General features: G+C 38.2%; 1 protein-coding gene across 3 annotated transcripts; it reads right to left on the bottom strand.

Annotated features, from left to right (window-relative positions):
* Positions 1 to 9,061: 9,061 nt before the first annotated feature.
* LOC127579925 (putative sodium-coupled neutral amino acid transporter 10) lies at positions 9,062 to 107,788 on the bottom strand. Of its 3 annotated transcripts, none has more exons than XM_052032986.1 (16): positions 106,762 to 107,788; positions 102,085 to 102,202; positions 97,831 to 97,876; positions 92,598 to 92,691; positions 91,178 to 91,321; positions 85,978 to 86,102; positions 84,054 to 84,156; positions 81,480 to 81,665; positions 80,164 to 80,275; positions 70,952 to 71,058; positions 61,763 to 61,916; positions 26,637 to 26,792; positions 24,850 to 25,323; positions 20,657 to 20,785; positions 13,681 to 13,848; positions 9,062 to 13,165 (listed from the first exon to the last, which is right to left on the bottom strand). In XM_052032986.1, exons 1-16 carry the CDS (start codon positions 106,849 to 106,851, stop codon positions 11,982 to 11,984), a joined length of 3,390 nt encoding a protein of 1,129 aa, XP_051888946.1. In that variant the 5' UTR covers positions 106,852 to 107,788; the 3' UTR covers positions 9,062 to 11,981. The 3 variants fall into 3 exon arrangements, with proteins under 3 accessions (XP_051888946.1, XP_051888947.1, XP_051888948.1); XM_052032987.1 differs by having other exon boundaries at positions 80,164 to 80,272; XM_052032988.1 differs by lacking the exons at positions 102,085 to 102,202; positions 106,762 to 107,788 and having other exon boundaries at positions 91,178 to 91,269; positions 97,831 to 97,868.
* Positions 107,789 to 127,804: the final 20,016 nt, after the last annotated feature.

The raw sequence follows: 127,804 nt of genomic DNA, 5'->3' as shown, positions 1-127,804 counted from the left end.
TGATGTAATGTGAGCTTCCCCCTCCCCTAGATACATTTATGCCAACTGACTTTTGCCTGCTTTGTCCACAACTCGACCACAATTTTTGAAGTTCATCCCACAATTTAGATAAGCCTCTGATTACTTTATCTGCTGTTGCCTCCTGTTTTCTTTCTTTCACACTAATATGTTGCTATTTTTCCATTCTGCGGTTCTGCATCTAAAACATTAACCTGCTCATTATAGTTGTGACTGGCCTATCCCATGCGTGTTCACATTCGATTTTTAACATTTGTGCAGTCGCGTCAATAACGGCTCTCCTTCCACAGTGATTTCTCATTTTCTACAGTATATCTGTTCATTCCATCTCCCTTTTTTTGATTTAAAGGCATCAGCATATGGGAGATGTGTGGCTGCAAATGCTCAAGGGAGTCAGGATCTCAGAAAGAACATGTGTGCCAAAGAGTTTCAGGCCTTAAAGAAATGCTTTACATTAAATGTAAGTTTTTATTAGCACCTGCATGTCTGTTGGAAAATGAATGCAAAATTATATTTTTAAGAACAATAGAAATAAGTGCAGGAATAGACCCTATGACGCCTCAAGCCTGCTCCACCATTCATCAAGATCATGGCTGATCTTCGGCAATGGTGCCATTTTCTAGATGTTCTTGTGCACAACTGGTTAAAACCTCAGCCAGTGGGTGCAGTGAGTGGTTAGGAAGGCAAGTGGCATATCTTTTATTGCAAGAGGGTTAGAGTTTAGAAAGAGGCAAGTATTATCGCAGTTGTTCTGGGTAATGGTGAGGCTACATCTGAAATACTGTGCACAGTTTTGGACCCCGTATTTAAAAAAAGGATTTACTGTCATTGGAGGCAGTCCAAAATAAATTAACAAAGCTAATTCCTATCATGACTGGTTAAAGAAATTTATATTCTTATTGAAACACATGAGAGAAATATATATAGGATAGAGGTTGAGATGCCTTCCACTAGTGGGAGAATCTCAAACAAGGAGGCATAGTTACAAGATTATGGGCAGCCAATTAAAAATGAAATGCAGAGGAACTCCTCACAGCTGGTGGTGAATCTCAAGAATTCTCTACTTCAGAGGGTTATGGAAGCTAATCATCGGAGGAAGCAGATACATTGTTGAGAGGTCATGGAATTGCGGGCTATGGGAACTGACACAAGAGGAGATGGGACCCGGGGCAGATCAGCCATGATCATATCCTGAATGGCAGGACAGGCTTGAGGGGCCGAGTGGCCTACGCCTGCTCTGCTCTTCTTGGGTGCACTATGGTGGTCATCACTGGGCTGTCTGAGCTGCAGTAATTTCACTCAAACCTCAACTTGTGGACCTAGTGACCATAAAGTGTTCAGTCCACAAAGATCCATTTTCACCCCTCATTTTTTTCAAATCTATGGTATAAGTGAGTAGCCGATACAGAAATATTCTGCTGGTTAAATCACCCTGCTGTAAGACATCAATTCTTCTGATCTGTCTTTGTGCTGGGGAGAAAAAAAGGTATCACTGCAGAAGGATAAATGACTGTGATGTTCATTTGTAACTTAATCATTTTGCCACTATTTGTTTTGTTCAAAACTCCAGCCAGGCTAATGCTGAGACTCTGGAACAACTGTTGCAACAAAACAATTTTCAAGAAGTCCAATTTTTTTCATGACCCACTTAAAATAGAATAGCCAGTGTTGAGGTTCTTTAACACTTACAGACTTCAGCCTCCCACTAACTGCAGCCTGAATATCCTGTCCTCTGATGTCTCCATCCTTTTCCACCATGCAGGATTCATTGTGATTGTAAACTTGCGCTTTCCATGATTAGGGATCACTGACAGACGTTAATTTGGCCCCTGTCACTGCTTCTCACACTATGTTGGACCACACTCTTTCAATGTTTCATTTCTATTTTGTGTAACACTGATGCACAATTTCACCTTATTTCCCTTAGGCCAAGAAAGCTTGATAAGAAGCAATCCTGAGATCAGAAAAGAGGTCTTAAGAACATTGCTGAATAAAAGGAGTCTCCAGCCTGTCATCTGATAGATCTGAACATCACCATCCATTCTAATTAAGCTTGGTGTCAAAGTAAAGAATGGACTCAAACACACACAATTTTTTCAATTTTCTTGGCTTTGTATGTTTTGGATTTTTATGTGAAAGCTGGTGGAAAATTAAACATTTGACCACTTTGCATCTGGTGTTTCTGCACTTGGGAGGGATATGATGAGACTGATGCTGGACCCAAGGTACTGAACTGGTATGACTTCTGAGTTCCCACCACTCCTCCTCATTTTGGTCTTTAACAATAGCAGTCTGAATTGTTTGGAATAATGGGTTTTTGTTTGAGAATTAAATAGATTAAGACTCAATATATCTCGTAGGCAAATTGCTGCTGGACCTGGCTTTCTGCCTTTGTACGTTTTTTGATTGTTTGCCTGTTAAATGATATTCTTTCAGATATATATATTAAAAGAAAAGTTGATGTTTATTTTAAGAATGTTTCATGAAAGTAGTATTCATTCGACTATTAAATGCATCTGCAGAACTGGTTAGAGTGCCAAGACTAAATACTGCAGAACATCCTTCTGCAAATAGGCTTACCTGTAAACACCATTTCTCCTTATTCAGCTGTACATATATCCCACAACCTGGCTGCCCTGATAACACCAAAAAGGTAATTGAGATGAATGTTAATTTCTGTTGCAGGACACCACCCCAAAGTAACTGCTGCTGAATGTGACCCATCCAGATGCTAGGATGTTACCACACACCCATCGTGTGAAATCAGTTTGACCTCCCTGGAATACATTATCTACAGGACATGCATGCCTCATGAAGCCACACTCTTCAAGTGGGAATTTCACGAGGATTTGAAAGCAGCATTCTTTGACACAATTTTAATGTTCTGTTGTTCGATTAAAAATAAACACAGGATATGATTTCTGAGAATCAAAGACCACAGGACAGCATCAGGAACAGCAAAGTAACTGTTCACTTGATTATTTATTGAGTAAGTGGGAGTAGAGGAAGTATATTAAGTCTGGGTGATATAGGTGGATGAAGAATTGACATGGGACCTTTTACAGTCCATAAAAAGGATGGAGAAGATGCACTGAAAAATGCTTTCAAAGAATCACAACCACGTTAAGGTGCTGCAGAGTCTCTGAAAATGTGAGGTAGGTGGCAGTGTCAGTAGGAGTCCAATGCCATCTTTTGAGATCTTATCAGGGGAGGTTTTCTCTCCAATTCTGAGTCTGCTGAAGGGAGTGGTTGTTCACAAAACGTGCAAACTTTTTGACATAATTGCATGGATGTTCTCCATCTGAACCTGCTTTTGGTTGATTATGTATAGGAGGATTGAGGTCCTTTCCAGTGGTACTTCACAAGCCTGGGTTTTCATGGTCTGCTGCTCCCCCAACAAATAAATGAACATGAAGTAGCTCCTTGTGAAAAGTTATGAGAGCAGCTTCCATTTCTGGAAAATTTCCTAAATAGATGATCTTGAGACAGACTTTTAATTTTCCAAAATAAAGAAAAAGAAGTAAATCTGAAGACAAATTCTAAGCCACTATTTAACAGGATAATAAAAATCACTTAAATGTCTCATCTGATACAAGCCTTAGTCAGATAAAGTTACAGTTACCTGTTTTATAATGCATAAATTGGAATTTAGGGATTAAGATGCCATAATCATCTGCATAAATCATTTGCTCAGCTGTGGGGCTTCATTCCTCATTTCCATTTGCATTCAAGGCCAAGCTACCAAGCCCCATTTTCTAAACCTCATCAATTAGATTGTGCATTTAAGAGGCGGTAGGTTTATGTTGCAACTTCTCCACAGAATTGTAGAGCGCTTAAAGCATGGAAGGCCATTCAGTGCATCGCAACTCTGTAAGAGAATCTAACTAGTCCCAGGCCCCAGCCCTGGCCTCATAACCCTGCAAATCCTTTCCATTCCAGTACTACCCAGCTCCCTATTGAATGCTACTATTGAATTTGTCTGCACCACTACCCCTGGCAGTGCCGTCCAGACCCTACCACTCTCTCCATATAAAACATATCTCACTTTTTTGACATGCCATTCTTTTACTCATTCCTGGACTCAATACTCCAATTGTGGCTAAGCTAGTGTTTTATAAAAGCTCTTTGTGACTTCCTTACTCCTGTCCTCCATGCCTTTATTTATGATGCCCAGAATCCCTCATGCTTTCTATAATCCCATACTTAACCTGCTCTGCTGTTTAAAGGAACAATGCACAGATCCCCTCAGACGTTAAATGAAAAAAGGAAGTGCTGAAAAACTCAGCAGCTCAGGTATCATCCTGTGGAATGTTTCAGAACAATCCTTTACGTTTTTGTCTACTGTCAGATATCTCGCTTTAAGAATAGTTCCCCCCTTCAGTCCCTGTCCATATCGGCTCTTCTCATTCTTTCTACCAAAATGTAACATCGTTTTTCTCAGTATTAAATTTCATCTGCCACCTCTCAGTCTGTTCCACCAGCCCGTTTATATCTCCTATGACTATCCTCCCAGTTCTCTGCACCTCCAAGTTTGATGTGATCTGGTGTGAAATTCATGTCCTGAACTCCAAGGTCCAAAGCTTTATTACAAGTATATATTAAAAAAGACCAGTACCCTGGGGAATTCCATTGCACACCTCCCTCCAATAAGGAAAGCAATATTTCATAGTCTTTCTGTTTCCTGTCACCTAGCCAACTTTAATCCAAGCCACCACAGCTCCATTTATTCCATACCATTCAGTCTTGAGACAAGCCTAATTTGTGATGGTTTATCAAATGCTTTTTGAGGGCTGGAGTGATGCGGTTGTTAATTTACTGGACAAGTAAACCAGAGATCTGCACTAAAAATCTACCATATCAACTGTGAAATGTAAATGCAGTGAATAATTTGGAACTATAAACAAACTGGCCGGGCCTAGCAATGATGTCCAGAAAGGTACTGGATTATTGTAAAAACCCAACAGATTCACTAATGTCCTTCAGGGGAAGAAATCTACTGCCCTTACATGGCCTGACCTATATGTGACTCCAGACTCACAGCAACGTGATTGACTTTGAAAGGGCCTAGCGATCACTCTTCAGAATGACTAAGGATGGACAACAAACGTTGGCCTTGCCAGCAATGCTCACATTGTGAAAAGGTCCATGTTTACCACACTAATAACCATATTTTTCTCAATGTTACTTTATCAAGTTTAGATTTGAATATATTTAAAATATATTCTGGCTTTCTCTATAATCAATTACTTATCCAAGTGACTGCTAATTCAGTCTTTGATTCCCATAGTAGGGCTGCCTAAAACTGGAGGGCATAGGTTTAAAGTAAGAGAACTGGGGTATAAAGGAGATCTGAGGGATACATTTTTCATACAAAAATGTCAGAGGCAGGAACAGGTACACGTTTAAGAGGCATCTGGACAGGTACTTGAACGAGCAAGGTATAGAGGGATGTGAAATTAATGCTGGCAAATGGGATTAGTACAGCATTGGTATGATGGTCGGCATAGACGTGAAGGGTCAAAGGGCCTATTTCTACGCTGTACATCAATGTGTAATTATTATTGTTTCTGGAACTTTCCCCGCCACTGAGGTTAAGCTGACAGGTTTGTAGTTACTGGGTTTATCCACATATCCTTCTTTTGAAACTGGTGTAACATTTGCAATTTTCCAGTCCTTAGGCTCCAACAGAATCTATAGATGTTTGGAGGAATATGGCTATGGTATCTACAATATTCTCCCCAACTTCCCTCAGCAACCTATCATGGATTCCATCTGGACCAAGTGGTTTATCCATTTCTAAGTGTAGTGACTCTTTTGCAAACCTCATCATCAATTATTAACACAGTGGACGTCTCAAAGTGCTTCGCAATGGCAAACAGATGGTCAATTAGAAGTAGAAGAATTGAGGTTGATGAAAGGCAAGGATGAATAGGAAGCTTGATGCTGAGAAGAGAGGAAGCAAAGCAGAAAATCGGTTGGGTCTTAGAAAGGCAAGGTTAAAAATAGAATAATATTTGGATAGGCAAAAGGGTCAAGAAGAACAGTGCAAAAGGACTAGTGGATGGAGAGGATTGGTCGAACAAGGCTCTATGAACTTCAAGGGTGGGTTTGAAAGGCAGGAGAGGAACATTAGTGGGTCAAGGTAAAGTGGGAGTGACGTAAGACTTGAGTGGACAGAGAAAATGGAAATCTTGTCCTTATGTTTTTTTTAAACACTTGTTAATAAGAGAAACTGAAACACGAGCTTTCAAGCTCAGCAGTATGTGGTACCCCTGGTGAAAGCAGCAATATTTAAAACAAAACAGGCACAATAAAACCCTGTTTTTTTCTCAATTATCCCTCTGCATTTCATTGAATATTTAAGCATTGGTGCCATTGTGTCTGTTACTAGGCTAAACCTCACAGTGAGAGAATGCTCAAATACACCAATGGAATGCAAAGGACTGGTGAGCCAAATGGAAGTACAGTAGCAGGGTGGGTGGCCACTGTAAAGTCAAAGTGTATTCATCTGTAAATGAGCCTCACAAAGTAATGCTTTAGAATTTGGCAAAATGCAATTCTCTTAAAACAAAATAAATGGCGTTGTAGTGAGCTTACGATGAGATTATACAACATCTGCCATACCCTAACTTTTGTGTGCTGAATGTAATAGTGAAGTCATTTTATATATAAGAATTTTGATACTTTCATTTCATATGTTAATACAATTCTATGTTTAGTGTTATTGGAGAAACTGATATTTTATTACCAAATTGAGGTATTAGGATATCTATATCTTAAAAAAATTAGTTATCATTATGCATCCCCAAATCAAGTTCAGCAGCAATTACATACAACCTTCTTCAAAGCTGCTTCATCTTGGCTTTAAAGCTTCAGAAAAGTCTTTTATTCTCCCAGTGTGGCTTGGAGTAAAACCTTGTTCTCAGATGAAAAGAACTCAATAGCTTGTTTTACTCAGATCTTTAATTCTCTCCCTAGCACTGGTTTTTAGTCTCTAAATATCATCTTTCTGGAATAATAAATATTACTTGTGTTTTTAATCTGTACATTTACCCAAGAGGTTAAAAATAATTTGCACTGGTTTTGGATATACATTGGACAATTCTGTCAGACAGCACAGCTGAAAAGCAATCATGTGACACGGCATTCATGTGTTTCTGTACCAGACAGAGTCGAGCTGATCGACCTTGTCACTAATATCTCAGAAGTGAAGCTGTGATTAGTGCTTCCATTTTCTTGGTAGTATTTGCATCTCATATAAAACTTAAAGATAGCTTGATAAATGAGTCATTAGATACGACAAGGATATGACATGATCAGTACTGTATCTCCATAGGGGACCAGTGTGTGGCCAGACCTGGGATCTGATGTAGTCAGGTATGTGGCCAGAGCCAGGGATCAATGTGGTTCAGTGTATGGCTGGAGCCAGAGTCCAAAGGGTGTGGGCAGAGCATGGGATTGGGGACCGAGGTGGTTAACTATACTACTGGAGCCAGGGACTAGGAACACATTTCAGAATGTGGGTCAGCCTGCAGCTGGGCTCAAGAGCTGTCCACTGGAGCATAGCTGGAAATGTGGGCAAGAAGGTGGTGAGAAACCCAGAGGGAGATAGTGGGTATGGACTCCATCCAGTACGTGTGTGAATGTGCATGTTGGGCAGGACCTATACATGTGCCCACTAATGCATTCCCATGCAGTCATCTCAATTTATCTTATACCCCTTACCACTGGAACAAGACCTACCCCTGTGAAGCCCTTGTAGCAGCTGGTGTACAATGGCCACCTTACGTTAAAAGAAGCTGCTCAAAGGTGACTTCCACTCCACCATACAATGTTTGGGATCAACTGGACAATCCAGTATTTTAATCACCACCTGCCCATCTGTGGAAGAGTCTGCAGTTCCAGATTGGTCTGAAGAGCCACCTCCAAACCCAAAAAACAGGAGTGGAATCAAATCATCTTCAATCATGAGGAACTGCCTGTGGTTTGGCAGATGCTGCCAGTATAGTCTGGGCAAGTAACTGTAGTGCACACAACAAAATTAACTGAGCTTGCCTTTCTCTTCTAAATCCCATATAGAAATGAATGGAGATTCATACCCCATGCTCGGTCTGATTGGGCTGGTGATGAGACAGAAGGGTGAGGCATTGGCATTTGTCACTCACTCATCCTGGGTACAGTTAGGGCTACTGTCTGAAATGATTTTCAGGTGGCTGAATGCTGATTGTTCCCTTCATAACAACCAGTCACTGCTAATTAAACTGGCCCATTATTCAGCCCCATTAATGCTATATACACTGTCCTTATTTTTAAATTTTACAATTATGTTTGGCAATTTGCTAGAGAATTGTTAGAAACAAGGATATCTTGGAGTACGATGTCAGCACAGATAGAATGTAATTATATTGGTTGTTTCCATTGTAAATAAGGGCATAAATTCTTAATGAAGGTTATTCAAAAATTGTGACAAATTTTGTGGACCTGTATTTATAGAATTGTAACATTCCATCAGCAATTTTACACATTTATTTGAACTGCTCTCAAATGTGTCCAGCAAACATTGCTGAAACATCACTGATGCAGAATTGCTAAAGGGATTTATACAAATAATCAATTGTTATGTTAGAACCTACCAAAAATATCATTTGTTTTCGAAACTTCTTTGTAATAAAATTTCCCCCCACAGCAGTATAAAATCTTAATGTCCAATATAAAGTTTAATTTTAATTAATCCTTGCATCTGGACATCAATTCAGATTATTAGTGAAACACAGCTAACAATTTTTTAAAAATCAGATAAGTAAATATGGAACTGAGAGAGGTAGGCATTAAGTAGACTTGGGATAGGATTTAGATCTCAAAATTAACTTCAGGAAACAACCACAAAGTGAATTATGATCATTAGATAGTTTTGCAGTTTGTTATCTTTAAGCAGCAGATTAATTAAAATGGAAACTGCTGACAGGGAAATGAACAGATTCTACCATTTAACTGCAGCATTTCCAGGAAATACAATAAATACGATTCTATACCAATGTTTGTTAATCGCACTTTATTGATAAGCCAACCATTTACATTATAACAATGTATCTGCGTGTTCCATTTCCTTCTCCATCCGGAGTTAGTATTCATTTGGAATGTTTTCTTGGAATCTCATCAGTGACACTTTCTTACTTTACACTATCAATGGTTTAGTTCACATTCACTTTCAGTCATTTTCATTTTGTTGCTTTTTGCACTTAAACTTAATCCATCCCTTATTTCAAATGCAAAGGTGAACTGTTGAAGGATAATCCTGAATTAACTGAACAATAGCACTTCAAACGTTTAGCAAAAATGACAGGATTACACATAAAATCTGACCACAAGTATCAGGGAAGTATTAAAATATGGTACAGTAAGTTATAAGCAATATTTTAAAAACTGCAATGGATGAAAATGTCAGAATAAAAGATAAAATGCAAAGAACTTCCAGGAGGAATGTGAAAAATTCACTTTCATCTCAACTTTATGAAACTCAGATGCAGTTAACGGACAGAAAAACTGACCCAAAGTTTTAACTTTTCTACCAGATCAGTATTGCCATCATTTTTAACTCTGGACAGCATTTAGATGAGAACAATTAAGGTAGAAAATGTAATAAACATTGAGATTTTTAAATCATTAAATTTGGAAATCAGATTCAAATGTTTCCAGCAAGAACAATGAGCTTATTAAAAGCTGCAGGAAGTGGTATGGTTTTCACTTCCCCTATGTTGGTTCATAAGACTAACAGCACCTCGAGAGAAGGCACCAAGTGGAACTCAGGCACTTATCTACAAGAAACAATGAACTCAGATGGTGAAACAATAATCTCCTCTGCTTGTTTCCCAACAGGGAGCTTAATAAGGAACACTAGCCAAGGTCTGAGTACAGACCATCCTCTTTGCTGAGATGTTGCAGAATCTTTATTTTAATGTATATAAGTAAACTAACTGGTACACTACTTGTACGAAGATAGTAACATTTACAGTTTTGTAATGTTGCAAAAGGATAGAGACACATGCATCAACGTAAGTCACGTAAAATGAAACATAACAATAGTTGTTGGGACATGGATGATTTTAACCTTTGATTCCTTGTAGCATTGGTAATAAACAGATGGCAATTAATAAATGAGTAATAAATAGTTTAAGAAAAATTTACCCAGCAATCATATTTGCAACTTGGTGATGGACTGGAAAGTTAAGTCATTGGAAGATTTTTGTGGCTTAAAAATATTTGCAAAAATAGTCACTATATTTAGGCCACATTAATTTAGACAATTATAAATAACCTGCTTCTCTGCCCTGATCAGTTTCCATAAATAAAACTGATATTCTAACAAGGATTTGGAAATTGAAAAACTACTGCCTGTTCTGAATCCCGCATAGAATCTATCATACCATTTGTTTTAATACTATTATTTACAAGTGTGCCGAGTTTATACATCTTTGAACATAGATACTTAAAGTAAATTAGAAACACCCTAACAAAAAAAATTACATCTGTGAAAAGCTTGTAAATGGGAACAACTTGGTGGTAGTGCCAGCATGGCATTATTTGAATAGTCAACCTAATTAAATGCAACTAATTCCAGGGACTTGCATTCATATGGATTACATCTAAAAACTTGAATATTTGAAGCTTTAAAATATTTATCTCTGAGCCCCATGAGAAAAAAGAAACTTGGTATCTACTTTGTCTTTAAGGCATTTCCATGGAGTGAAAATAGACACCCCATGTTCCAACACTGATTGGCCCTTGAAATGATACCTGTTGCAAATGGGTATGGAAGATACAAATGAAATATTGTGTACAGTCAGAATTGAGAACCCAATTTTTTTTAAACACTTAAAATTGGTTACGTTTTCAAAAATTAATTCTTTATAAAAGTATACAAAGAAAAGTGTTTGTTTATATAAATAAAGCATTATTCAGGAATTTATTCTGGATTATTCATTTAAAATATACATTTCCATTTTCTGGGCCTAACAGTTGACCTACATATTTTGCCTACAGGTATGCTGTGCAGGAGTTAGATAAATGGCCACAATTAAATATTGCACCTTTCACCCATCATAAAATACACAATTAATTCAAAACACTACTGTTGAAAAGAACTCTTGCAAAATAATTCATCAGCTTTTCAGATGCCAAAATTACGATAGGGTAGTCATTATAAAATTCAATGCACAATGGATTAATGGAGAATCGAGCACATTTTAAGGCATAAAATGTGATCCAAAGTAGTTTATTTTAGCAGGAAAAGGAAGGTCTTGAATCAAATATTGATAAGAGTTTAGATGATAACTTGCTCGTGCACACACGTAAAAAAAAATAGGCATTAATCACACAAATCTTTATATTATTAAAATATACAATCAACTGCCCTAATGAATATCCATTTAGAAATATCCAATAAGAAAAGCTTGCTGTTCGCATTGAAGCAGCTTGTTGTCCCTGAGAGGAAATTGAAGACACTAGTAGTTGGGTAGTTTAGTTGCATTTCAAAGGTTTGAACATGGCCTTCATACAATCAATGGTACATTTAGCTGTCACAATCCCATAGGTTGCAGTACATTTTTATTCATTCTTGGTGGCTTCTATTAATAGATGCACAGAACAACAGGACTTGAGATTTTCTGTAATTCACACTTCTTTTAGAATTTCTGGATTACCCACTCCCTTCCGATAATCATCAGCTTCAATACATAACGTCCTTGTACAATTGCTATTTAGCAGGTAACCAAATTCCAATAACCTTTTCTGAATTACTTCAAAATGCTTCTTAAAATCCTATTTATTTGTTGTAAGTGGACTTCATTCACACAATGCAAACGGGACACTGTATAAGCTGCACGTGGCACACAAAGGAATCTCCATACCATCCATGAAATATTTTGTTTGAACCTCAAATATGTCCTCTGGAACATGGACAAGAATCATGTATCACCTTCGGTACTGGTCACTTGTTTCATCTTCCGGCTCTGAACGATCTGGAACGATCCTCCTGCTACCTGTTTCAGCTGGTTCTCCAGGGCACTTCGGAGATTGTCAGTTTTAAAGTTTGGCACTGGATCAAGGTTGATGATCAGTTTACCTCCATCATATGGATGACTTTCATCCATTTGTGACCTTAGGTCCCTCTTTTTTCTGCGTAGATCACCACCTCCATCAACTTTCAGGTCTTTGTATGGTTCACCATTCTTCTGGCTTGGATTCTTTTCCTTGTGTTGTGGCACAATGTTTGGGTCTGGCTGCATCTCATCATCTGAAGCTTTTCTATGGTTTTTCAAAGAATCGTCTTCAACTTTCCTTTTGTCAGATTCTTGTGCTCTATCTTTGAGATTTTCCTCTGGGTTTTTTGGAATTTTAGCTGCATTCACTGGCTGCTCAATTTTTTCCTTCCCATCTTCCATGTGTCCAACTGGATGATCATCCTTTCCCTCAAATACATCCTTACCTCCAACTCTTACTTTTTCAGTCTTCTCATCATGCTTCGGTTTTTGTACTAAAGGATTGGGCTCAATTTTCAATTCAATGCCATGAACTTCATTTTTTGATTTTACTTCAACATTGAGACCTTCAAAAACCTTTGTATCTTTATCTGGGATCTTCAGATTTCGAACCCCAGCTTCAGCTTCTTTCCTTTGAACTCTGATCACATTCTCTAAGGGAATATTTGGATTTCTAAATCCACGCTCTTGGGCAGATTTAGCTGCTGCTTCAGGAACTTCAGCATCATTCTGAAGCATCATCTTTTCACTATCTTTGCTTCTCAAGAGAAGTTCTGGAGCCCCAATGTTTTGGTCAATTTCTTTGATCAGCTGAGGGGCAACTTTATGAGCGTCAACATCAGTTTCAACATCTTGCTTAGGATCATGAACTTGACCCTGATTTTCTAGGGCACTGCGCTGAGCTTTGTGCATAACATTTTTAGGTCCAACATTATCCTTCTTGTGATCAGCTGCTAGCAAATCTTGGTCAAGTTTAGGAGGAGAGTCACCCTGCAAACCAGCATTGATTATTTGAGGCTTCTCCTCCTTCTGTCCATTCACAGCCTCGACAATTTTTACCCGATCTTCACTTCCTTGATCAATTTTCTCTTTCACGGGATTTTCATTATCTACAGAAATTTCAAAAAAGTAAAGGAGATGCAAGAGTAATAAGCAAAAGCATGAAAAATGATCAGATTTATTAGTTATAGAACAATAAAAACTTTATAATACTGTTAGTGGCCATTCTGCTCATTCGGCTGAATGGGCAGAATTCACCCATTTGCCTCTTTGATGCTGTTCCATAGATGTTATATAATTTTTAAATAGTTGGGTAAAATTATATATTGTTTAAAACAAGGACCTACATCAAAAGATACTGTAAGGATGGAATTTTCATTTTGATTTGCAGTCTAGAGGAAACCACCATGTTCAGTTCCTCTCTGCAGCATTAAGTTGCTTTGCTAGTTACATCACACCACATCAATCTATTGAGTGCTTCTGATTAATCTTGTCTCTAATGTTAAATACATCAGTAAAAATATCCGAAACTGAACAATGCTGGATAAATCTACCTCTTAAAGAACTGTCACCCAATTAGTACAGCATTGCCTATCTTTACTCTGTTCTTTATAATGGCTCTCACCCAGCTGTCCTTTGTCCTCATCATCATTCTTTTGCTGGTGAATCTCCTTGTGTTGTTCCTGAATGACAGCCAACAGTTTCTCCTGTTGGTCCAACAGTCGCTTCTGCTGTTCCTGCTGCTCTTTAATCACATTCAGTAAAACTACATGGTCCATGTGTTTTCCTTCACCTGCATGAGGAAAAAAAGTAAAGATGAAAGTAATATTTTTCAGGAAAGCTACATTGCTCTAAACATTTAGATCCACATGATTACAGTCTTTGGATTAATTTTGAGAACAAAAGTATCCCTTTCAGTCATTCATGCCATTTAATCAGAACATGACTGATTGGCAGTTAAGCCTCACTTGGTCAGCTTTTGATACCTTTACCAAACAAAAGCTATTTACCAGCTCTAACCGTTCTGTCATTTATAGTCTTTCCTGGAGAAGTATTCTAAATTTCTACCATGTGCAGAAAAATGCTCCCTAATTTCACTCTAAATAGCTTAACACTACATGGCCTAGCTCTAAGTTCATAGCCTGATGTTCTCAACTTCTCCCCACCCAACCCCACCTCCAGAGGAAATTGTTTCCTTGCGTCTACCTCATCCATTCCTTTTCACATTTTATGCACCTTCATCAGTTCACTCAATGACTCAAACTCAAGGGACTACCAGAGGTTTATGCAATTTATCCTCAAAATTCAACCTTCTAAGCCCCAATACTATTCTTATCTTCTGGTGCCAAATGCCCAAGAATAAAGCTTTTCAGAGAGATGGTGCTTAAAAATGTATATGGTACTTCTAATGGGGTTTGACCAAAACTCCATATTCTTGAAATACAAAATCCTCCATCTTATTTTCTAGTACCCTTCTTTTGTAGATTACTACAAAGGCACTTTTATTGTGGTTCTTTTTTGAGAGCTGGGGGTCCAGTGGTGGAGAAACATCAACACATTGATTGATGTAGAGACCTGAATTTAATTCAAGGTCTATAAATACAGCAATACAGATTTCATAAAAATTTCAGTTTCCAAAGTGTGATAGGAAGTGGGGCCATGTTATAATTCCCCATTTTCACAATGAGCAAACTACAGATGTTGATCCACAAGGAGGAAAGAAATGTCATCTAACTGCTAGCTGATTTTCAATATTTTAAACTGGCTAACGAGGTGGGGAATAAAATTGGAGAGATAAATGACTAAATGTGCAAAATATTTTAATATGTAAATTCTGCTGAGTACAACTTTCAGACCACAAAGCTTTCCTGTTTTATTTCTTAATCTGATCTGTTCACAAGATCACAAGACAAGGGAGCAGAAGCAGGCCATTCGGCCCATCGAGTCTGCTCCAAGGAAAGGGAAATAGAAATGAGAAATGGGGAATGGGGGAAAAAAAACTATTCTAAACCCAATTACCGGCCTTATCCCCATATCCCTTGATATCCTGACTATTTAGATATCTATCCATCTCCTCCTTGAACGCCCCCACTGATCTGGCTTCCACTGCTGTACGTGGCAAGGAGTTCCACAAATTCACCACCCTCTGGCTAGAAATTTTTCCTCATCTCTGTTTTGAAACTGTACCCTCTAATTCTAAGATTGTGCCCTCTGGTCCTGGACTCACCCACCAAGGGAAACAGCCTAGCCACATTTACTCTGTCCTTTCCTATCAATATTTTAAATGTCGCTATGAGGTCCCCTCTCATTCTTCTGTACTCCAGCGAGTACAGTCCAAGAGCCGACAAACGCTCCTCATAGGTAAGCCCTTTCATTCCTGGAATCATCCTCGTAAATCTCCTCTGAACCCTCTCCAACGTCAACACATCCTTCCTAAGATGTGGGGCCCAAAACGGCGCACAATATTCCAAATGAGGCCTCACTAGTGCCCCGTAAAGCCTCATTAACACTTCCTTACTTTTATACACTATACCTCTCGAAATGAATGCCAACATAGCATTCGGTTTCTTTACCACCGATCCGACCTGGTGGTTAACCTTTAAGGTATCCTGCACGAGTACCCCCAAGTCCCTTTGTACTTCCGTGCTTTAGATTTTCTCTCCTCCTAGATAATAATCTGCCCGCTTATTTCTGCTTCCAAAGTGTACAACTGCACATTTCCCTACATTGAATCTCATCTGCCATTTCCTTGCCCATTCTCCTAAACTGTCCAGGTCCCTCTGCAACCTTCCTATCTCTTCAATACTCCCTACTCCTCCCCCTATCTTGGTGTCATCCGCAAACTTAGCCACGGATGTGTTGACGTTGGAGAGGGTTCAGAGGAGATTTACGAGGATGATTCCAGGAATGAAAGGGCTTACGTATGAGGAGCGTTTGTCGGCTCTTGGACTGTACTCGCTGGAGTACAGAGGAATGAGAGGGGACCTCATAGCGACATTTAAAATATTGATAGGAAAGGACAGAGTAAATGTGGCTAGGCTGTTTCCCTTGGTGGGTGAGTCCAGGACCAGAGGGCACAATCTTAGAATTAGAGGGTACAGTTTCAAAACAGAGATGAGGAAAAATTTCTTTAGCCAGAGGGTGGTGAATTTGTGGAACTCCTTGCCACGTACAGCAGTGGAAGCCAGATCAGTGGGGGCGTTCAAGGAGGAGATAGATAGATATCTAAATAGTCAGGATATCAAGGGATATGGGGATAAGGCCGGTAATTGGGATTAGAATAGTTTTTTTTTCCCCATTCCCCATTTCTCATTTCTATTTCCCTTTCCTTGGAGCAGACTCGATGGGCCGAATGGCCTGCTTCTGCTCCCTTGTCTTGTGATCTTGCGAAACCATTTATTCCATCATCCAAATCATTAATGTACAAGGTAAAAAGGAGCGGTCCCAACACCGACCCCTGCGGCACACCACTAGTAACCGGTAACCAACCAGAACTAGATCTTTTTATTTCCACTCTTTGCTTCCTGTCAACCAGCCAATGCTCCACCCATTCTGTTATCCTACCCGTAATTCCATGACCTCTCATCTTATTAATCAGTCTCTTGTGAGGCACCTTATCAAAGGCCTTTTGAAAGTCTAAATACACAACATCTACCGCCTCTCCCTTATCCACCTTACCTGTGATTTCTTCAAAAAACTCCAATAGATTGGTCAGGCAGGATCTTCCCTTCACAAAACCATGTTGGCTAGGACCTATCCTGCCCTGCGCCTCTAGGTATTCCGTAACCCCGTCTTTGAGGATAGATTCCAATAACTTTCCCACCACTGAGGTCAGATTAATAGGTCTGTAATTTCCTTTATGCTGCCTCCCACCTTTCTTATACAACAGAACTACATTTGCGACCCTCCAGTCCTCCGGAACCATGCCGGAATCTATCGATTTCTGGAAAATAATCACCAATGCCTCCGCTATCTCTAAAGCCACCTCCTTCAGAACCCGGGGATGCACCTCATCCGGTCCGGGAGACTTATCAGTCTTTAGTCCATTTAGTTTACCTAGCACCTTCTCCCTAGTAATCTTAACTGAACTCAATTCCATTTCGTGAGACTCCTGACTAACCGGCACATTGCTGATGTCCTCCACGGTGAAGACCGATGCAAAATATTCATTCAATTCCTCTGCCATCTCTCTATCGTCCATTATAATAGCTCCTGCACCATTATCAATTGGTCCTATATCAACCCGTGTCTGTCTTTTACACCTTATGTATTTAAAAAAACTCTTAGTATCCTTTCGAATGTTATCCGCCAACTTCCTTTTCTAATTCATCTTTTCTTTCCTAATGACCTTCTTAGTTTCTCTCTGCAGGTTTTTAAAAGCTTCCCAGTCTTCTGTTTTCCCACTAATTTTTGCTTCTTTGTATGCCGCCCCTTTTGCTTTTATTTTAGCCTTCACCTCTCTCGTTATCCACATTTGTGCCTTTTTTCCATTAAAAACCTTTTTTCTTGGAATATATCTATCCTGCAATTTCCTTATTTCCTGTAGAAATTCCCTCCATTTCTCCTCTGCCGTCCCTCCAGCCAGCTTACTCTTCCAATCAACTTGGGCCAACTCCTCTCTCATACCATTGTAATTTCCTTTGTTCCACTGAAATATCGATACACCAGTTATCAGTTTCTCCTTCTCAAACTTGAAACTGCTCAATCATATTGTGATCACTGGTTCCCAATGGTTCCTTTACCTTTAGTTCCCTAATCACCTCTGGTTCATTACACAGCACCCAATCCAAAACAGCCGATCCCCTGGTGGGCTCTTCAACAAGTTGCTCTAGAAAAACATCCCTTAGACATTCCACAAACTCCCTCTCCTGAGTACTACCGCCATTCTGGATTTCCCAGTCCACCTTCATGTTAAAATCCCCCATAATTATCTTCACATTGTCACTCTGGCATGCTTTTTCTATCTCAAACTGCAACTTATCGTCCACTTGCTGACTGCTATTAGGGGGCCTATATATGACTGCTACTATTGTCCTTTTACCCTTGCTATTCCTTAACTCCACCCATAAGGATTCCACCTCCTCTGACTCAATATCCTTCCTTTCTATCGATTTTATATCACTACGAACCATCATGGCCACACCTCCCCCTCTTCCTACCCGCCTATCCTTCCTATACACTGTGTACCCCTGGACATTCAGTTCCCAATCACATCCATCATAAAGCCATGACTCGGTGATTGCCACAATGTCGTATTTATTAACCTGTAGTTGTGCCACTAGGTCATCTACTTTATTCCTAATGCTACGTGCATTTAAATACAGTACGTTTAGTCCGGTATCTGCTATTAGTTTTGTTGTACTTCTATTGTTCAGCAGATTATCCTGGCTTTCCACCTGTCTATCCTTCTTACCATCTTCACTACATACTACCTTAGACATGTTCCTATATACCTCATCCCCTATCCTAACATTCTGTATCCTAACATCCTGACTTGTTGTACTTCTATTATTCAGCAAATTATCCTGACTTCTCACTTGCCTGTCCTTCTTGCCATCCTCATTGGACTTGTTTCTATAAACTCCCTCCTTTACCTTAGCATCTTGTAACCTAACATCCTGGTTTCCATCCCCCTGCCAGATCAGTTTAAACCCTCCCCTACAACTAAATCAAACATTCCCGCCAAGATATTGGAACCTCTGGAGTTTAGGTGCAACCCATCCTTAGCGAATAGGTCATGCCTCCCCCGAAAAAGGTCCCAATTATCCAAAAATCTGAAGCCCTGCCCCCTGCACCAGTCACTCAGCCATGCATTCATCTGCCAGAGCTTTCTGTTCTTCCTATCATTGACACGTGGCACAGGTAGTAATCCTGAGATTACTACCCTTGAGGTCCTACTTCTCAACCTTCTCCCCAATGCCTTGTATTCCTCCTTCAGGACCTCTTCTCTTTTTCTACCTATGTCATTGGTACCTACATGTACCAAGACTTCTGGCTGCTCACCCTCTCCCCTCAGAATATTCTGGACCCGGTCCGTGATATCCCGTATCCTGGCACCAGGGAGGCAACACACCATCCGAGACTCATTGTCGCTATCGCAGAATCTGCTATCCGTACCCCTTACTATAGAATCCCCAATAACCACTGCATTTCGCTTCCTCCGCTGGACCACAGTACCAGGCACGGTGCCAAGGTCCCGGTTTCTGAGGTCTTCCTCAATCAGGTCATCCTCTCCAACCGAATCTAAAATGAGATATCGGTTTTTGAGGGGGACCGCCACAGAGGTGCTGTCTACAAACTCTTTATAACTCCTATCTATTTCCTGCTCGCTCTCCCTAACCAACCGAAGGTCATCGAGCTGCAGCTCCAGACTCTCAATCTGTTCCTTGAGGAGCCGCATCTCGGTGCACTTTGCGCAGATGTAGTTATCGGGGAGTCTGGTAGTCTCCCAGGGTCCCCACATCTGACACTCCAAACATAAGACCAACCCTAGATGCATCTTGCTGAATACCACTGAGTTCAACAAATAAACTAATAACCTACCCCCTCTCTATTAGTCTCGCCTCTTTCCCGCTCTCGCCGAAGCCCGTTGAGCCAAAGCCTAACCCACTCTGCTCCCTCTCACTCCGCTGCCCGCTCCGACGCTGCCCGCTAGATATGTTGGTCTGCTATTTAAATCGCCCGCGCGCTGCCGAGTGACGTCACGCACCTGCGCAGTCACTCGCCGCTATCCCGAACGCTAGAAAGAGAAAAAAAAATTGCTCCTTGTTAATTTCCGGCACTCTCCGCTCTCTGGTCGCTGGAAAGAAAAACTGAAGGTAACCCTCCGACTTTTAAATCGCCCGCGCGCTGCCGAGTGACGTCACGCGCCTGCGCAGTCACTCGCCGCTATCCCGAACTCTAGAAAGAAAGAAAAAAAAATTGCTCCTCGTTAATTTCCGGCACTCTCCGCTCTCTGGTCGCTGGAAAGAAAAACTGAAGGTAACCCTCCAACTTTTAAATCGCCCGCACGCTGCCGAGTGACGTCACGCGCCTGCGCAGTCACTCGCCGCTATCCCGAACGCTAGAAAGAGAAAAAAAAAATCGCTCCTCGTTAATTTCCGGCACTCTCTGCTCTCTGATCGCTGTTGAGCTATGAATCATAAAAGGAGAAAGCTACGTACTGCATTGATCAGCACTGTGCATTCTGTTTACTGGGCAAGTAAAATCGCTACAGACCAGCATTTTTTTAGAAATCACAATTTTCTTTGCAGCAACGAACTTAAGCAATTTATGATGTTGTGGGAGAGGTTTTAAAAGAAGCGGAACAACAATGTTCTATAATTAACTCGAAAAAGTTAAAAAGAAGTTGGTGAATCGGAGGTGTGTGAGAGAGAGAGGAGACAGTGATAAGGCTAAAGAAGGCAGGAGAATATACAAAGGACTAATGAGGAAAAAAATGCATTTGTACCATTGAGTATTTCAAAACCCTAAAATGGCTGTGCAGTCATAGATTTTAATGTCAAAGACACTGGCCAATGAAATGCTTAAAGTGGTATTTGTTTTGAACCAAAAACTTTCCAATAGCTTTACAGCTCAGTATATTTCCTGTCACCACTCACCCTCTACTACGTCTCCATCTTGCTTTCCTTCTACAATTGCATTTTCATTGTCTCTCTCATCTCGGATGCGTAACTGTGACTCTCCAGCTGCATCAACCTTTTCCAAAGATGGCAAATCCTTCTTGTTGACTTTATGGGGAGGAGTAGGATGCGAGGTGGGGAGACAAAATGGGAAAACAAAAAATTCTTTATAACTAAGTTACATGCAAATGCCGAAGAATAAAACACTGGGTGTGTACTAAACTAGAACATAAATTTAGTTAAAAATGCACAGACCATACCACCATCCTTTTTTAGTTTTTGTAAATATTTCTTACTTAACCTTGGGTTTTTATTCTGCCAAATATATGAAAGAACTTTAGAATCAATAGTGTCAAAAAAAAGATTTCAGAACAAAAGTTGAAATCGCTTGAAATAAATACAAAAATTTTGGTATCTTAACGACATTAATTCAGCCTACCAATGATAGAGACAGTGGAGACCATTTAGTAAATAATTGTTTAACGTGGCCAATTACAGGTAGTAGATTAGCTTTAAGTAAGTCCTTATGTCTCTTGGTAATTTTAACACCTAAATACATAAAATAATCAGTTAACAATCTAAAAGGTAATTGGCTATAAATTGGGGTTTGCATATTTAATAGAAAAAGTTCACTCTTATTAAGATTTAATCTATAGCCAGCAAAAACACTAAACTGATCTAATAGTGATAGTACTGCAGGAATAGATTCCTCCGGATTAGAAATATAAAGTAACAGGTCATCTGCGTAAAGAGATATCTTATGAATCTGCTGTCCACAAGTAATACCACATATATTTGAAGAATCCCAAAGTGCAATAGCCAAAGGTTCTAAAGCAATATCAAATAATAAAGGGCTTAATGGGCAGCCTTGTCTAGTACCTCAAAAAAGCCTAAACAAAGGAGATCTTTGATTATTAGTAAGTATTGAAGCCATAGGTGCATAACATAATTAGATCATAGATTAACAATAATCTATGATCTAATTATGAAAATTCGTTCAGACCCACTGGACAAAATTAAGAATGAATAGGAAAGTGAACTCCAGACATCTATACCTACAGAGACTTGGAAGAAAATTCTTCATTTAGTTAATACATCCTCAATGTGTGCCCGACATTCTTTGACACAGTTTAAGGTAGTTCACAGGACCCATATGTCAAAAGATAAGCTAGCTCGTTTTTATCAACTTATAAATCCTATATGTGACAGATGTAAATCAAATGTGGCTTCTTTGACACATATGCTTTGGTCCTGTCCTCTTTTGGAAAAATATTAGAAAGATATTTTTAACATTATTTCAAATGTATTGAAGATTGATTTACAACCTCATCCTATCACTGCAATTTTTGGATTACCAAGGATAGAGTCTGGCCATCTATCTGCCTCCGCTAACCATATGATTGCCTTTGTTACCTTAATGGCCAAACGATCCATTTTGCTTAAATGGAAGGATCCAATACCCCCTACTACTTTTCAATGGTTCTCTCAAACTATATCATGTTTAAACTTGGAAAAAATTAGGAGTGGTACTGTCGATCCTTTGCTTAAATTTGAGGAAGTTTGGAATCCATTTATTCAATATTTTCACATGATATAGATCACCTTGTAATAACCTTTCAACTTAGAGGAATGGAGTTGACGACATAATATTGCTCTGTTTCTACTGAGAAATTTTAGTCCAGTTTTTCTTTCTGTTTTTTTTTAAATTTTTTTTCTTTAGTTTAGTTTGGTTTGATGTAATAAATCTTTTTCTTTCCTTTCTTTTATATTATATTCATTCACTAAGAGATCGTTGGATCTACAGATTTTTTTAATATACTTTATTGTTTTTTTATGATTATCCATGCCACGATTGTTCTTCCGATCTCTTTGTATTACATGTACAAACATTGATGTTATATATTAACCTGTATTAATTTGAAAACTAATAAAAAGATTGAAAAAAATGCACAAATTTCCTAGCAGCAGCCAGCTGTCCATGGTTGCTATGGGCCTACATATTACCAAGTTACCTTTTGCCAATCTAGTAGGTTAACCATCTCACCAAAAACACCCTTCACCAATGTAATAAACAGTGCAGTGTGTGTGCAAAATGCTAAATCAAAAAAAAATGCAGAAGCTGGCAATCAAAGACAGAAAATGCTGGATAAACACAGCAAATCAGGCAGTGTCCATGGAAAGAGAAACAGTCAACATTTCAGGTCTACGACCTTTTGTCAGACCAACAACCAGATTTTGCAGAATTTTCTGTTTTTGTATGCAAAATACTATTGTACAGAGAACAGGGGCCTAAAGCTCATGAAACTGTTTGAAAAACAACCTTGACAACTGGCTACACCAAGCTGTTGAATTACCTGGCTGCAAAACCCGTTGAAGACTTTGGACATTTAGAAATGTCTCTGATACCCTGAAACATTTAAACTTTTAACAATCAAAACTTAAAAACAAAGTGAAACTAAAACACTTGAATATTCAAGAACACAATCAAAACACTTAATTAACCTCAACACGTTCAAAAAATATTACCCAATAACCCTCACAGTTGTTCCTCTCCAATGAAATGAGAGGCACTGCTGTTCCTGCGCCAAGCGCAATTTGGCAAAGGTTGAGTCGGCAGTTTCCCTGAGTGCTGGGGAACTTCACAAATGTGTGCTCCTTGCTAGATTCCATGAGGACTCCAACATACAATGGCTGGGAAGGAACTACCCGCAAATTTAGGACTTCAAAATTCACCCACAAGTCCCATACTTTGTGACATTTAAGCAGGGAAATGGCATTTCCATAAAATCCAGACCAGTGTTTTTCTGTTATTTGCTTTGTTCAGTAATTGCAATCGTGTTTTTGTGACACTAGAGGGCTTCAATGCCCTTCATAAATTCAATGAAATTCTGTGCAAATAGAGCTAAACCCAATCTGCAAGTTTTAGTTGTGCATGTCATTTAGCCTGTAGTTCTAGTTTGTTGTCAGTAGACAGCTGGCCAATGAATATTGGTGACTCTCCCACAGTGTACTCACAAAGAGCAAGGGCTAGGTATTACACTACCTATATAGCAGTGGCACTGTGCCTGTTTACAGGAATTCTTTTCGCTGAAATGCACAGTAAAGTTTCAGCGGAAAAGATGGAAATACAGAAAATGGTTCTGTGCTGTTTGACCAGTAAATTATTGAAGTTATAGATTGATGACGACCTCAACAGGTGACAGGCTCAAAATATACAAGTAACGTACAGAATATTCTAAAGATGAACTAAGACTGCCTTATACCACTAAAATGGCAGAGATAATGCTGTGACACCTATTAACAGGTTACCTGTATAGGTGCTGGTTACATTTTATTATTATCCCCAACTTCACTTCAGTTTCTGCCCTGACCACAGGGAGATTAATCAGGTCTTAAAGAGTGCAGCTTTGCTGATGTTAGCTGCACTGAAGAAATTTAAGTCAGCAAATTAAAATGCAAAACCATTTTTGTGAACAGGCCAACTGATATTAAAATATTTTTGGCCAAAATAAGCGTCAGCAGTCACTGAGGAAATGTCCAATTTCTGCAGGAAACAATTAGATGAATGGATTAATTCAATTGAACTATCCAAACAGGAAAACTGAAGCTCAACAGATAGACTGCTGCAATTCTTTTTTACATTACTTAGTCTCTCCCAGCTTTTCATAAATATGGCAAATCAACTGAGAATGGTAGTGAGGAGAAAGGAGGTGGAAACAGCACAACCGCTGCCAAATCCCTACAAGTAAATTTGGGATGTGTGGGTGGATACGATGAGAGGAGTGAAAGGTCACTGGTAATCAGAAGCCTGCTGAATTAGACAAGCCATATTAATATCATGGCTAAAGCAACAATGCAGATGTTACACTCTTTGGGATGAGTAGCTCACCACTTGATTCTTCCGAGTCTACTCAACAACTTTTCCTTCAAATGTACATGGCTTATAAGTGTGATGGCAAGTTCTGCACTTCCATGCTGGTTGCAAACATAAGAAAAATTGTTAAGCAGCATTCCAGACAAAGCAGATCACCTGATCAATGCCTCTGCCAATGAACTTGATATGCAGTCCGTCCCTATCCTTCAGTGCACTGTGGCTACAATTTACATTATCTACAGGAACTAATGCAGTAACCTGCTAAGGTTTAAGGTGGATCTGACCAGATGCAGCTTACCATTTTTAGCATCTTTGTTGTTCATGTTTTCTACCATTCCTTCTTGATTATGAATCACGGAATCATCTTTTCCAGGAATTTTGCCATGTTTATCCATCTTTTGTTGCTGTATTTCTACACCCGCTTGAGGCACTGCACCTTTTGCATTCATTTCCACTTCCATCTTGGCTGGCTGTTCCTTTTGTTCTGATTTAACTTCTGGAGCATTTCCAGGATTATTGATATCATTTCCAATTTTTCCACCCTGTTCTTTTACTACAGGATTAACCTTCGCTTCCTCTTTTGATTCTTTTACCTCCTTTTCTTTAACATTTATTTTGGCTTCCTGCTTTACATCATTTGCCTGCTCAGCTTTCATCATTGGTAGTTTCTTTTCGTTCGATTCGTCACCATCCATACCTTCATCTACAATAACCTCATCGTGTGGGTTGGGTGGTTCATGTCGATGAGCTTCTCCGACAGGATGAGCAACCCCTGAAAAGAAAAAAAGCTGTATGTAAATACAACAAATTCTTCAGAATCACACAATATCAACTGGTAATTTTTCATTTTTTTTTAAGTAGCTGTCACTTAAAAAAAGTTGCATCTTTTTTCACTATACTCCACCTCCTTTCATTATATGCTTCTCATCTAATAACAAATTATGAGTTACAACAATACAATCAAGACCCGTTGACGTATTCACTGTACGTTTCATCATTTTTGCTTCCTATCATAATCAACATGACTGCAGTTGATGAGAGCAAGCAGTCTAGTTACTTTTATACAACAAAATGTTTATCAGGTAGCTCAGAGTAAACCTCATCAGCACAGTTATCTATCTTGAGTTGATCAACCCACAAAGCCCCCAGTCCAGTGGTGTTGCTCAGTAAATTTAAAATCAGATAGCAGATGGGCAAAACTAATATCTCCAAAAGTTTTTGGTTGCTTTCTACATTCAAATAAAAAAAGTGCACTTCAGTTGAAAACAAAATACTGCAGATATTACTTCATAAGTTACGACTATGCTTGTTTGATCATTGTTTACAGGTGGATTTTATTTTGTTGTTTGCTTTGTGATACCAAACTCCAATTTCTGTTACTTTCAATAAGGTTAGTGAAAGCAAGTAAAAGGTTTTTCTCCTGATAAGGTTCATTTCTGATTTTGTATGAACAAACATTAATTACATTAATTAAAACTTAGTTATATTCAAGACATAAGATATCTTTATTAGTCACATGTACATCAAAACACACAGTGGAATACATATTTTTGTGTAGAGTGTTCTGGGGGCAGCCCGCAAGTGTCACCACGCTTCTGGTGCCAACAGAGCATGCCCACAACTTCCAAACCTGTATGTCTTTGGAAGACATTCTCCTTTAGTAGGTTATGGGCTTTTATCCTAAAGCAATACCTTAAAGTTAGTCTCATTTTTAAAATGACTGTGGGATGGATGCAATATTGCAGTCGCTCTGGAGCTTCCATAGTTTGGCATTTCTCTACATTGGGGAGGAAAGCTGGAGGGGAGATAAGCCACTTTTTGCAAATTTCCGAGGGTTAACCTGTGCAACACCAAACAAAAACAGAAACTGCCTTGCCAAATAAAAAGGAAAAAAGACAAAGCAATTAAGCCCCTCCAGTTTTCCTCGACACAAGAAAATTAAGTTTTAGCACAATGTTTGGAACGAAAACAGAATAAACAAAAAAAGCATATGATGCCAGAGGGCAGATCTAAGCAGTCAGTTCATAAATAAAATTTTCAAGTCCCGTTCAAAGTGAATTTCCACAGGGGAACACCTTGCCGTACCTTGGTCAGGGCGATCCAGCTGGACTTCCTCGCCCTTGTCATTTCTATCTTCATGTGGCTCTATTGGGACCTTTATCTGAGGTTGCTCTACAACATCCTTCTCTAATTTTGGACGGTCTCTATCATCATTTGGTTCCTTAATCACAATGTTTTGAGCTAAAAATACAGAAATCCAAAAATAAGTTATTATTTCACATTCAAAAACTCTTAGTGACTTGAACAATTATTGCCAAACTAATACTTAGCAAGCATATATTTAGCAGCCAAATTAAACAAATTTAGGCAATGCTTAGATAACTTCGATGATTTTACATTCTCTTAATTCAAGTTTCCTTATATCTGCAGTAGCATGATTACATTCAATTTGATTGAGGTTTTAATCCTCAGATTGTCCATAAGTGACCTTACAGAAATCACTCATTTAAAATTTCACCACTGACCTTAAATTAGTTCTAGACAGCTTAGCTGAATTATTTTTTTCAAACCCAATTCAATATACACATTAGAATGTGTGCATTCCTTTCATTTTCCTTTACAAAATGATTACTTCGGCTATAAAATACTATGTGTACCATGTTCCACTGGCTTTCATGAAACTTGTCCAAGTCAAGTTGGCAGTCATTATTGAGCTGAGCACATAGATCCAAACGTAGCGTTAAAATATTAAGAAACTGGGTCTGAGACAGCTCAAATTAATAACTTTGAAAAAAAGTTAGGATCACAGATGAATAGGATGAAAAGCACATATAAGTGCATGATGCAATGTTTCTTTTCCCACAATCAAAATATTTAATTAACACATGAATAACTAGAAAATTTCAGCCTCTCAACTAACAATCCCTGAAAATGAACTATAGGTGGCATTGTACACCACTACAAGAATGAGTATGCGACAAAAACATACCTGATATATGTCTGGAACTAACTGTGTCATATTTAACTTTATTAGAATATTGAATGTTCTTTGCTGCTGAAAATTACCTAAATATTTTCATGAATTTCTTATTACTGAGTATTTAAAACAGAATTAAACAATACTTAATAGTAACAAACTTATTCTAAATTTGTACTCCTCTGTGCGTCTTTCATGAGACAGATGTGTTCAAAAAGCAAACTTTTTTGTGCCTGCTGGTTTTCTGAAACACAAATTCCAATTTTACTTTGATTGGTCGGCAATCATAAATTGGAAGACAAATGGTTTTCTATTTTCTGATAGTTCATTCGCTCATAAGCATTACAGACCACACGTGTAGTAGAAACCAGGCTAATGGACCATAGCACAACCTACCACTAGGGAGTTCATTCCACTTCTGACAGTTTCAGAGACAGGTTTTGTTGTTTGTTAAAGGTTTGCCTTTGCACATACAGCCAAGAATTTGAGTCAAAGGATAGGGATTATCAAGACTTTATCTACCGTGACCATCCTATGACCTGTTGATGTTAGCACACTGAAGGAAATAAACAAGTTCCAGTTTATTCTCGAAATACTGCACTGCTGATTTCTAATGCTGAAAATTGTCCTGCTCGGCAAGAAAATCACTCGTTATCAGGAGAACATTATCCTTTAACCAGCTGCCAGGAAGGAGGACCTTCCTGCTGCTCTCCTCTTGCTGACAAGATGATTTAATCACAGGAACACCACTTTTGAAGAATCATGGCACAGACCAGCATCATAGCTTGTGCACTGACCAGTTATAACTCTACTATCCAAATCCACCTTCCAAGTATTAGAAAATTACTTCTGCAGACAGTTTTGTACAATGTATCATATTATACAATGCACTTTTTAAAAAAAATAATTTTAGCCCATTTCCGAACATAAAGGTCTTGTCTAGAAATGTACACAAAGACACTGCTTTATTGTAAGCAAAGTTGCCTTGACAATTAAACATTCCTTCTTTTCAGACAGCCAAACCCATAACATTCAAACAGGTTATATAGTAATAGGCAAACCAGAATTCAACCTATAGTTAGAAGTCTTGCCTTATACAACAACAAATTTCAAAACCTGTATCATACAGGTCTTTAAGAGCCATATATCACTACAAGCTTAAAACAATTTAAACAAATATTTCTTTACATTTTTGATGAACAGGAATTTCCATCCTGGAACAAACTACCTCATGATTAAAGCTGTCAACAATTATTCCTGTGCTTTCATCAGCTCCTTCAGTTAGTTCTAATGCAAAACATGCATTAAAGTATATATTCAATCTTGTTGGTTAGAAAACAGCATTCCAAACTCATTGAAAGGAGAAACATTTCCAGTGCTGCAGGCTTGGCAAAGTTAATACCATTAGTGAATGATTCCATGGAGTTTAATGCAGAAAGTGTGTTAAAGACATTGGATGTCAAAACCCCACACTGTTTATGCAGAAAATAAAAAAATGTTTAAAAAAATCTTTACAAAAGCTTCTCTTATTTTACTATTTCTATTAGACTAATGCTTTATAAATTTTACCACCAGCAGATGGAAAATGTAATTGGCTGAAAGACAGAGTATTTGCTAAATTTTAGAAAGGACTCAACACCAACTGCAAAACTGGCAATTCTAATATTTGCATCAAAGTAGTGTGAGGATAGTTGAATCTGTAATCAAGCTGCATAAATACCAGAGCAAAGTAGAACATGGTGCTTTGTACATAGTAGTTTTATTTCATTTCAGTCATTTTGGGCCTTGACACCCGATTACCATAATACAAATTAATGATGATAGTATTCCCAAATCTCTCTGCATAAACACTAAATTTAGAGTATGAATGTACTGTTTCTTGCTGCAGAGAAAGTAAGTTTGTGTAATGAATACAATATATTTGTAACTTTTCAAAAGTAAACCTGCCAAATAAGGCACCTATGATTGGGAAAGTGCTAGCAAATAGCTAACCAGTTGTCAAAACTTTCCATGCAAGTCTGCTTAACTTCTTGAACAGGCAACCAAATTCCAGTGAAGAACACCACTAATTTTCACATTTGGTTAATGGGACTCTCAACAACATTCCACATGAATGAGATGTACTTAATTTTTTTTTCAAGTCATTAAAGGCAGACAGAAACAAATAATTAAGCATGTTTAACTGTACAGGAATTTTTTTTCTTAAAAATATACCCAGTACATCACAACTTGGGATACAGAAGCACAAAAAAAACACGTCATTTGACCCATTACTAAAACGAAAAGTCACCAGCAATATGACTGGTGCTGGTCATCAAAAGTCACCAGTTCCCATGCCCCTTTTAAACTCATGGAGCCCCCAAATGCCCCACCCCTTTCAAATTTAGCAGGTTGTTGACTTATTTTAGCAAGTTGTTGACTTATGAATTATTTTAGGATTTTTAATATATCAATGACCAATAATGAGGCAAGATGTTCTGTTTTATTTGGTACTGATGTAGCAAGAGACACATAGTGCTAAATCAGAAGCAACGGACTGAGAACAAAACACATATCTGGATCCAAATCTGGGCTGTGGGGTAAGGGATGTATATTTCAGTGTCAGTACTATTGGTACTGATTTTATATAAACACTCGAACTAAACTTTGGCACTGGACACTTTCAACAAAAGAAGTGAGGCAAGAGAAAGACAAATTGTAGCCATTTATGAAACATGATCAGGAAGCTAACAAAAGCACTTTATACATACGGTGCCTTGGCTAAGGCACAATGCATACATGTGGGGATACCAAAAAGGAAAAACGGGAAAGTAGTGAACATTTAAAAAAAATAGCTCATGTTCCAAAGAAACATTTTACAGTAAAATTCTGATAATCCATTATCCCATTGTTTGGGAATCCCAATGATTCGGCATCTAGCTCATCAGGTGCGGATTCCCACGCTGCACAGATGGGATCCCAGTTCCCATGCCCCCTTGAAACTCATGGGGCCCCCAAATGCCCCATCCCTTTCAAATTTAGCAGGTTGACTGGAAAATTTATACTATTGCACATCATCTAAAAAAGTGAATTAAGAGCGTGTTGGGAGTAGTAATAGGAATGTTTGGCACCAAAGTCCTGAGTATGCCAGATTAACAGTTTTACTGTAATATATTATATTGTGAACAATTCTAAGAGAAATTACAAATTGATTTTTTTTCCTGATATTAAGAACAATGGGGTAACTCTTAATTCAACTATCCAACAAGAACTTCTATGAGAGTTCTTAGCGTCAGAGCACGGAAACAGGTCTTTTGGCCAACTTGTCCATGCGGACTGAGACGCTTATCATTTTCCTGCGTTTGGCCTGAACCTTTTAGTTTCCTATTCATGTACCTGGACAAATGCTTCTTAAATGTTGTGATTGTACCTGCCCATACCACCTCCTCTGACAGCTTGCCCCTCATACCTCCTTCAAATATTTCCTCTCTCACCTTAAACCTCTGTCCTCTAGTTTTAAACTCCCCTATCCTTGGAAAAAGACTATCTAAGCCTATCTATGACCCTCATAATTTTTATAAACCTCCCTGAGGTCACCCCTCAGCCTCCTGAACTCCACTGAAAATAATCTCAGCCTATCCAATCTTTCAGCCATTTCAGGCAACATCCTGCTGAATCTCTTCACTTTTTTTGTACTATCGCATCATTTCTACAGTATGGTCACTAAACTGCACAAAATTTTCCAAGCTGCAACATGATACAAACTCTTATACTCAACACCCATCTTTGAAGGCAAGCAAACCTAATGCCTTCTCCACTACCCAATGCGTCTGTGTCACCATTTTCAGGGAGCCATGAACTCTCCAAGTTCCCTCTATACATCAATGCTTCTAAGGTCCCTCCTGCCACTGTATATGTCCTACCAAAATTAGATGACCCAAAATGCATTACCCCATACTGGTGTGCATTAAATTCCATCTGCCAATGCTTCACCCAACTTTCCAGCTGGTCTATGTCCCGCTGTACCCTGAGGCAACCATCCTCGCTACCTACAACTCCACCGATGTCCATGTCATCAGGAAATGCATCAGACCACCGACAATCTCATCCAAGTCATTCATATATAACAAACAATGTGGGTTTCTTCTTGGGAAGTGAGCTGGATTAGTGGATGATTTACTTCCATTCTGGTGTTGTGATCCCTGATGTGACTAATATGGGATCCACAGATTGGTCAGGTGGTGCTGACAGGGCAAGCAGTGATTCATTTGTGAAGATGTGTGCTCCTTGTGCCATAACCACAGGGCATTTGTGCACTCCTGATGCATTAACTTCAGGTTCTCAAAACTATCCTAATATTCCTTCTCACTTTTGGTTACGAGCCAGGAATTCCCAAGTCAGTGAACGATTTTGATTTTCACCCCACCCATAGGGTCTTTGAGTACATCCTTGATCGTTTCCTCTGCCTACCTCATCCCAAAACAGAACTTGTAAAATAATGGCCCGCTCAACAGAACCAAATTAATACAATTAGGGGTTCAATGCTGGAGACGTTTGTCCCGCTTATGCTTCTGGTGAATTTCAAGGATTTTGTGGAGACAGAACTGATTAAGTCTATAGAGTGCCTTTAGATGCTGCTGCATAGTACAGGTCTCAGAGGCACAAAGGGCAGGGATCACTACAACCCAGGCAGCCACAAGTTTTGTGCGCAGTCTGATACTTTGAACTTCAAACCCCTTTTCCTCTGTCTACCAAATATTTTGCTGCCTCACTGAAGTTTGTTACCACCTTCATCATGAAAAGGAGGCTCTCCAGAGAATGGAAGTGATTCATGATTTCCATGGTCTTGCCCTGAACCTTAATTATCGGAGGAAAGTATTGTACAGTAGGGGCAGGAACTTTGGTAGAGCCTGTGTCTTATGGATATTGAGTGCTAGGCCTATCTTCTCTTACATTTCAGTGAATAAAGCAATGATAGTTCCTGAATCTCCATGTGGATTTCATTTATACAGACACAGTGGACATGATCTTCAGTGTGTGACAATTTTAAAAAAATACAGGGAACACCATTATTATACAAACTCACCAAAACCTTTGATTCCATCAAATGCAAATGACTGTGACATATCCTCAAATTTGCTGTCCACAGAAATTCATCATTTTGTTTGTTTTATAATGGCATGCATGATTTTAACCATTGGGTCTACAACAGACAACCCAGTGAAAACTCTGTCAAGAGACTACATTAGTGCCTTGACACTTCTACCAATTTTTCTTGAAGCAATGTTATATTTCACGTCCAATAAACACCCCTTTGGATTGCTGTTAATTTTAATAATGGGAAACTGTTCAACTTAGTGCCTACACCCCAGAACCATGATTATCCTAACCTCAGTAGACAAGCTGTAGTAAACAGATGGTGCTTGCATGCCTTCAGAGGCCAAGCTCCTAGCCTATAAGTTCACTCACTTCAGCTACCAATGATTCAACATATTTGTAGCCTTCACATTAAGATAGAATAAAATAGTAGTATACAAAGAGCCCAATTTCATCTGAAGAAGCCCTAAATGATATGTAATTTATTTAGCTTGCCAAGTTTTGTACAGCCTCTAGAGAGCTACAAGAGTTTACTTTGTGTAACTAGGAGGATTAATTTGGTAGCAAGTAAGATTTTTTTTAAAAATCAACTTCAGGCCAGCTGCTCAGTCTATTGTAGTGTAATAAAAGTGCCAACCACTTTCTTATAAATCAATTCTTTATTTTTGTGGTAGCAGTTAGCACACTAACAGGCATCCTGTTGTAACAATGAAGCTCTGATGTGGCAGACTACTGTACAGTAACAAGCATTTTTTTTAAAAGAAAGCATTTTTAAAACAGCATTTCTTCCAAGGGAATTTCAATTACATTACAAACAATTCTCTACGTTCCATTTTTATATGGCATTTTCCAATTTTCCATTTTTTTTTCTCCATTACTTCCTTTGGGAATTGTTGTTGCTGCCAAACTCTTCTGATAATTCAATAACTTAAAAACTTTGACGGTCAGGTTGCAGCATCTTCAATTTTTCTTTTTACGAACATAATGTAGTGTTTGCTTAAGGTACCAGGAATCATATATGCATTTCAGTTCCAGTGTAACCATGGAGTATATAAAATATTCCCAAAAGAGCAAAGTGCATCAGCTGGACCAGTGCATGTATTTTGTCCTCATATCCCTGCTGGAGATCTGGGAACAGGAAACTCAGAATGAGACAGCACAGAAGGCAGCCAATTGGCCCATGGTGTCAAGTTGGTTCCCAAAATCAGGCTCATTCCCCATTCCCCTGCAATTGTTTTCATTTATATTATTTATCCAATTCTGCACCCCCCCCCAACCACACCCCACCCCACCAAAAGTTTAAGACGGAAAAGTGGGCCTCAGTTTAGGATTTCAGACAAGATCTCTGAACAATGAGGCACTCCCTCAGTTCTGCAAATGAACAATCAACTGATATAAAACACTCAAGTCTAAGTGAAACATGAACCCACAATCTTGTGACTCTGTAGAAATTGCTACCACAGGACCAAGATAAAAGCAAGCTGGTTTAAATGCCACAACCTGAAGCAGTGGATTTCCACACATTTGTGTTAGTTGGTCCAATGTCATAAGTTACTTCCAGTTTGTCTGCCCCTTTAAATATATCATCTGTGGAAGGAGGGAAGCATACTTGGGAAGTGGTTACTTTCTGTATTGCTTTGCTCATCTAATGGGGTTATATATGCATAGAGGTTTTCAAATACTATCAAAATTACAGAAGTACATTTTGGGGTAGATGGAAAGGAAAAAGTAAAATAACTAGAATGCAGAAAGCATAGAAACTTCAGCCACTATGGCTTTTACTGTGGAAAGCCCCTACAAGACATTAAGTAGTTCCCTTGGAAGAAATGCTGTTTTAAAATTGTTATTGTGTAGTACCATAGCACATCACAGCTTCATTGTGAAAGGTAATAAGGATTATACTATTAATGATGCCATTGTTTCTTGCCATGTTTATTAGTGAAGTAAAAGGAAATTGTATGCTATTTTAATACGTTTTTTCAGAAAGATTTTAAGAATATAGTACAGAAAGGGTTAAATGATAACAGTACAGGAATTAAAATGCCAAGTCTTCAAATAAATTAACGTGGACAGATTTCAGGGAACTTCAATATGTGCAAAGCTTAAAACAGTATGAACCACACACTGTTCTAAATCTTAGCCACACACAAAGAGGAACTTCCTGACCAGTCAACCTTTGGCCTTTTCATCAGTGACGTACATTCAGAATGACATATAGGGCTTTCATGCGCATTCTAACGAGGCCCCCACACTGAAAAAGGGCAGGAATCCACACAAAACCAGAGTCCTTTGTGCATTACAAAACAGAAAGGCTTATTAGAACCAGGAAAATCCTTCACTGTGGTGCATGGCTCAAGAGGTGCAGCCTCATAGCACATCTATGGACAAAGGGTTTCCAAGAACAGATAAGCTGCTCTTATATACTACAAAATGAAAGTTCGATTTTAATAATCTTGAAGTAAATACATAGCATGGGGCTGCCTCCAACTCAAATATTCCAATACTCCCATTATGGTTCCACATTGCCAATGCATCCGTTTTCCAAAATGAAGCATTAACAAGCTGCTTTAATCACATTCCTTTAATTTCCCAGAAGGAAGATGCTCCTCTAACATCTTAAATCTACATATATGGCAAACTTCCCAAAGAAAGTTTCACTGAAACCATTTTACCCTTCCCTAGACCACAGATTAACTTCATTAGTATGACTGTAGAAACTCGCAGGACTTTTCTGAAGTGATACAGACATATATGGAATTTTTCTTGCACCACAGAAAACCCCTAGTTGGTTTTCGTCAGCCAGTTCAAATTTATCCTTCCCAGAATCTTGCATCTCCTAGCTGTGTCCTTTCAAGGCATTTTGGCGTCAACGTAAACCGCTAGTCAGACTCCGTTAGCATCAAAGTTAATAACAGGCCACACGTAGATAGATTCTGCCCCCGAATTAAACTTCAGATCAGTTTAAACCCATATCCTATACTCAGCCAAAGAGCTGACATACATCAGTTATTTAGTAGCAGCAAGGTTTGTAATACTGTTTACAATTTACTGAGTATGTGGAGTACGAATAGACCACAAAAATATTGAAGAGCTGTTTAATCTGCAGGTTTAACTCCTTAAACAACATGCTTTAAATTAAAGTATTAAGAGTTGCCTGATAGGTCAAGTGGTTCAACATCTGACTCCCGACTGGCAGTGACGAGCTCATATTCCAGGACGCCCATTACCCAAACTCAGATAATCTGATATAAGCAAGCACTACACTGCAGGGAAGCATTCCACCTGCATCTTAATGATACCGAAGAGCCAAAAGCCCACATCTTATCAACCTAATTGGAATGGTATGTCAGCTGACAAAGACCCTTCATGCTACAAGTTGTTAGTTTTGCTGCTACTCTAAAGAGCTGAGAACTCCGATACTATACAACTGCGATTCTTACCAAAACAGTGCAAATGCCTGACTAGGAAGCAAAATAGTTCAAAAAGGCACAAATGCACAAAGGAAACGCCACAGAAAGTCTGTGTATCCCCACTTACAAGTTGTCCGTAATAAAAACACTTTTGCATTCTGGAGTATAGTCTGTTCAAATCAGGATGTATTTTTGGTAGTGAAAGGGTAAGCAGGGTTCAATTATAATGATTTTGTTACAACAATGAAACTTAGTGGCAATTTGTTTTTCTAAATGGCTACTAAATCTAGCTGATTCCACAGTATTCTGTTAAACATTATTCAGATCCAAATGATCTCTGTACCTAATTCATGTGCATTCAAAACAAAATCCGAAAGACACCCTTACAGACATAATTCTACCAAATGTGTAAAGAGTTGCATTGATATAAATGGGCCTATATACTTTACAAGAGCATGGATTCAGCGGTGATTTGGTTGAGTCTAAAATAATTAAGGAACAAGATGGCCTACAAGTTAACAAACAGCTTCAATGAGACAGTTTGGAGGATCAGGGGCGTTGTACACAAGAGAGAAAACATGTCAGAAATTAGGCTGTACTCATCACAGATAGCCATAATCCTATGGCACAAGTTGAGGTTTATATCTCTAAGAGAACTTGCACTGTTGTACGCAATGTAATCTTCAACCCAGGCAAAACATTGTTACCATTTAACATGGTCAACATGGTTTCATGGATTAGATTCAACTATCTAAAGAAATTTTCCAGTTTTTTTCCTGTTAATTGGCCTTAGACTTTTTTTTTTGCTTCTTTAAATAAAAAGAATTTTAGAAATGCTGCATTAGGATTCACAACTTCACTGAGAAGGCTGCACAGACCAGCTGGTGTTTTCACATCTGTAGTTTTCATATTTGACATGCCAATTAAGTTTCCAGGAAGAATCACAAAATACATCGTTTCCTTAAATATGAACTACGAAGGTAACAACAATGACAAAAATCAAAAGGTAATATAAATTAAAGATGCCAACACCAAGGCATGCAAACATTTCTATTTAGCAACTATGAAATGATTGGTAAAAGCAGGTAGTTGGTTTTAGCTACAATTTAGGACAAATGAGATAGGTCCCAACAAGAACAGTATAGAGGAATTATTCATAATGAAAGAATTTTCAAAACTGATTTAGTTCCTTTGAGCCTCATGATGAAAACTTGTGGTTGCACCTCTAAAATTAATTTCAATGAGGGATTGTGCATATTTTGTTTACTCTGTACCACCTGTTATTTTTCTGAATAGTTGTCTACCTTTAAAACATGTCTTGTGATTTATCAGGATCATAAAACATTTGAAAACAGGGCACAGCTGGTCAGTAATTAAGATAAATAGTTAAAGAGGTGAAAATTCAATAGGCACATATTGAACATGCACAAATAGCATTTTATCCTGGCATACCTACAAATTCAAAAGTAAACCTCAAACAAAAAAAAAGAGGTTCTCCCATAAAATTGTCATGTATTGGGTCTATGCAATTTAAATCCTGACAAGGAACCCAGTGATAATGATGTGGGGCGTGATGTAATTGAATGTAAATATTCACAACAGAGTTTGAAAAAAATTACAAAAAATCAACTTGCAAAATCAGAAAAATAAATTGATGCTTTCAAGCAAATTTTCAGAAACTACCAAGGAAAAAGTGCTTTCTTTATAAAAGCTTACAGCAGTAGTACACATAAAAGGAATAAAATGGACGACAGAGGAAATCCACATAACATGTACAATCTTCTAAATGTTGGGGAAATAAAGTTTACTTTTACTGTGTGCAATTTTTCACTTTTTCCCGAACAGGCATTAGTTCATATTTAAATGATATTAAAGTATATTTCCTTGCTTTTCTTGTGCATTTTCATAGGCTTATGGCCTGCACACCACATCTGTCCTGTAGCCTCTGCTTTTATAGCTCTCACCTCAAGGTTCACTGTCTATAGATGTCAATTAGGAGAACAACCACAATAAATTACCTTGCGATGGCAATTATTGTGACGGCAACAGTTGCAAGGCTAGGTTTACTGGTCTAAATATCCTGGTATTGGGTTTCTTAAGCATGGCTGGAGAATACTCTTGTCTCCCGAGTGAGACAAGAGTTGTTTCACTCACTGCAGGATACCGAGACTCTAACCTACTCCTACAGCCATTGCATGCACGTGGCAGGTTTCTGATTAGTTATCCTCAAGCTGTTGAAAGTGGGGAAAATCAGTAATAGTAACCTCATTGAGATGGAACAGGTATTGGACCTGTTCATGGTAGAGATTTCTGGTACATGCCCGTGTCTGAATGATGTCCAAGTCTTGGCAGCATCATTTTCCTCACTATTGCAAATGAAACCCAATACTACATAATCATTAAGCATTTCCACATTATACGTCATGATAGAAGGAAAATCATAGATGTAAAAACTAAACATTGTTGGACTCAGCACACTGAGCAAAGAAACTCCTGAGATGAATATTCTCCGCTGATAACAACCATTTTCCCTTGTGTGCAGTACGATTCCAGCCATTTGATACCTAGTGAGTTCAGATTTACCAGGCCTCCTTGCTGCAACATTGTGTCAAATGTTATGGGCAGTCAAACTCAGCTCACCCCTGGAATGATGCTCTTTGGTCCATGCTTGGAGGTTTGAAGCCAAGTGATCCACAAAGCACCAGTGAGCAGGTTAACAGTGAAATCTGTAACCCATCACAAGAAACCAGACAAACCCTTACCTCTAAATACTGTACAACATTAATGTGGAAAATGCCAGTAATGTTTAATAACCTTAATTTAAGTTTTAGGTTGTAAGTAGACTTTTATTTCAAAGAAAATTGCTAAAGGCACTTCAAAAGCATTATTGTTATATAAGGATATTAAACATTGCTTTAAAGTTACAAATGTGTAAACTGCATTGTGGCCACACAAGCTTCTCTCAAGCTAGCCATTTCCGCAGCAGGATATAGAATTAAAGGGAGCAAGAGGATGCAGGTTAACATATTCTTAGAGTTAAATGATCATCAAGGAGCTATATTCATCTCATAAGAAACAATCCAAGTTGGAATACATAATTATTACGGTAATCTAGCAATCACCCTGGAGGTTGTTTTATATAATGTTGGCAAAATAGTATGGCACTTAAGACTTTATGAGTGGTGTCTGGTTTTACAAGCCAAGTGTGTTGGACTATAAAACCTGCTTTCTCCTGGCATTACAATCAACAAATTCTTACAGGCTAAGCAAATTTCTGAAACAGCATCTTATTCACACAACTAGAAGGTTGCTTTAGTATAGCTTACCGTTTTATCTGCAGATCTCATAAATTAATAACATTTACTCACAAAAAACAATCAAGATAACATTCTTTTGTACAAAACAAACTTATATTTATCAGCAGGCTAAATTTTGCTTCAAAATTTCCAGTTAACAATATTTAATAATAAATATTAGCATTACCCTTGTAAATGTGAAACGTGCATATTTAGAAAGCTATGAAGAGGTTTGTAATGGAAAGCAACTTCCTTTTGTATAAACCTTGAGGTAGTAGGGTTCTTATTGGGGTAAACAGCAGTAATAAAAGCTGGATTAGAAGTGGAACAGCTACCTCTGGTGGAGTTGCAGCATAGCTGTAGAAGAACAGCATCATAGGATTATATATCTATCCAAACCCAAACCTCAGTTATATCCTAAATCTGCAAGTTTACACATGAGAGCTCTGGCAAAAGGATTATTCTTGATGCCAACACAGATTCAAAGTTCAGTATTTGTCCAAATCTGCAGCCGATTTTGAAAACTCAATGTAGTAATGTCTAAGAAAGGTGCTCAGTCAACAAGGAAAATTGGACTTTTAGTCATTAACCTGTTAACCGTTAATTAATCTGTTTTTACAATTTAAAAAGATACCAGTAACTTAAAAGATCTTTTCAGTGATAATAATTACAGAACACTTCTCCCTCTCTTGTAAATTGATTTTAAAATGTAAGTAAATTGAAGGATTTTTGACCTTTAGATTTGCAATCAGACTCCATTGTCCAGGCACCCACTCCATAGCTATCAAGCTTGTCAACATCAATAAGACTTGTTGAATTAAGGGATATTTTGCCCTGGCTATTTTGTTAAATACTTCCAATGGTTATGAAACAGTTAGTGCTGCTACCTGAACTCCAGGCACCCAGGTGCAATCCCAACCTTGGGTGCTGTCTGTGCAGAGTTTGCATGTCTCTCTGTGACACTTAGGTTTCCTCTGTGTTCCAGTTTCCTCCCACATTCCAAAGATGTTCATATGGGTTAATTAGCTACCCATTAGCGTAGGTTCATGGCAAAAATAAATCAGAGCTAATGGGTATATTCAAGAAAGAGCAAGTTGCACAGAATCAGAAATACAGGGGGAATGGGAGTAATTTACTTGCTCATCTGGGAGCCAACATGAACCTGATGGATTGATTGGCAGTCTCATATCTCACTATAAGAACTACAGGAATAACCTACTTAAAGAGTCCACAAGTTGGTTAATAAATCAAGTAACTTGAGTAAAGATTTTTCAGTGATAAAAAATACAAAATAAAGTGGAATTTGAACCTTTTTAAAAACCCTATGCTAAATCTGGTGCTCCATTCCACCAATAGGATGAATTTCTACCCCCTTCGCTATTTGTTCTCCATTTTAAATTGTATTTTATTGTATTCTGCATTAGCAGTAAGCCAGCAGCCTGTACAGATACTGAGTGAAAGTAGTATTGTGAAAGCTTAAATCCTTTAAGTAAAATAACAGTTGCACATTCTTAATAAGTGATTCTCTCAAGTCATGGAACTGAGTGGGCCAACATTTCAGCAAACACATTAGAAAGTCAACTCTTTGGCTTATTACATTGTCTATTAGAGTTTTCTCCATGTACAGAACGTTAAAATACACGAGGCCACCCACAGTTATCAGGATCATTGTTTTATTTCTCCCTGTTTGAACTGCCCTCTTTCATTACACAAGCATCCTATTTTTAGGAAATCTGTCTCACAGACCCGTCAATGCCTTTTTTTGTGCCAGTGAAATTTTTCAGGGTAAAGGATACTCTGGATTTATTAACTTACTCCTACATTTCTTGAACTAATTGGAACTGGAATGTTGGTAGTTATCAAACAGGTAGAAAATTTCCAATTTTCCTCCTATAGAGAATAAGTTGTGGGGCTTCAGGTGACTAAGAGGGGGAATGAGATTGCTCTGCTGGGAGCTGGCATGGATACAAATCGCCTCCTTCTGTGTTGTAAATAAAGTAAACTTGAATTCAGACAGTATAAAGATGCAAATAACATAAATTATGATATAAACTTGCTACATGTTCCACGAAAAAGGTCACATTGCCCTGAAAGTATAACCAGACTGGGCTAGCTCATTGACTTGAACTTACAAAATTGCTTCCTGATCCACTGATTTCTACTGTTTATCCTTCATACTCTCAAAATTTCTACTGTTTATCCTTCATACTCTCAAAATTTCTCACTGTGATGTTCTGACCATACTGAACATAATAAGTATAATTCACAGGATTACCTTAACAGTCTAAAACATCAATAAAAGTTGCCTCTTAATGTCTTATAGCCAGAGCAACTAAAATTCATTTTCAAATTCAGTTAAACTAAACTGTAACTTTGACGACTTCTGGCAAATTACCCATCAGGGACTTCAAAGATCAGTCCAAGGGAGAAAACAATGTGAAGGTTTGTCCATTCATATACTTCATGTTTCAGTCAGCCATCAAATAATAAACTGACAATTAACAATAGATGGTCAAGTTCACTAAAAAGTACCTTTCAAAATTTTTACCAATGATGCTCATTATCTGACTGTGTGGATTAAATGAATATCCACAAATGAATTACTGCTTGTAAAGATCTGCTTGCAGGTTAAAAGTAACATATAGGGATTAGACAATTACATTACGTCAAACCACCACCAAAATATTCAGCAGGCTAAACCGGAATAATTATTTAATCTTCATTATGTACATCACAAGTGTTCTACATTACTATGAACAACTTGCATCTTCCCTAATGGTACCCACTTCCAGCAACAGTATTACTCCTATGAATAAAATTCAAATTTAATAGTCATTTTTTTCTGGTTTTGCCTCACACAGATATAGATTATCCTCAAAATTTATTTTGTATGAATTGCATCAATAACTCTTGGTACACCAGGCAAGTGCTAATATCGAGGTGGGATGAGTGTGTGGCTACATTCTAAATGATACCGCTTTTTCCAGGTATTTGTCGTAACTTCTATTTATTGCATCTTGGCCAAGTGCCTTCTACTCCAGTTCAGCCAAGTATCATTTTACAACTCGTGATGGAAGAGTGCCAAACTTTATCACTGATTCCCACTAACTAGTAAATACCTTTAGCCTAATCCTCTTATTTCATTCATGTAGCTTTAAACAAGCTCTTCTGAATAACCTTATGAAAGTATATGCAGCACAACACATTTCATTAGAACATGCAAAGCCCTTGATAAGTGTATTCTTGCCATGGTTCTGCTATGAATAAGCCAAGATCTATCCAAATGTTGCATTATTCCAACCATTGATTCTTAAACTGAGCTACAAACACCTTTTTAATGGGTTGTTGATTTAAGAATAGTTTATGCTACAAGCACTGCTCTCTTAACTTAGCACCTATACTAAAGGATCCTGTAGAAAGTAGCCTTCTACATTTTCATTAACCAGGGTTTCCCAATCCTATCTGTACTGGCCCATAATGTCTGCAGGTGTTCATTCACAAAGAATACTCACATACCAAGTGCAATCCTAAACAAAATTATTCTCAAAAGTGCTAAAAGCTGAATAATTGATCACATCAGTTCAATTAAGGTAATTAAGTCACAAATATTGAAAGACAACCTGCACAGAAAGCAAATTGCCAGGAACAGGAGTAGAAAACACTAGCATATTCAAACATACGATTGGTCTTGAGAAGACTGAGCCATTGTTGAGTCTGAGATCAGAAAGCTTAAAGATCCATGATGTAGACACCAGAAATATACAGTGCTCAGGTCAGAGTCCATTAAATAGTTTGCAGAAACATACCTTGGTGTTCTTGCAATATAGATTCTCTCCCTTGAATATAATACTTGATTTTCTTGCTATAATAGAACTCATACTTATGACGTGGAAAGCTATTTGGCCTATCAGGTCCATGCTGGCTCACAGCAGAGAAAATGCTATTAGTTCCATTCCCCATGTAGACCTGCACCATATCCTCTCATGCCCATCACTGGACGGAATACTGTGAAAACTTTAGCTGAAATCACAGCACATGTCTTACATTTAAACAGCTGCTTTACTCTATCACGCAGGACCAGTGAGTTTCAACTTTTGTAAAAACAAAACCAAATTGTGGAATGTGATCCCATTTCAATTCCTTAACTCCAATTAAATGAAGAGCCATGTAACTTGCTGAATCATTTAAAACCCCTCATTCAAGGGTACCTTACAGTCTCAATTTTTTTTTGTTTTGGTTTGAGAGTTGCATCAACATTTTTGAAGCGTTTTCCACTTAAAGGGATCACAGTGAAACTCAGTGGAAATTTGAACACCTACTCATTTTTGATCAGGTACATTAGAATCATGTGAACTTTATGTCAAGCACAAGTTCAGATCATAACCACTACTTCCAAATATATCTGATGGAAGATGCTGGTATTCTGCAGGTGCCATTTACAACTGCACTATGTTGGCAAAGGTGGTCTTTCGGTTGCTTCTCTGCTTAGGTTAGTTATTGGCATCATTTATTTGTTTTGTCTCAATGCAAGAACACAAAGCAAAAGCAATTTACAATTTTCTTCCTTTCGCTACAAAATTTTGCTTTGAGGATAAAAATGTTATTTCCTATAATGTCTTATGAGCTGTTCTGCAGCCTCAGATGTCTTCCTATATCTTTCCCAATGACTTGCTACCTATACACAAAATGAATTTGAATAGTTTCAGCAAGCCATTCAAACATTGGGATCTTCATCCAAGACAACAGATAGACTAATGCACAGTCAGACACAACCTTCTGCAGGGGGTATTTGAACAGCATCAAGCCAAGGACCCTGATGATTTTCCTGTCTAATCCACAAACATCAAGATTAATTGTAGATCCTCCAGTTCACTATGATTCAGAACACATTAGCATTGAATCTGGGCTTTTTTTTTAAATTTAAGACTTGCTGAGTAAATTTACTGCACCGTTTTACTTTTAGTTACTGAGCATGATATATTGGCAATAGCATTTCCACTTGTAATAAGTAATTCATGCAGACATTAAGATTCAATGGAAAATTCTCAAACCAAGTTAGCAAGCACAGAATTGCAAAATACAGTATTTCAAATAAACCATCACTGGAGAAAGCAAAAAGCTGCAAATGCTGTAAATCTGAAACAGAAAAATGCTGTAAGTACTCAGTAGGTCAAGCTGCAAACGTGAAAAGAAAGAGTTAATGTTTCATATTGATCTTTCACTAGAATGAAAATTTTAGAACGCAGGCATAGTTAAGTTGGAGGGAAGAGGAAAGGGCAAGAAAAAAGTAAATTGTCTGTTATGGGGTAGAGACCAGGAGAAAAGATTTGTTAATGCCAGTGAATCTGTTTAGAGGTGTAAATAGATGCAACTGAGAAAAATCTGGAAATTTGAAACGAGGAAGGAAGAGAGAGCGTGCATGAGCTACTGCATCAGATCACTGACACCCCATCATCATCCTGCCCTGCTTCCCTCATTTATCATTGAGCAGAAAGCTACACTTATCATCCAATTACATACAACAGGCCACTAAGTACAGGAGCAATGGTATATAATGCCTATAACTGGGCTGATAAAATGTTATTACAAGTTGCATTTAACATAAGCACTATAAAAACCTGCATGAATAGCTTCACCAAAAATGGAAAACTCCAAAGGGAACCCAAATACAGCAGAGAGAAAAGGATACAGAATATCAGCTGTGGGGTAGGCTTTGTGGTATGGCCTGGAGGCAGCAGTTAAGAAATTCCTGGGCAGTAGCAAGAACAATTGAAATTCCAAAACAGCACAAACACACAATAATAATAGCAGTAATATACTTATGTGAATTAAGAGATTTTCTTAAATTTATAAACCTACCTGGATAATTTCAATTATTTAATACTATATCTGGATTTAGTATTATTACTGCCTCCAAAGGTAACTGAAAATATACACAATGCTTGTAGTTGTTTCCACAAAATCTCAAAACATCCAGCATCAACATGGAGGTTTTAACTTTATTCCATTAATCCAGTTGCTGTTGATGGTTAGGAATAATTGTCTCAGTTGCCGAGAGGGAGAGGGAAAGAGTCATTATTATATCTTAGACAATTTCCACAAAATGATGATAGCCTTTCTTCTTCCCTGATCACACAATGGGCAGTACTTTGATTGACATCAACAAGTCAGCCTTGTTAAAAGGTAACCTCAACCTTTGCTTTGTAGATAAGGAGCTGGCAAGGAAGAGCAGACAATTTATCCATGGATAAACAGACATAGGTTTATAAAGTGAAGTACATTCATGTGCATACAAGTGTACACTGTATTATCTTTTATAGAACATGGAACAGTACAGCACATGAACAGGCCCTGGGCCACCAGATCTGTGCCGATCATGGTGCCAATCTAAACTAATCCCATCTGCCTGCATGTGGTCTGCATCCATCTATTACCTGCCTGATCATGTGTCTGAATAAATGCCTCAAACATTACTATCAAATCCACTTTTACCACTTCCCCGGCAGCACATTCCAGGCACCTACCATTGTGTTAAAAAAAACTTGCCTTGCCAATCTCATTTAACCTTTCCCCCCTCTCACCTTAAACTTGCCCTCCGAAGTTTGACATTTCCATTCTGGAAAAAGACCATCAACCCTATCCATGTCCCTCAATTTTTATACTTCCATCTGTTCACCCCTCAGCCTCCGACACTCCAGAGAAGACAATCCAAGTTTGTCCAACCTCTTCCTCTAGCTAATACACTTCATTCCAGACAACATCCTGGTGAACCTCTTCTGCACCCTCTCCAAAGCTTCCACATCCTTACTACAGTGTGGCACCCACAGCACACAATACTCCTAATGTGGCCTAACCAAAGTCTTATACAGCTGCAACATGACTTCAAACTTTTATACTCAATATCACAGGTTCTTTACTTTGAAAATATTTAATCAGTCTATTTATTGTTAGGAGAATGCATAGAGAAAGAAATAATGTCAAGTGGCTTGGCTTTTAAAAAGCGAATGAAAGTCAAGATAGCTTTTCTGAAATCACACTTGTGCACCATCAGTCCTAGGCTGGGTAAATGAACATTGTGACGCAGTAGCAAAGCACCATATTCAAAAATAGGAAGAAAAAAAGACAGGCAACCCTTCAACTCTGCACTCCCAATCCTTTAATTTACCAAGGGGGTTTTGTAAGGTGGATGACAGTGATGTCACATTATAACCGGCTCCTAGATTCATAGACAGATACAGCAGGGAAACAGGCCCTTTGGCCCATCAAATCCACACCGACCATCAACAACCCATTTAGCTAATCCCACATTAACCCCATTTTATTTTTGCCACATTCTCATCAACTCCCAAGATTCTATCACTCACTCACACACTGGGGCAAGTTACAGCAGTCACTTAACCTACTAACCTGCACATCTTTGGGATGCGAGAGGAAACCAGCACACCTGGAGGAAACCCACACGGTCATAGAGAGAACATGCAAACAGCCCAAAGACAGCACCCAAAGTCAGGATTGAATCCAGGTCTCTTATCATGAGGCGGTGGTTCTACTAGCTTCACCATAGTGCTGTCTAGGAATCTCTGGCCCCACTGTTCAAAGCACAGATGAAGCATTCAGGAACCTTAAGTTCATGCATTGGATAGAAATGAAATAGCATTTGATATTTTATTTCCTCGCCCACCAAATAATTTGCATATTCTTTTGCCCACAATGAAACATTTAAAATAGTAATTACTGATGAATTTAGTTTTGCTGATGCAGGGAACACTGTTCATTGTAGACTGAATTGTGCTACAGTAGTAGAAGGAAATTACAAACAGAAATTAGGTTGTTGGAAAATGATGAATGTGTGTCATGTCATAATGAAGTTGATGTGGTATTGCTACAAAGACATATTGCCAGATTGTATTTTTCATTAATATCCCTGATGTTAGATTAGTCTCCTATGTGGTCTCAGACCGACTTGTAGTTGTAGAGTACCAACTTTAATCCACACAATGCGTGTAATTGAAACTGGAAACAAAGTGTGGCTGTAATATGCCGTTGCATGCTTTCTAATATGAACAAAAAGTAGATGATTTAAAAAAGATGGGGGTACAGTTTGTGGGAATGGGAGACTTGTTTCCCATCCCCCCCCCCGCTTGTTCATTTACGTTTTCCATAAAGCACTGCCAAATAGTTCTGACCGAGATGACTGCTTTCATTTTTATTCTTCATTAACAGAAACATTAACCAATTCCACCAGCCAGCTTATTAATTAAAAATCAATCCACAAAACAAAAACAAGGTACTTGCTCAAATTAAAAACACATGTTAAAATAAAACAAGCTTGTGTAAATTGAATGGGAAACAGATGTTTATTGATTAAGGGGCACAGGTGATGTAAAAGCTGTGCTGGTACATAGTGCACATGCTGTTAACCAGAAAGGAGATGTTTCCCAGATTCTTCAGCACATCCATAATAGCTGCAATTTCAAGGATAGATCTGATTATGGCTTAATTCACCTGGGCTGTTAGTTATTTGAATATATCTCCCTCAATAGATCAGTAATATGGGGAGGAAGCACAATGCCTGAACAATGACATTCAGAGTTTAATCCACTTTTGAAAGATTTTCCTCACATAGGGAAAACACAATATTCTTCATTATTTTCTGTTGTATAAACACAATGCAATGAGAACACTATTTTTAAAATACTCTCATATAACTCAACAGTGCAAAGATAGTACAGAAGGTTCAATATTTTTCAATATCAATCCTAAAAAGCACCCTTCATTGCAGCACTGATTCTTTTTCCACTTCTTCCACCAAGCACATATCTTATTGGAATTAAGGTCATCTACACCATGTTTCATGTAATGTACGGTAAATACCCATTGAACTGCTCAAACTCATTTTAACATGGATCTTTACAGCTATCACAGAAGAACTTTTCATACCATTCCTTTTAACTTGCTTCCACTGTGTTAACTGTTCAATTGTATTTTATTAGTTACTTTGTTTATTTCAATTAATGGTTAATTAAAGCCAAAGGAATTTGAACTTCAAGTTTTAATATACTTCCTTCTATGAGTAGTTCAAATACAGTCATCTATCAAACTGAGTCTTTGATATAATTGTTTTGTCTGCAGGCTACAATAAAGATTCATGATTTCCCTATACATACAAAAGTTAGCTAAACCATCACGGAGTGAGCATGAAATTTGTCACTTTTTTCCTAAGCAAAGACCAACACATTGTTAAATTGCATGCATATTACATTCTGAAATTCCTTGAATCACTGCAATGATAATGTAAACTAGCAAACCTGATTTACCAGAACCAAGCTCGTTTTCTATATTTTGTCTAACTGCCAGCTAGAAAATATTAGCATTGTTCTGTGAAACAAAATTTCACAATTAAAAGGCCTCTACTGTATTTGTACACTTTGATCAGATATTTTTATGCTGAACACAACCACATAGGGGCTATGCATTTGTGGCCAAGGTTTACTATCTACAGCCCTGTGAAGCTGTCTTAGAGGGTACAATTAAATGAAAGTTACTAAATATGCTTGCAGATTCCTTTCAACAATAAAGCCTCAAGGATGTGGCTTGGAAATGGACTTCAATTTTTACTGCCAGTCAGCGCTTTCCCTTCCCATAGCTGCATGCTAATGAACAGAGAACATCACCGTATTGCATTAAGTGGATTTTATTACTTACTCCTGAGGCCAACTCAACTTAGACATAGTTGTTTACCAAGTTTTTCTTCTACAATTGTGCCTTTTATTTTACTGTAAAAGTGTCCACAATAATGTAGGGAAAATGCGGGTGCTAGAACTCTCGTAACATTACCTACAGCTGGATTATATTCACCTTTAGCTGAGAGTTATCTATGCTGTTCATATCATCTGACTTCAGCACATAAGCATTGAAATACTGGCACATCTAACCTCCCATTCAGTGAATTCAACCATGAAGCAACAGAATTTGAGCAGAAGCCAAACGTACTCCACATTCAGTTCCTCACAGATAAAAGCAGCATGACCTTCACTGTTTACTTAGGGTCAACAACCCTTTTCAAATGAACAAGTGCAGGTAGGTGGTTTACTTGTTTCACCTTGAAGTATTAAATGGAAATTTAAAAACTAAGTTGATTTTTTAAATATTTAATTTATCCACTAGGACAGTTTTTAAGATAACTTGAGTACATCTTTGTTAATTTAATGCAATTGTAATTATGTAGGGTTCAGCTACCTTAAAATAGATTGGGATAAAAAAATGTTTGTGATCAAATTGGGATGCACTCCAAAAATAAATCCAGAACTATTTTCTTAGTGTATATGGTTTATAAAAGTATTGTGCTAGATCTTGCCAAGGGTTGGGGCAAGTATTTGAAGAGCAAAATAGTGAATTTAATTCCTCTAGGTTCACAGTTAAAATAAAAGGGACAAAGATTTAAGGTAAAGATTCTGGAGTTGAGAATAGCAAAGAGAACTCTTCCTTCTTGAGCGATCCCTCGTGATCGAGGATTACTTGCTTCAACTCTGGGTTTATAGGCCTTTAGTTGACAGATGAGGCCAATGAGAACCACAGACTTTTTCACAGAAGGGGAAGGAGGTGCAAATAGATAGCTTGAGAGATGACGCGCTTTTTTTTTGCTGTTGACACAGGGTTTCCGTGCACTCTTGAAGCATGAACTCAATGTTCTCAAAATTGTCCCGAATGTTCTTTCTCCACTTTGAGTGTTCGTGGGACAGAGATTCCCAAGAATCAGTAGAGGTGTTTTCTCTTCCCCAAGGAGATTTTCAGCACAGCCTCAAATCTTTTCCCCCATTCTCCCATGACATAGCTTGGAATAAATTGTCTAATTAAAGATGCTTAGAGTAGACCAGCAGTGGGAGCTGTTTCAATAGAAAATGGATCAAGGTTAAATACAGATCCAACAAACAGTAAAGATGTATGCCACAGGACAGCGTTCCATACAAAAGAGTACAACAGTAAATATTTTTCTTGAAGGCATGATAAATAGGAATAATACAGAAGAATACTAAGAAAATTATAATGAACGTAAATCAAAACAAAAGGGGAGGATAACAGAAAAAGACAACTATAGAAAGTTAAAGTATAAAAGGAAAGGTGATGTGGGATCACAAAGATGCTTTAAAAGCAGCACCCAAAGTAGATTGGGGAGCTACAGGAAGTACCCAAGTACATGCACGAGCAACTATTGTAGATAAATTTTCAAAGATAATGGCATTAAACATAATCCTTTTGACTATGGCTTTAGATCAAGATGATCTATAATCAGCTGGAAGGGAATCACTAACCACTGAAATGCACCAATAGGAAATGAACTAAGACAAATGCATCCCTGTTCAAAAAGCTTGGAGCACGCAATTGTGTGCAGTCCTCTAGTAAAGGTAATATGAAATTATATTAGTGAACATTTGGAAAAGGCAGGAGCTAATTAGGAACAGTTAGCATTGATCCAAAAACAGATCATAATAATCCAATTCAACTACATTTCAGGGAAGCACAGATCAAAAGGCAGTTGATATTTACAAATGGGTGTTAAGGCATTTAATCAGATATAAAAATTAAGACATCCACGATTAAAAATATCGTTTTGTGGAGGGTCATGATAATGGACTAAAAAGCCGTTTAATTAAATGTCTACTTTTCAGGTAGTTGCATATACAGGCATTTGATTTTCAGTTCTATTAAAGATTCAAATATAGGCATGTTGAATTGTACTGAAACTAGGAACATGACAATCTATCAAGAATAAAGAAGATTGCAAGAGGACATTGACAGGTTAATGGAGTAGTTGGATAAATGACAAATACAAATCAATGTAAGAGAATGTGAAATAATGCACTTCAGGAAAAAACAGCAAAGGTAGGTTTACCATAAATGGTAAAACTAGTTAGCAAAAAGGTGGAGAGATGAAGGACTATCTATGCAGAGATCTTTAAAGGGTTCCAATGTAAAAGGCTGCAGAAATATAATGGAATTATGGTTGTTTAATAATAGTGGCATTTTAGGGGTTTAATAATAGGGACATTATAGGATTTTAATAATGAGACACTTAATAGTAGGTCAAAGAAGTGACACTGAATTTGTAAAAAGATAATACTTAGATAACATTCAGAGTATTGTGTCTAGCTTCAGGCAGGATATTAGAGCCAAAGCAGTGGGTATGGTGAATAATTTACTAAAAAAAAACAGCAAAAGAAAATATGCAAAGAGCCTTTAGAAAGGAAGCAATTTTTCACTGAAGTATAGAGAGAACATAGGGCCAAATAAAAGGTTTTAAAGGGACAGATAAATCAAAACAGAAGGGTGGGAGTGACGCAACTCAGGATTGTCAAAAGGGTAGCTAGATTTTTCTCCCCCATGTTGATAGTTAAGTTGCAGACCACTGTCACATTAATCTATTTTAAACAAACCATCAATTTAAAGGTGATCCAAGTTTGTAACAAAGAAAGAATGGGAAAAGGTAGAGATGGGGGCATAAAAATGTGGCTAGCACCTGCACAGGCAAAAATTGCTACCTTCAGTTGTTACTTTATTAACCATTTCCCCCAATTACAATGCAACGGCAATCTAACAGTGTAAGTAGAGAGTCATCACAGTGATTTTCCAGGTAGAGCTCAAACAGTTGAGTTTTATGTAATTTGTAAAGCAAGCCACGGGAAGAGCTTTTTGTTTTGCACAATGTCATTCATGCACAGTTTCTTTAGCAATTCCATGTCTACACATCTCCTGAAAGAAAAGCTAGTTCTTGTATTTTCTGACCCATTGAACTTGGAGATTTTAAGCAAATTATCTTGATTTGCATGGAGTCTTACACAAAAGATATAAGAAGCTTGGGATATGCCTGTCAAGTATCATTCCATTAGACCTTTGTCAAGTGGCTGCATTTGGCAGATATTCAACATTCCAGATCTATCTTGCACCATATTTTTAATCAAAATATGTAATTCTTTTGACTGTCATTCATCACATTGTTCAACATTGAGAATTCTCCAAATTTTAAATGTTTGGAGATTTTAAATGCTGGACAATTACTACCAGCTTTTCAGCCTTCCAAACACAATAGGTTCATCCTATTTAATTATTTACTACAAGACATCTAAAAAGTATGTTTCAAAAATAAAAGGAACATTCCTATTCATTGAAAAATACTAAAAGGTATTCCAGTTGAAAAGTATACTCTCCCCTTCCAACATTCTCACTGTCATTTTAAGTATAGTTCTGCCTTATTATGGTAGCATTGCCAGCTAGAATAAGCTTTGGTGCAATTCCAACATTTCTGCCCGAGATCAATTCTAGATAACTGTAACAATAAAGGCCAACTTCCAGCCTCTGAATACGGAAACAACGTTCAATGTGATACACCTACTCAATGGGAAGAATGGCAAGCATAGAAGGGAGTTGATTATCAGGCTGGCTACCTGCCTTTGTAAGATAAAGGTACTTGTATGCAAATAACTGACATTATAATGTGCTGGATGTAAAAGCAGTGGAATAAATAGGATCCACTGAAAGTAACAGGTGGTAGGACCCATTTCTCTTTATTGATGGTCAATAGAAATCAAGGTTATTTAGCATGTCCAATAACTCAATAATACATATTTTGATACAATTGTTATTCCTGAATTTGATGGTTTTGGGCATTAGCTGAGTGTTGCTGATTCATTTTACTGGCAAACCTCTGACAGGTGACACAACAGCGATCCCATCCTATAAATTCTAAATATACAAGAACAGTGACATTTGAACAGTTAATTGAACTTCATATAGCTCTCAGAAGCATTCTAAACATAGCCCTGTAACTAAACCCTGTGAAGGAAACTAAAAGATCAAAAATCCCAAAACATCTCAAGAGCTCTACTGATTGCAAAGTCATTTAACAAATGATAACTTGTATCCATATAATTTGCTCATTACATTCCTCAGAAATAACTGACAATAACTTAAATACAATAAATTACTTTGAAGTGCAGTGTCATAACAATTTTGCACACATTAAACTTCCAAATACAAGATACTATGAAACCTTAGAATCAATCAGTTGTTAGCAGAATTGTTGAGAGATCCAAGAAAGCATGTTGCTTAGAACAGTATCATGTACTTCTGTGCTCCATTTGAGCCAGGAGAACAAGCAGACACTGCTTTAGTCTAATGTTTCATTTGAAGGAGGATCCTGTATTCAATTTAATTTAAACATCAATAGTAGTTGAAACTCTTAAATTTTAAGGAGCCAAAAGAGCACTGCTGAGGAAAATGAAGAATGAAGAGTTTATCATGAAGGCTACATACATTATTTGTTTCACACTTTAGGACTATATAATTTTACAAAATGAGCAAGCCATGGGTCTACATTCTATACAGGTAATTATTACTTCTCATGACAGCTTTTCAAATGGTTATTGTTTGTCTAAACTAACAAATACAGTACAATAAATAACACTGGTCAAAGATAACTATAGTATACTAAGTACATCTACATAAATTACTGAATTTTAAAATATTAGGTTTGTTTAACAAGATGCTTTCAAGCAGATTTTCAGTACATACCATTTGTTTTTGAAATTTAAAGAGCAGATTTTAAGTTTCAAAAACAGATCTAACGAACATTATGGAATAAAGTAACAGAACACAGCAGAAGTAGTGGAACAGTAGGTTGTACTGCTGCCTCAAAGATCCAATGACCTGGATACAATCGCAATCTCCAGTGCTGTCTGCATAGGGTTTGCATGTTCTCCGTGATGACATGACTTCCCTTGGATGCTCCAGTTTATTTCCAATTCTCAAAAGACGTGCTGAATGGCAAGTTGATTGGTTACCATAAAGTTACGTGGATGGTAGAAGCATGCGAGAGATCATAGTTTACTGGGAAATAAGAAGGAGAATTGGGATTGCTCAGAGCTAGCTTAGACTCAGTGGGATGAATGGTCTCCTCGTGTCAAAAGGAAATGAGAAACAGCAGAAATAGGCCATTTAGCTCCTTGTGTCTGCTACACCACTTAGCAAGATCATGGCTGATCTTCCACCCCAAATACCATTTTCCAACCCTGTACTCAGATTGTTTTTTTCTGCTAATGATCAGATATTATCAACTTGAATTCTGAATGCAAACAATGACTGAACTAGTTCAGCCCTCCAGGGTACAGAATTCTAAGGTTCCATCACCACCGAGTGCATTTATTTCACATTGTTTGCCAACTTGTGTAAGACCTCATCAAAAGCTTTAAGATTTAAATGTGTCACATCTACTAATTTCCCCTCATCCATTCTACAAGACACATCCTAAGAACTCCAAAGATTAGTCAAGCACGATTTCCCCGTCATAAATTCATGTTGACTCGGTTCAATCACATTATTTTCTGTTCCTGACAACACATCATTACAAATTCCAATATTTTCCCAATTACTGATGTCACACTTAAAAGGTTGACAGCTCCCTTCCACCCCCCCCCCCCCCCCAAACTTTCTCTCCCTGCTTTCTTTAGTAGTAGGGTCACATTTACTGCCTTCTAATCTCCAGAAACCAAACCAGAATCCATAGAATTTTGAAAATAATAACTAGATCTTCCATATCTTCATAACACTTTGTAAAACTCTGGGATGTAGATCATTCAGTCCTTGAGATTTATCAGCTTTCATGCTCATTTTTCTATGATATCATAGAAAGGATAAGGGCTTCTCAAAGTATATGCTATAAAATAGCATGCTCTCATACAGGTGCAATTACTGAAAATATTTGTTTCAGCATTATTGGAGGTAGTGTAGTGGCTGGGAAATTTCTGTTGAAGTCACAGCTGGTAGGAATTTAGAAGTTGGGATGGCTCATTCTGTTCCACCGCTTTATGTGATAAATACTATTTAGCTCAGTTTTAAAATGACTTTGTTTTAAATTGAGCAATTAAGGCGAGATTAAAAAAGTTTTTTTGGACTTTCAAAACTATGGGAGACAGTAAACCAAAATTTATAGCAGTTTCACATATGGTAGTTCAATACTCATACATTTTAAGCATACAAGATCTTATTCACAATTGCAAATGTTTTTTTTAAACCCTACAACTATAAAGAAAGACATATGGTCATGGGGTTCATACATAACTTTTGTCATGACTATTTCCAACACCAAAATGTTAACGGTTTAAGACAATCAAAGCAGCATTTCTGATGGCAACATAAACATAAAAATGAATAGTAGTACTTGATTGATTCTTGCCACAGTATGGAAGTACTTATGGTTAAGTAGAAATATTCAAAGCACTTTTTCATCACATTATGAAGGGGTCGAAGGTATACAAATTATTGAAAACTAGACATCACTGCAAACTTCCATACCAAAATGAGACTCAACGCAAGTACTTTTTTGTTCTTCTATTAGAAGAGCATGCGATTCCCATCTGAGAAAGTCAGGATAAGCCACGTGCAAGGATTTGGACAATTAACATAGTGACAATTACTGCCACAGCTCATACAATTATCACATTAAACATTACCATTATGCTAAAGATAATCAATATTTTGTCTCATCACGACTAGTTAATTTGGTAATCAATTATTGTGACAGCCCCAATGTTAGGATAATCCCCAAGATGCATGTTTTACATTTGCTCTTTTGAATGCAGAATTGGAGTATTTTTACATCAGGAAAAACAGGACACAGATGGTGAAGGTCAAGGCTGGGTCACATAGCACCTGCTTAAAAAGACCTTGCTGACAGGCTTTTGTTGAAGTGGGTGCCCTAGACCTAGGTCTATTGTAATAGACACCGTTCTTTTGTGCAAATTTTGAATAGTAATAATAATAATAATTCCTTAATAGTCACATGTACATCAAAACACAGTGAAATGAGCCTCTGCAGAGAATGTGCTGGGGGGGCAGCACCTAGGTGTCGCCACGCTTCCGGTGCCAACATAGCATGCCCACAACTTCCTAATCCCTACATCTTTGGGATGTGGGAGGAAACCAGAGCACCCGGAAGAAACCCACACAGTCACGGGGAGAACATACAAACTCCTTAGACAGTGGCTGTAATTGAACCAGGGTCACTAGCGCTGTAATAGTGTTACGCTAAGTGCTACACAAGATCTCCAAACCTGGAATATGCTAGTGCTTCTAATTTGCAATGGCTATTGGAATGTCAAAAGAATTGAGATGATGTACAGTAATAACTAAAAAAAAATTCATGTTTCCTGAACATTTCAGAAACAAAATTCAGTGACTAAAAGCAGTATTTCAATCTGCCATCATTAGTAAACTGAGAGAAAAATAGTAACAAAGGTTGGATTTGAAATAGCAAAACAAAACACCAGAATTTGTGTTATGATTTTAGGGTGGGATATCCAAAATTTGATTATTCTGAGGTGAGTGAATTACCAGGTTAAACTATTATACCAACTTCAAAACCTGCACCGACATAGATCAAGTCATATGTGAAGAGCAACTTTTCTAAAATCAGCTGGATCAAAATTTGGAATTGGCAGTCTTTTCCAGAGTTTTAATTTCGGTGGATCCTTCTGTTAAGTGACTTTTTTCTTACTTTGAAATCATTTTAATTTGTTGTATTTGGAGCTAACCACAAACCCAGACTCTTCAAAACAAGTACATATGAATACATGAATTAGGAGCAGGCCAATCGGCTCCTCAAACCTATTCCACCATTCAAGATGACCATGGCTGTTCTGATTGCAACCTCGACTCTATATTCCTGCCCTCTGCAATAACCTTTCACCCTCTTGCTTATCGATCTCTACCTTAAAAATATTCAAAGACTCTGCCTCCACTGACCTTTGAGCAAGAGCTCCACAGACTCACTACCCTCAGGGGGAAAAAGATGCCACATCCATTTTAAATGGGTGACCCCTTATTTTTATGATAGCAACTCCTAGTCCCAGCTAATCTGACAAAAGGTAACATCTCTCCAGTCAAGACCCTCAGGATCTTGTATGCTTCAATCAAAATTAGCCTGTGCATATACAAGTATAAATCAATTTGTGCATATTTAATTATTACATTGATACGTAGCTAAACAGCATAATGCTTCATACTGTTGGCAAGGTTAATTTTGCTTTGAACAGTTTATCACCGGGGTTAAAAGTGCACTTGTGAATCAAACAAATGAAAACTGCTCCCACAAAATTTAAGTCACTCCTTCACCTCCAGAAGAAACAATGCCTATCAAAAGGGAAAAGGCTTGCACAAAAATACCAAAAGCATAATCTGCATGACTCACTTTCTTTCATGAATGCAACATAATGGCTGCAGACAATCCCATTTTTGAATGGACCTTACACTCACTAATGCTCATGTTTAGAAAGGAATTTCCCCATCATTCATCATCTGTGTACCTACTCCACTAGTTTGCTGAAGGAAATTAAAACAGATGTGAGAGAACGCGATAAAGCATCTTATCCTTCACTAATGTCAATATCAAGGTCAGCATTTTATAAAACTAGACCAATGAAATAACACACACACTTCACCTGGGAATAACTAGACAACCTTCAAGGAGGGAAGGCAACACAAAATATTCATTGTGTTATCATCATTGTTATCTCAAAACCATTCTTTGCATATTAATTAATTTATAAACACTTAAAACTGCATGGTAAAAACTGTTTATTGGTGCACAAATTAACAACAAATTATACAGACTGCAGCACATGTTTCACCTCAGATCCAAATAGACAAACAAAAACTGGCAATTAAAGAACAAAATTGGGTAGATTTTTGACAAATCCTGGTTATTACAGGCTAAATCATTTTTTTTATATATAGGTTTACTCAATCTCAAGATTTCTAACTGAACATTACATGGTGGTTTACTGACAACCTACATGTTACAGGTTACTTTGAATCTCTTATATACCTTTACTTTATTCCGATGAAACTCAATGTAAACTTCAGGAATAACAGTTTATCTTGCAGTAATCACAATGCAGCCTTCCAAACTCAACAATAACAAATTTAACAATTTCAGAGTCAAACAGCTCAGAAACAGCCCACAAAAGTCCGCACTGCCCATCAAGCATCCATATAAACTAACCCATTTTATGCCCACATTTCCATCAACTCCTCCCAGATTCCAACATATTAACATATTAAGGGCAATTTACAGTGGCCAGTTTACCTACCAACCTGCATATCTTTGGGACATAGGAGGAAACCCATGCAGTCACAGGGAGAATGTGCAAACTCCACACATACAAAGGTCAGGATCGAACACGAGTTGCTGGAGCTGTGAGGGAGCAGCACTACTAGCTGCGCCATTGCTGCACACCCAATTTCAGATGAAATGGCTGTCCTTATTTATGCCTCTTACAAGTTTTATCATCGTGGAAATATGGTTCCACTTTAGACAACTACTTTATTTGATACTCAGGGGCATGAATTTTTCAAGAGACGCTGGAAATCAGAATGCTGACATTTTCTCAATTATGCTCTCATCAAGTGTCCAACATGTAGTTCAGTGTCAGAGCACAAAGTTGCAACAACTCCCCAGGACTTAAACTGCAGATGCTGCCTAAGAAAGCCATGCCAGATTCCATCTCCATTCAATTGAGAGGAACTGCTGTAAGGGAAGAGGCAACTTCCCATTTGTTTTCTAATTAACAGACTGTAATCAGTGAGGATAGGCAGCAATACCTCCGGCACGATTATTCTCAACACTGGTGCCCCACAAGGCTGCGTCCTCAGCCCTCTACTCTACTCCCTATACACTCATGACTGTCTGGCCAGATTCTGCTCGAACTCCGTCTACAAGTTTGCAGATGATACCACTGTTGTAGGCCGTATTTCAAACAGCAATGAGTCAGAGTACAGGAAGGAGATAGAAAGCTTAGTGGAATGGTGTCATGACAACAACCTTGCCCTCAATGTCAACAAAACAAAAGAGCTGGTCATTGACTTCAGGAAAGGGGGCAGTGTACATGCACCTATCTACATCAATGGTGCTGGGGTCAAGAGGGTTGACAGCTTCAAGTTCCTGGGAGTGAACATCACCAACAGTCTGTCCTGGTCAAATCACATAAAAGCCACGGCCAAGAAAGCTCACCAGCACCTCTACTTCCTCAGGAGGCTAAAGAAATTTGGTTTGTCCCCTTTGACTCTCCAACTTTTATCGATGCACCATAGAAAGCATCCCATCTGGATGTATCACGGCTTGGTATAACAACTGCTGTGCCCAGGACCGCAAGAAACTGCAGAGAGTTGTGGACACAGCCCAGCGCATCACAGACACCAGCATCCCCTCCTTGGACTCTGTCTTTACCTCTCAATACTTTGGTGAAGCAGCCAGCATAATCAAAGACCCCACCCACCCGGGACATTGTCTCTTCTCTCCTCTCTCATCAGGTAGAAGATACAGAAGCCTGAAGGCACGTACCACCAGACTTCTACCCCACTATGATAAGACTATTGTATGGTTCACTTGTTCAGTGAGATGGACTATGACCTCACGATCTACCTTGTTGTGGCCTTGCACCTTATTGCACTGCACTCTCTCTGTAGCTGTGACACTTTACTCTGTACTGCTATTGTTTTTACCTGTACTACATCAATGCACTTTGTACTAACTCAATGTAGCTGCACTGTGTAATGAATTGACCTGTACGATCGGTAAGACAAGCTTTTCACTGTACCTCGGTACAAGTGACAATAATAAACCAATACCAAAACCAATACCAAACTATTAGATTTACTTCTTTTGAATTGAATTTAGTTAAATATTTTAGTTACTTTAAATCTCTTCATTTTTGTTTATTAATTGATTAATTTGCAAAGGTCTGAGTGTTTTTGAATGTTTCTGAATCCAAGAGTGATACCTTACCTACATCATTAAGCTTAGCAACTCACTAAAGATCTGGATGATTTCGTCCAACAAATTCAAATCTGATGCAAATTAGGTAACTTATTTCTTGGCTGGTGGATTAGTTGAGAGTTGGCTTGCTGACTAGAAAATTTAGGCCATAAATTGAGTGAAAATTGGCAGAGAAAAATGTAAGCTTCTAATTAAAGATGCAAATTTTACATTGCTTATGATTTGAATACACTTGCACATGTACCAGTCTAGCATTGCCAATTTAAGGATGAAATAACATTCAAGTCTGTGAATTTGACTTCAAGAGTTAGGAAATTTAAATCTATGTATCTAAAATTGTTCATGAATATTTCCCAATGCCTGGAATTGTCAAAGTACTCCATTGCATTGTCTATATAGTTACATTAAATACACTCCATTATGATTTAAAGTAAAATCATTTGCCATTCCTGGATATTCCAGGATTTTCTTTCTGTAGCTTAAAAGCATTTTCAAATAACAAGTGATCCATTACAGTTTTTGTGTTCTCCTTGATTTTATTTCTGTAACCTTGTCTTATTTTTGGTTTCACTTAAATGAACTGACAAAATCTGAAAAAAATAATACTTATTACTTTGTATAATGTTCACAAGTCCATAGAGTTGCAACATACCATGAAATTATATTTAATCCTGTAAACTGCAAAACTGCAAATTCGGAACTATCAGGTCATACAAGCTTACAAAATGGAAGAAAAAACTAGCAGTTTCAGGTCATATGCGCATGCAACAGAAACTGCCAGTGAATATTTCAGAGAGAATATTGTACATAAAATCGTAACAAGTCTTATTTAAATTGAAACACTGCTTGGTGCAGGCTGCTTAAAATGATGGAAATCTAGGATTAATTCTGGAAGATTAAAATTGTGGTTAGAAATTGATGCCAGAATAATTTCAGTAATTTCAATATAGCATGCTATACTTGCAATGACAGGAAAACAAACATTTTTAAATGAGAGGAAAACAAACATTTTTAAAGAGTTCATTGAATCCACTATTTTGGTTCAGTCAATATATTCATCAGCTGTTTCACACTGCCCCTTCCCCACAGTCACACAGCCATTTGCTTTTCTCTTTTCATCTCAAAGATTGCATATCATTAACCAATTCTGGCTTTAACAATTAATGTACATGGATGCATTGTCAACAACATTGCTTGTGGGGAGGAGGGGCATTTGGGAGATGAATCATGACTGTCAGTTTTAAAAATCTTCAATTTATTATCAAAGACGAGATCCTTGTCAATAATGTTGCATTCAACACAAGTTTTTAGGCATCTCTCATTTCTTTTTAGGCAGTCCCATTCATTCAGTCCAATCATAAAATAGTTTTGTCAGAAACCATAATCAATCAATGAATTAAAATCTTAAAATCCCACTAATTTTCCTTCACAGTCTTGGTATTCCCAGAGTATGCATTTCAATTTCTGTCCTAAATAAATTATGTTCAATTTAATAAGCTCCATAACTGCTAAACTGCAACACCCTTCCATATAAATTGCTCATTCTTCCCAATACTTGAATTGATCACAAAGGGTTTAACACTTCACAACCACCAAGGTCTCTCCCTCTCCTCTCCTACACTTACCTGAGATTTTCTGCTGCATGTTAATGTCATTTTGTAACTTCTCATGGTTAATGTCCTGAGGTGACTTTTCAGGTGTTACCAGTTGGTCACTTGTTGCAGTCAGAGTAGAAAATGTGCTGATCACCAGAATAATGAGACCAATCCAGAGAATAATCTGAAGAAATTCAAACATAAAGCTATATAGTATTCAACTTTGAAATCTGCAGATTTTAAATTTCTAGCAGTTAATAGATTAATGATTAACTCTTGACTATGAAAATGGAGGCTTTTTTTTACAAAAAGAAACATTTGAGTATTAGTAAAGATTAATTTGAAGTACATTAGAATTTGACTAACACCCAATTTGACGTAATTTTTTTTTTGCTTATCACAAGGGATAATCCAAATTCATTTCAATTTCAAGTAAAACTTGATCCCAGCCCTAGGTGCACACCCACTTGCACTCTGGACCCTCACATTCTGGACTGATGAGTGAAACAGATGCTAGACCACCGGGATTTCCAAATAAATCAAATGCCAGATAATCAGAATTTAACTGTATTTATGTATTTTATGATGCATTAACACAAGGCTGCATATATACTTTAGCTACCTACATGACTGCCTAACTCTGAATTAACCTCTTGAAATTAGCATACCAGTGTTTTTATAACCAAATGAAAATTAAATAAAAACTGCAAATGCTGCAAATCTAAAACAAAAATAGTAATGCTGGAAATACTCACAGGTCAGGCCGCATCTGGTTCTGATGAAGGGTCTTTGACCTGAAACGTTAACTGTTTCCCTTCCCACAAATGCGGCTTGACCTGCTGAGTATTTCCAGCCTTTTCTGTTTTTTGTTTTTATAACCAGTTTGAATTCTACCCCACTGTTTCAAACAGAAATAACACAAGATGGCAACATAATACATTTTTGGAGGCTAAGTTCAAGAGCAAGATCAGCTCTGGAGTTGCAGAATTGAATTGCACTGAAACTGGTTCCAGAGAGACAGGAAAGAATAGATTTGCTACTATTCCAAAGCAGAACAGACCACACTCTAATCACTTCTGAGTAAATGCAAATCAGTAGCATTTTCAATTTCATTTTATAAATTGAATATATTTTCCACAATTACTTTTAAAGAAGAAAACAAATAAGCTAAGACAAATTTACATCCAAAACCTAGCACTTTTTATTCATTTCATCATCTAATCTTCTGTAGATTTATTTCAGTGCAAAAGATCTACCTCACCAAAGTATGGGTCTTGGCAATGTGCCCAAAAATATACAGTTTGACGTTTATTACAAACTTTATAAAAAAGGATGTCCATGCCAATTGGGTGAATTCCACGAGTTGGAGGTGTTTGCAGGTAGAACAAGTCAAATCCTTTACTTAAACAATTGTTCAGAGGTCATTGGACAGCAGAAACTCAACTGTGTCAGTTTTGGGACAGTTGCAGTCTTCCCTCGCCTCCGAATCAGTAGGTTCAAGTATATGGCCTAGCCTGACACTTCAGTTTGATACTAATCAGCACTGCACTGACAAAGGTACTGCTCCTTCAGGAAGATGTTAATTGGAGACTTCATCTACCATCAAGTGAGCACAAGAAAATCCATGACTCAAAATGAACCAAGGTACCAAGTTAGATGAGCACCTCATTTGCTAAAAACTAAGACAAAAAAAATCATCGAAATAGCAAGATAATGCTCTCTCTGATGCTATCCCCACACTATACTTTCTTTAGGCTTTGCAAGCACCATCTAGGCCTCAGGGTGTAGACCCAGGCCACACTGGTGGCCTTTTGACAACTTTAAAGGTCATTGAACTTCTTGTACAAACAGTTTGAAAAAGATTATAAATCCACCTAATATAAATGCTTCCCACTCCCACCCCCCCCCCCCACCTTAACAAGCAAGGCAGTGATGAGAACCTAATTAATAAATTTGATAATCATAACCATGGACAGGAAAAGTACAAAAATTAGTCCAATTTTTCATTAAAAGCTAGCAGGTCCTTGTAGAGTTATCAACTTTTAAGCTTTGTAATCATGCTGAAGTTTGAGACTCTAATCCGGTTAGACCTGGTGCAAGAATGAGCCCATTTATTTAAAAGGATAAGAACGGGCAAAGGATAAGTGTAGGACATTTGAGCCAACTTAAATGCATTTAGTTTTTTAAGAAGGTGTTTAAATGTTATAAATTGTCTTTTAAAACAAAAAATTAATTTAAAAAAACTACTAGCATGTTTAATTTTCAGTTTTTTTTCCCCGGAGACATTAACAATGATTCAATTTCTCTGAAAGCTGGGAAACATGAGGTGCCTTCTTCAGGTTCTCGCTCTTTTGAACAGCAGTATCTGCAGTGGCCACAGAAGCCCACACACATGGGAATCCCTGCTGTACATGAAGGTGGACAACAACATCTGTGTTGTTTGTTCTCCCTGCAGGTCTTTTTTCTCCTGTAGGAAGAGTTTCTGCTCTTCGCTTTAATGGAGACTTTTGCAAAGTTTGTAGCTCAACTGAACGTGAGCCAGAGCAGCTGCCTTGCACACTGGATGTTCATTTTGTCATCCAGCATTTTAATGTTCTTCTTTTAGATGTCAATTGTGGGCACCTAATTGGCCTTTCCCCAAATTATCCATAGTCTTTAGGAATTCTCTCATCATTTACTGTGAATACACCCAAGCTACTAGAATTTGCAACACTATCCTACCGAACTATGTTGAGAGTATATCTCAGGTATTGTATGTGGAAGCTACTTAATCCCATTCCTTGACTGAAGTAGAGTTCAGGTTTCAGTGTCATACTGTACAGTGCAGATGATAAAGGCTTTGCACAAAAGACTCCTCAACACAGCCTGGGGCCTAACCAGTGTCAAACCCATTCCATGGACAAAACTTGCCTTTTACAATGGGAAAAGGTCATTGATTAGCCTGGAGCCAGCTTAATTGAGGAAGCAGCAAGCACCTCAGCAGATATTCCATGTTTAAGTGTTTCCACTCTTTGACACTGTCAAATGAAAAGTCAAAGTTAACAAGAAGAGATGTGGCTATGACTCCATATACCCATGGTAAAAATAACCTGGCAACACTCACATCCAAGCTGGCAGCTGGAGTGTTGGAGCATTGCTGGTACACATAAAAGATATACAAGTGCCTTTTGGGATACCAGAGGAAAGCACAAAGAGGGAATATTTTCCACTATAAAATGTATTTATAAAATAGTAACATGTTCTTATCTTCAACTTTTATGTTCATTGTAGAAAGAAAATGGGGTTTTTCTTTATATCTACACTACTCTTATAATCCAGAGGTCCGTCTGACATCAAAAACAAATGATTTCAAAAGGTAAAACTTGAAACATTGTGTTTTATAATAATAATAATAATAATAAATGCCTTGCAGGAAGTTAGTAGCCAACAATCAATCTTGAATTGAGATATTCACAAAATGCTCCTACTTTGGTCTTATTTAAGGAACCATCTGAGACTAGTAATGTTAATGCCCAGTAACAATTTGCCTCTGTAATTCAGTTGCTGAACAGGATTGGTTTACACCCTGGACTTCCTTCTGCTACTGCATGAGATGCATACTTTTTTTTAATCCAAAATTATTAAAATCTACAATTGCCAGAATTTAAAATCCTTCCAGCCATGCAAGTTTCCTTTGATCAAAAGCACAATTTAAAATTGTAATTGTGGGTGGATACAAGGTAAAAAAAAATCTCATTACTTTCAGTGGACTCAGCAGTCCATCAACTGGATTCCTCCACCCACCCCCCTCCCCAAAGCTATATCTTAATACATGCGTCGATGTATTTTGCAACAGTTTTCTGCATGGATGGCACTTCCGTGTTGGAAAATGAAAGAAGAGCTGGAACTCAGCTGTCATAAAAACAGTTGACTGCTTTCTGGCAGAAATATAGCAATTGCTAAGCCAAGAGAAACATCTGGCTTTCAAAGCAGGAAACAGAAAATCACAGTAAATAATATGCCATAAAGCCATAGTTTTCTTTTCACAATTCCTTTATAAATTATAACAAGATACATTTCAATTTATAGTTTTAAGCATTGCCAATTTTCATAAATGTAATGTGATTTAAATTCCCATAAATTTAATAGCCTGGTTCAGCCACACCCAAGTTTGACTTCATGGATTATGAATGGCTTTGAGAAGTGCAGGTTAGGTGACATCCCAACCTAGATTCAATAAATCTTAACTGGCAATAAAACCATACTTTCTTCTGAGGGCACTTATTTAAAAAGAAATCAGAGTAATTGAAGTTTTATAAAGATTGCTCCGTTAGCTGATTGTTACACAGAGTGGGCTTTCTAAAACAGACTGCTACATAGAAACTTCTTAAAATCCCAGTGTTACTTGTCTCCCAAATCCACCTGCCAATTAGGAAATATCTAATGAGAAAGTCATTAGAATTATGTCAAAATGGTTGATAAATCTGTATTGAAAATGAGTTTGTAATTGTATAACATTATTATAAAGCACATCTATATAATAATGTGGTATTAATATAGATGAGTGTTAATATTTGGGTATTAGCACTTTCCAAACACAAACTTTCCCATTTAAACCAGATGTGAAAATATCTGAATTTCACTGGTGTATCTGGCACTCTCAATCAACATTCTAAAAGCAATTCATCCTCAAACACCAGCTGCAATATCAATAGTCACAGCAGGGATGAATGATAAGTATTTCAATTTAACATACATTGAGAATTAAATGTAATATGAGCAAGGTGTCACTAACAAGAGTAGTGATACAGACCAAAGAAAAACAAGAGTGAAAAGAATGGTCTATACACAACTGCATACCATAAAGATTAATATAATTTCTTTCTTATGCACAAAAAATCCAGTTGTCGAATGAGATTCATAGGGGAAAGAATAAAATATGAACTCTGCTTTTAAGATTCAGTTGTTTCAGTACAAAGTTATACTGATCAGATCAAGGTGCATAACTTATCTGTATCCGACAACCCAAACCCTCAATGCATTGTATGGTATGACAAGTATTAAAGTGTAACAACATGACCACAGATTTTCAAACTGATGAATCCAAATAAGGACAGCCCCCATTTTTTTTTTAAATTGTGTTTTCTGAATCAAAAGCTTAAAAAATTCCTTCAAGGTGGCATAAGTGGTACTCCTGGAATGTAAAAGATATAGTAATTACCAGCACACCATAATGGTAATCTTCCAACAAGCTCTCATCATCTCTTAAGTTGCAGCATTTGAGGGGCAAGTGTGCAAAACAGAACATATGGTATTATTGAATATTATTGAAAAAGTCCACTGACTCAACTTTCCTCCACAGTTCCATGGTTGAACGAGCTAGGGCTTTTCTCTTTGGAGCGAAGGAGGATGAGAGGCAACTTAATAGAGGTGTACAAGATGACAAGAGACATAGATCAAGTATACAGTCACAGACTTTTTCCCAGGGTGAAAATGGCTAACATGAGGGGGTATATTTTTAAGGTGATTGGAGGAAGGTATTGGGGGGGGGGGGGGGGGGGTAGATGTCAGAGGCAAGTGTTTTATTTTACATAGAGAGTGGTGGGTGCATGGAACGCACTGCTGGCAGAGGTGGTGGAGGCAGATACATTAGGGACATTTAACTCTTCAATAGGCACATAAATGATAGAAAAATGGGGGGCTATGTGGGAGGGAAGGGTTGGATAGATCTTAGAGCAGGATAAAATGTCGGCACAACATTGTGGGCCGAAGGGCCTGTACTGTGCTGTAATGCTCTTGTTCTAACTGCCTCCCTCAAGAAACAGACTGCATAACTGCTAGAGGATAAACTCTTCCAATTAAATCACCAAATATGTCAACTTGGAGATTAATCAACTCTTCAGGAGATCTTACACCTTCACATCCCCAGTCTGTTCATTCATTAACTCATCTTTAGATAAAGTATGTGATACCAAGATATCCCAAGATCATAGGCATTAACAGCTCCTCCCAAATGCAATTAGATCATCATTAAAACTGAACAAGTTGTCATCAACTCCACAATAATGTAGACACTACACCATACTCTCTATAACACTTGAGATTTGCTAGGAAGATGGATAGATAAAACTAGAAAAAATTTAGCTCATGATTTAAAAAGCAATGTATTGGTTTAGAAAGCCAGTTCAACCACAGCCAACGATAATCTAGACAAGTTTGAAAGACCCTACATTTCAATGAAACAGGATATTTTGAGCAAAGTCAATGATTCCCAATGAATAATTGTGTTCACTAGTTTAATTTTTTTTCTCTCATTAATCTCTTCTCTGAAGCCTGATAATTTTGACTTTAGGCCCACACTAAGCAGCGAGCACATAACTTTAGATCAACATCATTGCAATACAAAGGAAAGGTTGCACTTTTGGGGATGCTTTCATTCAAATGAAACTCTCTCTGACTGGCTTGCTTTTGGTAAATAGATGACATCCATAAGGCATTATTTATTTTCCTGTAAGCATCAAGAGTCAAGCATAGATCTTGGGACTACAGACATGCATACACCACATCAGGCAACAGTAATATTCCCTACTCTGGAGAAAACATACTGACCCACTTGAGCTGCTACAAAATTCCACATCTATTAACATATTCATATTAGTCTATAAATTTAATTTCATTGACTGACATGCTAGAATTTGATTCAGGAACCCCGGGCAACTTTTCCAGCATCAGGACACAAGGTAAGCGCGTAGCGGTTAGCGCAACACTATTACAGCGCCAGCGATTGGGGTTCAATTCCCGTCGCTGTCTGTAAGGAGTTTGTACATTCTCCTGTGTCTGCATGGGTTTCCTCCGGGTGCTCCGGTTTCCTCCCACATTGCAAAGACGTACGGGTAGGTTAACTTGGGTTTAAAATGGGCGGCGCGGACTCATTGGGCCAGGAGGGCCTGTTACCACGCTGTAAATAAAATCTTTAAAAATATCTTAAAAAACAAACTCCATTTGGTAGCTTAGTTTCTGAAAATAATGTTTTTGCATTATTCAAATTGTAAGAGATGTTTTAAATCATTATCAACACCAAATATCACTAATATGTAGGTCACAAGTTCCTCCACAACCATGAATGCATTTTGAGCATAAAGCAATGAGAACAAAGCCATTACCCAAATACAACTTCCTACCTTCTCTTTCCAACTTTCCCTCCTCCCCTCCTTGCTGATTTGTGTTTCCACAATCGCTAGTAACCTTCTTTTACACAGCCAAGTTCTAAATGATGTATGAATCTTGGTAGTAATGTTGACTAAGTATTTTAATATGCAAATGTCAAAACCAAACCCACCCCTTACTTCGCTGGCTATTCACAGCATTACTACTTAGCAAAGGTCCCAATCAGAAAATCTGCAAAATTTCTTCCTCTACAAAAGGTACCAATATCATATTTCAAATTTTACCCTGTCCTAGTCAATACCAAATAAATTGTGTGATAAATCAAGGATCTAGCCACTAAAATATTACTCTAAACTCTACAGTTTAATTGACCAAATCAAAGAATTTTTGAATGTTCCCACACACACTAATAGTCAAGGATTTCATTAAGTACAATATAGCTCTATTATTGTTGGTTGATTTGGTTCAGCTCAATACCCCCAGTAAGAAGTTCCACATTTAAAACATATTTCAGCTTTATTAAAATGTTAATGGCATGCAACTTGATTTCCACCAAAAACAAAACACATCTTTGCACTGTTCAAGGTAAAAAAAATTTGCAATAAACTGTTCACAAACAGGTGCAGGACGCAATTAACAGCAAAATAAAGTTGCAATGGGCAACATCAGTCAAAATGTCATCAGTTGAAAACAAGTGAAGCACGTTACTGAATACTGCACAATTTCAGTTGGCAGTCCAGTGCTCTGATAACTTTCATTTTTAGTGTTTGCACCACGTACAAGCGCATTGGGTTGAATCTTAATTGCTCTAAACCCTACCTCAAAAGGGACAAGGAAAGAATTATTTTGTAATTATAAATACTGCAGTTCATATTCTTCAATCCTACTTGACAATTAAAGTATTACAAAACTATATTTTTTAATGTTATGTGATAAAATGCAAGCATCTGTTCTAAAAGCTGTAGGTCCTATTTGGTCCTCACTGAATTGTGACTGTGTCACTTAAGACAACAAAACCAGCAACTTAGGGAAAAATTCTGGCTACAATTGCCAGAGGATAATTAAACCAGAAAAATTATGTACGTATAAATTTACTGTGACACTGATACAATTCAAGTTATTGCAAATGGAATAAAAATACCAGCTTTCTTTCATTGTCATTCTATCCTCTCGAATAGAATTGCCCCAAGCAACTACAAGAGATAATAAAATTGCACAGTACTTTTGCAGCTTAAAACTATTCATCTCCTGTTCTTTCCGTCTCTCTCGCTGCGAAAGTTGCTTAGTTTTACATAGCCTCTCTCGAAGACGAAAGAGCAGGCCAGACTATGCCATTCTAAGATAAATTGACAAAAAAAAGGGTATATTTTCAGTGGAGGGATGAGTCTTCAGTATGCCTTCTACCATAGGGAACACTGCTCTGCAGCAGAATACTGCACATCAACAGAATGGACTTACTTGCTCCAATGAAAGATAGTACTCAGTCAGTCCAGAAATGAAACATTTCTTCATCAGATTAACAAGTTAATGATCTATTATATGTTTCTATCTGAAAATTTACCTGGAGATAACATATTTTAGAATATAACTTTCATATGAACAGCCGGAAAAAGAAGCAAAATACTGACTACTGCCTCAAAGGACTGAAATCTGAAAGCAAAGACAGACAACTGTATGCAATTCCAGACATTGTGTAAAAAAACACACTGCAATGTTATTCACAAGATAAGTGAGGCACTTTATTTTTCAAAACAATTTTCCATACCAGCACAATTAATAAAATCTTGAGGGGGATAACTGTAGCTGGCAATACTGGTAAAGTAGACGTCCACCATTTCTGAGTGATATTGCACAAATCAGATGAAGCAACATCCGAGCTGAAGATTTCAAAACACAGTAGCTACATGGCAAAATTCATAACACTCAGCAGTATAGTATTAGGAAATTAAACTCTGACATCAACTATCATAGAATGTTAAAGTAGGAAGGCATGGCAAGAGCAGTTATCTTTTTAATGGGAAAATGCAGAGCAAAAGTAAAACAGGTCCAACTTCTATGGATTAGGAAACTAACCTGTGCAGATAAACCATCTTTCTGAATTTTCCTGTAGATAAGGGCCGGGCAAATAAAACAGATAAGACTCCCCATGGTAGCACCCGTCAATCCGAGGATAGTTTCCACTAGCAAGAGAAAGGAAAAGCGCAACATAAAAATGGATTATGCTTTGTTTTAATGAACAAGTGCAATAACAAACTGAGCTCATCTTTTTTGTATTCATATATTCTATTACTGAAATAAATAACTTGGTATCTTTAACTGAAAGCACATTATTTGTCCAGCAGAGAAGCAACTCAGACACTTCAATTCTTAGTTCATTTTGACAAATATGCAAATTATCTTGATAATAAGTAGCCAATATCGACAAAAGTCTGAAATATCCTTTCAAATGAGAAGTATATCAGTTTTACCAAAGCATCACATTAATATGAGTTTGACTAAGAATGAAGCAATTGGTCAGTTGCTCAGTTTTCATGACATTTAATGGCAGAAATGTAGTACAAATCTGAGCATTCAACACCACAAAATAGCTTTTCTGAAATAACCATGCATCTTCCCCTAACCAATTCTGCATCAATATAACTTAGTGCAAAATACTCACTGTCTTTTCATGAACAGGATATCACTGATATCAAAGAACAAAACTCTTTTGCTTTTGCAAAAATTAATCCCAATGCCACAGGATAAATGCTTACATTTAAGAAAACCTGTCAGACATTACTTCCCACATCCATCTACATCAGTCTTGATCATCAAAAAAAAACCTTACATTCATAAAGAATCATTAATGACTGCAGGACATCACCAAGCACTTCAGAGCTAATGAAGTTCATTTGATATGTGAACATGCCACAGAAGGAACCTGACAGCAATTCCAGTGCAACAAAGTTACAGAAACAGCAACGTGGCAATAACTATATAATCTGTGGATTTTTGTTTTTGAAGAGTGACCTTGATTAAACATTGGCCAGTGCACCACCAAACTCAAAAGGGGAGACTGCCATTTCTGGGAGGGCTATCATCAACCCAAGGAAGTTTCAGAGAGTGAAAATTACTGTTGCAGAAGAGGCTTAGGATAGGAAGGAATTTCAGGATCAGGGAAAAACTGAAGTAATGGCAGGATGATGAGTGAACAGAATATGGGGAGCATAGGTTTTGTTGAGCTCACTTGGAAGGTGGCAGACCAGCCAGGAGAGAACAAGGCTTGACTGCTTCAAAGGCATGGAAAAGGATTTCAGAAATTAATCCAAAGACTGAAGTGAGGCACAGCCAAGCTATATTACAGAATTGGAAACAGGCGATTTCTACATTGATAATGTTATGGGGTTGGAATTTCTGGTCAAAGCCAAAAGAGAAAGAAGTTGTCAAATGGTCTGTTTCAGCCCAAGATAGTGGTTAGGGAAAGATATGGAGTCACTGATTTAGTGACAGGAGAGAATAACGATGATGGAATAAAAAAATAGCTGGAAACAATCAGGTCAGGCAGCATCTGCAGAAAGAGAAACAGTTAATATTTCCAGTTCGAAGAACTTTCATCAGACAGAGCATAGCAGCTTTGGTCATACAAACAGTTAATTGGAAAAATTATGGTTTAATCCTAGACTGCTCATAGGATGAGCAATCAGATGAGCACTGAAAAAGGTGCCGAAGACCTTGGTGCCATTGGCACGCACTACTTGTAGACATGAAGTCTGCTTCGAAATGTAACTAAGGTGGAAACATGCAAAAGTGGGAACACGTATTGAGATCTCATAGATAGCCAAATTCAAATGTGCAATACAATGTGGTGACTAATTTGGGCATATATTTCCCTTTTCTTCAATATTATTTCTGACCCTTTTGAAGATGACACTTAAATTCAATTTTAAACAACAAATTGGAAACTAGTCATTAAGATTATTCATAGACAGTATTGGAAAGTACAACTGTCCTTACCGTACTTTGCTGCTCAAATTTCCAAAATGTTACCAGTTAGGCTATATATTTGAATTTACATTAGAATAAATCAAAAGGCATAGCAATTAAGTCAGGGAATTACCAGTTCTGCAAAAGATTACAGTAACAATATATCATTCTAATGAGCTAACGATGTATGTATTCTGCTCTGTCCTTAAACTAACTACAAGTAGGTACAAAATATGGGCAATTCACATGAAAATCGTCAATGTTTTAGATAGCTACTTTGTACACTTGCAAACACTTACAAATCATAGTTTCAAGTTTATTTGTAGATTGACACACACTCATAGATCTTATGTTGAGAAAAAACACAGGAAATGATTGTTATACCTAGAAATTATTCTATATCTGCAACATGTAACAAACTAAAAAGATTAAAGGATAAGAAAATAAGAAACAAGAAGAGCAGGCCAATTAACCCCTTGAGCATGCTCCCTACTCAATTTCACAGATGATCCAATCTTGGCCTCAACATCAATTTCTCCTGCTCTCCTTCTACCATCTGACTCCCTTCTAGTTCAAATATCTGTCAATCTCAGCCTTGAATATATTTAAAAATTCAATCTCCACAGCTTTGTAAAATAAATTCCAAAAATCCACCCTCGGAAGAAATTCCTCCCATTCTGAAACTGCCAGCTAATTCTCAATATCTCCACAAGGATAATCATCCTCAGAGCAGCCACCCTGTCAATCCCTATTAGAACCTTAAATGCTTCAAAAAAAAAGAAAAAAACATCTTGCATTCTACTAAACACCAATGAATGTAGGATAAGCCTTTCATACTTCAACCCTTTATCTCTGGAATCAACCTGGTGAACCTCTGCTTCATTGCCTACAATGCAAGTATAATCATTCCGCAAATATGGAAACCCAATCTGTGATGCAGTACGCCAGCTTCAGTCGTACCAGCACCCTGTAAACTTGCATCACAACCTCTACCTTTATATTCCATACACTCTCCCAAAGGCCAACATTCCATTAATCTTTCTGATTACTTGCATAGTAACTGTTTCATATACTAGGATACCTAGATTCTTTTGTACCACATTAAAGTATAATTTGCTTACAACATATGACAAGTTAAAGCCCTTCCAAAAGCTGCACATTCTTTCTAAAGCGGCAGAAATTACAATTACATCAGTGCTGCACAACATTTTTATCATCAAGGTTAGATTAACAAAATCACTTTTGAGGGCCATTCACGTGAACACTGAAATCCCTGAAATGATGCACACCACCAAAATTCTGACTACAGTTGGATGTTGGACTCCTCATGGAGGAGCATCAATTTCCTCCAGTTTCCCTATAATTAAGCTGCAAGATCTGCCCACTAAAGATTCAGTGACTCATTTTAATAGAGGGGGACAGCTCCTTGGGAAAAAGCCACATTCCAGGTAATTTACATTTTTTAATTGAATTAATTTAAATGTAATTGTTTAAGTGTTTTCTGGAGATTTAATAATTTGTCAAAATCTAATTTAAATCTTTAAATGTTTTAATAGCATGATTAATTTTAAGTGAATTTTTGCAATGTTTGTTAATATCATACATTTATGAATATTCAAAGCTTTTTGACAGTTTTAACAACTGGCAAGAAGGGGCTGGATTTGCAAATTACAGCAAGAGAGCTTTGGTACCCAACTTGCTGCTGCACATAACTGCAGGTAGGCAAGTGGTGAGCAGCTCATTGAGCAGGAAGCAGAACATCTCACTGCATTGCTCCAAAGACAGAGCACAGAATTTCTTCAGTAACATTTTTACAAGATTGAAATGCATCCCTATTCATGTAATACTTTTCCAACCAGTAATTCTGATGTAATTTAATATTAAGGTTACACTGCTGAACAAGCTCACATAAAATGGTCATTTCTGCCGCAGACTTAATCAACCAAGTTTCCAAGAGGAAATTACCTTATGGTTAGGGAAAGTCTTTTTGGAACTTCGAATTTATTAAGGTTGTAAGTTTGTGGGTTACACAAAGAAACAAAACATCATGCATTGTAACAAGTCTGAGAAAAGCTGTCGTGCCAAATTTCTACAAGGAATAAGAACTGTATGGGAAAAGAATCACTTAGAGATGAGAGCTGAAGCAAGCGAACAGATCAGCAGACTGATAGAAGAACTTTTATTATTTTGCCTAGCCTCTGGGAGAAGCAAAAGCATTGTTGCAAAAACTGAAATTGTCTGATGGATTTCTGCAAGAAAGCAATGCTATTACACCAGTTGAAGACTTTACAGGATAGTTGCTGCAAGAAAGAACAGCATCAAGTGTGATGAGCAGTTTGGCAAAACATGGTGATCACAGGTGTCCCCAGGAGAAACAATGCCATGACTACTCTGGTAAACTGTAGAATGAATCTGGAAGCACAAAAAAAAAGCTTTGAAACTAAGACTAATGTTAAGAGGAACTGGGGTGTGGCTGTGAATACTAACTTACCCAAGCATAACATGAATCATTTAGAAATCATTTAGAGTTTTGGGCACTTTTCAGTGTCTCCCTATGAAAAATGAATGCACCAGATTTATTTGTTGGGAGTTTTATGTTCATCCTGAAACAGCTCCAAGTGAGAGTACTGAATTCACAGCAAATGCAAGAAATCTATGTCACAAGCAATCACTGCAAACTGGAATTTTCATGGCACCAAGATATAAAATAACCAGTTTCCAGCCATCTGCTTTTGAATGTGCATAAATAGGAGTTGCTCACTCAGAAGCGAAATTTAATTTTTGATTCTCAGCCTTTGGACAGATGGAAAATAACACTTATTAGCTTAAAATACTTCAGTTACTGAGATAGGATTTTTTTTTAATTGAGATTTTTTTTGAGAAACAAACTCCAAAGAGGTAAATGTTGATGGAGGTACTGGAAATAAAAGACTGCTTTCATATGGATTTCATTGAGATAGATCAGAGAGTCATGGATTTAAATCAGGCAAAGGTAAAAACTAGGTAGACAGCAGGACATTCTCTTTCCCCAACTCCAAAAGACAGTAGGCCTTTGGAATAAACTGGCTGTTTGAAGCAAATTAACATTCTTTGAATAATTCTGTGTCTTTCACCGCAGGTACTGCTTGACCTGCTGAATATTATGGGCATTATTTTCATCTCATATTCACTACAGAGCTTCAAAATAGAATTGGCCCACTTTGTTGATGGGGGTATTGGAAATTCATATGGATTTCAATGGGTCAGGACTCCTTTCGACAGCAACTCAACCAAGGCAGTTATGGCAAATTTGTGCTTAAAATATAGGTTAGTAGCAGCTGCATGCAGCTCACTGCTCGTGGCAGGTTCCAGCCACAATTGTGTGCAGATTCCAAGCTACTCCATTCAATTTCATGTTTTGCAGTTACATTTCTTACCTTCTATGATCTGTCATTAAACTCATCTTATGGCCACGTCCATATCCACCTTTTTCCTACACCTTTGAAATGTCTCTGGACTTTCAAATTCAAGGCACTATATAAACACAAGTAGTCCTTAATAAATAGTTCCAACAGCATCACAGACCACAAAGAACAATGCCTCAGCAGCCTGTGCCACTGCCAGGAAGTAAATGAACTGACATTTTGATTTATAGCCAGAAGTTTATTGCTTTACCTTGCATGGCAGTTTGTAAAAGTTGTCCAAGTTGTTCAACACAACACTTACTCTACGCAAAGGTAACTTTACAACTTAGTCAATTATAATGGGTCACTTCCATGAACAGACCTTCAATACAGATTCAAGGTCTGCTCATAGAGGCGACCCATTCATACACCTATGAGGGGTAAAAATATCACACTTCAAAAGAATACCAAGAGAAATATTTTTGCTGTTCTTAATAATTTACAAAACTTGCTTAATATGCAAGTAACTTATTCCCATTAGTGGCAGCTGGTGGATGCATTTTGACATTCAGAAATTTGTGGGTTCAATCCCCATTCCAGACGTGCCCAAATAATTAAGTGAACTTATCAATAATGAATAAACACTGGACTGTCAAAAGTGCTAGTTGTCAATAAGGTGTACAAAATAGTCTCCCCTTAGCAATTTAAACAGTGGAGCTTCCTGCCAATCCTCACCGTATCCTGGTTCCATCCAACATTCATCCCCTCAACTGCCATCACATTGGATTATCTGCTCATATCACATCATGGGACCTTGTTGTAAAGTAAATTGGTTATCACATTCCCTTGCATTAAAACAGCAACTACACTTCAATTAGTTGTGAAGCACTTTGGGATATTCTGATGATCCAAAGTTCAATGCATCTGTGAAAGTTCTTCTCTTTTCAAAAAAAGTGCTTTATTCACTATTGTTATTTTTGTTTGCTTTATGCCCCACAGCGGAATTCAATTTCATAAAATCTTATAGCATTAGACAATCATTCCATCGACCTACTGCTGATTCTTTAAAAGACAATGCAATTAGTCTTACTCTTTTCATTATTCCCTATGGCCCTGTAAATTTATTCTTTATATATATTTCCAGATTCCTTCTGAAAGTTATTGTTGAATCAGTGCCCCTATAAACAGTGCAGTCCAAAATAATTCCAGTTGGTAAAAATCATCTCTCCCTGCTTTTTAGGGTTGTGTTTAACTGTAAATTTTTTTAAACATAAGATCCCCCTCAAATGCACCAGTACACAATATATATCTCCATTTTCCTTTCACTGAAGAGTTCCCTCTGGTTCTTGATGCTGCTGTTACTGTAAACGCTGTACTAGAATGCTTCTAGCTTCCAATTGCCAAATGGCCAACACCTTTAACAAGTGCATTATTCCTTAACTTTGTTGAGGACAGTCATGTTCTTATCCAACCTGAAATATCTCCTCCTATCACTGTACAAGGAAAATTTACTCCCAAATATATTAAACATATTTTGACAGTATTTTACCTGTCGACCATACCTCTGATCCCTAAATTGGTGTTAATTCTAGTTGTTGCACTATGGTCAAATCATATACTACACATAGAATTCAGTTAACAATTTATAATTCCAAATGTCCAACGTCAAATGAGTTCTGAACTCATGCAGAATGAACTAGTTTTTTGCTTTTTGTATAGTACGCCAGATTCCAGCATCTGCAGAATTTTTTATCTTAGTTTTCCACTTTCTTTTTTTTTTAAAAAATGGCATTTTCAAAGAGCACGTTGTATATATGAATCAAGTGAAAAAAAACTAAAAACATTGTGATGAAATTGATTGAATGGCATCATTTTAGTGGTAAATCCTCATTGCCGCTTGCCCAGTACATAATTTTTTTTCATATAGTTTATCCTTAATGATACAGACAGCTACTCCATACTTTGCACTCTCATTCAAGATGGTAAGATTTCTTCCCCTGCATGCTGCAAGAGAACCCCAGATTGAAAGGGCATCATGGTAGCCCACATTGCCAGTCTGAAGATAATGCAGGAAGCGTGTGCATTTGTTTACGATAAACATCACTGAAGCTCTATACTCAAACCTGTGAAGCTACTGTTTAGCAACATGGGAGCTATGATTCTACCATGACCATAACATGCTCCTGAAGGAATGAGAAATACATCTTCCACAATTCTGTGTATCCTTAACATTTATTAAATGAGATGAATTGGGCTGTATAGAGGCGAGACCATTTTTTTGCTGGATGTACTTCCAAAGTCATTTTTCTCTTAATTCTGCATTAAACTGAGACAATATAGTTGCTTCATTCAGTGGGGACAAGTACTCACAAAGGCTGCTGGATGTGACACAGCATAAATCTGCTAGACTATGAGGTAGTCACATACAGCTTAAAAGGAGGTAATGTGCAGAAAGCTGATTGCTTGCAATTAATTCTTTGATTTAAATACTGGATGCCATTTTACAAAATAACTTTAAAGAAATTGTTTGTATAACAGGTTCAATAACTAAATAGTCAGAAAAGCTAGAGTAAGCAAAAACTCTTTAAAACAGTGTATTTTTATGCAAGTATCTCAATCAGACGATGCATTACACTAGATGGGAAGTCATGACCCAAGAAACAACTATGCACAAAGACTAATATTCAGTCTACAATCAGGGTACAAATAATAGTACAAGCTTAATAGCCAGGATAAATCTGCCTCCAATTTTTGATGCGGTTGTCTTCTCAATACCAATTGAGCACCTTGCCATGTTTATGGAAACATCCTGCAACTTTCCATCACCATCTCCAAACAAAATATCCTCCACTATCGACACTTTAACCCCACGTCTGTATCATCAGTTCACCCAGTTTTTTCTTGTAAGAACCACAAAGAGATCAAAGTACATCCAGATAGAAAAAATTATGTTGATTTCCAATTAGAAATGTTACTGGCATCATATACCTGGTCTTGTATGTTCCTCAGCCAATAATACATAACAAACGAGAACTATGCATCAGTGTGAGTTAAAACAAAATTGTGGTAACGTCTTCAAGCAGATTAGCAATATTATAACGGAGAAATCTTATGAAAGACCAAGTAACTAACAAACAATGCCAAGATATTTAAATAACTGCAAAAAATATTTCAGATTATCTGTTTATCTTCAGTAAACAATTATTGTACTCATTTTGAAATTTTGTTTAAATGGAAAATGTTTTCAGTTATTAGCATAGTACAATAGCCACTTAAATCCATTATGGTGTACATGTGGAAAACCCAGATGATACATAAATTGTCTGACAGCCTTCTCATTGCTGAAGTCAAAAATCAGGCATCAGTATTTATGTATCAGCATGCATAATGTAATGAGTTTACATTTAGAAGTTATCAAAATAAATAATTGTGCTGAAGGCTATAATTCAACCATCAGAAAGTTTAGAGGCCAAGAGTGTTCAGGATCTAACATGCAACAAAGATCAGAGTATCTTAAAATCAAACTTGGAAGAGGAGTGTTTACCTATAGTTCTTCATAATGCCTACTGCTAGGCAACATATTTACAATTTCTCAGATGTTTGCGTCGTATTCAACTGAAAATACTGACATGATTCATTGGTTATCAGAAACTTCACAGCAAAAAACTTAATACAGACAAAATGTGCAACGCTGGAAAACAAGATGAAAGACAGAAGTTGCACATTACCAAATTCTGGTGGTGCAGAATTGTTAATAGAATTACTGGAAAAACTGAACAAGCTATTAAAAATATTTTTTTCCAATATCAAGTCATCAGGAAGGAAGAACGATAAAGGGTATTCTAACAAAGCCAGAAGCAAGCAAAGCTTCGTTGTTCTTATTTAAAGCTCAATATTTCTGCACACACTCAATAAACAGTTGTAGTGAAACAATCTTACCATTAGGAATGAGAATTCCACCCAACATTGTGCCAAACACTATAGCTGCTGTAATGAGCTTAAACCGCAAAGGTGGCATGTAACCTCCTGCAGCAAAAGTGCCATCTTTCTGCTGAAAAAATTGAAATGGTGAATTATTCCATACCCTTCAAAGCATTAAAGCCTCAAAAAAATTTTACCAAATGAATGTATAATTATAAGATTTACATTTTGCAGTCAAAACTGTCTTAAGGTTAGAAATTAACCAAAGCATAATATAAGTAAGATATGCTTGCTTAATAAAACATTGTTTGGCCATTACCCTGCACTAGGTGCTGAATGCAACTGATTTTAAATAGTCTGTTATTGGCATCTGGAAAGAGATAGGTCTCACTGAATTATTGTGTCATGTGAAAAGGATCACATCTGTGATGAGAATTAGACAATAGGATGTAGCACACTATTGGAAAACTTCTCATTTATAGAACCATATAGAACAGTACATTGCAGGAACATGTGTTTTGGCTGACCATGATGCCAATTGAAACTAATCGCTTCTGCCTGCACGCCTCTATTCTGTCTGTTCACGCGTATCTAAATCCCACAAACATCACTATCATAGCTTCTTCTACCATCTACCCTGGCAGCATGTTCCAGGCATCCACCGCTCTTTAATAAAAACACATCGCAAATTTCCTTTAAACTTTTCCCCTCTCACTTTAAACCTATGCCCTCTAATGTTTGACATTTCCACCGTGGACAAAAGACTAACTCTCTACCCCATCTATGCCTCACATAATTTTATGTATACCTATCAGGTTGCCCTCAGCCTCTGACGATCCAGCGAAAACAATTCACGTTTATCCAACTTCTCCTTATAGCTAACACATTCCAATCTAGGCAACATCCTGGTAAGCCTCTTCTGCACCTTCTACAAAGCCTCCACATCGTTCCTAAAGGGTGACAACCAGAACTGCACACAATGCTCCAAATGTGGCCTAACTAAAGCATTATACAGCTGTAACATGACTTCCCAACTATTAAATGGATGCATTTAAAATATCATTGTGCTTGTGTAAATTATTACATTTTTTGTACTTCTGCATGGAGTGTACTGCACTTATACCATTGGTGGCCAGGAATGATGACCTCCAATTGTAACACTGTTAATAAAAATAGGCTTCAATGGAATGCAATGCAATGGAGTAAACCATGCAAACTCCACATGTGAAACAATGGGTTTCAAAGTTAAAGTAGCTTAAAAACATGTGCATTAATATCCTTATTTAAATCAATCTCTTATTGCCACTCCAGCTGTATCTGTACTGTACAATTACCTGCAATTGTTCAAAGAGAAAAGTGTTCAGAGCTTGTCTGCAAGGAAGAATCATCATAGGAAACCCCACAGCAACAGACATCATAAATCCTACACGAATCATCTCCGTGACCAAGTTGGAGGGAAAGTTCATCATAACGTTCCCAGCAATATTATCAGTATAGCTGATATAGCCAAATGATCCAACCTGTAGGATAACAATATTATAGGGGTTGTATCTTTGTTATTCTAACCATAATATTTGATTAAATTTGACATCCATTAAATACATCTTTGAGTTTGCAATCTATGAAGATGCAACCCATGCAAAACACTGCAGGCTTTGAAGTACCAACAGAGTTGATTTATTAAAAGAATACAATTCTTTGGGTTAACAAAATAAACTATTCGTTTGGAGCATTACACACTTTAATGGAGCAACTATGAGAGTACATTATATCTAATATTACAGAGAAACATACAAGTTGCCTTCAATATTCAAAGTAAGGAAAAAAATAATTCTGCTCAAGGTTATGATGAAACAGCAGCAATATTAAAAAAAATTAATTTCATGACATGCAGGATTTCAAAGCTTTTTTCAAACTTCCATTTAACTTTTAACTTGAATTTAAAAGGATTAAACCTTATAACCTCATATGTATTCATATTTGCTGGAGGAACTCAGCAGGTCAGGCAGCACCTGTAGAGAGAAATAAAGAGTCAACATTTCGGGTCGAGACCCTTCATCAGGACTGGAAAGGAAGAGGGCAGAAGCCAGAATCAGGTAGTCAGGGGAGGGTGGAGGAGCACATGTAGGCAGGTAATAGGTGAATTCAGGTGATAGGCAAGTCCAGGTAAGAGGGGCAAGGTAGGAGGGTGGGGGAGATGCAAGAAGCTGAGAGGTGATAGGTAAAAGAGGCAAAGGGCTGGAGGAGGAGGAGGAATCCAGTAGGAGAGGGCAGTGGACCATGGAATAAAGGGAAGGAGGTGGGGGAATAGAAGGGCAGGCCATGAGGGCGGGGAAAGGAATGGCAGCCCTTGCAGGTGCAGGAAGAGGAAAGAGGAGTGGAGGGGGCCACAGGAATGAGGGAAGACAAAGGGGGGAGGGGAAAATGAAAAAAGGAGAGGGGTGGGGGAGGGGAGAAGTTACGAGAAGTTGATGCTGTCAGGTTGGCGTCTACCAAGGCGAAATATGAGGTGTTGTTCCTCCAACCTATGTCTGGCCTCAACGTGGCAGTAGAGGAGGCTGTGGATAGACATGTCAGTATGGGAGGGGGATGTGGAATTGAAGTGGATGGCCACTGGGAGGTCCTTGCTTTTGTGGCGGACAGAGCAAAGGTGCTCAATGAGCAGTCACCCAATCTGCGTTGGGTCTCACCAATGTAGAGGATCAGTGAGACCCGACACAGAGGAGGCCTCCTCTACATCGGTGAGACTCCCGTTGCGGCGGCCTCCAAGTTGGAGGAACAAAACCTCGTATTCCACCTTGGTAGTCTCTAACCTGACTGCATCAATATTGATTTCTCTAACTTCTGGTAACCCCTCCCCTCTTCTTTACTTTTTGCCACCTCTTCCTTTGTCTTCCCTCATTCCTGTGGCCCCCTCCACCCTTGTTTCCCTTTCCCCCACCCGCGTGACCTGCCCATCCCTTCCCCTGTCCTCAATACCTGCCCATCTATTCCCCACCTCTTTCCCTTTATTCCATGGTCCACTGCCCTCTCCTACCAGATTCCTCCTCCTTCAGCCCTTTGCCTCTTCTACCCATCACCTCTCAGCTTCTTACACCTCTCCCCTCCTCCACCCTCCCACCTTCCCCCTCTCACCTGGACTCACCTATCACCTGCCTGCATGTACTTCTCCCCCTCCCCCTCCCCCGACCTTCTTATTCTGGCTTCTGCCTTCTCCCTTTCCAGTCCTGAAGAAGGGTCTCGACCCAAAACGTCAACTGTTTATTTCCCTCTGTAGATGCGGTCTGACCTGCTGAGTTCCTCGAGCATTTTGTGTATGTTGCTCCAGATTCCACCATCTGCAGAATCTGTATGTATTCATATTTAAATTGTTTCTTTTTACTTGAGATTCTGTGGATCACCCTATGTTAAGGCAAATGTTCACTGCTCATTTGAAAGATATGCATCGGTAATAAGACTGATAGAGAACAAAAAATGCAAATGTAGGCATTTGCTTTGATACAAAACAAATGTTTCTTTAACATTACTAGCAGTGTCAGCACTTACTGTCCATTCCTAATTGCCCTTTGAATCTATTTTGCTTGCTAGACCAATTACTTTTTTCTGAACTAGTCCTCTAAAATTTTATCTGTTGAAAACTTAAAGGACAATTTTCCTATAGTACATATAATGCTCTTGGAGCTTTGTTCAATCTTTGCACTAGCCATACCAGTAAAACACTGACAAATGCTTGCCCAACTTCTGAACTGAAAAGTTGATTCAGTTTTATTATTCCAAAATCCAGCATTGCCACTGCCATTTATTACTATGAAATGCTGTATTACACGTTCTACAATTCATTCCTAATGGAAATTATTTCTATTAAAATACATGCTCAAAGTTGCATGCAGTACAAACAAAACACTTACAGTCATGTAAAATGTATTAACCACATTAAGGGCTGATGAGAAGATAGTACTCATTCTTTTCACAGATGGTTCATCCAAACTGTCATATGTCGGCAACACCTGACTATGAAGAAACAGTGAGAATAAGTCTATAAATCCTACCAATTATTCAACAATGATATCTGTAATATCTTTAACAAAAAACAAGAAATCAACTTAATTACTTACACTGTCTTTAATACAGCTCACTATATTCTGAAGACTAACATTGTGAAACAGTTGATTTAATTAGATTAGATAAGTAGTTGGAGCTCTGGATATTATCACCTAGAAGCTAGGCAAGTACCCGCTAATAAAATTCAACCACAACACTATGCAGACATAACTCAAATGACAAGATTAAAGGGAAACTGGCAATTGAACAAAAAGTTAATTTCAGAAAATTTTAAGTTCCCATGATACTGTGGGCTAAATTCCTCACCCATACTTGCGTATTGGGAGGAAAATTTAGTTCTATTTGATAAAAAGTAAGGAGCTCTTCCATATCGTGGCAACCACTCTTCCTTCCAAAAATTAATCAATCCTTCTTACACTTTTTTCATTACGGGATAATGTTGTGCAAATAATACATTTGTACTTACCTGTGAAAGTAATTCAGACTATAAAGTGCTCAAGAATTAGAGCTTTTGAACATGCTTTTTAAAATGATCAAATTATTTTGCAGGGAAAATGCTGAATCTGAATATTAATCATAGACAATTTCAGCAAAGAAAGACTTTCATTTGTGTAACGTCTTTCCCATATTAAAAAATCTCAATGAGGTTTACAGCAAAAGAAGAGATTTAAACCTCATCACTGTTGTAAGTGAAACAACAGCTGATTTGTAGACAGCAAGCTCAAATGATTAGTAATGTGATAATCAGGTAATTAGTTTCTGGGATGTTGATTGCAGGATAAACATTGGCCACAACACTGGTTCTGCAATGAAATACTTGCTGTGGAATCTTGCACCTTCCAGACAGTAGATGGGACTTCAGTTTAAATATCTTATTTGATGACAGTGCTCCTTCAATACTGCATTGAAGAGTCAGCCTCATGTTTCTGGAGTCGGACCCAAACCCACAATCTTCCGACTCAGATGGGAGAGAGATTCCAAGTGACCCTTAGCAAACAGTCGGGCACACAGAGGATGACTATATCATACAAGATACCATCTTTGTTTTCAGATGCAGTTTCATTTTGTCTTTTCAACAAATTTGAGATAAGTCTATATGCATACATAAGCTAGCTGGCGAAGAAGAGTTTTAAAAAGCAATCTTATATTTAAAAATGTTTAAGGTAGTAAAGATTTTGGTTGGCCACAGCTACTGCAGTCATTGACTCAGCCAGATGGCTCAACTGAAGCAGAATAAAATAAATATAGGTTGAAGAAATTTTGGTTGCTGTGGATATGACACAGAGTACACTCGATACATTTAAAACAAAATCATTTGAGGATGCATCACATTGTTATCAAACAATCTCAATTCAGCCTTTATAAACAAATGCATAGATAAGTGGATCTGCATCTTATACAAGCAAAATATTTCATCTTAGTGAACATTACTTCAGCAAAAACTTTAAGAGTATTTTTTTTTAAAATGGAAGATAACCACATATGGAAGAGTAGAAAATGCCTTCCAATCCCCCCAATTTCAAATTCTAGTCTTCATTTAAATCCCCGTGATCTCACCCCTCACTATACCTTTTCAACCAACCCACCCCACCAACTTAAGCATCCCTCTCTCCTTTGTCCCATTATTGATAACCATGTTTTGAATCACCTAAGCTATCTGCATGAATTTCCCCAATCCTGTAAGCCTGCAGCCATCTATCTAATGATCCTCTCAAATTCTGCCTCTGATCAAGCTTTTGGTCACAAAGAATGAGAAAACAAGGTACTTACGATTGACAGGCAAATGACATGCCATAGATGGGGATGCATCGAAAGATTCCATCCCAGCGAATGTAACTGACTCTTCTCAGCCACTCACCACTGAAGAGACCATGTTTAAATGAAGACAGCACAATCTGTGGGAGAGGAACACCAAAATTAACAGCTAATAAACAATGTTCAGAACAGTATTTTATTGACAAATGCCATGAACTTGAAAAACATTAGAAAAATATAAATAATGGTTATTTGACACATTTTACTTTATCCATTCACAAAAATGGCTCTAAAGATCATTGTTTATAAAATGATTCCAGAGCTTTCACCCCAGTAATACCTGGGAGCCTATTCTGCTCGATGACTACCTGACTATCCTGACATTTCTCCTCCATCTGACTTGAGCCCAAAGCATGTTGTTCTACTCCTGAAACTTAAAGCAATTTAAAAAGGGAAGCATCTTTCTTACACTACTTGAAACCTTTGTACGGGCACCACTCAGTTGCCTCTTTCTGAGGCTTAAAAACCTAACTTCCAGTCAATAACAACTCACAAATATCTCTTGTGGCTGGTCTCTGCATTGTGTTTACTCCTTACAACTTGGTGTCCAGAACTCAGAATATTACACAAAGCACGATCACATCATAGCACTATAAAGTTTGAGAAGTGACCTTACTGCATTTCAGCTATTTCCATCCATACAAATTGAGAAGCTGTAAACTAAACCACAAATCACATCCAAAACATTTAAAATCTAATGCAATTGTATCCCAACATTAGCTGGACATATTTCATAAGTGCACTCCATCTTATTGTGGGAGTCATAATTTGATGCATTATAATGACTCACTCCAAGTCCACAAGGAGACCACTGATTACTGTAACGTATTAAATGCATTGCAGATCAATGCAGCAATTTTTGTAGTACAAAGCCATATATTGCAACAAGTTTAAAAGCCAACCCTCAGCAGGGTTGGAAGAATTGAAGAGCATCATGGAAAATATCATGGGATTTCATATGGGAAGATTGGACTGAATAGCTCAGGAAAATCAGTTTTTTTGGCAAATGGAAAAACATTACAGAGAAATCTTATGCTGTGTATACACACCCTTGTAATGGCTGAAAAGAAAATGATTCAGAATTTGATGAAAATATTTCAATGTTACTTCTAGTTTCAAATCTAAATTGCACAACAAATCAGACTGAAACATGCCTGCAGTTATTCAAAGGTCATATCAAATTCATAAATGTGTATTGTGATCAAGAACAGGTAGAACATAGCACTATGTTCAGCACAGGTACAGCACTAGAACATAGCACTATGTTCAGCACAGGTACAGCACTAGAACAGGTCCTTTGGCCCACAATGTCTGCACTGAACACTATGCCAATCTAAACTAAATCTCTTCTGTCTGTACATGACCCATATCCCTCCATTTCCTGTATACTCATGCATCTATCTAAAGTCGTCATAAGTGCCACTATCATATCTGCTTCCACCACTACCCTGGCAGCCCGTTCTAGGCACCTACCACCCTGTGTAAAAAAACTTGCCCTGCACATCTCCCTTAAACTTTCCCCCTCTCACCTTGAAATGCATGTCCTTTGGCACTTGATATCTCTACTTTGGGGAAAAGATTCTGACTCTCTACCTTATCTATGCCTCTTAATCTTACAAACTTCTATCAGGTCTCCCCTCAGCCTCCGATGCTCAAGAGAAAACAACCCAAGTTTGTCCAACCTCTCCTTATAGCTTATACCCTCTTATCCAGGCAGCATCCTGGTAAAATTCTTCTGCAGCTTTTCCAAAGCCTCCACATCCTTCCTGTAGTGCAGCAACCAGAATTGCATACAATACTTCAAGTGCAGCCTAATCAAAGTTTAATATAGCTGCAACATGACTTCCTGATTCTTGTACTCAGTGCCCAAACCAATGAAGGCAAGCATGCCATATGCCTTCTTTACAACACTGTCAACTTGCATGGTTACTTTCAGGAAGCTATGGACAGATCCCAAGATCCCTCTGTACATCAGTGCTGTTAAGGGTCCTGCCATTAACTGTATACTTTCCCTTTACATTAGACCTCCCAAAGTGCAACACCTCACACTTGCTCAGATTAAACTCCAACTGCTATTTCTCCACCCATATCTGCAACTGATCTATATTCTGCTGTATCCTTTGACAGCCCCCTACACCATACACAACTCCACCAACCTGTGTGTCACCTGCAAACATACTAACCCACCGATCTACATTTTCACCCATCATTCATATATAATCACAAAGAGGTCTCTGCGGAACACCACTGGTCACAAACCTCCAGCCAGAATGACACCCTTCCACCATTACTCTCCGCTCTGTCTTCTATGGGCAAGCCAATTCTGAATCCAAACTACCACATCACCACAGATGCCAAACATCTTAACCTTCTGGATCACCTAACACGAGGGACCTTGACAAATGCCTTACTAAAATTCACATAGACAACATCCACTGCCCTACCATCATCATCTCCTCAAAAAACTCAATCAAGGTTTTAAGACGTGACCTGCCCTGCACAAAGCCATACTGATTATCACTAATCAGGCCATGTTTTTTCAAACATATGCAAATCCTATCCTTAAGAATCCTCTCCGATAGCTTCCCTGCCACTGATATGAGTTTCACTGGCCTGTAAATTCCTGGATTATCCCCATTTCCCTGCTTGAACAAAGGAACAGCATTGGCTATTCTCCTGTCCTCCAGGACCTGTTGCTAGTGAGGATACAAAAATCTTTGTCAAGGCCCTAGCAATCTCCTCTCTTGCCTCTTTCAATAACCTGGGATACATCTCATCAGGCTTTCTTGCTGCAGTATTTATGTGACTGGACTGGTTGAGCTTCTGGCCAGTGGTGACTGTGCAATGCTGATTGCGAGGAACAGCAATGGCAACACCACTGAATGTCGAAGACAGATGGTTAGATGCTCTAATGTTGTATATGGTCATTGCTTGGCACTTCTGTGGCACAAATGCCCCTTGCTACCCATCAGCCCACATCTGAATACCGTTGAGGTCTTGATGTATGAGAGACTGCTTCATCTGCTACGTGGCAAGTGGAATTGAACATTGGAGAGCTTTCCCAATTCTGATCTTATAATAGGTGTGAGGCAGCTCAAGATAGTTGGATCTAGGACACTGCCTTGAGGAACTGGTGTACCCATGTCCTGGGGCAGGGATGACAGACCTCCATCAACCAACTTCGTTTGTGCTTCTACATTTGGAAAGGTAAGGACTGATTAAGGACAGTCAGCATGACTTTGTGCATGGAAAATAGTGTCTCATTAACCTAATTGAGTTTTTTTGAGCAGATGACCATGAAGATTGACGAGGGCAGGTGGTAGACATTGTCAAAAGATCTGCTAAAGTCCATGTAGACAAGGTCCCACATGGTAGGCTGGTCTGGAAGGTGAGATCACATAGGACCCAGGGTGAGCAAGCCAACTGGATAGAAAATTAGCTCAAGAAGACAGAGTGGTAGTGGAGGGTTATTTTTCAGATTGGAGGCCTGTGACCAGTGGCGTGCTGCAGAGATAGGTGCTGGGTCCACTGGTTGTTTGCCATATACATTACCGATTTGGAATGTAGTTTGCATGATTAGTAAATTTGCAGATGACACCAAAATTAGTGGTGTGGTGGAGAGTGAAAGTTGTCTCAGGCTACAACAGAGTATAGATCAACTGGGAAAGTGGGCCAAGGAATGGCAGATGGAATTTAACTCAAAACAATCGTGAAGTGATGCATTTTGGGAAGTTAAACCAGGACAGAACCTTCGCAGTCAATGACCGGGCCCTGGGGAGTGCTGCAAAACAGAGACCCCTAGGGGTACAAGTACATAGTTCCCCAAAAGTGGCAACACAGGTAGACAATGTGATGCAGGCAGAGTATGGTATGCTTGCCTTCATCATATGGGACATTGAGTACAAGAATAGGGAAGTAATGTTACAATTGTACAAGTTGTTGGTGAAAATTATGTGCAGTTCTGGTCAGCATACTACAGGAAGGATGCGATTAAGCTAGAGGGTGCAGAAAATAATCACAAGGATGTTGGCAGGACTGGAAGGCTTGACTTGCAAGGAGAGACTGGATAGACTGGGACTCTTTTCCCTGGAACAAAGGAGACTGGGGTGTGATGTTATAGAGTTTATAAAATTATGAAAGGCAAAGATAAGATGGATTGTCAGTCTATTTCCTAAGATAGGGGAGTCTAAAATTAGAGGGCATAGTTTTAAGATGAGAGGGGAAAGATTTAAAGAAGATCCAGGAGGTAAGATCCCCCCCATCACCACAGAGGGTGGTGGGTATATGGAACAAGCTACCAGAGGTGGTGGTACAGGCAGGTACAATTAAAATGTTTAAAAGACATTTGGACAATTATATGGATAGGAAAGGTTTAGAGGAATATGGGTCCATGCAGGCAAATGGGACTAACTCAGGAAGACACCTTGGTCAACATGGTTTAGTTGGGCCAAAGGGCCTGTTTCTGTGCTGTACAGCTCTGACTTAATAGCTGCTATGAATTTACATTTGTACTAGTTTCAGTTAAACCTCCCTGCAAATTTATTCTAATCACGATTAGGAAACTGCAGATATTTTTAGTTAATTATAGAAATGTTTAAGTAATCCTTTCCATGGTAACCTGTTTTACTGAAGTTTAGTAGTTTTTTTTAAAAAAAAGCATTATAAGATCATATAACATGATATTAAATGTGTTCTCCTAAAAATCTTTGATTCATGGTTCTGGATTATTATACAATTTCAGGAATACCATAATTAAGAAAGCCTATTTTGTTAGCGACAATTTAGTTCCTCTTTGGCAAGGTGTCAAAGCATAACTATTTGTGGGTTATTATTGAAAAGACATGGGTATTAAAACAGTACGTAATCAGCTTGCTGGCACGGAAGTAAAATCTTATATGGCTATGGTAAGCAAATGTGTGTAATATATATTTAAATACATTAATGCATTTAACATTCAATCTTTTCACTATATAGTAATATTTTAGGAATTAACTGCACAACATTACCTTAGAAAGTTCAAATCTAGCTGCAATTACAACTCAGACTTAATCAGTTATGTTTAAAACCTGTTCACTGAATTGCTGTGACCAGACATAAATGAGAATTGAAAATATCTTGGAGAACTAGACAGCAGAACATAAATGAAGATACTTACCACAAACATGAAGAGTGTGTAGAATATTAAAGCCATGGCACTGAAGGATTGGATAGAAGCCATCATATTCCTCTGCAAACTCAGTGGCAACACTATAAATAAAGAAACAGCAAACAGCAAGAACACACGGAATCCCTGTGTTACCTAAAACAAAAAAAAGTAAAGCTAAAAAGTTACTCCGTTCTGACCAATAGACTAGAAGTGGATTTCTCAGAGATATTTTCCTCCAGTAAATAGATAACAAGATCTAAAAGTACATTTAAACATATAAAACTGATTGACATAATTTACCCAGAGTAGTCAAATAAAACATCTTAATTAAATGAATCTCAAATGAATTTTGGTTGTGACTTGAAATCCAAGATTTACATTTCATTTATGAACTTTTATTTAATGAAAAGTACAAAAATTAAAAGCATTAAAAGTGCAAAAATTTAGAACTCAAAAGGATTTTTGTAAAGTTGGACTATTTGACCATAAAAAAAAACTTAAACTAGTTAATCCCCTACAGAAGAAACAAAAATGGGCAGTAATTGTTACTCTATTCAGGGACTTAAATGAGTTCATGAGGCATTCAGTGAATTTAGCTTTTGATGATCATTAGAATCCCAAAAATGGAAATTGTGTTATACAACGCAAATCCTTTGGCATATTTGCATGTATGACTTTAACATCCTTTAATGAGAGTACAGAATCTCTGGTTGCTAACGAAATTGTCATGAACTAAGTCTGCAGTACCAATTAAGCTTCACTGTACAGAGTACATACACTTTTCATCTGGTTGCAGGGATTTCTATATGTAATGGTGGGCCTACTTAACATTGTTTAAGAAATACAGTACACCATTCACTCCAGCACTGGAGTATTGTGTTCAGTTCTGGTCACCTAGCTATAGGAAGTATGTTGTTCAGCTAGAAAGGGGACAGAAGAGATTCGCAACGACGTTACTAGGACTGGAGGGCTTGAGTTGCAAGGAGAGACTGGATAGGCTGAGGCTTTTTTCCCCCCTAGAGTGTAGGAGACTGAGGAATTGACCTTATGAAGGTATATAAAATGAGAGGCATAGATAAGGCAAATGGTCACAGCCTTTTTCCCATGGTATGAGAGTCTAAAACTAGAGGGCATAGGTTTAAGGAAGTGGGGAAGAGCTGGGTACAAATACAAAGTTTAAAAAGACATTTAGGCAGGTATATGGATAGGAAAGGTTTAGAGGGATGGGCCAAATGCAGGCAAATGGAACTAGCTCAGGTATGCAACTTAGTCAGCATGGATGAGATGGGCTCATTTCTGTATTGTATAACTCTATGACCAAAGTGTTAGTTATTCTACTCAATTTGGTCCAACTGCCTGTGAATTTATGCACCACTGTCAAGTTAACTTTTTCCAGTTAATATACATGACAAAAAAAAAGCCTGCTTACCTGAAGTCCAAGCAACTGAGCAAAGAAATTCGATCCCAAATCAGCGATTACAACATAAAAAGCAATGCAAGTCCCCAACATCAAGCCAATCAAGCTAAAAAATAAACAGAGCAAATTGCAATTAATGTCTTGACAATAAAATAATCACTTCACATCTTGAAAGCTATTGTACCAGCTCAGGACCAAATTAAGTAATATGAAATCACAACCAACAAGGAAATCACTGGCTTCAGCTACAGTGCACTCAATGACTTCCAGCTAGAATGGCAGAAGACACCAATACCCCTTCGAGATCACCATCCAGAAACCTTTGGAGAAAAGTGCATTCATACAGGTATTAGATTTAAAAAAAATAGATTATGAGGTTGCAAGATGACAACAAATTGAATAGCCTACCAAAGCCAGCCATCATGGTAGTTATTTCAGGATTGATGGTCTCAACTGCAATGAAAGAACTGCTTTTGTAGAATACTTGTAAAGCAAAATGTTTGTTATGAAAGGACTTCAGGTTTCACTGGTGTACAGTGCAACAAAACTGAAGCCATGCGGCAGCCCAAGTCACCTATTCCAGGTGGGAGTCGATAAATGTTTAACAGTATATTCCTTTATCTGGTTTTTAAAATTCCATTTCAGATGATAGGGCTTTTTTGAAACAAAAATTGCAAATACACACAAACACATTAAATACTTGTCCACTAAAATCATTAGCAATTTTTAAATTCCTCTGGTTTATTTAGGTTTATTCCCCTAACTGCCACTCACAAAGCTTAATCATAATAACAAACAAGCACATATTCTTCCCAATACAATCTGCTTTTGTTAGAGAACAAGATGCATTTTTACTTTATGAACTGGCATTTATCCATGCACTTTTCTGATTTTTTAGTTTCTCGCTTTAAGGATAATTTTAACATTCAGAGCATTACCCATCACACTCTTTAGACCGAATGTCATTTGCCATATTTGTGATCATCTGGCCGGTCATATTTTCCAACAGCACAGAACTTTCTTCCTCTATACCAATTTTGGTATTGTGGATTGAATATGGTTAGGTGAGACTAAAAAAGCAGAAGTGGGAAAGCAGAAACAGGTCAGGGCATTGATGGAGGAAGAAGACAGAATTTCATAAAACTAAGTGAGATGAGGAAGAAAAAGAAAATGTCAAAGAGAAAATTTCCAAATAAAAATGAGCATTTCACAGCCAATTTTGGTCACAACCAGAATATCTATAATTAACAGTGCTGATGAATTAATATGAAAAATGAAGTAATTTATTTGCTGTACAAGGTCAATCAGTTCAACAAATTTGAATCAAATGATGCAGCAATTTTGCGCACCTCTGGTGTATCCTTGAACCATATGGCACAATTGTGGATCTGCCATGGAATTTAATACTTGCTGCAGATGCTATAAAAATTCATGCAGTAAACTTTATAACAAAGTAACTGCAAGAAAATTCACAAGAATATTCAGTTGTCTGAAGTCTACATCTGTTGACAAGGCTGATCAATTACAGCATATACTAGAGTACAATTATTCATTGCATGTGCCTGATACAACCTGTTTTGGCAAGGACACTGGGAAACAAACTGGAAAATAACTATACATTTAAAAAAGGAAATCTAGCCTGAAACACTCAGATACTAATGTCATGAACACTTCTATTTTATAAATGTAGATTGCAATGCACACTTACAGGTCAATGCCCACAGGTCAATAAACCAGTCTGGCAAAACCTGGACCCTTGACCTCACAATTTACCTTATGACCTTACAACTTATTGTCTCCCTGCACTGCACTCTCTCTGTAACTAACACTTTTTTTTGCACTCTGTTATTGTTTTACCTTGTACTACCTCAATGCACTGTGCAATGAATTGATCTGTATGAACAGTATGCAAGACAAGTTTTTTTTTACTGTACCCCAGGACATATGTACAGGATACATAAGTATGACAATAATAAACCAGTAATAATTCTGTACAATTTGTTTTCTATGCTCAGAAAAGAGTGCCAGAATGACCAAAAGTTCTCAGTGTTAGTTTGGAAACATTCCAGATTGCCTGTACATCTTTTGACATATGTTCCCATCAGCTCCGAGTTAGACTGAGCCAGTGCAAAGCTGGATTGTGAAACGTCACTCACAGGAAGCATTTTTATTGAGGCAAAATACACAAATCATGAATTTAAAGTTCAACTTCTATAACTTTATATCAATGGAATTGTGTTAGTATAACAGCAGCCTGAGACAATACTAAAACACATTTTGAAACACTTTTCTGCAATTTCACAAAGCAGTATTTCAACTGAAGATGTAAAAAAAGATGTCAAGCAGTAGAGACCTGTCCTTTCAGCCTGAGGCAATTACACTCTAATTACTGAAGAAAGGAAGTCTATAATTAGCAAAGAACAGTGCTCTACAATTATTCAGCTGCAAAGATTAGATGTCAAGACTAAAATATTACATTTTAAATTGTAAACGACCTCTGGAGTAATGTGATCAGAGTTTTAATAGGATGCAAGTGTTAACAGTTATCCGTCGAAAATCAGAGCTTGTTAGATTCCATGAGCATTTCTATCTTTTTCCTCTCTGAACATTTAAGATTTAAAAAGCTGCATAATGCACCATCCTGCTTTTCATTAAGTAAGCATATTGCGCTTCTTCCACATTTTAACAAAAACGTATGAAAACATCATACAAACTAGGCCATGAAACTTGCACTATAATAGTACGGTGTACCTTTTATAGTATTTCCCAGGGAAGATTAAAAAGGCAAACAACTTTGGCCAACATAGGAAAAATACTCTGAAGAACTCCTCTGCAATCCCTAGAGGCAATTAAAACAAGTTCCATGGTGATTGGGACACCCATCCCACAAAAACCAACCTACCTCATGCAGTTTTGTTGGCCTCTCAAGAACTATTCCAATCATCTCCTTGCCAGTTGGCCTAACTTCACAAGTTGAAACTCATTCAAAAGTTAGCATGTCATATCAAAACCATCACCAAAGCCCCCTTGCTCAGCAAACCTGTCCCTTGATCCACATTGACTTCTGGTCCTAAGAACTACCAATTTAAAATTATCTTTGTGCATAAATCTCTTCATGGCTCTGCAGTTCCATCCTCCACCAATATCAACCTGTAGGTAAGGCAGGCCTGGATTTTAATTGGCATGCCTTGTGTAATATGCTGGTTGAACAAGGTCTGCCCATGAAGCAAAAGAAAGATCCTGACAGCCAGCAAAAGGATTTGGAATGGATCTGAATATCTGACATTTTAAAAACCCATTAGGCAGCAATTAAACTACTAAAATATTAAAAAATTAACAAAAATTAAATCACTCAAAACAGTTCCATTGTAAACACTAAGGCAAACAATTTAAGTTGTAGATGACCTTATACCTACCACTCTTTGCAGTTGCTTCTCTCCATTCAAATGGATAAGCTCAATGTTCCTGCACCAGACCTAACATGGCACAGATTCAGTGTGACTGCTGGGGAATTCAACAAGTTCCTGCTCTATTTCCAGATTCCTTGTGGAGTTCAAAGTCAAAGCAGAGCATGGAAATCTAAAGGAGAACCCCAACATGTTCAGAACTTCCACATTCATGCAGAAATTCTGAACATGCTGTCAAAAATGGTATTTCACACCAAGTCCACACCAATCATCAAACTCCCATTTAGATGCATCCCACACTAATTCTGTATTGCCTTGGCTATACATCTCAAACCCATATTTTACTTTTGAAATAGCCTTGTGATATTGACCCAAACATTGTAATAACTAGGTCATTGCCCAAACACACATAGTTCTGCCCAAAATAGTTACTCTTTCAATATCCCTGCCTAATTAATATGGTGAATCATTTAATTCACAACCTACCATCTCTGAGAATGCACCTAGTTCCATACCCATGCCATAATATGCACATTAATTCCACAGGGCTCATTCTTGTTTACATGTATTTTACTCCAGAACATTCAAGAAGACCGGAACATAATGCTAACATCCTATTAAAATTCTTAAACCATCCTTAAAGATGAGATCTCAGCCAGAACAGTGAATAAATTAGCCTTTTATTAAGCAGATTACAAATATGCAAACAAGAGCTACAGCAGCTAATCAGAATTGTACATTTTTAAACTAATAAATGCTTCAATGATCAGAAAATTTCCAGCATGTCCATCTTTAACAGTAGCACAAAACAATGACAGTAAATTATTCGACCAGTGGTGAAAAGTTAAACAAGAGTCTGCCATTTTATGGAGAACACATTAAGTATCTAAGAAGACACAAATAATATATCCACTTATGCGAAGGAAAGTAACAGTCCATTTAAGATCGTTAGGAAGAACATTTAAAACATTTAGCCAACATTAACTTTTTAAAAATGCCGGATTGAACAATGTCTATTTTTATTCATTTCTCACCATAAATGAAAAATAGTGGAAAGCTAAGAAAGAGGTTCAGTGCTTTTTTCCCCCCAAAAGCCTCTAGCTGTGGGATAGGAAAGTTTTCTACTTCAGAAATACAATGTCAAAAGTAAACATTGCCACATTAGTTACTAGAGAGTGAAATGTGATAAGTCTCCCCCAATACTCCCAAACAGTTTGCCCCAATCACAACAGGACATCAGGATTACACAAGTGGAACGTTCCCTACAATTATGACAATCTATTATTTTCAAATAAGTGGTGAATTTTATGCTTAGCTTGAGCTGTGAGATTCATAATAAGAACAAAGTTACGCCTATTTACTTATACACAAAGGACCCTTGCTGTTCAGCATAAAGTATTTCATTCTATCAGTAGTAGTTTGATTTTATCCCAGGTTCCAGAGGTTAAAGGCCCATGAGCTAATTCACAATGGTATTGGGTTCTACAAATAACATTTTTTCCCCCCAGAACTACCAATTAGTCTTTACATATAAAGGGATAGTGCACACCAAAAACGTTTCAGCTGGTGCCTTTCCTCCAACATGGAAATGCCAAATTAAGATGCTTCAGAATCACAAGTTTTTCTGAAATCATGTCATATTTGTAATACTCTGTTTTAATCCAGAAAACCATTTAAAGTGAGGGTTACTGTGACTGTCATCTATTTGAGTCATTGCAAAATTAACTCCTGCTCTGAAAATTCAACATAAAAAAAATAAAATCCAGGTAATGTTTTAAGAGCTTTTAACAGTAGTGCAAGAAATCTTAACAAAATATCACAGCTTAAAAGAATTTTACCTTGTTTCAACCAGCATTTTGCCCGCTTTTCCATAGGCATGGAAAGCTAAAAAGTTAAAGAACAATTGGTTAGAAAGCATTAGAGTACCAGGCACTTGGATTAAATTTAAAGTTGTCATTACATTTCATAAAACATTCTTTCTAGGTAACTGGACTGAAGGAAAAATAATTTTAAAGCATGCATATCCCTGGTATAGGATCAAGCTCTGTTTCATTCTCTATTGGAGTTACAATACAAAATTTCAGTTATGACCCACAAACTCTAAATACCATTTATATACAAGCCAATTCTAGAAGGTACTAAAAAGGTAAAAAAGCACTAACAGGAACTTTACCCATTACAGGTGACCCCCGTGTTACAGCTGTTCAGGTAATGGAAATTCGCACATACAGAAATCACAAATTGCTACCCAAAAATTTGATATACAGAATAAAATTCACCATTGCAGAAGTTATGCACAGAAACATAAACAATTTTATTTTTCTTGACATATGTACAGATGACGTGGCTTCTTATTACAGAAATTCACGATACGGATCATTTTCTAAGAACACAAACCACTGCCCCGTAGCTGCATCTGATCTCAAATTATATATTTCAAAACAAAATGTTTCGAGAGGAAATGCATGGACAAATATCCATAACCTATAGTATTCCTCTCTGGAATACCCTTCTCTCCAAGGAAGACTTTTTATAAATCCAAAACAAGGAAATGCCTGTTAAACAAAATTAGATATTAGACGCAAGTCAACTGAATTCTGGTAAAATTTCATTTGCTGTATCAGCCATTTTAAGTACACTGACAGAGTGAAAGTTGCCAATATGATATCAGGACACCCAATACTTTGGCAAAGTACTCAAACATGTCATACTTAGCTCCGTTCTGCTTCGCATCAGTGAGAACTGCAGTAAAACTGATAATCAGTCATGTTTAGGACTTTAGTGATGCTGGACTGGCAGATTTGCCGTATAGTTAGATATTACTCCTATTAATACTGCACACTTAATTCACTTAAAAAATTACACAGTAATATAATAAATTTTGCAGTGAATCGAAAGAGAATGTGGGAAATGGTGCCCCAGTGAGCCAGGTGCTGAACCATTGGGATTTCTAAACAATCAGATACCAGATTAGAGGTTTACTATAACAGAGGTAAAACAATTAATTAGTGAATTCAGAAGTTATTACTTAAAAATGCAGCGAAGGAGGGAAACTATTTGTTGAACAGTACAAAACTTTAACATTCTCAAAAGCTCAGTGATATCACTTAATGTTACATGATTTTTATATCAAAGATGCAGGTTCAAGAACAAGTCAACAGGAGGCAGTTTAGCCACCATCAAAAAGTACCACCACTAGTATTACCCAAATGATAAAATTCTCAGTCATGTGTAGCAACAGGATTTAAATGATTAGTTGAAAAGGAAATTACATTAAGTTCATAGATAAATATTCATTAGTGACATATCCGCAGGGTTACCTTTCCACTAAAGCACATACATTGATCTTTAGAGGCAGTGTTACAGGTCAAAAAGTAGCACATGGAATGTTGGCTTATACACACAAAAAAAACATTGACTTCAAAAACCTATACCAAACATTGGTCAGGTCATAATGAAATGTGTTAACTTCTCCTCCCTACTGCCTCCTTTAAAATCTGGAGTTTCTCTTCACCCAATTATAGCTTCTTCACTAAGAATTATTTGTATTCTCTTTCCTGAATCTCTTAACTCAGAAACTTCTCATGCATTGCGATTTAATTCTTCGCCTGTGCTTTGCCCCTTTCCATCTGCTCAGGTTTTGGTTACTGTCTTCACTTAACCTTACATTGCACCTTACCTCCCGAAGGACATGCCCTCAGTTTTGCCATTCCCAGGTTCAGCTCTTTGAAGAGATTTTCTCTAATTATCAGATATCCCAGCCCAACACAACAGTTGTCCTATAACTTTTGACACCATTTTTAAACCACTTGTCCTTAATTAAACCACAGGTGCATCTCATGACCTGTGGCCACTCATTACCCCTTCTCCAATCATCACCCAACTTCCCCCTGCCAATTTTCCAAACAGATGTTGCCTTTTTCTTGTACTAGTGCTCATTACAACTCACTACACACAAATGCTAGATTCCATTCTCTTCAAAACAATCAACCACTCCTTGGCACAATCACATAATTCTACACATTTCTTAAAAGCCATTTTTTCGTCTTTAAAGTTCTTAAATAAATTGGGTTGGATTGCACTGATTGCTCCACAGAAAAGCATCAGCAAACAGCAGAGCACATACCAGTGAGCTCCAGGCTTCTGCACCCACCTGCACATTGCAGAAGTACAAAACATGTTGGAAGCCAGGTGCCTCTCAACACCCATTCCACTCCTGGATTTAGTGCCCAACTAAAATGAACAGCAGTTAATTCAAATGCAAGGAAATTCTAATATAGCTGACTGCCTTCCCCTACCACCCCCCCCCCCCTCAACTTTACAAAGGGGTTACATTCCCAGAAAACAATCCATATCATCATTATTTTCTGTAATGTGAAACCTTATTTCCCATTGAATTCCACATTATAAGATGCGTTACTACAGGATATTTTTCTCTCAACACTAATGAGAGCACCGCAACTGCTGGTTCACAGCGGGGGGGCACCCATGAGATTGCCTTGTCAGTTTCCAAAGCAAATCTCAAGTGGTCAGCAACTGCATTTGGAGACAAAATGACTGCAGATGCTTACCACATTCCAGCCTTCAGTTTGAATGGAGATGTACACTGTTAAATACATATCAAATATAGGTAAAATAGTTTAATGATAATAACTCACAACAAATAACAGTTGTTCTTTAGGTTTACAACTTGCACTTAAACCTGCTGGCCCTGTTTCAGACAATTTAGAGTAAATAACATGGAAAGCCTTGAAAAAACTGCTAGACAGCAAAATGAATCTACCACACTATATAAAAACACCAATTATCTGCACATGCATCACAAAAAAAAACACAAAATAGTTTTATTTCACATTTTGTATTACATTCCCACATAAGAGTGAATTTTATTTGATAACTCGGATTTTTGGGTTGTCTTGGAGTCTGAGTTATACAGCACTAAATTGGCCCTTCAGCCAATTCACCCATGCTGAACAAGTTGCCTACCTAAAGCTTGTCCTGTTTGCCTGTGTTTGGTCCATAGCCCTCTAAATCTTTTCTATCCATGTACCTTTTAAATGTTGTAATTGTACCTACCTCTACCACTTCCTCTGGCAGCTCATTCCATATTCCCATCACCCTGTGTGTGGAAAAATTTGGCACTCAGGTCCCCTTTAAATCTTTCCCCTCTCACCTTCGATCCATGCCCTCTAGTTTTAGAATCTCCTGCCCTGGGAAAAAGACTGTGACCATTTACCTTATATATGCCTCATGATTTTATATACCTCTATAACATCACCCGTCAGCCTCCTACACTCCAGGGAAAATAGCCACAGCCTATCTAGTCAAGCCTTATAACTCAGGCTCTCTAGTCCCAATAACATCCTTGAGAATCTTTTAGGCACCCTTCCCAGCTAGAGATTTGTGAATTCCAAAAGAGCAAATTTCCAAGACCCAAAAGGCCATAATTCTGGGTCATCTGCATTTGAATTCAACAGCGCATTGTTTAAAAAAAAATCGATACATGCCCAGTTGATTATCTTACCTTAACTTTCTGCAGGTTATATCAGAAAAAGGTGTGAAAAGGAAACCATTAGAGCAAAAAGCAAATTGCTGGAGGAACTCAGTAGGTCAAGCAGCATCTGAGCAGGGAAAGAAACAGTCAACAGGACCTTATGCAGGATCTTGGCCCAAAACATCAACAATTGCTTCCCCTCCATCTGCACAGGTGCTGCTTGACCCACTGAGTTTCTTCAGCAGATTGTTTTTTGCTCTAGATTCCAGCATCTGCAGTCTCATATCTCCAGGAAACAATTAGAGTTGCTATCACCACCAACCCCGCCCTCCTGACTCCTTCCACATTTTTAAACCTGTATGGAGTCAGCTGACTTCACAGTAATCTGGTATCAATAATTCCTGAAGTTCACCTGAGAGCATGTCAGCTGGATACATTATTTTTCAAAATGATTTGGGAAGTAGACAACTAACATATATTTCACTCACTTCAACAACAAAGATGCAATAGCTGAAGTTGATCTCTACAGTGGCGTAAAGACTTGGGTGGTAGATTTAAAAAAAATAAAATTTCTTGGTACCATTCAAACGTGACTTACCAAGACCCGCATATGTCCTCCGTTTACTCGTATTTGCTGCCTTCACCAGGAACATGCAAGACTGGTGAGTCATCCAGGAGCAGAAGAGGAGCAGCACAACACCTAATGCAATTCCACACTGCAGGGTTAAAAGAATAAAACAAGACATCAATTTTAGTAGGAACAAACCACCAACAAGCTTATGGACCACAAAAGAATTGATCTTACAGAACATGCATTAACAATTTTAAAGCTGTTATCAATAATTCAGTCCAGTCTGAATTGTTTGCTTGTGCTGAAGTTATTTTGAACGTGACCTAAACATCATCAAATAATTGTATATGACTGAGCTGCAACCCTCAGACAATTAAAAATGAATTTCATTTTAATTCCCAAAAGAAAAACTGAAATCAAATGAAGACATTTGTACAATCCATTCAAGTTATTTGGGTAATTTCTTATTTACTATTAGAAAAGTGCAGTTTTAAAGTCCAAGAAGCTGATTTTCTTAGCCTTTAGCTTTTGGATCTTTGGATGTAATGACAAGAAAGGAATACAGTAATGAATTACAAATATTGAAGTAGCTGGAGATTAAAGACATTAAAGAGACAAAGAGTTAATGTTCCAGCTCAATGAACTTTCATCATAACCACTGCATGAATATAAGAAAAACAGAACAAAATGAATTTCAACAAAATCCCAATGAGCAGAACTTCAAGGTAGGCATTCATGAAATTGGCAGGTCATTAAACAATAATACAAACAAACACTGTGGGTAATGGCAATCCAAAATAAATACAGAAAATGCTAGGAAGTTTTATTATGTTTGGCAGATCAGTTATAGGACATCTCTACCCCTTCTATCTATATTTTCCAGGGGTTTATTGATAGAATGAAGCATCGCAAAAAACTGTAATTACAGAGATACAACGTGGGGATCACGAGAGGCATAAGGGCAAACTTCTGTCCTGGACTTGCGGATATGAGGAACAAAGATGCAGCAGTAGCCAAAACTGCTTTCGGGTTGCCCTAGATCTGCCACTTTAGTCTCTGCAGCCTAAAGAACAAAAACAAGCCAAAGAGCTGCTCATTTTTAAACTTGTTTTTCAATGAAGCCATTGAATCCTGCAAGTCCTGCGGCTGCCATGAAACCTCAAGGTCAGCATCCAAACATATTCATGTAGATCACACATCTTCAGCTGCATTCCTATTTACTATTCTAACTTTACAGATCTGGTACAGCCAGGCTACAGGGGTTTGACAAGGAACCTCCCCAAAATTTTGATTATGGATCTACATGCTAGAAACAGGAAGAAAATTAGTCTAATAGCTTCTTTTTTAATTAAATGCACAAGTACAGATGCATGTGTTGAACCATCAGGCTTGCCTCTAGATTTATGCAGGTTCAGCTCATAAAGGACAAGATAACGATGAAGACTGAAAAGTCCAGATTTGCCTAACAAAACACAGCAACACCATTCAATGCAGCAATCAGGGAATTTTAAATGTGTGGTAAATAGTCAGCTTTTCGGCAAACCCATTTTACAAAATTGGCTGACCTTAAAAAAAACTGCTCAAACCAACCCCCTGCTGAAGTTTAAAAGAAACAAAATCCATAATGATGCTTCATGCTATTTCTTACCAAATGTAACTTTACCCAGCAGGACAGCCACAAAAGGTGGCCACAGATGCCAAGGCCTTACTGCTTATTTAGAATCTTCTAAATGAGTCACTAAAACTGTCTACATGGGCAAAACTTGTCTTGCATATGGGCTTAAAAGGCAAATGGAAACTAGGCTGGAATGGATTAGAGACAATGTAAATGCAATTCTGTTGAATACCAAGGATCTTATGTTTAACAAAACAGAAACTCGTTAGTACCACGGTTTTCAGTAGAATTATCCTTTCTATGGACACAAAAGAACACAGATTAGTTTTCAGTAAAATACTCTTTTTTTGTCATGTGAGCTGAAGCCAGATGGCAAGACAATGTCTGTGAAATACCAATGAGGCATCATACGACCCTAATGGCTACTACATTAACAATAAGAAAGATGGCTGAGAGAGATAGTGGAATGAAACATGATCCAAGTCGAAAAGCTACGAAAGGAGTTTGTGTTACTGCTACACCTTGATTATATTCCCAGAGCACCTTTACTTTTAAAACAATGCATAATAATCATGGAAATTCTGTGTATAGCAAATTTGGATTATTCAATAAATTTGTATGAGTGGGATTACATCTTTAATGCAACTTGGGATAAAAGCCAACATAAGACATCTAGGACACAACAATTTGCAGTCATACTTGCAGCTCGAAAAGGAGATAAAGCACCTTAAGAAGCCACATCTATGATAAACCCATGATAGCAGTGAATAGCTCCGAGGTTCCAATTAGGTCAAAATGTGAAAGATACCATTTAAAATTAATGGAACTCCAGATTCCTTTCTTGAAAAGCTATTTCAAGTGTACAAGTTTCAATTTAATTACAGACATCAGGAGATGATTGGAAGGTGACAAACTGGTTAAGCTACAAAAACAAAATGAGGCATGATTTTTTTTACATAACAATTGATTGTGCCTCACCTACACTTTGCATACAATAAATTACAATAAGTGCAGTTGCTGTGCAAGGCAATGATAAGACTTGCTTGTGCACAGCAATGCAAAAAATAACCTGGTGCTCGCAGAGGAGAGAATATTGGCCAAAACTCACCTAACTAGGATCATTAGCTCTTCAACATTTAAATCAACTACAGAAAGAGGCAAATATCTAATTTCAAGGACAGCACCCATGAGGGTAACACACTTCCAGTATCAAAATGAAATGTTTGCTGAATTTTGTCATCAAATCTTGGAATGAATCCTGAACCCACAACCTTTTGATTTGCCATACAGAACACTACCAAGTGAAATAAACTAACAGTTAAACAGTCATGAGATAAGATTTTCCAGCAAACATTAGCTTTTTCAGGTTCAAAATTCCACAATGCCCACAGCATCCAAATTGCCTCTTAAGTGCTCCAAGTTTTTAATCTTAATTTTCCCATCCAGGATTTTTTTGCTTGAACAATATGTGCAAAATGTTTAGTTTGAACCAGGATCCCCTAGCAATGTGTCGTGATTTACTTCAAAGCAGTACCCTCAATGCATTTTCTCCCTCAATGCTGTTCACTACTGTAACTTTTTACAACTTCATCTTCCTTCTCTCCAAAGCTGAAGAGCCAATTGCTACATTCATTTTTCTTCCCACAATACTGATAGCAAGGATTAGATACAAAGCCTTCTCTGTTTCCTTGAGCTTGCTGCAAACACAGACTAAGAGTGCAAACAGCTTCATCGGATTTAAACCTTATTGACGTATAGTTGAGTTATTCTTTTGTTACTTTTATTGCTGCTCCACCACAACTGGACCACATTTGGCTGTAGGCGAATTCTGCAATGTTACATTCCCTCCTGCAATTCCTGATCACTTATTTCTTTAAATTCATTCGATTTGCAGCAGATCATTGTATTTGAATATTTCCACATTTTAAAATATTGCAAATATAACCCATTTTTTGAATCATGCATCAGCATCATGCCAATTACTATACTTAACACAGATTTTAAAAATTAGCTATTCATTCAGTTTTACAAGAATGGATAAAAGGAGGAAAGTACAACAATTGATAACTTACCCTTGGAGTGATTACTTTACCACACCTTACTAGCAACTTTTAAAACACTAATTCATTCTCACTTCGTTGACGCAGCCATTGTTGATAAAAAAACCATATTGTTTTTAGAAACTAACATCCCTACTAACAATAAACACAGGATTTTAAATTGTATAACTTCAACAATTCCAATATTTCATGGTTACAGTAACAATGAAATACAAATAAAAATTTGACAGCTTTTAAAATTGTTGCCATTAATTACATGTGCTGCATAACTAAATCAATATTCAAGTAGTCAAGTTGTCACATCTTAAGTTCAGAGTCCTTCATTATCCAATAATGGAGATGGGGAAGGTGTGGAGACAGAGGCTGGTAGGTGCTAGGTGAAAACAGATTTTGTGGGGTGGAGGTGGGGGTGGGAATGGGAATGATGGGCAGATGCAGCCAGGTAGGGGAGATGGTGGGAGAGTGTTGACGCAGAGGATGGTAGGTAATAGGTGGAAACGGATAAGGAAGGGAAAAATTAGGCAGATGGAATCGGATGAGGGTGGCGATGGAAGCAGGTGGAGAAGGAATGCAAAAGATGATCAAAGAGAGAAAGAGAACCTGGATGGACTGGTGGGAATGAGGAGAGGACCCGAAATTGGAGAATTCAGTATTCATACCATTGAGTTGTAGGCTGCACAAGTGAAATTTGAGGATTTAATATTTTGGAATAAATATTTCAGGAATAATCTACTGATCTACTTCACTACTGTATATTAAAGTCAGGCCACTCAATTTACTTGCCCTTCTCCAAATATTGCTAAAGATTCTTATTCACTAACTTGAACAGTCAGAGGGGGCTCTGGTCAAACAAATGGCAGCAGCCAAACTGCAGGTCACTTAGGTATTGCAGTGAAACCACAACCTTCTGGCTGAAACATATTTGTCAACATAGTTAATTAAATAAATTGATACACTTTCACACTTTAAAAGATTATTAATACACAAGATACTAAAAGTATGTCACAGTTGGAACAAATTACCACTCACCTGTTTAAAGCAGAACGGCATGGTGAGTACACTGACTCCCACAATACTGTTCACCACGTTCATGATAAGGCCCCAGTTCGAAGCAGTCATGTTTAATTAGTTTAGTGGAGGGAACGTACCTCAAAACTGGAAAAAAACTGACTTGTTCTGGATTTTTTTTCCCTTTGCTGGCAAGTTTATCAGTGTTGCACTTCGGTAAACATCAACAGGGGAAGAGCTGGCTATCAAGTCATGTCCATATTGAAAAACTAAATGCAAAATGTTTTTCTCCAGATTCCAACTTTAATTTCTAAACTATAAATTGTACTCGTCACAACTTGTACAGCTCTCAAAAACTGTGCTGTGACTTAAAAGAAAACTCGCTTGGTATACAAGGAAAGTGATGGTACCCAACCCAAAATCCTCACTTATATCAGCATTGACACTGCAATAACCACCCCTACAGCATTGGTCTATGACACATACAATAAGGTAGTCTTCTGATCCAATATGTTGAAATAAAGCAGCAAATACTACATAATTCAATTACAGGTAATGCTGCTCACAAAAACAAAACGTACAATCAGAAACGACTCTTAAGATCGTCAGAATTCCCGGACACCATAAGGAAAGTCAAAGTTACTTTCCAAAATTTGGAAGGGAAAAAATATGCAAAGTAAAGCCAAATCAGGCGCAGGAAGAAGGTGGAGAGGAGCGGCTGGCAGGACTTTCCGTGACGTGGCGAAACCTCAGCAACAACTCGGCCGCCCTAACTCGGCTCTATGTTTACAAACAGCCGGCCCGGCTCAGCCCAGCCTCGCCTCTCCCGTGACACCGCCTGTCCCCGTCGCCGTCGCCCCTGTCCCAGCCACCGCCACCGCCCCCTGGGCCAATTTTCACCTGTTCCTGACCCCGGGAAATACCGACAGCTCTCACTCAAAGGCGCCGCTTCACCGCTCATTCAACGCCGGCCCCACGCCCAGCTGTCCCCCTCCCCACTTATCCCGTCAGACTTCTGCCCGCCGCTGCCAAGTTTCCGCGTATTCAAATCGCCTAATGCCTCCACTCCCCCTCCCGCCGTCTCCAGGAAGTCCCGACTAACAACAAGCGAGAGATGGGCAGCCACCAGCCGGCAACCCCAACACCGGCATCCGGAGCGCCGCCCGTGTGGTTGGGAGGACTCTGAAGCTGATGGAGGCACTCAAAAGTCAAACCGCCTTGATCAACTGGTGTTTTTAAACTTCTGTCTTTTGCTGCTGTTTGGGGTTTTACCCGTTTCGTTCTCAGTAAAACAATACGTTATGTTTCTGTGATTGTAGTCACAAAGGTGTCTTCAAATTTCTTAGGAGACACAAGAGGTTCTGCAGATGCTGGAATCTGGAGCAAGGAACGCAAAATGCTGGAGGAACTCAGCAGGTCAAGCAGCGTCTATGGAGGGAAATAAACAGTCGATGTTTCGGGTTGAGACCCTTCATCAGGACTTCATCCCTTCACCTGTGTGCTGATGAAGGGTCTCAACCCGAAACGTCGACTGTTTATTTCCCTTCATAGGTGCTGCCTGACCTGCTGAGTTCCTCCAGCACTTTGTGAGTGTTCCTCAAATTTCTTGACTTGTTATCAGTCTTTGCCATGGTTGAATATAGTATCTGAATCAAATACCCTCCACCATCACTCTGCTGCGTGAGGATACACTCACTTGTTTCTGGATAGCCTACAACGGCTTTCTTCCTGCGCCCATTCTATAACAGGCAGTTGTCCCTAAGGATCAATCTTTAGTCTTCCACTTCTCACATGCACTACCCTAATGACAACATGATCTAGAAACACAGTCTCCAAACCTCTCTATGTTTGTTGACAACTCCCTTCCCTATCTCAGTACCACCATTTCTCATGACCTTTATGTAGCCTCTAACTCATCACAATGATTTTCAGATGTGAATTACTGGAGGGGCATAAAACTTCCAAGTAGAAGGGCATGAGGGATAGTTAGATCAGGGAGTGGTATGCTGATATTCTAGGGCAAGTTGATATCAAGAAGGAGGTGTTGGGTCTCCTGAAAAACATGAAGTCCTTAGGAGCTGATGGGATCTTGAAGAACATGAAGTCATCAGGAGCTGGTGGGATCTACTCCACATTATTGAGAGAGGCAAGAGAGGGGATTGCTGGGGCCTTGACAGAGATCTTTGTATCCTCTTTGGCCTCAGGTGAGGTCCCAGAGGATTAGAGAATAACCATTGTTGTTCCTTTGTCTAAGACAGGAAATAGGGACAAACCAGAATATTACAGGCCAGTGAGTCTTACATCAGTGGTAGAGAAATTACTGGAGAAAATTCTTAGGGATAGGATCTACTCATATCTGGAAAAGCTTATTAGGGATAGTCAACATGGTTTTGTGTGGGGAGTGCAAGTGTACTTGGGGAATTTTAGATCAGACATTTCTTTGCTTTTTACACTTGATAAATCTTTCTGCAGAATTGACTCAAGTTTTTAAAAATATTTATCAATGTTGAATCTGATTGATTTAATTCCTAAACAAATGCCAGTCTTCACAACAAGTAAATGAACTAGTATAATTTTATCATTTAACTATATTCTGCTTTCAAAGCCAACTCTTTCAAAGATCTAGCCAACAATTTCTGTAAAGCCCATGAGAATGGTGAGTATTTAGAAAATCAATAAGTACATTAACACAATGACAAAGTGCCCTCACTAATCAGCTTTTCCCAATATTCTGGAATACACATAAATAAAGTATAATAAATACTGATTACCTTTGCCTACTAAAGCTATATAATATTTATAAATGGAGTATATTGCAGCCAAACAAATAATATTAAATGATCTGGCTGAGTATAACCAATCATGATTTTTGGTCCATCAGTTAGCTAGTCAACTTTAATGAAAATGGTCTCATACCAGACCACTTAATATAGCTCACATCTTATTTCTTTAATATGATGCTATAACTGGAACTAGTTATTCAACAGAATTCAAAATGCTTCAACTGGTGAGCAGTCTATAAAATATTCACATTATTGGAGGTCGTCGACAATACTTGCACAATTGTAATATGTGTCTCCAATAATCACTTGGATGATCTCTTGCTTTCCTTGGGTCATTATTCCTTTCTTAAACAATTTGTTACTCTAAATGCTGAAAAGAGAATTGCTTGTGGACACCAGATTTGACAAAAGATCCTAATTCCCAACTTAACCTTTAGATTCTTGTTAAACGTCTCACTCCATAATAAAGGTATGAAATGCAGGCTAAAATGAAAAGTAACACATGCAGTTTTTCCCTCAACTTATTTACCTCAAGCTTAAAACTTCCACCTTTCCTGACCACAGCATTCTTTATTTCAAAAGTGTCACCATAATGCTTCACTAGGATGGCTGTGTTCCCATTCTTAAGGCCACCATTACCTACCACAGCTCTCCCATGTAAGAATGAAATGCTTAAAACATCTGTTATGCAGTGCCCATTTGTTTTAGTAGCTGGAAGATAATAATGCCAGAGGTTTCAAGATAGCTTCAAATAGCTTGTGGGCTTTTGAAATTAATGTAAGGCTGACTTCTGTCATTTTGTAAACATCTGTAATAAGGACAAGTTTAAAACTCCAACATCTTAATTGATTTATTCATGTACGTGATTAGTAATTTTGAAAGCAATATTTATTAGAAAGTGTGCCATGTGAGTGTTATTGTATATGGAACTTCCCATACATAAAAGTGTTTTATCTCAAAGAACTGATGAGATCAAAGATGTAACCCAAGGGACGTGAAGTGATAAAACAAAGCAAGACTTGCATTTATATAGTGTCTTTCATGGCCTCGGGTCATTCCATAGCACATCATAGTCAATGGAGAGTTTTCGGAAGTATAGTCAGTGTTCCGTGTTTAAAAACTAGTTCAGACCATAGAACCAGCCCTAAAGGCAAAAGGGGCTACAAGGTATTGAAAATTTCATCAGGCACATAATCAATGCAGGCCTAACAAATTCCCTTATCTCTTTGTTGTGGACCTGAACATAGGTATGTTCCTAGGTTCATTTTAATATGCAGTAAGAAATTACATGTCACTGAGGTAATAAAGGAAGCAATGTAGGTTAAGGTACTTCAAAAATAAAGTGATACAAAAACAGACAACAAATTCTATTATGCAGTGCATATTGAACGGTCCGCTAGTATGATAAGATGGACTCTTGACCTCACAATCTACCTCATTGTGGCCTTGCACCTTATTGTCTGCCTACACTGCACTTTCTCTCTAACTCTAACACTTCATTCTGCATTCTATTATTGCTTTTCCCCTGTATTACCTCAATGCACTGATGTGATGAAATGATCTGTATGGATGGCATGCAAAACAAAGTTTTTCACTGTACTTCAGTACATGTAACAAAAATAAACCAATTTACTAGTGTTTTTATGTACTACGTCATAGGTTTGAATGTGATTGGCACTTCTGTACCATAGCTCTCCATGTGTGTGACGTGGTTACTATGTGCAACCATGCTAAAGCTCTGGAACTGTGGCACTTAAACACACAACTCCTTATACACTGTATACCTAGGAAAATCCATCCTTCACGGCTCCGAAAGGAAACGGCACGGGTTGCCTGTGCAAAGTCGTTTTAGTGTATGTCATTCTATGTCATTTAGAATTTCTAGGCCCTTTCTATTTGCTATAGCCACATAGTGATTTATTAAAAACATAAAATCTTTGACTTCTTAAAATGACTGGCATTAACATCCCCTCCTCAGCCTTGGTACCATGGAAGGGATACACAGCTCATCCGTTCCACTAAATACAAATTAACCAAACATTATAACTACAAAAACAGCTTGGATGAAAATGAAACTCAGTGGTGGTAAAGTTATGGGGAAGCACAGAAATGCACAAAATAATATCATCCCTTCCATTCGCCACAGAATTTATTTCTTCCTACCTTGACTCTGTTCTTTCCTCTCTTGTCCAGTTTCTTCCCACATACATCCATAATACCTCTGATGCCCTCCGTCACTTTGACAATTTCCAGTTCCCTGGTCCTAACAGGTTAATTTTCATCATGAATATCCAATTCTTCTACACCCCTATCCCACACCAGGATGGTCTGAGGACCCTTTGATTCTTCCTTGAATAGAGACCCAATCAATTCCCTCCATCACAATACTCATTCACCTGGCTGAACATGTTCTCGCATTGAGCAGTTTCTCCTTCATTTCCAATTACTTCTTCCAGAGGTCTAGTGGCTATGAGTTCAAGCCATGCCTGTCTCTTTGTGGGATAAGTGGAGCAGCCCTTGTTTCAGTCCTACTCAGGGCCCCTCACAACTTTTTTTATGGTACAGTTATGACTTGGTGTGACTTCTTGCACTCTTGGAAGTTTCATCACCTTTTCTGTCTACTTCCACCTTGCACTCACTTTCACTTGGTCCATTTTTAACTCTTCCCCTTCCTCTCTAAGCTCTTTTTCTAGCTCCAAGACAAGTTAGTAGCCTATCTCCATTATAAATAAGAGTCTCCCACAGCTCTTTTGATTACACCTCCTCCAAGCCTGCATCCTGTAAGGACTCCATTCCATTCTCCAGTTCCTCAGGCTCTGTCAAATGTTTTCTGCTGACATCACTTTCCAATGCTTTTGACATGCCTTCTATTTCCTTATCCTTGACTTCCTTTCCACCACTGTTGAATGGGCTCCCAACTGCACCTGTTCTATTTTCTGCATTTGTGCTCTTGTCCCCTCTCCTCCCTTAGAGAGCAAGGATAGGTTTATCCTTGTCCTTTTCTTCCACCAACTAACTTCCACATTCAATTAATCATCCTCCATAACTTCTGCTACCTTCAATGCGTCCCTGACATATCTACCCCTCCCCTACCATTTCAGTGATCTGAAGAGACTGCTCCCTCTGCAACTCCCTGATTCATAGATTATAGAGCACAGACTTTCAGTAAGCATGCCCATGGTGCCCATCAAGTACCTTTCTATACAAATCCCATTTCCCAGCACTTGCTCTGTGGCCTTATATGCTTGTCTAAATACTCTTAAATGTGAGAATACTTGCCTCCATTACCCACTGACACATTACATTCCAGATTCCAACCTCCCTCTTCCTCAGATCCCCTTTAAACCTCTTACTCCTTTCCCTAAATCTACGTACTTTAGTTTAGGTATGGCTGCTATGGGGAAAAGTTTATCCTATCTTTGAACATAGAACAGTACAGCACAGGAACAGGCCCTTCGGCCCACCATGTCTGTGCTGACCATGATGTCAGTCAGAACTAAATTATTCTCTGCTTGTTCATGTGCCTCTCTAAATGCCTCTTAAGTGTTGCTATCATATCTGCTTTTACTACCTTCCAGACACCTATCACTCTCTGTATAAAATAACTTGACTTGCATACTTCCTTTAAACCTTCCTCCTCTTACCTTCAAGCTAAGCGCTTTAGTATTTGACATTTCTACCTGGGAAAAAGACTCAGATTATCTACCCTATCATAATTTTATATAATTCTATCAGGTTGCCTGACGCTCCAGAGAAAACAATCCAAGTTTGTCCAACCTCTCTTTATTGCTAACACGTTTTAATCCAGGCAACACCCTGTGAACCTCTTCTGCACCCTCTCCAAAGTCTCCACAGCTTTCCTATAACATGGTGACCAGACTACACACAATACTCCAAATTTGACCTAACCATACTTTTATGCAGGTGCAACATGACTTGCCAACTTTTATACTCAGTGCCCCGATCAATGAAGGCAAACATGCTGTTTACCTTCTTTACCACCCTATCTACAAGTGTTACCACTTTCAGGGAGCTATGAACTTGCTCCCCAAGTTCCTTCTGTACTCATTGCCCCTCAAGGTCCTGCCATGTACTATATACTTCCCTCTTGCATTTGATCTCCCAAAATGCATCACCTCACACTTGCCTGGATTAAACTCCATCTGTCATTTCTCCAATCAAATTTCCAACTGTTCCAGTCCCTCATCTCCATCAATCCCCACTCTCCTTTTCACCTTCCCTAACAACTGCACTTTTACTTCTTCACTCCCTACCCTCCAGGGACTCAAATTATTTTAATTTCATCCTGGTGAAGCAGCAATTCACTTGCACTTCTTCCATTTTAGTTTATTGTATTTGGTGCTCACAATGTAGTCTCATCTACATTGGAGAAACCAAATTCAGATTGGGTGAATACTCTGCGGAACATCTCTGTTCAGTTGCGAAGGCAGAAAATTGTAATTGCACATCCTGAGTTTTCCAAAAGGTTCTGTTTTTTATCCCAGCTGGAAGCACATAAATTATTTTGATATACAATGATCAAACTACATCCAGCAAGTTCAGCTTGTCACGTCAGTTGTGTGAGTATGATCTTGCTCACGGTGATCCTGCAACCATTTACTGTGATTGTGAAATCAGCTGCTATATAAAGTAAGATAAAAGAAACCAAAAAGCCTTCTATTGCCATTCTTATTGCTGCTCAGAAAAAGACACACATCTTTGTATGATGAATAGTGAAGATACCACTCTGATTGATATCAGGATGCTATTTATTTCAGAATTTGTTTTTAATTAACCTATCCAAGGCTCTACTTAGTATTACTAAATCCACAACAAATAAAGCAACCAGGTCATGAACTGCTGCTGTGCTTACAAAATCTCCATCCCTAACTATCTGCTTATTTGCAAAAAATAGATGATGCTTCTAAAGTATATGGTGCTTGTTCCTGCCAAACTTTTCAAACAATATGAGATGATTTAACTTGTTAAGCTGCTAAATTTCCAAAATAAAAGAGGGACACTAGGCTGCAGTGACATTTTGGATGGAAAATGGACAACCCAGAACTGAATCTTGTTCAAATAATCTTTGCCATCACAGTGAAATTCAGTTATTTATGTTAATATTATTTTCAAAAGCTTTCTAAATTTGTTCATTTTCTAAAACATTATGTTTACTCAAATGTAAAACAGTTTTCTGGCAATCTTTAGCTCAGTTTAGAAAAAATGTTGTAAAGCAGAGTCACCATATTTATTTAAATCTTTTAAGCAAAACATACACTCTTGAATGAAAATATAAATGATGTTTCAGCATTTTGTTGACCTACTGCTTCTCTCTTCCCAAGGTATGAAGCATTTTCAGAAGTGCCCACTCACATTTATATTTTATGAAGAATATTGACATTTTGATTGTACCATGCTCATGGGAGGATACATTCAGGTTCTTGGCATGACTGCTTGCATTGAGGGTAACGCGAGTCAAGGAGTTGTGATAACTTACTTTGTCTTGAATTCTTGGGATTATTTTGAGTTGAGGACAGGGGAAAGTGTGAAAGTGACTGCAGAGTAGATACAGGCAGAAAAGATGACAAAACCAAGTTACAGTATCTATAAGAACAGAAAGCAACATCAATGTGGTCTTCATAGTACTGAAATAAAAAGGTGAGTGAGAGGTCTTGAGCAGAACTGAAACAAGGACTGCTCCACTTATCCCACAAAGAGACGGGCATGGTTTGGACTCATACCTACCAGACCTTTCATTTGGAGGAGTGAATGGAATTAAAGGAGAAGTTGTTCAGAGTGAGAACATGTTCAGCCAGGTGGATGAATGGCCAGGTTGTTTGGTGATGTTCCCAGTAGGAAATGGGTGCCCCATGAGGTGGGAGGAAGATTGATTGGGAAAGCTTCAAGGGAAAGACTGAATGAGCTTCCAAGGAAAGACATTGGTATTGTACTTCCCCAGTTCCTGATAGAGGTTAAACTTCATTTATTTGGATTGGCATTGTTTTCCACATATATTTCAGCCAGCTGCTGAAATTCACCAAAGAAAAAAGGATGCACAGCCCTCACGTTGTTGCAAATAAAGTATTAATTTTAGTCAACCACAAAGAGAACATGTCACATAACATGTAAGAAATCACCGAGGATTTGCAATCTGATTATTAAACTTTTTTAGTCTTTCCAGCAATTTAGAACATTGTTGCAGTCATTCATTCCCAGATGTAGGATGCCTTTCTGCAATATAGTGGACCTTTGGTGGAAGTGGTCACCATGCAGAAGAGCTATGACCTGCACTAATCAGCAAATTGGAATGAAAGCAGATTAATGATATTTTATTGTTAACTCTAATCTTCAGCAAAAAGTACTATAATAATCCTTTGTTAATTTCCTTCCTTAAAATTTGCAGCTGTGACCTGACGAACATTTTGTACTTAACGCAACTTGGTTGCTCCTTCCTCGTCAAGCAGCTAATCATTTATCCCAATAAAAGCAATTTGCACCTGCACCATACCTTTAATGTAGGGATTAGACAAGCTTTCTCACAGGGGCGTTGCACCAGATTATATTTCAGATGTGGTTCCATAGGGAACTACCAGCACTCTTTTGCTTGCACTTCAGCTTGTCTCTGACTTCCTTGTCTGTACACTAAAACACGTAGCTAGGAGGGACAAGCTGGAGGTCAGATACTGGTGCATCTGACCATCTGCTCTGCTGCTACACTGACCACTAGGTCAGGTGGGGAGCATTGATGCTCTAGACTGAGAAGCTGAGTGCACATTGTGTCCAGTCCCTCAGCTTTATGTCAGGGATGGTTGGTGTAAGAAGTATAAATGGGCTTGCTAACCCTGAGTAAAAATATAAGTGCAGGCAAGTAAAATTTTAATTTGTTTTACTTCATCTTAATGTTTTTAACTCATTTCCAATACTCTATGGTATTTTCAGCTAACAGTTTTTAAATGTCTCTGACAGTGGTGAGTGGCAGGAAAAGCCATCATGCCTCAATGACTACCGACCAGTGGCTCTGACATCCACCATCATGAAGTGCTTTGAGAGACTGGTCATGGCACACATCAACTCCTGCCTCCCAATCTCGACCCACTGCAATTCGCCTATCGCCGAAACAGGTCCACAGCTGATGCCATCTCTCTGGCCCTACACTCAGCTCAGGAGCATCTGGAGAGTAAAGACACCAACATTGGACTGTTGTTTATTGACTACAGCTCTGCCTTCAATACAATAATCCCAAGTAAACTTGTCACCAAACTCTGAGACCTAGGACTCAACACCTCCCTCTGTAACTGGATCCTTGACTTTCTAACCAACAGACCGCAATCAGTGAGGATAGGCAGCAACACCTTCGGCACGATTATTCTCAATACTGGTGCCCCCACAAGGCTGCGTCCTCAGCCCTCTACTCTAATCCCTATACACTCATGACTGTCTGGCCAGATTCTGCTCGAACTCCGTCTACAAGTTTGCAGATGATACCACCGTTGTAGGCTGTATCTCAAACAGCGATGCGTCAGAGCACAGGAAGGAGATAGACAGCTTAGTGGAATGGTGTCATGACAACAACTTTTCTCTCAATGTCAACAAAGCAAAAGAGCTGGTCATTGACTTCAGGAAAGGGGGCGGTGTACATGCACCTGTCAACGTCAATGGTGCTGAGGTCGAGAGAGTTGAGAGCTTCAAGTTCCTGGGAGTGAACATCACCAACAGCCTGTCCTGGTCAAATCACATAGATGCCGTGGCCAAGAAAGCTCACTAGCGCCTCTACTTCCTCAGGAGGCTAAAGAAATTCGTTTTGTCCCCTTTGACACTCACCAATTTTTATCGATGCACCATATAAAGCATCCTATCTGAATGCATCATGGCTTGGTATGGCAACTACTCTGCCCAGGCCCGCAAGAAACTGCAGAGAGTTGTGGACACAGCCCAGCACATCACGGACACCAGCCTCCCCTCCTTGGACTCTGTCTTTACCTCTCGCTGTCTTGGTGAAGCAGCCAGCATAATCAAAGACCCCACCCGCCCGGGTCATTCCCTCTTCTCTCCTCTTCCGTCAGGTAGAAGATACAGGAGCCTGAGGGCATGTACCACCAGACTTAAGGACAGCTTCTACCCCACTGTGATAAGACTATTGAATGGTTCCCTTATATGATGAGATGGACTATGACCTCACGATCTACCTTGTTGTGACCTTGCACCTTATTGCACTGCACTTTCTCTGTAGCTGTGACACTTTACTCTGTACTGTTATGTTTTTACCTGTACTACATCAATGCACTCTGTACTAACCCAATGTAACTGCACTGTGTAATGAATTGACCTGTATGATTGATATGCAAGACAAGTTTTTCATTGTACCTCGGGACAAGTGACAATAATAAACCAATACCAATACCAATACATTCTGGAGGCAGGGCCTCAGAACATGCCAGGAGAGGGCTCATTTCAATGTGTCCTGCTCCACTTAACAGAATGCCTCTCAGCTATGGAAGGTCAGCTCAGTCAAACCTCTACATCCATTGCAGGTTATTATGAGCAGGCTGACTCTGCCGGCAGTAAGTTCAGGCAACAGGCTGATCCAAGAAAATCTGATCAAAATAGTCACACATAATTTATACTGAGCAACATATTAGGAGAGATGATCAAGAGTTTGGTCAAAAAGCTGGGCAAATCTTAAGCATTATTTCAAAAGCGGGTGAAGGATAAAATACGATATCTTTATTAGTCACATGTACATCGAAACACACAGTGAAATACATCTTTTGCGTAGAGTGTTCTGGGAGCAGCCCACAAGTGTCGCCACTCTTCCGGCACCAACATAGCATGCCCACAACTTCCTAACCCCTACGTCTTTGGAATGTAGGAGGAAACCGGAGCTCCCAGAGGAAACTGACGCAGACATGGGGAGAACTTACAATCTCCTTACAGACAGCAGTGGGAATTGAACCTGGGTTGCTGGCACTGTAATGGCTTTATGCTAACCGCTACACTACAGGAAAAGTTTGGGTTTAGGCAGTTGAAGGGACATTCTGCAGTAGTGATGTGGTTAAAATCAGGGCAGTGCAAAAGGCTAGAATTGGAGAAGCACAGGGATCTAGGGGTTACAGAGCTAGAGGGCAAGGTGATGGTTGGATTGGAAAACCAACCAACCAACCATGAAAATTCTAAAATTGGAATGGTGCCAGACCAGAAACCAAAGTAGGTTGCAAATTGGAAGCAATGGTGAGCAGGATGTAGTGCAAGTTTGGAAACAAGCTGTAGAGTTTTGGATGAGCTTAAATTATTGCAGTCTGGAGGATGGATGTCCAGTCAGGAGAGAGTATTGGAGGAAGGATTCCAACATTGGATGAATTTTGACTGGTAATGGGTGAAGACAGAGGTGAAAGCTGTCACAGTGATGGAGCGATTATGTGGTTGGAAGCTCTTCTCAGAATCAAAAGCCATAAGATAGTGAACAGTCCAGTACGGTCTTAGCAAGGGATTGGGATGGTGTCACTGACTAGGAAATACATAAATGGGCGGGGGGTGTGGTGGTGGGATGGGGGCGTGGAGGGCACAGGGATAAAAATGGCGTGGTATGCCCAATGTTTCATCAGTATTGGGTCATTAGATATGGAGCTTAACAATTGACTAATTGAGGAACAATGATGCTTCAGAGTGGGTACCATCAGCGTAAATGTGGATATGCCACCAAGAGTAGCCTGATGACAAGAAATATTAGGGAGCCAAGGATAGATCCTTCAGGTCTACAAAGGTAATAATGCTAGAGCAGAAAGAGAAAACACACCAGATGATTCTTTGACTACAATTGAATAAAATGGATAGAGTTAAGAAATAACAATTCTGCCCAGATAGATGATGGAATTGAGCCTTTAGTGTGCTGAAGAATGCAAATAGATCAAGACGAACGAGATGGTATAGATTACTATAGTCACAGTCAAATCATTGTTTTCATAAAGAAAATTGAATGTACCTTTTAATCAATGAAAGAAGCAACAACAAAGTAAAAGCCAGAAATGCTTACAATGGACCGAACTGCTTACCCATCTTTCTCCTTCTAGTTGCTGGGTTCTGACACCCTCTGTTTTTATTTCAGATTTCTTATAATCAACCTTTTCCTTTTTAGTTCACAAACAACATGTGAATTGATCATTATTATGATTCTGAATATTATTATAATTACATTCTAAATGGCAGTACTTAATAGCATAATCCTTTTTTGTTTTATTGCACTCTGTTATCCTGCTGAAATCCCAGCAGCTTTTAAACTAAGCTAATGTCCTGAGATCGAGGCTATGCCAAATCCATTTATTGTGGAATCTTGACATGAATCGAATTGTACTATTTTTACTATTTAGTACTGAGCCAAAGTTAAAAGCTACCAGATTGTGGTGGATTTTCTGGAACATTTTACTTAGTCCCATATGACAGCCTTGGATGTTAAAACAGCAAAAAGCCATTGATGTTAAAATCTTGAACATAACTTTTTTTTTTATTTCCCATGGTTTTGCTCATATCTGAGTAAAAATATAATCCTTATATATAGATCATAGATAGCAATGAATACTCTTGGTTTTCTTTCAAAAGGGAGTTACATTGATGATGGTTATATTTCAGACTACCTTCATTTCAAGTCATACAATTAATATAAGTCTTATCTTCAATAATAAAGTAAAATTTAATTTATATTTAACATTGAGAGACAAGTCTCTGTTTGAATGACATGGAATATTAAAACAGATGTGTGTAATTTGGCCTATCAGGTTATGGTCAGAGAACATTGAAGATTTATTCTTTTCCATTTTTTTATAAGATATCTTTATTAGTCACATGTACATTGAAACACACAGTGAAATACACCTTTTGCATAGAGTGTTCTGAGGGCAGCCCGCAAGTGTCGCCACATTTCTGGCACCAACATAGCATGCCCACAACTTCCTAACCCGTACCTCTATGGAATGTGGGAAGGGCTGTTGGTAGCAACCTCTGAGATACTGACACTACCCCTTCAATAAAGGACCTTATTAAAACTTTGAAACCTTATTTGTATAGCACAATAACAGGCCCTTCCGGCCCAACAAGCCCGCGCCGCCCAATTACACCCATGTTAACCTCCTAACCCGTACGTCTTTGGAATGTGGGACGAAACCGGAGCATCCAGAAGAAACCCACGCAGTCAGGGGGAGAACGTACAAACCCCTCACAGACAGCGACAGGAATCGAAGCCCGATTGCTGGCACTGTAATAGCGTTACGCTAACAGCTACACTACCCTGCCACCCTTTATAAAAATATTTTTTTGGCTTCTTTAGTTGTGGTATTTGGTACCAGTACCAGAGTTTTGTCGAAAAGGCCCTGTGGTTGGTGCCGCTCGCTACATTTCACACAAAGTATTGTGCAGTGAAAACCATGTCCCTTATATCTCTAGATAGGTGAAACTATGTTACAATTCAGGGAGTAACACTTTTTTGGCCACCGGGTGGAGTTTCAGGAGGTTCATTGTGAAGACATTCACTGTTGCAAACAGCGAGGAGGCCTAGTTTTAGTTACTGTAAATGGATTTGTCACCTTTCTTGAAGATGGTTACAATTAAGGTATCTCTGAGATCTTTCTGTATAGTCTCCTCTGCTCGTATCGGGAAGATAAGGCTGTGAATTTTGTACCTGAGCTCCTCTCTGGCATGTTTGAGAACCTCAGCGGCAATAGCAATCAGCTCCAAACTTCTTCTTGTTTCTCAGTGGGCATATGGCCTTTCCAACTTCTTGTTGGCCTGGGGTAACAGCAAATGTGGACCAAAGTGATTGCTGTGTGGAGTCAAGGACATTCACATCAAGAACTGAGTCATGACTGAGGAGTTCTTAAAAATGATCTTCTCAACAGACACTGATTATCTTTACATCCTTGATTAGCTCTCCTCTGTTCCTGGGTACTTGGACCATAAATGGTCTTGACAGAGCTCAAGAATCTGTGCATGTTGTGGTTATCATCACATTACTGGATCTCCTGAGCTCTTTCCACTCATTCGTTAGGTTAAAAGGTTTTCTGCTGGACCTCAGCCTTCAGGTGCCCGTAGAGCTATTTCTTTTTCTTTGAGGATTGGTGGAGTTTCCAGTTAAGAATACATTGTATTTCTGGTTAATTAGCTCCTTGGTCACCTTATCATTCTTGAAAAACTAATCCTGGTGTTTTCTGGTAGAGAAATTAAGAGTCTCTTCACAGGTACTAATTACAAGAACTTCAGGGAAGTTCAGACACTGACATTGTAGCTCCTGCAGGTTGTCTGTGAGGTGCTGTCTGAAAAGAACTACTTTTGCAGGGCCCCTGAGATTGTTGGCACTGGTTTTCTTAGAGTAGTGTTTCTGTTGCTGCTATTGCATTGGAACCAGACTGATGGCGATCACAGAAGTGATTCGGTGAAGGACAATCCAGTAGATATTGGTACCTGTCCTGGTAGGGTTAATGCAAATGTACTTGTGATCTCTCATTCAGATAATTATATAATTTAACAGGTGTCAAACCTGGATCTGGAGTGGAGCCACAAGGCTTGTACTTGTCTCTCTAATGAAACAGCGTGTTGGTTACGACACAACAATGTCTTAAATATTTTGACTCATTTAAGGGGGTCTCTAGAGCATCTTCTCAAATTTGGCTGCCCTCAGAAATCTGTCTCTATCCCACACCTACCAAGTGATGGCACGCAAACCATGATTTTAAGCTTTGAGTCCATGCGCCCAATCTCATTTCAGGCCGGTGTTGAGCAAGGCTGCATCATCATCCCAAACCGCTTCACAAGTTTTCTTGCTGGAACACTTCACATCCAAACTTCCCACTGGAATGCAGCTATTGTGTTGGACAAATGGGAAATTGTTCAACCTATGTTGTCTCCAGTCCAGAATTAAGATTACTCCAACCTTAGTTATTGAGCTGTTGTACACAGAATGCACTTACATATGTGCATGTTGTGAGACTGAACTCCAAGTCATTGTTAAATTGTTCACTGAGGCATACAAAAGAACGAGTCACAGACATAACATCAAAACAAAGTCCTCTACCAATCTGCCCCACTGCTCAACACTATCCCCTGACAATAAATGTTCATGCTGAGAAAACATGAAAAACATGGACCACTTTCCATTTTTTAAGAGTCACCAATGAAATTTACCAATGCCTTTGGTGTGGCAGCAAATCTTTTGGCCATCTGAGGAAAAGAGTGTTTGAAGATCAAGACTGCAAAGCTGACACAGAGATTATGATCTACCAGGCAGAAGTGATCCCTACCCTTTTGTACGTTTTTGAAAATGGACCACCTGCAACAGCTAAAGCACTGTAAAGGTACCAACAACACCGTTTCCATTGAGTCCTCAAAATCCATTGATAAGATAAGTGAATTAATGAAAGCCAACATCGCAGCATCAAGGTTCTAATTACACTCGGTTGGCTCCAACAGATGTATAGTGGGTTGGAGGGAATGCACTCCTTCTGCCATTTATGTTTAGCGTCACTTGCTTCCAACGAATAGACCCAAGATGCTCAATAACACACCATGTGCTCCTTTTCCATTTTTAATAGTCATGTGCTAGGGATTCCCATGCATTAGTTGGGATGTTACATTTTTTCGCAAGGTGACTTTAAGAACATACTTGAATCATTTTGTCTGTCCGCCTGATAATCTCCTGTCACAATGGAGCTTGGAATGGAGTGCTTATTTTAGGAGTATGGTGTCGTGCATGTAAACAATCCGGCTTGCCCATTGGAGCTGACTGAGTGTAATTAGGTATGTTGGCAGGCGAGAGGACACTGACATTGGTTCACTTCTCCTGTTAGTGGACTTGGAGGATTTTGCAGAGACAGCAATGGTACCTCTCTAGTGTTTTTAGCTGCATGCTGTTAGTAATCCATGACTCAGAGGCCTAAGGAGGGCAGTGTTCACTGCTGCCTAGAAGACCATGAGCATTGTGCCAGGTTTGAAGTCTTTGTCTTGGCACTTTTTTCCTCAGATGGCAAAAGGCTGTGCCAATGCAATGAAGGTGATGGTGAAGTCACAATTACTGAAATGCAATACTTCATGGATCTTTAGTGCCTGTACACATTTCCTTAAAATGTCAAAACAACAAAGAATCCTCTCCTCTGTAAGCCCTCAGCGTAAAAGTCCAGTTATTTACTTCTTATGTGGTTATCTATTACTATGGAGCATTCTGATTAATTCTGGTAATACTGGCTCCAGACTGACTGAATGGAGAGGCAGGTGAATCTCCTGAATATAGAGGTGTATGTCAATGGGAATATAGTACACCAGTCATTTTATGGATCTGACTCTGTCGTCACCTTTCGTGTAGTAACAATTAAACCTAGTAGTTTAAAATATCCCCAGAGTGTCAACCTGGGGCCTGAAGTAAAACCCCTTCTATTGATCTGTTCTAGCCCTTTGATCAACCTGTGAATGCAAGAAATTTACATGTGTAAGGATAGCAAGGACACAGCTGAATAATAATGACACCCCACTCAACAGGCATTGACATACTTAACTAACTTTCATCCTATGGGAATCTTCTACATATGCAGAAAAATGTTTTTTTGCATTCTAGACAATAACGCTCCTTCCATACCTTATACATTGTTAGCAATGTATGCTTTGATCTACAAGAAAGAATGCATTAAATTATACAAATGCTTTATTTGCTTCACACCTTGTCAAGTCACTTCATTACTTTAAACATTTTAACAACTTGGTAGATTGTTGCTAAATTCCCGTCACCCTTATTGAAACAGGCACCTAATTTTCCAAATGAGTTCTGATCATGATTTGTATGACAGCAGACAAACTTCCTTGCTTTATTTTAGTTTTCTTGTGATGAAGCGCATTAAGCTATTAGCTTCAGTGATTGCTTCTTGCACCTGTGAGCTAGCTTTTATTGGTGTATGCATGCACCTGGACTTCCAACCTCCCCAGTTGCTTCCCTACTTAGAATACATGAAATCTGTACTATAACTTTATTACATTAAAATGCATCGGCCAAAGGAACTGCCTACCTGAGTAAAATGATATCCTTTGGTAATTTTCTGCTTACTTTACAACTTGCTATTATGAACTTCTGCACCACTAAGCAAATATCATCTGCAAATTTGAATAATCGCTGCTTATTGTCGAGTCCAATTAACTTAAATAAAGAATAAAATGTTGGACTACATCGTCAAGTGCTGGATGGATGTACTTATCACTGCTAGCCAACAAGTGAACAACATTCATATATATCTGATCTCTATCACCTAACCAATTTCTGATCAATATCTGTTTTAATGCAAGGTCATCGACACCAAATGGTAACTCTGTTTCTTCCTTCCATGGTTGCTGCCTGCCCTGCTGAACATTCCCAGCATTTTCTGCTTTTACTTCAATTCCCCATCTAGTCAGGAGATGGCGTCTAGTTCTATTAGAATGATCTTTACTATACCCGTAAATTGGGGATGGAGCCAAAGTGCACTGAATGTCATGAGACTGAACTTGGTGACTATTCGCACTCCTAATTTACCTTTCACTATTTCTACTGGAACCTTGAGAAGAGTGGTCTCAAGCATCCACTTGTTTCAGATGGAACTCTCATTGGAATGAAATACCGTTATGTCAATAGGACATGGATGCTATTTCTGAGGCATGAATGGTCATGGTGTGCATTGTGTACAATCGTGGAAACATTCAACAGGCCCATTTGTTAAGTTTAAAAAAAGGGGATGAGCAGCAACAACAAATAATCCTGTCAATCAAAAGACCAGTGATTGTACAATCTGCAAACTGTTTACAGAAGTTGCAGAAACAATTAGATTATTTAACAATCAGTAGCAGTGAACTAGTGTTAAGATATTGGTCTGACTTCTGCAATTAATGGAGAACCGCCAATGCTCAGTGCTGATCAAACTGTCCCAATGGCCAAGCAATCCCTGGGAAATGAATAGCACATTTCCTGACACAGGTTACCATTAGACATAACTTCTAGGGTACTCTGTTATCAATCCACCAAGCTAAACATCCAAATGCATTGAAAAATTCTCACAAACATTAAAACAAGGCAAAAAAAATCAGTTAACCTCAATCAACATAAAATATTTTCCAAAAAATGAAATAAAGATTATGGTAGAAGTTATGTCTATATGTCTCATAAATGTAGTGATTGTATCTACCTCCACTAGCATTGAGTTCCAGATATCAAACACTCTCTGTGTGAAAAACTTTCCCCTCAAATCCCCTTTAAAACTCCTTCCTCTCATCTTAAATCTATGCCCTCTTGTTTTTGCTACCCATACCATGGGAAAAAGATTTTGACTACCCCACCTGTGCCTCTTACAACTCTATTTACCTCTATCAGGTCACCCCCTCAGCCCACTTTACTCCAGGGAAAACAAACACAGCCAATCCAACCTCTTCCCATAACTAAATTCCTCCAATCCAGGTAACATCCTGGTGAATGTCCTCTGCACTCTCTCCAGCACAACCACATCCTTCTTATAGTGTGGTGACCAACAGTGAACACAAAACTCCAAGAGCGATCTAATCAGTTTTGTAAAGTTGCAACACAACATTCCAACTTTTATGTTCTATGCCCCAACCTATGAAGCCATGCATGCCATTTGCCTTCTTCATCACCCTACTTACCTGCGTTGCCACTTTCAGGGAACTATGATCTTGAACTCCAAGGTCCCTCTAGTCATCAACATTGCACGCGCCCTACTATTTACTGTATATGTTCTACCCTATTTGACTTCCCAAACTGCATCACCTCACATTTGTCAGGATTACATTCCATTTGCAATGCTCCATCCAACTTTCCATCAGATCTATATCATACTGTAGCCTTAGATAACCTTCTTCACTATCTACAACCCCACCGACCTTCATGTCATCCACAAACATATGGATCATTCCTTTGACATTTATATCCAATGATGTTCTTGTCATTGGATATTTCAATATTCCCACATTTACCTGCATATGTGCATGCTCTGAAAGTTGCAGTCAGACCATTGTAAAAGTGATAGCCTCACTGTTATTTCTGCCTCATATTTGCAAAGAATCTGCCTTCCCTAATCATCTTGTGGCCTTGGTAGGAGGCACAAATAAATGACACAAATAGGTTTCTGTTGATCTTGTTATGATAAGTGATCAGGGAACACAGAACGAAAAGAGGATAAGGCTCAGGACACTGTGCTAATAAAAACAGTAAACAGTGATCTAAATGTATGGAAGGAACCCATAAAAGAGAAAAGGCAAAAGATGCCATAAACTATATCTCATTGCTAGTGGTTTGTGTGAATGGAGAAGGAGAGGGCTGGAAGGAACAGCTAGAAGCAGTCCTAACAATATTCATCAGAGGAAATGTATATTTTGAGATAATGGAAGTAAGTGCACTCTTTCAGCCCATAACATGTAAGGATATTCCTACAAAAAAACAGCAAATTTAAATTCCCCTACATATCCTAATGTCTACTGATGCTAAATGAAGCCAATATCCAAGGAAGAGATCTTCTTCTCAGAGCTAAGATTTGACAAGTGGTTTCCATTCAAAAGGTGTCCTTTCCTATAGATGTTTTCAGGCCCATCACTTAATCCCAGCAACCCCTGTTGTAAGGAAAATGGGAGAGACAATGAGGTCATAGAGAGATACAGCAAAGAAACAGACCCTACAGCCCACTAAATCCACATTGGCCATCCACCACCCAGTTACACTAATCTCACATTAATCCCATTTTTTTATTCTTTCCACATTCTCAGCAACTACCCCAAGATTCTTGGAAAATAAAGAACAGAAATTGAATTTATCAATGCCTGATTTTTTATGCACAAATTGTGCATTAATTGATGTAAATGGCACCCAGTGTGAAAGTGGATTGCTATTCATGTTTGTTAATCTGAGATTTATCTGGCATCAGGTGTGAACCTCCTGATGACCTCACTGTTCACACAAAGCCCACTTTCACCCTTAGCAACATAAAATGGAGCTCAAAGGTACAACCTATGACCTTGTGGACCAGTCACAGTATCAAAAGTACCATCTCTTGCTATTTTTATTGCTTTTTAAAGGGACTTTCTAGTGATATTGAGAGACCTGACTGGGTGGCTTCTGAACTGACTGCAAGCTGTTAAATAGCTTCCAAAGTCCATACTAAAACTAATAGGGAGTGATCGCTACAGAATTAAAGAACTGAGATACTCACTCACTAGATGCCACAATAGTGGCAGGTCTCCATTGCTGGAGACATTGCTTTTGGAATGACTGGCCACTC

This window comes from Pristis pectinata, chromosome 18 (assembly GCF_009764475.1).
Source record: "Pristis pectinata isolate sPriPec2 chromosome 18, sPriPec2.1.pri, whole genome shotgun sequence".
NCBI lineage: Eukaryota > Metazoa > Chordata > Chondrichthyes > Rhinopristiformes > Pristidae > Pristis > Pristis pectinata.
This window is presented reverse-complemented; position numbering and strand designations above follow the sequence as displayed.

Coding starts and splice junctions, on each gene's coding strand:
- LOC127579925 (XM_052032986.1), bottom strand. CDS start 106,851: ATGACTGCTTCGAACTGGGGCCTTATCATGAACGTGGTGAACAGTATT. Junction 97,877..102,084: donor GAGGACATATGCGGGTCTTG/GTAAGTCACGTT, acceptor TTAACTTTTTAG/CTTTCCATGCCTATGGAAAA. Junction 80,276..81,479: donor TTCTCTTTGAACAATTGCAG/GTAATTGTACAG, acceptor CAATTTTTTCAG/CAGAAAGATGGCACTTTTGC.